Here is a 144,179-nt window from a genome sequence, read left to right as displayed (position 1 = left end):
CCTCAGTTCAGACTCGTGCCTTTTGCTCAAATGGTGTAAATCCGTTCAGTAATTCCTGTGGAAATCAAAAGTAAAATCACTTATATATCTGGGCGGAGCCTAACCACACATCTCATCATGAGATCTGATTGGCTGTCAGCACTTCATCCAAGAAGTGTTGGAAGCCATCTTGGGACCAATATACATGATAGCACCTCATTAAAAAGCATTGCAGTTAATAGAAGGTTTTAAGACTTTAGTTACATTATAAATCATTTGTTGATGGCACCATACTCATTTTAGGAATTGTGGTGTGTTCTAAGGTGATTTTACCATGTGAAAAAGCCTTCAGCTGTGATATCATGAATCGTGTTTGAGAGAAAACTATTTTCTCATGCTTTTCCCACAGAGGTTTGGAAGGTGATCTATAAGCTAAACTGAGAGCATATTTTCTGTAAATTCACATTATCTTTCTCAGTCATGTGAGAATTAAGTCTGACATTCTCAGTAAAACATGTACATCCAACAAGGACAGAGACTGTCAGTTGATTCCTTTGTGTTCTACTGCAGCTTCCCAGAGTGTTCTAAAGAACAACTAGAGCGCTAACAGTCCTACTTATGCCAAAAGTATGGCACACCTGAAGCCATCTTGATTGGAATAAAGTGGTAACACTTAAAACATTTAATTTACAAAGGAACAAAATGAGGGGGTTCATTTTGCCATAGAAATTATGATTAGTTCTGCAGAAAGAAAAATTAGGGCACATTTTGACTTCTCAAATCCTCTTCTATTTCATAAACAAATTCTGACATGCAGACTGAAACATGCACTTTGAATACCAGCAGCAGACTTCCCTGGTGAGCAGTAGTTTTACTACAGTGATCTAATGAGCAACTAGAGTGCTAACATTCAGAATTTATGGCAAATGTGTGACACATCTGAATGCCTTCTTGATGGAACCAAAATAAAAAACAGAAAGTATTCCCACTGAGGAGACTGCAGTAAATGAGGAAATTAGGAAACTTCATAACAAATAAATCTCCCAAGATGGCCACCAGAGACAAAAGAGCCCAAATGCAGCACAAATATCACCCAGATGTAGCCCACATGTAGCCCAATGACAGAAGTGTGCAAAACACTTATTTTTTGTGTATTTGCAGTTTTATATAGTGCAGACTTGTCAGGTATTGGAGTGCTTTATATGAGCATTGGTTACATCACACAAGATCAAATTAATTTTGGTTGTAGACATGGGGAGATTAAGTGATTTGACCAGAATCACAGAATGTTGAGCTGAAGCAGAAACTCCAACCTGGTTCCCCAGTTGCAAAGTCTGCAGCTCTGGAAGTAACACCACATCCTCTCCCCTAGGTGCAACATTTAATCAAGTGGTCAACTGGATAAAAAAAACATAAAGATTACAAATAATTTAAAAGTTCATTGTCGCTATTTGAATACTCAGAAAATATGTCCTCATTTTAGTTTTTTAGAGCACTAACCATAATTTTGATGCAAATAAGACCCTCTCATATATGTAATTTCTAAAGGAAATACTCTAGGTATTACAGTTTGACGTCAGGGGTTCCACACTTTTGTAATAATTATAGAATGTTAGCAATCTAGTTGTTCATTGGGATACTGTTGAGAGGCAGAGGCCAGGGGCACGGACTCTGAAAATTGAAGGCAGGTAGGAGAGTGCAGAGGCAACAATTTGACAACACTGGGCAGGCAGGAAGGGCAGTGGCAGCACAACAGACTATGGAGGGCAGTGGAAAGGGGGGCAGGGGCAACACACCAACAATACAGGACTGGCAAGAGAGGCTCTGGCAATATAATAGACCATTGTGGGCAGAAGGAAGAGGCAGTGGTAGTACAACCATACATGCCAACAGACCCGTTTCAGCCAGGAAACGTCCAATGTTTTTAAGCTCAAATGGGCTTTACTTGATCTGTCTCCTGTCTACAATCTCTTCTTTTTCAATGTAACTCAAAGGGGAAAATCAATACCCCAGTTTTTTTCAAAATCTCCCTTACCAAGTTCAAAATGTTCGCAAGTATGGTACATTGGATCATGGTAGGCAGGAGGTATTGGGGTAGGGACATGGACTCGGATAACAGAGGACAGGAGGGACATGGAGAGGTGCACCAAACTGACCCTACAGGGCAGGCATCAGGGTTTGCAGCAGCAAAATACACCACACAGCGCATGCGGGACGGGAGTGCAGCACAACAATCCATAGAAAGCAATAGGGAGGGGACAGGATCATGCACATGGACAAAAGAGAACAGAGGGGAAAGAGGCAATGGTAGCTAGCTGACCATAATGGACAGACAGGAGAGAAAGCTGCAGCATAACAGACCATAAAGGGCAGGAGGGACGGATCAGGGGCATTACAATGGAACAGACAAGCCAGGAGGGAGGAACAGGGGTCTGCACATGGAAACAGAGGGCTGGCGGCAAGGGGGAGGGCAGGAGCAGCAAGATGACCATGGAGGTCAGGCAGGATGGGCACTAGAAACAAGACACACCATGGAGATCAACAATGAGACTATGATGGCATACACACAGACCATGGAGGGAAGGTGGGAGGAGGTCAGGGGCAGCTAGCTGACCACACAGGGAAGGTGGGAGGGGCCATGGCAGCACAGAAGACCATGCCTGGCAAGCGGGAGGGTTAGTGGCAGCCCAATGGCTATGATGGGCAAGAAGGAGGGTGCAGGGGCATGCACAAAGGACCATGGAGTATAGAAGGGAGGGTCAGGACCTGGGCACAAACAAGAGAGTTCAGGGGAAGGGGCCTCACAACAGACCGCGGGGCAGGCAGGAGGAGCAGTTGCAGCACAACAGACCAGGGAGTGCAGAAGGGTGTGGCAGTTAAATGGACCATGGAGGACAGGAGGAAGTGGATAGGGGCATGGCATGTGGACAGGCAGGGTGGAGGTGGCAGGGACAGGTTACAGTCATCTGACAATGCTAGGCAGGTGGGAAGGGAGTGGCAGCTCCACAGAACACTCAGAGTAGATAGGAGTGGCAGGTCCATGGAACATGGTGGGCAAAAAGGATGGAGCAGGGGCATGCACAAAGACATCGGAGGGCAGGGGGAAGGAGAATAGGGGGAGCAAGCTAAGCACAGAAGCTAAGCAGGAGGTCAATGATGGGCCATAGAATTGGGCAATGGAGGGCAGGAGGAGTCGACTGGTACATCATGCTAAATGGAGGGCAGTGGCAGCACATCAGACCATGCATGGCAGGAGGGAGGAGGCTTGTCCATGGATTCAGACAACAGAGGATAGGGAGGAGGTGGATGGGGCAGCAAACTAACTGTTCAGAGAAGGTGGATATTAGGAACTTTATTGTTTTTAAAATGTGTGTCTGTGCGAACTACTTAAAATATGAACAAGTATGCAGCACAATCTCACTTTTATTCAGGAAGAAGAGGACATTTGTGACTGTGACTCCGGGCTCACTTGGCAGAAACACCCCCTGACCCTCCACCCCCATCGCAAAATGCAATGCCCATGAAAAGGGTAGGTGGACGTAGTGTTATATAGAACATAGTCCTGAGAGCATGATTTAAAATGAAAACTAGATATAGTATATGGTATAAACTATGCACCAAAAAGTGTGATATAAGATGAACCGGGACGTGAAATATAATATGCAATACATTGTGCGCAATGACAGATTCATTGGAGAGCGCGAGATAGCACAGGCACTAGCGCGTGCTATGCGATATGCGCCTTGGAGTGTAATATGCACAGGGCAGTGTTGTGTAACCTAACTAATCTCTAAAGTTGTAATATAAAATATGTGCTGGGGAGTGTAACGTTGCATATGCACTGTGACAAAGATATGGATCCCAGATTGTAATATGTATGGCATAGCGCTGTGCGTTATAACATAGGCATCGAGGAAGGCACGTTAGATGGGGGAATATAACCCGTGTGAAGGCAAGTGTGGCATGACATATTCACGGGGTGGTGTTACAGTGCACATGGGCTAGAGAGTGTCATAGCATACGCACTAGCTGGTGGAATACAACACAGAGGTGTGAGGCACTCGGCGGGCACTGGTGGGTGTAACACAGCATTGGGCTTAGCCAGCAGCACGCTGTGACTCTCAAGTGAGGTTCATCTCCTTTCCAGAGAGTAAAATAAAAAGTATTACACATCCGGCGGTGGATGTGTATTTTATTAACCGTGAGGGTGGTTTCTTGCATAGTTTGGTTGAATACTTGTTGAATCCCCTTTGAATGGCTTGGTGTGCGTGTATATTAAATGTGCCCGTCAATAGCTACCCATGTTTGCATGAATAAAAAACAAGGGTGTCTACTTGGAGAGTACCCACCGGCGGGGGCGCTGGGATTAGGCACGGTAGGGCGTCAGACACGTCAGAGCTTCACTAGCGGTGTAAATACATTCCATGTGGATTAATTCTATGCATAGTCGACTTTTAATGAATATCACGCAAATCATCATGGTGATAGGTACGTACGGTTTGTCCAGCATGTCCTAGGTGTTTCTATGAATATGTATTTTTTAAAAATAATAAAAAACAAATGGGGTGCCCGGGGCCATAAGTGGCCTGAGGAGGGGGGCAACGCAGCCCCCTCCTAAAGAATAATAAAAAAAAAGGCCATGACCCGGGGATTGGGGTCCCCAGGGCTGATTAAGGCCTTAGGAGGGCCAAATTAATTTTTTTCAACAAAAAAAATTAGGGTGCAGGCCCTGGGGGATGGGGTCCCCAGGGCCAGTAAATTAGAAAAAGAAGGGGGCCACACAGCCCTCCTTCTTAAAAAAATAAAATAAATAAAAGACAGGCATCGCGCCGGAGGCCACGCCCCCTCCTTGCAGCACTCTGCAAACGCACCCCCTGGCCAGTTGTAAGTTGGGGAATTAATTCCCCTTCATTACTGAGGGTCCCTGAGGGCCAACTAGCCCAACAGGTATCTCCAGTATGCGCCAGGGAGCTGCATTGCAGAGAGGTGGTCCAGGCCGTGCCCCTTTTTACATCTCTCTGCAACGCAGCTCTGTGGCGCTTACTGGAGGTACCTAGTGGTCTAATTGGACCCTAGGGACCCTCAGGATTCAAGGGAACTTAATCTCCCAACTTAAAACGGCCACAGGGCGTGTTTACACAGTGGGGAACTGAGGGGACGGGGCCTGAGGTGACGTGTGCAAACACGCCCTGTGGCACGTTTTAAGAGGTAGTTTTAAACCCCTGCCCTATTATATATTAGGGGCTTACAGAGGAGGTCTTGCTGATCACAGGGGGACCCTAACGCATAGTGTTCCCTTGTGTATGTAGCTGTTTTCACTGTATTCTGAGTGTCTTTTAACATAGCACTGGCTCTAGGATTGGTTAGTCAGACTCAGTTACCACCAGTATCCGTCTGAAAAAGTTGAGGGTACAGGATGATTTAGCAACAAGGCTTCTTTCTGCTCTTCTGTTTGTTATTTCTGCACGTTATCCTTCTTCCTGCACGTTTCTTCGTCTTTGAGGACTTCTGTTGCTTCTTTCTGCATTTCTTTTTATTCTTTCTGTGCGTTTTTTCTTCTTTCTTCACATGTCCTATCTCTGTAGGCATAGATAGAAATTAGCATTTAAAAAAACCTTTGAAATTCACTGAAAAAACCATAGGTTTCAGGCACGTTATAGTTAGGAATTAGCATTTAAAAAACCTTAGAAATTCACTGAAAAAAACATAGGTTTCAGGGGCGTTATAGTTAGCTGGACTTTTCACTCGTACAAAACCATTGAAATTCCCCCGTTATAGTTAGTTCAGCTAACTATAACTCGCGCGCCCGCAATGCACTGCTGATGATGTCACATATTACATCACTCATGACATGGTCAGTGACATCACTCATGACATCACTGATGACATCTCAAATGACATCACTGATGACATCATCCTTGTGATAGATTGGCAGACCTCCTCTCCCCCTAATATAACCTTTGATACACAGATTCAAAAATAGAAACTAACATTTTCAAAACAATGGACATACCAATATCAGTTACAACAACCTATTCAGTAATTCTAAGATCCACATACACATCCACTCATTCACGAACAGTCCTATACAGTCACTCATACATGTACTCACTCATCATATGTACTCATAAACCTATACATCCTGTTACACAACGCCACTCATCCATAGAGTTACTCACACACATAGTCACTCATGCTAATAAAGAATCAAACATCCATTTACTTGCATATACAGTTATACACACACCACCACACTTACTTCTACAGAAACTTACACATACTTAGTCTTTTAAACAATTACTTATAGAAACACATACTTATTCATACAGGAACTCTTTCAATCTCTCACTCTCACATATACTCACTTATATACACCAATAGTCACATATACTAGTTTAAAACATATGTAGTTACTCATAAAGACACTATTGAGACAGTCATTCACTCACTAACACACCCATGCACACACTCACCCACCCACACAGTCCTGCACACATGCTGTCTTCAACACATACAAACAGTGAGTCACTCATTCATGCACCTATGCACTACGTAATACCCCCACCGAACCATACAGACACTCACACACTCATACTGATACTCAAAAAAACAACTAATAACCTATATAGACACTCATGTAGCTACTCACCAACCCATGCAGCCACTTGTACACAAAGTGAGAGACTGATACAGATATTTACATATTTAAACATTACTCACTGAGCCATGTATTCACTAAGATACACTTAATAAGTCAGTTATACAATCAATTTTTCAAAAACAAATCATCCATTTAGACACTTATATACCCATTTATTCTTCCATCGACCTTGAGATATACATATATAAAACATATGTAATTTTTCAGAAAAAAACACATTCACTGGATGATGTCATCAGTGATGTCATCAGTGATGTCATTTGAGATGTCATCAGTGATGTCATGAGTGATGTCACTGACCATGTCATGAGTGATGTAATATGTGATATGTGACGTCATCAGCAGTGCATTGCGGGCGCCGAGTTATAGTAGGCTGAACTAACTGTAACGGGGGAATTTCAATGGTTTTGTACGAGTGAAAAGTCCAGCTAACTATAACGCACCTAAAACCTATGGTTTTTTCAGTGAATATATATATATATATATATATATATATATGTATATATAGAGATATATGAAAATTATGTTCAAAATTATCCAACTACATGTCAAACATTATAAATAAACCTAAATCAGCACTTATCATATTAGGACATAACTGAAAAAACCATTCAAACTAAACTAACCAATAAAATCAGACAAACAATTAAATCAACAATATAAAAGGCGCACTAATTTTACCAACTAAATACTTTAAAAATGACAAATACTGAGGAAACTCTGCTTGATTCTCTGACAAGACCCTTAAAGAAGAAGCAGATACATCTCGCAACAACTATGAGCCAAGTATGTAAAACGTATATTTAAGCTAAAACTTATTGGTAAATAAAATTACAAATGTAAAATAGCAAATATTTAACAAAACAATTTCCAACTGCTACCTCTTAACGTGTACTTCCTAAAAGAAACACTTCAGGCCCGATTATGATGTTGGTTGGATTGTCACTCACAGGCCATTGGTAGCAGTCCATCCGACATCTGAGGCTGCGGTCCGACCGCCGCATAATGATGCGGTCGGTAGGAGCAGAGAGACCGACTGACTCTTCCCTCTAACAAGCTCAAGGAGCCAATCAGAACATTGGATGGAGCGTAATCCCTACAATGGGGGCAGGAAACAAACGCCTATCACAAACCAGCAAAAAGATATAACAAAGTAAGTATACATAAATTGTAAAAATATATATAAAATCACCCAACAGGGAGTTAAAATAAACCTAACAACCTCATTTAAAAGGAAGCTGACACTTTTGTTTCCAATAGAAAAGAAAGCCCTGCTCAACGTTACAATACCCCCAATGGGGAAAGCAGTAAAACATGAAATATCTAAAATGAAAATACATGTAAGTATAAATGAGAGAAGTAGTTGCATAATTTTATATGTAAATAACAAATGTCTAAACTTTATAAAAAGATTTTATTTATACTATTACACTACTTTCAGATACAATGACAGAGAGAGTCAAATATATAACATCCCAGAAAGAGAAGCAGTTACTATGGGCTCGATTACAAGTACGATGGTCCTGGTACTGCTGTACCATCATTAGGGGTCTGACAGCCACCTCCTCGGCAGCCGCCACCACCAGGATTGTAGCTCCCATGGCGGTGGCGATGTGGACAGCAGTGGTCAATGGAGGCGGTGACAGCATCAGCGCTGCCGTGGGCATTGTGACCTGCCTTTCCACTGAACTTTCATTGCCGGGGACACCGCCATGAAAAGGTCGGAAGAAAGGCATGTAAGGGGGCCATGAACAGGCTCCCAGGGCCATTTAGCCCATGGGGACTGTGGCAAGGGGCAAGGGGCACATGTTTTGCACCGCTATGTTCGCATAGTCATGTGTGCGCAGTGTGCCATGCACAACATGGTGCATGGCAACAGTGCGCCAAATGTGCAAGTGTCTCTGCACTGCTGTGGCATGTGCTTCAGGCTGTCTCTATGAGATGAATCATGTCACTGCTGTGGCACCGCGGCTGACACACCACCAGCCCCGTGACAACTTTGTAATGTGGCAGTTGGGATTCCGCTTGCTTGGCAACATTCTCCCTACCGCCACTACTGAAGTCTCGCTGTCTGGGCATACATCTTGTATTTGGGCCCTAAGTCACATGGGCTACACCTACAACCAAGAAAGTACATTGGCATAGAATATGAATTGGAAATGTACCAACTATTTTCTAATGCATGCTGTGGGAGAACCACTACAAAAGATGTTGTAATTGATGTAAGGGAACAGAACCATCTCCCAAATGTAAAGAGAAGCAAGCAATAGCTCCCAGGGATCCACCACCAAAATCCTAAAATATATACTGCCTCCCTCAACACATCACAGGCCAACTACCACCTAGACTTACTTTAAATCATTTAATTTCATGAACTAAAAAAGCCAATAGCGATACTCCTCCTGCCCCTGGAAAATACCAAGACGGAAAAAGTCTCAGAGCAGAAGAACATTATATGCATCTCATCCTCGTCGTTCAAACCACATGCAGGGCATATTACAAGATCTTGGTTTGAACGCCATTTGCATGTGAAAGATCGTAGAGTAAGAGGTCCATAACGAAAGCATAAGAACAAGCTCCTTATTAGAAGCGGGGTTATAAAATCTAAAAACTTCTCAAATACTAGGGATGACTTAAAATCTAGGAACATGCTGGTCAAAGATCAACTGGGGCTATTAGTTATGTATACCTCGTTTATATAGGCCCAATAGTGAGCTTTTATCATCTTAAATTAGTTTTTGCGAATCACAGTTGGATCGTCCCAATAACTCTGCATACCAAGTTTACCCAGTCAACCTGAAATAATTTTAACCCATGGTATATATTTCTTGCTCCTATAAGTTTTAATAGATCCATTAGGGAGTCTCTGTAAGATCCGAGTTCTGGTGTGGTCCAGAGTCGGACCCAGTAGATTATGGTTTTAAAGCAACTCTTTTCATTCCCATGTCAATGAACATAGGGGTGAGAGGTGAACTGGATGGAAGGGCGAGCAGTTTCCTAATAAAGTTTATTTCCTCTGATGTCAACAAGTGAGGGCCAGTATAGCCCCAGATCTCGGTCCCATATAGCGCCGCACTCTAAACTATTGCTCAATAAACTTCCAGGGTGAGTGAGACTTTATGTGATGTTGTTGAGTTATAAAACCTTACAATGGCATTGGACCTGTGATCAATTGTTAACTTACTTTTCTTCAATTGGTTTGTCCACCTAAGGTTGTCCATTAGTCTAACGCCCAAATAGTCAAAATTTTGTACGCTTTTGAGGACCTTGCTACCTGCATTAAAAGTATGGCATTTCTTTTTGGTCTTCTCAAAAACCATATACATAGTTTTATTTACATTTAGCTCTAAGCCTCTAGAGTTACGAAAACTTAAAAACTTGTCGATTAAAATCTTGAATCCCATGGGTGTTTTGTAAATCAAGATGGAGTCATCGGCAAATAAAAGAACAGGAATCTTTTTGCTGTTCTGGGCCCATGAGTCATTCCTACATTGCTCTAGGAATGCTACCACATCATTAATATATAAAGAAAATAAGGTAGGTGCCAAAACACAGCCCTGATGGACTCCTCTCCCAATGGGGATACGATCTGTTAGTTCTCCATTCGGGCCAAACAGACTTGGTATTATTATTTATATGTAGTTTATTCGTTAAATGTAATAGGTTGCCAGGAACCCCCATTTCCATCAAATTTTGCCATAATCTTTGTCTTGAAATTAGATCGAACGCTGCTCGAAGATCAATAAAAGCCAAATAAAGTTTTTGGTTCTGTAAAAGAACATATCTCCAGTATAAAGTAGAAAATCTGAAGATCTGGTCTACTGTGCTAACTCTTGTTCTAAAACCAGCCTGGAGAGTGACTGTATTTCATTTATATTCACCCAATGAAGGAGCCTTTTCAGAATCTGTTTGGCAAACATTTTTTGGGCATTGTCAATAAGGCTAATAGGCCTATAGTTTGATGGGTCACTTGCATCAACCTTTTTATAAATTGCTACAATTTTAGCCCAGAGCCAAGAATCCAGTTCAGTACCCCCGCTGCTATTGCATTGGACAGTAGGTTAAGATATGCAGAACATATCAGGGGTTTGGATTTATACAAATCTCCCAGAATTTTGTCCGAGCCAGGAGCTTTAGCTGGTTTTAAAGAATCAATTGCTCTACTTGTGTCGTCAAGACTGAAGACGATCAGGGTGGTAGGGTCCAAGGATGTAAAGATGTCAGAATTATCAGTACTTCTGCTTAAATCGTACAGATGCCCAGGTGCATTGAGGGTGGATAAGTGTACCACCCATTTATCAAGTAAGATGATATAAATGTGTGGTTTAAGCTTCTCTGCCTTTGTTTCTGCCACAAGGTACCAGAATAATGTGATGTCATTAATCTTACTGGCGTTCAAGATTTTCTGCCTTAGATTGTGATCCCACTTCTCTTTGTCTTTTATAGGTGGATCTTGCTTCACTAATCCTAACCCGTTTGTCCTCAATTACAACCTTTTTAAACAATGTTTTTTCTATTTTACAAGCTTTGTCAAACGATTTTTCTTCCTTAGCAGGGTTGGATTTCACGCTGGGGACCTCCTTGTAAAAGACCAGTCTCATCTCTTTAAATAAGCCAGCATGTATATTAAACATTGAGATTTCATCCTCAATAGATTTGCCTATGTAATTTTTGATTGGACACTACATTTGGCTATGAGACTTATCGCCGATTATTTGTTACAAGGGAAGCAAGTACAGTAGTTGTGCAAAGATTGTTTCCTTGTCTCAACAGGTGACACACCAGAATCACTTCTAAAGAGTTGTGATCACGATAAAGGTGCATTTAAACTGACATATCAACCAAAAGTGGCCATAATCTCAGATCAACAAGTACGTGATCGATTACACTAGTGCAATGCCCACATTTAAATGTTACTGTTCTGTTGGGATCGTAAAGAGTACGCCCATTGCATGCTCAAAGCTCCCTGCTGATTGTTAACGATGCTAGTTGTAATGTCAGGTTGGAAAGGTTTTTTTATTTGGGTCACCTGATAGGGAGGGAATACCCCATATTTTGTCTTCCAGTCTTGTAATCTAATTTAAACCCTTGGAGGGTTCAAATGAGGTATTAAAATCTCCTGCTACAACATTTTTTGTCTTAGGTTGGCCGGTGTCCAAAGCTTCTGCTAAAAGTAACAGGGGAGGTGATTTATTGGATCCCCTTAGAGTTCTAACATAAATATTAAAAAAACAGCTATACTAAATCCTGTTGAAAAGGTGACAGTGACCCCCATTAAATCAAGGCTATCAATGGTCATTTGTGTGAGTGTACTAATGCATCATTTCTAATTAAAACCATAAGTCCACCAATCGCTCTCCCAAATTGCTCAGCTGTTTTTGCATCCATGCCGAGTGTGGTGTACCCATTTAAAAATACCTTCTCTGTTGCCAAAGATTCATTAAATAAACATATATCATATTCTGATATATAGGACAACGATTCTGGGTCGATCAGCTAAGGTCCCAGTCTGCTACATTCCAACATAGTAGTCTAATAATTGGTGAAGCGTGGGTTAATCCACTACACCCACTGTCTAATGGGACCTTTGGTATCGCATTTGACCCTGTCTTTTCAAATGAGTTAGTATTGCCCCAATGTGTCATCTCTAATCATCCTTGCACAATCCCTGCGCTCACTGATAGTGTTGCAGCTCCTTGTTGAATAAAGTATGTTGGTTCTAGTTGTCTTAACACTATGACAACCAGCTACAACATGGCTTGGCTATAAGAAAAGAGAAATTGGCTGAGCCTTCCTTAAAAGATATTTTGATGACTATTAGAGACTCTCATAAGGATACAAAGAAAGACAGTGAGATGAACCATGCTGCTATTCAGAAGCTAGAAGGAGTGGTCAACAAAGTAGGCAGTACTTGTACAGAGATATCGGAAAGGATGGCATCTCTAGAAACTCGTACCGAGTATTTAGAGAAAGATGTTGCCTGCCTCCAAAAGCAAGAAAAATCTCAAGAAGGGATTATTCGAGACCTAATGTTTAAGGTTGAAGACCAGGAGAATCGCTCCAGAAGAAACAACCTCCGGTTTCTTGGCATTCCGGAAGCCGTGGAGAGAAACGATCCTAGGGGATATATAAGTAATCTTTTGAAAAAAACTTTCCCTGAATGAGAATCCTGGGATATGGATAAAGAAATCCAGCGGGCCCATCGCTTTCCCCTCACACAACGTAAACAGGCCGAGAACTCCACCACATACCCAAGGGCAATGTTAGTGTATTTTGGTAACTTTCTGTTACGGGAAGCCATTTACGATCTAGCATGGCCTACCAGTAAACGGGAATATAATGGATTCTCCTTCTTTGTAAGACCAGATTATGCACATCCAACAGTTAAAAGAAGATGGAGAATGCGGCAGCTTTTTACCCCTTTTGAAAAAGCTGGTGCTACTGTGTACTTACAAAACCCTTCTCGCTTGAAAGTAATCTTCAAAGGTACTACACGTTTTTTCAACAGCGAAATTCAAGCGGAAGGTTACTTGCAAGAAATATCGGATTCTGTAAGGAAAGACAATTGATAAACATCAAGGGGGCTAGTTAATTGCCTGAGACTCAAAAATTAATTACTGTCTGGGTATAGACTTAAACTTTTATTTTTATGGTTTGTTTTTCCTCCTTTCCTATTTTTTTTTTTGCTTTGGCGCTCTCTCTTCAGTCTCCAATGGCGGGGCCGGAGGCTCTGAGAGCGATTGTGGTGCCCGGACCATACAGACGCCCACACCTGGATCTGGCAGGACCCAGGATGCCTCAATGGGAGGTTGAGGGGGGTGGGAGGGACTGGGCGGTGGAAGGGGATGGGGAGGGAGGGTTCGGTTGGTGCTGGGGGGGTGCAAATCAAAAAAAGAGAATTCATGATACTATTGTAAATATAATCAGATTAAGATTTAAAGTTGTAACAAGGTATGTAGTCAAACGTGTCTTTACTATATCAAGTGCCAGGGTGAACGAAAGGAAGGATCTAAAACAGAAGTATGTCAAAACTTAGGATCTTCTCTGTGAATATCAATATAGGGGGTCTAAACGATTGGAAAAAAAGGGGAAGATTAGAGGAATTTGTTAAATTTACACGTACAGATATCATGTGTATACAGGAGACCCATTTGCCATGGGGGAAAAGGCATTGGTTAAACATAAAGGGATTCGAGACTCTATCCTGCTCCTCCCAAACGTCTACTATTAGGGGGGTCGCTATCATTGGCAAGGTCAGTCTGGGGGGAGCTAAACGATTCAAGGCTGACACCATGGGGCGGTGGGCATTATGCGAAATGAATTCTGGAATTACTATTTGTAGTGTATACGGGGCTAATAGCGACGACCCTGACATCTTCAATCATATTGAGAAGGAGCTAGCAAGCTGGCCAGCACCCATAGTGGTTTGCGGGGATTTTAATATCTCTGCAGATTTCGAAGGGGGAATAGGATATAACGGGCGAAAATCCCGGGTATATCGGGCAGTACGCTCAATGATGGATTCACATGGTTTGAGGGATGTCTGGGGTAGTATTGAATCAGGGAATTCAGGCTTTACATATTTTTCGCATCCATTTAAGAAATATTCTAAACTGGATTATTTTATGATTACCACCACTGAGATTAGCACAGTAGAAATCAGCAAATTACCTATGATAATATCAGACCATAATCCATTGTTATTAACAATAGCTTTGAATAGACCAGCTAAACCATTGAGACCATGGACTTTTGATAAGAAGCTCTTAACAGATAGCACATATATAGCATATATGAAGAATTGGTCACAGGCCTTTTTTGATGCTAATAGATACAGCGCATCGCGAAACTCTGTTTGGGACAGCTATAAAGCTGCCTTAAGGGGAGAAACCAGCAGCTACACCTCTCGTAATTGGAAACGACTCAACTTAGAAAGAGAGCAATTAATGAATAAATTAACAGCAGCGGAGGAACAGCATAGGAAAGATATATCTGATAGAAGGCCGGACACCATAAGCCTAGAAAGAGTGAGTACTATCAAAGCTGAGATACAAAAGCAATTAGCCGAAAAAGCTGCTGCTGAATATCAAACACAAAGAAGGAATATGTATGAGACGGGGGAACAAGCTGGGAAAGCATTGGCATTACGTATTAGACAAGCGACCTCGAAAAATATTATTTCACGCATAGTAGAGCAGGGCAGGATCTACAAGGAGCCAAAGGACATTATAGATGTCTTCAAAAGATACTATCAAACATTGTATCAGGAAGATGTGGTGACAGAGGAGCCAATGGCTGAGTGGACAGGATTGGGGATCAAAGTGGCTCAGAATGATAGAGAAATTCTAGAACAATCCATTACTATGGATGAACTCTCGGAGGCCATTCAAGAATTAGCAGCAGGGAAGGCTGCCGGCCCCGATGGTTTACCAATTGAGCTCTACAAAAGTTTTTTTGAAGAAACATCTATACTTTTGTTAGACCTTTTCAATGGAGTTATAAATACAGGTTCAATCCCTGAGTCATGGATGAACACCAATATAGTGGTGTTCCATAAAAAAGGCATGCCCACGGAAATCCGGGTTCATATAGACCCATATCTCTAATAAATGCGGACAATAAATTATACGCTAAGATCTTGGCAACCCACTTGGGACGGATCATTGGGTCCCTGGTCTCTCCCTGGCAGCATGGTTTTATTCCTGGTAGGGGAACCACAGATCATATCAGACGAGCTATCACGTTGTTTGATATCCATGCTGCCGGGGAGGGAGGGGTCGCAATGATCCTCCTAGATGCGGAGAAAGCTTTTGACCGCGTCAGATGGGAATTCCTGTGGAGCGTGCTCGCCGAAAGGGGGTTTAGATCAAGGTTTATGAAGGCTATTCAGGCCATGTATGCCACCCAAGTGGCGAAAATTCAAATGATGGGTGAGAGTTCAGATAAGATTTTTATCAAGAGGGGGACAAGGCAGGGATGCCCATGCTCACCCATTCTATTCGCACTATATATTGAATCTCTAATACGCCAAATAATCAACAACACAGCAATTAAACCGGTGGTTACGAATGGATTTCAAACAAAAGTTTTGGCATATGCCGATGATCTAGCTGTCATTACTACTGATCCTGAAGCAGCTATGCGAGAAGTAGTGGGTACTAAGAGCAAATTTGGCGGACAATCAGGCTATCGTCTAAATGTGGGTAAGACACAGGTGCTCTGCTCCAAGAACATAAACAAGCCAAACTCCAGATTCGTTGACTCTGTGGTTTACCTGGGGATAACGATCAACGCACAACCGGAGTTGATAATTAGAGACAATTTCATTCCTCTCATGAAATCCATGAGGGAGAATCTGAAAAGAATGGACACGCTACAACTCTCAATAATTGGTCACGCCAATGTTATCAAAATGACTATGTTCCCCAAGGTGTTATATAAATTTCGGTCGATCCCCTTTAAAATAGAGGGAAAAATTATTGATGAAATAGAATTCATCTTTATGAACTTCTTGTGGCAATATGGCAAGGTTAGAAGATCCATGAAATATATGTCTCTGCCTCAGGAAAGGGGTGGTTTGGGAATGCCAAACGTCAGATACTATCATTGGTCCTGTCTACTTACGCAGATGGCTATTTTATTTGAACCAGTGGGAAGCAGCTCAAACTTCCCGAGAAGACAAGACGCGATTCCATCTATCTTTGAATTACTACTTGGCAGCGAGGCGAGACTTAAGACACTCGAAGGAATATGGGGGGTCTGGACAGCAGCTCAGAAAGCACTGGCAATCTCCAAATACAATCACCACACCCCACTCTGGACCTCTGGCCTTTTTCCCAATTTAAGTAATGATGGGTCCTGGACACACTGGGCGGGAAAAGGTATCCTGACACTGGGGCAAGTTATTGTCAGGGATGAGTGCAGAACTCTGGAAGAATTAAGACAAAGGCACTCCCTCCAGGGTATACAAAATTATAAATATGCTCAGGTGGTCAGTACAATCAGATCAATAAGGCCCCAAATTATCTTAAGGGAGAGGTGTAAGATATTGGACTATCTGAATGTCGGTGAACCTAGAATTAATAGTGTGTACAGGCTGTTTTTGGAGGAATCCCAGGGCGACATGGGTAAAACCGAGGCAGCCTGGGCTGCAAAGTTGGAGGATCCGGTTATTGACCTGGACAGAGCCCTTGAAATGGATAGAAGATTCCTACGCTCCTCCAATTTAAGAGCTCAACACTTTAAAACATTATTCAATCTTTATTACACCCCCTCTAAACTTTATGATTGGGGCAAGAGGGAGAATAGTAATTGTCCCTGATGCTGCAAAGGCCCAGCTGACATTATCCATATGTTTTATCAGTGCGAGAAACTAGAATCAATCAAAAGAGAGATCGAATCATTCTGGTCAGGACTGTTGGATGCTCAGATAACCTTGTCTCCGACACTCATGATTATAGGATGCCAAAGTCAATTGAAATTAAATACTGAGACTGAAGCTCTAATTTTTATCTCCACAGCTGTACTCAGAATTTTAATTTCAGCAGCTTGGAAAGATACTGAGGCCCCAACCTTTCAAATGTGGCTATCCAGATTATTGGGTATACATAATGTGGAGGCGGCTTTGTATCAACTCAAGGGTAAAAAATTAAGAGAATTGGGGATGAAGATATGGGCACCAGTGGCTGCTTTGGCGCACTAGTAGATTGTAGCAATTTATTGATTTTCAGGATTATGGCTACGGCAATGCTCTTAATACTCTTATTTGCTATATTCTCTTTTTTTTTTTTTTTCAATATCAATATCTATATCAACAACATTTCATGATTTACAACCTTCAATTTCAATCAGATACTAGCAATGTAATTCGTTAACCGACCTCTACATACCATGTTTTTGTTTCATTTATTCTTTATTGTTAATTTTTGTGGTTTGCCTATATCGTATCAAGTCTTTTTCAGTCAAATGTATTCATATTGCTTTGTTATAATGTTACATGAATTCTCAATAAACAAAAAAAAAAAAAAAAAAACAGATTCACCACTTGAACATTTATCTCATGCTGTATTTCTGTGGCTCTTTAAATATGAGGCTGCATTAAAAATGTCCAGAAATATTTATTAATGAGGGTGTATGTGTCATGCTTTATAACACCTTCGACATGACTATCAGGGTTTCTCTTTTGCCTAAATGAGCATATACCATATGTAAGAATAAATATACGTCTGCTCTAGTGTTTTATAAAAAAAAAAAGGAATTCATACAAAACTGAGGTTTTAATTAAAAACCTTTCCAGTTTGTCCCCAGAGGATTATTCCTACTCAGATCTCACATTTTAGAATTTCTTGATATTCCTAAAAAAATGCGAGGGGTAGTCTTTGGACATTGTGTCAATTGCAGATTTCTGTGAGAGACCGCCCGAATAACTATCTCCATATACAAAATTGTCTTCAGTTATAGAATTTCCCATACATCACATGTAGTGAAAATGTGAATATACACATTAAACATTGTTTTGTTTCGATCTAGAAAAATACTTTCCCTGGGGGAGACATCCACCTTCATGAATTTTGACTGCATTCGAACTGTAAAATTAATTCTGGCTCAGATTCCACAATCATATTGTTGGCAAATATGCATAGACCTATGCGTTTTTGAGGTAGGCTGACCTTGAAAAGCCATAAATCTTGAAACATATACATTTCGCCATCATAATAGAATTCCCACAGTAGCTGGCACTGATTCTGTGACACAGCAATAGGATTTTTCTCTTGCCTCTTTCCTCACAACCACTATGAACTTAGTGGGGCAAAATCTTTTGAGAATAGGGTCACTAGTGAACTTTTGAAGCACAGGGCTTAGTTTTTAGTGACACATCAATGTGTCAGATTTCTTGTGCCTGCCACAAATTCCCTAACAAAGCCATGGATGTGCAGCATTTACAATACAGTGCTCCATGGCACGATTCAAGGATGCGTCAGAAACTCTGACATACCTTTTGGCACATAAGTGACACATTGCTGGAGCTGGTTGTAAGACTGACCCAACTCCAGCAATGTGTCAGAACACAGAGGCAAATCCCATGTTAAAAGCCCTGCATCAATCCTAACACCTGGTTTGAAAAGGCGTAGGGATTTTGACGCAGTCAAGTCATAGAGTGACGCAGTGCAAAGCTGTAAATGTCCCAGCGTCAGTTCTACATGGCTTTTAACATGGGAAGGACTACCCTGCCTACATTATACCTGGCACAGGTATAACGTGACGTAAGCCTCTACAAACTGATGAATTGGGCCCAATGCGTTAGTTAGTAAATATGGAGCAGTGTGGACCACTGATTGCGCCGCCGCAGCATAAATCTTTTCTTTACTGTGGTGGTGCTAGCTCCTTGTAAATATGCCCCAGAGTTTGGCTTTGGGTTAATAATTACTGGCACGGACTTCTGCTCAAACATTCCAATGTATGTCTGTCTGTTTCTCCTTTATTAATATAAAACCTTTAGAACATTCTATCCTCATTGATAGGAGTGTTATAATGACATTAGAGCTCTTTTGGCTTGGACTAAACACCAGTAGTTAAAACCCCTTTTCCCTGTCTGTTGCTCAGGCTAAATCTTGGGTTCAGAGCCTTTGACAACCAGTATGGTTAGGGCTTTAAGTAGGCTGGGTCCTGCTGGTTCTCAGACCCCGCAGTAATTAAAAATTGACTTTCAAATGGGTCGCTATCTGACTCTGGATTTCTGTCCGTGACTACAGTACCAAAAAGCTAATTGATTTCTTAAATGTGACTGTAAAAACCCTTGAGGTATTCCAAGTGTGTGATGCAATCCCGGTATGTATTTCACATTTCAATTCATCCTGCATTCCCTAAAAGTATTTGCTTTTTTCAAGACATTGGGTCCAATTTTGTGTAAGTTTACTACATTTTGTCATTTACAAAGCTAAACTTTGACCAAAAGTCTAGCACTACTTTTCGGTATTCACAAAGCTAAACTTGAAACAAAAGTCTAACTTTACCACTTTACGGTATTCACAAAGATAGGTTACTACTAGTAAAGTTAGACTTTTGGATTAAGTTTACCTTTTTGAATAGCGAAAAGTAGTAAAGTTAGACTGGCATTCACTAGTTTTCGGTATTCACAAAGGAAAACTTAGTCCAAAAGTCTAACTTTACTAGTAGTGAGTTACCTTTGTGAATACTGAAAAGTAGTAAAGTTAGACTTTTGGTGTAAGTTTACCTTTGTGAATACTGAAGGACCCCCCGAGGCCCCGTCTGCATCACTCTTTTGTGACTCTTTTGTGGTGGGACTTGGACCCCCAGCAGACTGCACACGGGGTGCTGGAGGTGACATCACCCCCCGCCGACACCACAAGACCGGCTCCTCTCTTCTGCAGCGCGGGACTCTCTGAAGGGCTGCCAGAAGCACTGGCTGCATCACTCCTTTGTGGTTCTCCCTCTCGCTGGGGTGGGACTCGATCCTCCAGCAGGCTGCACATGCGGCGCGGCAGGTGACGTCACCCCTCCCGACACCACAAGACTGGCTCCTCTCTCCCGCAGTGCAGAACGCGTGTGGGCGCGCCTGGGCCATGCCTGGGCAAAACTGGGCCAAGGGCGGGCCCTTCAACACCCGTCAGAGCCCAGAGGAGGCTGGGCTGGTCCCCCCTCTAATGTCTGTGATCTGGGGGCTACCAAGGTATGGAGGAAGGCTGCCAGTGCAGGGAAGAGACAGGATTGGATTCCATCTTCAACACCCGATTCACAAGGTACTGTCAAACATCCTGTGCTATTGCTGCCTCACTATTACCGAGCAGTGCTGAATGAAACTTGACCCCTCAACGTATATTGGTGGCCTGAAGGAAAAGGAGGTGCCCTTCCAGTGACCTCTCTGGCTAAACGAGAGCGGATTGAGAGTGGAGAATCCCTCCCTTAACTTTGTTGGGCATTAGTGAACAACTAACTACATAAACCTGCTTTTTCTCTGCACTTTCTTTTGATTTCTTTTTCCTCCCTCCTTAAAAATCTCTTTTAATTCAAGTTCTCTGTTCCAATACAAAATATGGGCAAACGCAAGGCTGGTGAAGCAGCTAAAAGCAAAACCTTACCGAAAAAAAACAAGGAGGGCAGGGAAAGTGAAGGAATGGACCCCACCAAAATTGAAAACATTGGCAGACATCGACCATCTAATTGAGAAAGTGGAACATCTCATAAGTACAAATGAGAATAAGGGGAAGCGCAATCCACTGAAGGTCCCTGATATGTTCAGGAAAACTAAAAGCCTCAGTCAACCACTTACCCATTAATGACAAGCATAGATTCCTATAGAATCCTGGAATCTTCTGATCAATTGATCTCTAGTAAAAGACAAAGCGAGTAGCCCCCAGGGAAACGCCGACACTGGGTGCCCTCTATACCCTATGATAAATGTAGGTACAAATGACATCAAAATATCTTTTAAGGAAGGCTCAGCCAATTTCTCTTTTCTTATAGCCAAGCCATGTTGTAGCTGGTTGTCACTCCCATTTAATTCCTCTCCACTGTGCTGAGCCGGTATAGCTTCGTCAGAATGATTGGATTTATTCCTGCTTTGGCTACCTTGCCCAGTTATACTTCCTTGGTCTGAACTTTCTTCGAAGTTTGACTTATTATGCTGTAGGTTCCTTGTTCTCCTTTTCTCAAATTTTTTCCCTGATAGTCATGTCGAAGGTGTTATAAAGCATGACACATACACCCTCATTAATAAATATTTCTGGACATTTTTAATGCAGCCTTATATTTAAAGAGCCACAGAAATACAGCATGAGATAAATGTTCAAGTGGTGAATCTGTAAGTAGTAATTCATAGTGTTCAATTAAACGAAATAGTAACAATCCATATTTAAAGTGACCAATAGGAGTGAAATAGCTCTGAATTTAACACTGAAAATCACCATCGCCTGAAAGCTGGTAATGCCTTGATCATCAAGACTATACAAGACTGAAAAACACAATTTACCCATTTTCAGTCATTGAGGCAACCCACTGCCGGGTCTCTTACTAACAGCTGAATGTATGTAAATGCAGGTTCACAGGAATAGGAAAAGCAGGTGATAAGATACTTCTAAAAAGGAGTTGGCGAAGCAGGGCTTTGCAGCTCTGCAGAACAAACTCAATCCACTGAAGATAAGTGACTATCAAACTCTGAACACTAATCCTTTTTATTTGGACACTATAGTTAGCATGTTGGTTCACGTAAAGGATGCTCTCTATCAAAATATCAGCAGTCTGAAATTGATAAATGGTTCCATATGTTCAATATGCAGCCGCTCTCAAAACTTGTGAAGAGCAGACAAGATTAGCTGCTCCACTTTTTACTAGTACTCTCAATGTCTCTCAACAAACTTTCAGTGTGATGGAATTTTCTCATCCAAAGTAGGGGTGGGTGGAATTTGCGAAAGTGACTTTCGCAAATTATCGTGAAAATGTTAAAAATCTCCGCAAACACGCGGAAATATCGCGAAGATGCGGAAGTTTTTTTCCCGCCCGTTCGCGGTATTTTTTGCGTGGTCGCAGCTCGCCAACTTACCCATGCGGTTGCTCGCGGGCGCGGACATCTTGTTTTCACTCTTCTCGCGGTGCATGATCGCAATAAGAAAGACGTGATCGCGCAACCAATGACATTACTGCGGGCGCAAACTGTCGCGAGACAGCGCAAATGGCTACCAACAATCCAACATCTCGTGGAGAACGCGACCGGATCGGGAAAACTTGTCGGCGAACGCGGGGATTCAAGTAAGGCGATCGTGCGCGCCCGAGAATGTATTATTTTACAGCACAAGCAAGAAACAAATTATCGCTAAGCTGCGGAATGCGGAAATTTTGACATTTTCGCGCTCTCCGCGGAATGCGAAAATTTTCAAATTATCGCAATTTCCGCGAGCGGAACGGAATTTTCGCCCAGGCCTAATCCAAATGGTATCCAAGAAGGTGTCATCCAAGATGCACTATGCTATTCTCTGTTGGATTTTTTGGGATGCAATTCTATTAGCCATTCTTTTTCATATTAGTGCAGCATCTCTCTTAGATGTTCTGATGGGCCCTATTTCTGACCATGACAGCTCAGTTTCCAATACCTCTTATCTTTTTAATTTCCAGCCTATTCCTGCTTCACAGGCCCATGTTCTTCAATTTATATGTTGCTCCTCTAGCTGATCTAATGACATAATTTTGCCTGCCCTCTGTGTGTTATTCCTACAGCACCCAACTGAATATCAGACAGGATGGCAACTTGGCTTTAACCCATAGCAAATTTCAATCATGTCTTGAGCAGTGGCAAATAGGATGTCAAAAAGCCACCTGAGGTTGAATTCTAGCAGAACCAAGGTAATGGTATTGTGGGGCCATCCCTAGGTTTGGTCTTTGGGCTTCTTGACGGACACCAGGGACCACTGTCCTACCCACGTTTAGACAGTTAGGAATCTTAGGGTGGTGTTTGATGCTTCCTTACCTTAGAAACCCTCAGATCACCAGGGTAACATTGGACTGTTATCTTTATCTTAAAGTTTTGATACAAATTTTACTGTTTCTTCCAGATAATCCTTATTAACTGATTTTCAAGGCTGTTGCAGAATGCTGCTGCCAAATTACATTCAAACTGCCTCGCTGTGCATCCATCATTGACCAAACATATATTATATAAATGCTTGTAATTTTGTTTTAAAGCTCTCCACAACAAATACCCGCTTTTTTAGCATGCTTCCACAAAGTTCCTAAGATTGGGAAATTCCATCAGAGCAGCAGGGTTTTCTTATTTCAAATAACCACAGGTTGCAACAACTTATCATTGGATCTTAATTGCATCTCCATTTATCTAGAATTGAGGAAACATTTAACACCTTCTTATTTAAGCTTTGAGAAAGTGCCCTGGAGTGGGGGTCTTAATATAAGCTGGAAATCAGTGGCACCTTTCTGTATTTGTGTGTTCTGTAAGTGCAATAAATAGAAAGATAAATAAATAAACAAATCCATAAATAAATAAATAAGTACTTTCCAAAAGCTTCACACAGTGCACAATATAGAGCTTATTTAGTGTTTGGCAGACAAGAAACTCTGGCAAGAACATGCTGGAGTACTCTGTCCTCCAGACTCGCCGTTGCCCTGCTCAATTTAGAGTTTGGGTAAGTGTCATGTTTCTGACAGCGGAATCTAAGGTTGATCTGCTGGCAGAATCATTTGGCCGATGGCCTTCAGGGATATGAGCCATGGTTCAAAGTACATTTTTCTGTTCAGGACCACGAGGGAAACTCTAGATGTCTCTAACAGAAAATAGCTTAAATGACCCAGGTACGCTGGGGGAAAACTCCCAGTGCACCAGGCAATTAGCTGTTTTGATTTTAAAAACCAGACTCCCACTTTAAGAATTCATTTTTGAAAAGCAAACAACTTCGAAGTGCTGGTGCACTGAACATGGCACAGCATATCAAAGCTTCACTGAATTCAGCATAGCCACCATGAAAGAAAAGAGGAAGGCAGAGGTCTCTAAATATGGTGAGCTGTACTGTGACAGGACACTGGAGTACATTCCTCCACTGAATGGAGTACAACCAACCAAATCATAAATAAGCCTCTAAATTGTTTGAGTTATGTGTAAATGCAACAGATAGATAAATATACTGGTAAAAATTTAAATATGCAAATTTTTAAATTGGAAATTATTTTCCGAGTGTTTACTTTTTATTTATTTAAAATATATGTGTATATATTTCTCAAGTAATTATCATTGTTTTTAATGATTGTGATGTGTATTGTGGTTTGAGGGTATTAAATATTATTGATTAGTTAATATGTTATGCTTTGAAAAATCTCATCATTATATTCTTTACACATTTTGTTATTTTTAATACATTTTATATGGGTGTTGAGTATATTGGAATATTGTATTGGTAGTTTTCCTTAAAAATAGTTACATTAAAAATAAATAAAACATGTTTCCATAAATTGTGATATGTTTTATTATGTTTATGTGTTATGTGGATAATGGGGTTGAGGGATACTGCCTAGATTAAATATTATTTATTCAAGGCATTGTTTAAAAATATGACATTCTGATATATTTCTTAATTAAAAATATATCTTAACTTTATAAATAGTTGTTATATTTATGTTTACATTTATGAATTGATTGTTAATATGTTTATTTATATTATTTCAGTGCATTGTATCTGGCTGCCCAATATATTCATTTCCCCCAATATTTAATAAACTGGAGTTAGATTAGCAAACCTGGCCACCTCAATGTATGTACTTTCTCCAGCGTAGGTTAACCTGGAGTTAGAATAGCAAATTCCCTTCCCTCATTGATGAACCTTCCCATTGTTTACTAGAGTGGAGTCTAATTAGTAATTTTGACTCCTTCATGTATGCACTTTACCCAAAGTTTGTTAGATCGGAGTTGGATTAATATACAAAATCAAGCAATGTGTCAACTTTGCTCAATGTTGGTTAGACTGGAGTTAGAATATTTAGTCTAACCCTCCTAATGTATGTACTCGGGTGAGTGTTTGTTAAAATGGATAGCATATGCATTTTCCCCAATGTTTGTAGGACTGTTGCAAAAATGGTGTATTTAAATTGTTTTCTATTTATATTGGAATTGCATTACTACATGTCAATTGATCTTGTTTTTAGTAAATATTTTAGAGCAAATTTAATTTAGAATTAAATAATTTTTTTAATATGTAATTTCTTTTATATTCTATTGTGTTTTCTTTTTCAAATTATTTTCTCTTTTAGTATTTTAAAAATATCATTTAATTATTTTTGGTGTGATTTATTTCTTAAATATAAATTAATTTTTGATATATTTTTTATTACAGATTGATTTTATTAGTAATTATAATTTACAATTTAAGATTAAAATGTTTTCGTTCAATATAAATACTGTTAATATACTAATGTTTATATGTGATATTTGTATCTTACATATTTTTATCAGAAAGAATTTTTTTGAAGAAATATTGTAACTTTCATTTTAAATTAGAATAGTAAGGGGTGGGTGGAAGTCACTGAGTTCTATTCCGCAGAATTCCACGGAGTTATGTCAAAATTCCACTCTATTCCGTGAAGTTCCGCGATGGGCGGAATTCCGGCGCTGCTTCTTTGTAAAATACTGAAAAACAATGTTAGCATGCACTTCCTCACTTATATGAGAGCAGGACCCCTGTGTTCTGCAGGTGCAGATGTACACTCTGTACAACACTGTCCTCTTGTGGACCGGAGCTGGAAGAATATTGGTTCTGGTTTCTCAAAAATTACTATGATGACCGAACTACCTTAAACATATGGTTTGAACACAAAGGGTATCACACAGTAGGCTGTCATGGGTCTCTGCCAAGAGGGTCCCATGTGTCACACTTTTAATTATAGCGCACGTTCCAGTCTAGGCCACACTGTATTTGGAATTTGGAGTTTTGTTTTTCATATTATACCCATGTGCCTACAGGGGCACAAATGCAAGCCACTGCTTATTAAAAAGCTTGGGTCGGGTGAATGAATCACACGTCACATGAAACCACATTACAGCTAGGCAGCTAGTTGCTAGGCTGTCCAAAGAGGACATATGGAGATTTCACGGCAAGCTACATGACTGAAAGGACAGGAGAGAAAGGACCCCTCCGTCACCTGTAAGGCTCACATAGGAAGCTACAGGGCGTAGCAAACTGAGAAATGATTAGCTGCTTATCAAATAGGTGCCTCCAGATGACTGGTAGGGCGAGGATAAAGACAATTGCAATGGCATATAAAGTTAAAAAATACCTAATTTCCTTGTCGGGTGTATATTGTTCAATCAACCTCCACATTTCTGCTCACTTCAATTTGCATTATGGTATTTGTAGTTTTACTTTTCAACATTAGGCAGAGAAGGACTACTAAGCAGTGGGGTCTGTGTACCTTTCAGACACATACATCCCATTCAAACAACACTTGGCTGCTGTATGCAAACTTAATCCACATGCATTGTACACAGAGTGCATCACCAGATTATGCAACGTCATCAAGAAAGATATTTGAAGCCCAGGTTTACAATAATTGCATTCTAGGAGTGGGGGTCCTGGTTCTTTTCAATTGGATCCACGCAGCAGTGTTGAAAGATGGTTCCCGTCCAAACTGTGAGTCACCTAGTAACTTTACACTGACCCAGAAATGCCGCTGTAGTCTCCAGTGAAATATTCTGCCACCTCCCTCACCCCCACTTGAATTCACGAAGCCCCGGGGTCAATCACAAGCCAGGCTGCTACCCCTGTGACACCAACTCTGTCCTTGTTATTCAAGTACCTGCACTTTTATAGACTGGGTTCATGATGCACCCCAGGAAGCCCTTACTGTAATAGGAGGACTACTTGCTGCTTGGGCACTCCATGCGAGGCAGAGCTGCAGAGCAGCAGTGGACTCTGTAATTATCCCTGTCACCCATGGCACACCTTGCCACAGACAAAGATAGTATCAAGGAGCACCCCGAATATCTAAAGCAATTCAAATGTCAAGTGCAATATAAACTTTTAAATCATAGCATTAATTAAAAATATGTAGACAGGAGTCTTGATAGTTGTGGAATTCAGTTATGTTGCTTTTATTTTCAAAATTAAAAGAATGAGTACATGCATCAGCCAACGTGTTTTGTCCGTAAAAGGACTTAATCAGGGTTAAAATATGACGTGGTATCAATACCAATGGAGCAGGCCTTCAGATGGAGAATAGTTATATTCGTGTTGTGAATCCCCCGTAGCGTACTATCAATCCCCCAAATTAAAGCCGCAGTTATTTGGTTAAGATAAGAATTTCCAAGAATTGAGTGAATCCTTATTGATAAATAGATGCAGTTGAATCTTATCAGAAAAAATCCTTCTTGATTAATATATAATCGCTGGGATTCCCAGTAGCGTAAAGAAGGTAAGGTCTCCTGAGTAAATATCCTCAGTCTTCTCGCCAGTCATCTATCTGTCAGTGTGCCACAGACAGGCGTGCTCCAACCTGAGCTACTGCATGCCCACCCCTGTGCCAGGGTCAGAGGTGCGGGTGACCGCACAGCAGGCAGGCAGGCATTGGCAGCAGCTGTCAGGCATTAATTAGTGTCACCATCACACAACAGGCAGTGCTGCTTCACCACACTGTATCTCTCCCTCCCTCTAGCATCCATTCCACACACCCCTTGCACAGGGAACAAACCTTCCTCTGCACTTACCAGCTACTGGTAGTAGCTTCTGGGTGCCTTTCATGCACCCGCATGGGACAGTCCTCTCTCAAAGTAGCAAGAAGTCCTCATGGCCATACTGGAAATCAAAATCAGTCACTTCCTGTATCTGTATCCACACCGCAGGAGAGTTGTGAATGGCGTCTATTCAAATGAGCCACCTGCATCAACTGTCACTGTGATCGTCCCTTAGATCACAGGTTCACACACTGTGTGGACACCCCTTTACAAGTTCTGTACCAACTGAGTTCTACACCAGCAGCTTTGGTCCTTTTTCGTCAGCAGATTAACAAAATCCCCTCCTGATGCTCCATCTCACAATACCAACCTATTCCCTGCTCCTCAGTCCACTCCTCACCTGGCTTACAGCAGTCTTTGCCTTGCCTCTGCACAACCCACCCTCCCCCTGCCCTACACTCTGTTATAGGCAGTGCAACCATAGCTGTCGTGGCTCAAAGCTTAAACCTTCCTCAATGCTGGTGGAAGTACCATAATCTATAGTGTGCACACGTGAGTTTTGCAATGTTTGACCTTCATTGTTAATGTTCTCTAAGATGTAGTGCTTTTCTCCCCTTACCAATTGCCTGGTATGAAGACCTTATGAATGGAAAGAAGGTTCTTTGGTGTGAAACTGATATGGTACTGAGAAGGGAGTCAAGGATGGAAGACAATGTGATCAGAAGGGAGGCTTACTATCTGTGTGGAATAAAGGCATACTTTCAAGGTTGTCAAGAGATATGTGGATCAAACAAGAAAGAGTTATGAATGTGTTTTCAAAACATACATCTAAGAAGAAGGAATTATGATTGTGTCTTGTTAAAGAAAGTATTGTTTGAGGGTGGTCTCTAATTGGGTCCAGAACAATACTTTAGAAGGATCTTTGAGAGTATAACTAGGTAATACTTGTGACTGCACACTGTGCTGAGACTTCTCAGGAGGGGAGAGGTTTAGACCTCTGTGCCCTACATTCCTGGGATTTATTTTAGTTTTATGGCTTTATGCCATGGGATACTGTCTTCTGAAACTTCTACTGCAATTTCATGCTGACACCTTTCTTTTCATTACATGGATCTAATCAAAGCTTAGTTTAGCAGCCTATAGAGTAGCTTAATTAAAGATTTAGAAATCTTCATGCATCATAGACAGTAAGATCAGACTTTTACAATCCTCCTATTCAGTTGTGGTTTTGTTGTTTTGGACCATCGTTACTGAGGTTCTCATTGGTTACTTAGTATTGAGAATCCACTCTGTTAATTGGTCTGGAAGTCCATTGATAATTCTGTATTGTTATGTGATGTTCTTGAGATTGACGTATATTATGCTGACTTTAAATTTGTAACAAATACAAGTTTAGTCTGATTTCCCGACGTGGAGCTTTTCTGTATAGCCAAAACGGTTTGCGCTGTTTTTTTTATTTGAATTGAGAACTAACTCCTTTATTCCACAAGCTCCCTCAAAAGATTAGAACTGGAGAGGGAAAAAGGGCCCAAATCCATAGAGCAAATAGTAGCAGAGGATGGCAAGGGTCTGGAAATAGGGCATTGGTTAATGCCCCAAGTTAGGTCGGTCCATGGTCTGGAATTCATGATTCGATTTGGTTGATCAGCACAGTTGCAGTGTCCAGTGATGGTGTAATAGCAACAGAAGGAGTATAAATAGGGTTATGTGTATGACTTACACCTAGCTTGCAGTGTTGTAATGATTGTGTGATCTCTGGCAGAGGTGTTGTGTATGTTACGTGAATGTGGTGTTTAACATGGTAAAGTTGTTAACGGGCCAGATCTCAGTATAGCATTAAAAGGTAGAGGAGACACCGTAGTGTATTGTCTGCTAGAGGTTTGTGGGATTTGTCATGAGACGTCGTCTGCATCACAAATTAGGATAGGGACTTTTTTTGTGTGATTGAGGGGTACAATTAGTACAGTGGACCCTTTGCGCAGCGGAATGCTATACTGATCAAGGTGATTCTTCGCAGGTTGAGGTTTTGCTTGGTGAGATTTCTTGTGTGACAAAATTCTGTTGATTACTTTAGTAAAGCAGGCAATTGTTGAATTATATTTGTTTGTATGTGCAACTGTTACTGGTTTATTTGTGTCATGCTGTACCACGCTAGTATTAGTTGCTGAATCTGAAAATAAATTGCCTGAAAAATCATTGTTTTTTTGTTCAATTGGATAATACTGATTGTGATTCTGATATATTGTGTTAAAAATGAAATGCTTTAAATTGATATGGGATTTGGTTAGAAGAGATGTGTGGAAGGAAAGCAAAAGGAAAGTGGGGCATGGTGGGTGGAAGGGAGTAGATGAGAGCAGTAGCGGCTCCAGGAGGGAGTGCTGCCAGGCGGTGACGCAGGGCAGGGGAATGGCAGGGTGGGGGGTAGTGAACTCCGGATTATGGCAGAATGGAGGTAAGTATACAAATAAATAAGTAAAATGAATTTCACTGCGCGCGCTGCATCGCATTTGGCGATGCAGAACGCGCAACGAAATTTGTTTTGTTTATTTATTTGTATACTTACCTCCGTTCGGCCATATTCCAGAGTTTACTACCCCCCACCCTGCCCCTCCCACGCCCTGCATTACCGCCCAGCAGCACTCCCTCCAGGAGCCTCTACTCGATGAGGGAACTGAAGTTAATGAAAGTGACTCCAGTGATGATTTTTAAAATGCTTTGCTGTCTGAGCATCCACCTCTGTATAATAACACATGAGTGAGGGATGTTGGAAATGTAATGATTAATGGGAATCCAGAGGTTGTTACTGCACCGACGGATACAAGCACTAATGCAGTGGGAGATACCTTAATGAAATGGAACCAGAATATGACAAAAGCGAATTCAGGAACTTGTGTACTTAGTCACTCTATTGCCTCATAAATTGTACCGCTTCAAATATACCGTAAGCCCTTACGGTTTCAGTCTCAATTGAACCTGTAGTTCTGATATATAACCTCAGTACCACAGACAGTGCTATGTTAGACCTGGCACCTTGGCGTGAGTTTCCCTTCCACTTTTTGATGGTGTGCCTCGATTGTTTTGCTGGTGTTGTCCGCTCAGGGCACTGCGCCACGGCTAATCCGTGCCGCAGTGCAAGTGCTCCCTAAGTAAAGTGTACCTGTAGTTGATGTCCCTGATTGGTTTATTGGATTCATTGTCAGTCCCCAGTAAAGTGCACCAGGGGTGCCAGGGCTTGTGAATGCCAATGCTGCTGGTGGGCTTGCAGCGCTGGTTGAGCCACCCACAGAAAGCGGCTTTGTAAAATGTGTCTAGGGTCTGCCACCGCAGACCCTGCGTGCAGTCTGGGACTGTCGCGCTGACTGCGCAAGTGCCCCCTCTTGCCAGTCCCTAAACCTTCCCTTACCTACATATTAGCCACCTCTCTGGTAGGCCCACGGGCAGGGTGCATTGTAGGCATAAGGTAGGACATGCCCTGATGTGTGTGGCATGTCTTAGTAGTGAATTACAGCCCTTGTCGTTTTTCACTATTGAAGGCTACCTGCTCTCCATAGGCCAGAATGGGCTGCTGGGATCACGCCAACGCTGTGACCCCAGTGGACTCAGAGAGCATGGTAGAGTGTCAAGTTTAGTATGCCTGAGCTCAGAATAATAAAATACTTCTTGTAGTCAAGTTTATTTTAATATCCTGGGTTTGTAAATACTACTTTTAGAAAGTTAGTATTTACTGACCTGACCATCTCAGTCCGCCTCTGCTGTGTGTGTGTGTTCTGCCTAGCAACAGTAAGGAGCAGGGTTGGGGAATCCCCAGAGACAGGTTGGCTGCCAGGTGGTGGGTAGAGAGGTGACACCTGGATGGGTGGGAGGAGTACACCTTGACTCTTGAATAGACCTGTGCTCTTCCACCACAAAGCCGGCGCCGCCCCCTGTGGGGCGGCTGATGTCTCTGCCCTGCTGCTGAAAGGAAAGAGCAGAGTCACCATAACAAAGTGCTCCAGAACTGGACTGAGCCAGGCCCAGGCCCCCAGGCGCTAAAGAACAAAAGAATCATGGTATAAAAGTAGGAGCCTGGCTCCTAAGAAATCAGAATCCTGTTTACCACAAAGAACCTCTGCCCGACTAGAAGGAGAAGAAGATGCTGGAGGAGCTGGCCTGCTGCTTGCCTTGCTGAGAAAGGAGAGGAAGAGACTTACTGAAAAGACTTTGCTACTTTGTGCTTGAACATTCTCCAAGGGCTTGATCTGAGCTTGCCCCCTGAACTGAACCCCAGGACCAGTGGGTTCTCTGTGCTTTTGCTCGTCCTCCAATTCGAGCCGTGTGTGCATCCCGCTGGAAAGAGACTGCGCCCCTCATCGCCCCTCCTAGGGCCGTGACACTCAGAAGCTTGCCTGCCTCAAACCCGTGAGAGCCCCGCTCCATCCAGAGCCGCTCTCTGTCCCCGGGCCAGGCCGCCTGCATCCCTGTCACCGCCTGCTACTGGAGCGCGCTGACCGCGCTATCACCCCTCCCGCCGGAAGCCGTCCGACGACTGTGATCTACGCCGGGTCATCCAGCTGCACTGACCGTGCCCTGCGACCCCGCTTCGCTATCCCCGGACATCTCAGGCCGCGCCGCCCCCGCTGTGGAGACCCTCCGGCACCGCCGTGCTAAAGGGTCACTGGCCGCGCCTGCCTACGTGCCCCCACCTGCTGATTGAGGACCCAAGAACACTTCCCAAGCTGAGAGTCGCACCGACCTGTGCCGACTCTCCACATCACGAAAGAAGTTCCAGTATCGGGCTCGGGGCCCGCAACGCCTTATTTCCCCGTTCGCAGGAGCCGATCTCTGTGAGTACTGGAACCACAAGTAACATTTGCAAGAGACTACAAGGTCTCCATTTGAGACTACGAACAAAGAACATTTGCCTGCTTTACAACCTGGTGGCATAGCGAAAACGTTATTGGTCTTGTGATAAGTCTGCTGGGATATATATACCTATTTTTACATAAAGAAGCGTATTTTTCTACATATCCAAGTCTGGTGTCCGTTTCTGGGGGGATTGATGTATTTACTGTGTGTATGATTGTAAGTGCTTAACCAACAACGCCGGAGGAATCGCCTTGGCTGCTCACGCCACGCACCTAGAGGGTGAGCAAGGGTCATTCACAAGGGGTTATCCTGCACCCTGACGTAGAGGAGAGGGTTCCTGCTTGACACAAGGGCAACCTTGCGCCAACCAGAGACCCCCAAGTCTAACATGCTACAAGTGATGTTTATGTTTCAAGTGAGACGAGACCCCCAAAAAGGGTTACAACCAGACCACGTGTGCAGTTTGTTCCCTTAGTTCTCATACGTGAGGATCCTCCTTGTGCTGTGAGTGCAGATTCATCCATGAGTCAGGGCGGATTTGGACCTTTAAGGTAATTTGCGGGATTGCCAGAACTGGTTTCCCTCACATGGGAAACACCTTTGAATGAACACAAGAGCACACGAAATGTTGAGGTAGTGCCCAAGCCACCAGAGACGACCTGTGTAATGACGGATGAGAACATAGAGGACTGGTTTAAAGGAAGGCAACAATCCCCAAAGGGAATGTAATGTTCCTTTGAATGAGACTCTGAGTACAGTGGTAAATCAGGGGATGAGTCTGTCAGCTGTGAAGGTGAATTTGGTAGATGTAGGCAAATTAAAACTTGAATTGGATGAAATGATAAGTTGAAGTTTGGAGTTAAACTGCATCGACACTTATCAACTTATTGAGCTTTTGTTTATGAGCAAGAATGTAACCCAAAAAGGCGAGCTAGGGTCATGAGAAATTATCTGAATTGGCACAGAAGTATCAGGTAGATTTAGAATGAACTAAAGCTCTACAGAAAAGGCATCAACTTGATTTTTCTGATCAGAACTTGGGAAATACGAGGACGATAGTTTTACAAATGCAAATTAGGGGACTAATTCAAAGCATGCAAACCTGTGGAACATTGGAGAAATGGGAAGTTAGGTGATCAAAGAAGAAGATTCCAAGAAGACTGTAAGGAGTACCGCCTCCTTCGGGAGATGGAGGATCATGACTTTAAGATTTTAACCTTAAAGATGCAGAATGTGCCAAAACCGAGATTGCAAACTTTCAATATACCTCAAGACCTGGTGATGCAGATTCCAGAACCTCGATGCCACAGCAAAATGCAGTTCACCCCAGATTTGTTTTGAATCATGTTCTAAATGTAAACCAGAACCTAAGGCAGGCAACCAGTTTGTATCAACAATATCCCTTGTTTGTGACTGTTGACAATTTTGGTGCCAATCAGTCAGCCTAAGGGGGAGGAAGACTGCATTCTTGGTGAAGTCCTAGAGGTAGACCAGATTGGCCCTTCTGTAAAAGGTATGGTAAATGGCCACAATGTATCATTTTTAGTTGATACTGGTGCTACCCACTCTACTGTAAGATCAGTGGAAAGTTTGAACCTACCCCTCTCTGGAAGAATGATCCATGTTGTTGGAGTTGCTTAGCGACAGATAAGAAATCCCATTACAGAGGAAGTTCCTGTTAGAATAGTACATTTTGAGGATAATCACCAGTTTGTGGTCAGTGATTCAACTCCAGAAAACCTGTTAGGATGTGATTTACTGTGATATCTGAATTGCACTATTTACTGTACACCACGAGGTGTGGAGTTTAGAACACACAATGAAGATGAGGCTTTTAAAATGGTTAAACACACTCCAGTTGTTATCATGTATTCCATGATGACATATGAATATCTGCCTTTAGGCCTTAGAGACACAGTAAAGGCAGAAGTGTTGGATTTCTCGGGTAAGGATATTGTACTCGTTAAAGGAGTTGAACCTGTCTGCATACAGATAAAATAAAATGTAGAATTTTCTCGATCCCCCAATATAATTTGTCTCCAGAAACGATTACTGGAATAAGACCAGCAACTGAGTTCATGATTCAGCAAGGAATATAGAAAGAATTTATGAGGAGGGAATGTAACTTACCCATTATTGGCCTTCTGAAGCCTAGCAGTAAGTACCGCATTTAATAAACTGTAATTTCCAAATAGGAGATGGTACCTTTGTTATGTTTGATTTCTTTTGAATTGTAATGAAAATTCTATTTAATGATGAAGTCGGGTTTTTTACTTCAATTTTAAAAATGGGACTTTTAGTAAGGTAGCATTTTTCTGCCCTTAGCACTTTTGTGCCTGTAGCCTGGTCAGGGTCATATGACTAGATGTAACTGGTAGTTAGACTTTGTGAATTTGTCTTATACAGTCACACAATAGAGGGATTAGGTGTGCCTGAATTGACCATATGCTGGCAGGATGGGGTCGGAGCAAAGCCCAGGCCCACTTGCAACTGAATAGCCTAAGCTCTTCTTTCAAACAAAGGGCCTAACAACCCCACATTGTCACTCAATCCAGCTTGGAGCCAGGGCAGGAGAGGCAGGAAGTTCCATGCACTTCAAAGCCACTGTCTAGAAGCTTCTCCCAACTTCCAGAACAAGAGGACCAGGGTATAAAATTAGGACCTCAGACACCAATTCTTCAGTGCACCTCTGGACCTGTGGATACTCTGCCAAGAAGAAGGACTGTGCTGCAGGAAGGACTGCCACTCTTCTGGACTGCTGCTCTGAAGGACTTCTGCCCTGCTGGATTGCTGCCCTTTTGTCCCGATGCTCTGCTACTTTCTGCCTGCACACAAGGTCTGAATCTTCAACTGTCCTAGGACCTCCAGAATGTCTAACAAGGGCTAGTTTGCTAGCCTCCTGTTCAGAGTCACAGGGACATAAAAAGATTCCCTGATCTTGAACCCACGCCTGGAACCAGCCTGAGTGAGTCCTGACCGTCTAAGTGGTTCCCCTCCAGTCCTGGACCCTTTGAAGTGGAATTAAATGTGCCCATATAGCCTAAATCCAAAAGTGGGGACCAGGAGGAGACAGGGACTTACCTGCACGCCTATTCTCCCGACGTGCATACCCAGTTGGATTGATTTCATGGTTTCTCTCACGACATTCTCCTCCACAGGAGCAAATCCTTTTCAGTAGTCCTTCACCAACGTATTTGAATTCATGGAACTGTTTTAGGCTCCAAACTTTGCATCATCCGCTAGAGATTTTCAACTTCCATTTTGGCAACTAAGTCTGAACGTAGAAATCGTTTGTGTTTTCACTTTATGCATTGCCTCTAAGGTACAACTGACTGATGTTTGTGCCAAGCTACACAGAGTTAAGCACAGGTAAGTTTAGTGAGTTTATGTGGTTCACCCTGCAAGGATTATGGCTGTATCCTGACCAGGGCTCACACAACAGTCAACCAAAAACCCAATTTATGCCACTGTTCAAGCCAGGAACGACCTAGAAGTTGATCAGCCTTATCCATGCTCTGCAAAAAATATCCACTTTCTTAAACAAACAGGGAAAACTGCTCACTGGCTTTTTTCAATGGGATGCGCATCATAAATCACTAGCTCACACAATATTATACCTTGTACGTTTATCAAGTTTCACATCTCTTAGGTCCCTCCTTTGCATTAGGATGTTGAGTAAATCTACCTCCACTCCCCCTTTTAAAAAGTTCTGCTGTACAATTCCAGATCAACATTGAATGTATGGGTACGTCAGTTCCTCATTGAGATTGCAAAAAAACCTGACTTGTCTAGCTGAGACATGAGATGCAGGGGCTGTGATCTACTTAAAAGTGTGTTTCAAAGTGTGCTTCTTTTGGCATTTTAGCATATTAACCTCATTTGGCAATGTCACCTTTATTGAAATCAGACTAGTGAAGAATTTATTGCTAGAATATCTTCTACCTTTGAGGTAGATTTGTCACAGTCCTTCATGAGCAGTTTTGATCCCCCTAGCTGTGCTTTTCATTTACCTACAGAGCAGGGGTGGCCAAAAAAAATAAAGGGTAGTGGGGTGAGTGGAGGAGGTGTGGTGTGCCCCGGGTGGAGAGCACAGTGGGAGCTAACGGCACGTGGGGGTTAATAATAAAAATATATCTGCACTCAGTTTCTGGTCTCATCAGTAGCTGTGACAGCATCGCAGACTCCTCATCCAATCCCCACACTGCTCTCAAGCATGAAAGCAGTGCTGGGATTGACCTGAGTGGGCTGGATTAACGCTCGCTCAGGCACAGGGAGTCTGTGCTATTTCTCCAACTCGGCTGTGCAATACAGATGGGTTGGAGAAAACTAGGGCCTCATTTATGAAAAGTGACGCATCGCTCCGAGAAAACAGCGAAGCGTCTCTTTCAATTGCGCCCTCCTTGCGACACCAATGATGCATCATATATACAGTATGACGCACCCTGTTGCAAGCAGTTACAGATACGTCAGTATTTCTGACATATCTGTAGGCGCAAAAATGACGTATTGCTGGAGTGTGTCACAAAAGTGACGCAACTCCAGCAATGGGTCATTACACATGGGCAAGTCACATGTGAAATGTACCTGCATCAGTCTTACGCCTGCCATGAGGCAGGCGTGAGATATTGACACATTTATGTCCTAGAAGTGGCGCAGTGAAATGTTATAAATTTCACTGCGTCACTTCTACAACCCTTTCTTGCGTCAGAACGCCCCCCACTGCATACATTATACCTGGCGCAGGTATAATGTGGAACAGGGGTTTACAAAGTGACGTATCTACCTAGATGCGTCACTTTGCAAATATGGTGCAACAAGGCTCAGTTTTTACGCTGCTGGTGCGTCACAAAAAGTGACGCACCAGCGGCGCAAAAGTGACGCAAGGGCTCATAAATAAGCCCCCTAATGTGCATGTCAGTTTGGCCAGACTAAGATGGCTGGCCAAACAGACATGCTCACTTAAAAGTGCCCCAAACAACTCCTTGTGCCCACTCCCATGGCCCGGCACCACCCCTCCTTGCCCACGCTGACTCTGCCAGCAGCTGAAAAATAAAACGATAACAAAATATTGTGTTATTTTTCCCCTGCTGGCTCTGCGCCAGGGGGGCGATGCTCCTCCGCCATTGCAGAGGAGCTGGTGCTGCTACAGAGATAAGCACCCTTTGTGTAAGAGGACCCTGCACAGATCAGTGTATGTGGCATTGTAACCCGCCAACAATTTTTGAGCATTGTTATCTCTTTACACACTAGCAAATAAAGGAGTGCATTGTGCAATGATACCTTGGAAAGAGGTACTGATTGTTGTGTGTCATTGCCGATGTGAGCAATATGTTTGCACTTATTTCTTTGAATGTATGGCGCTTGAAATAATTACTGGGTGTGCATAAAAGTGATACTGGAATCCTGTGCCACATAAAGTTAAGCATGTGCTAAAATATTATGCGTGGAACATTTTTTTTTCAAAATCGGAAAATAAGTGAAACAAATTGGCTTATGCGCCAAAAATAGTGATCACTAAAGTGCAAATAGATTTTGATCACCAACAAATTTTGGTACCAGGCCACCTTCGAAAAACGCTTCCCATTCCTCACATTGAATACACTGAGAGCCATATGTTCACCCATTACCACAGCGAGGGATTGAGGCGGTGGCAAATATTTAATGCCGATTCAGCCTCGCTGGTTTGCAGTCTGTATACCCGAATATTTGTAACTGTATTTCCTCACGTCTCAAAGAATAGATTACTTTGTGGCATTTTCTAAAAGTTTAAATCATCCCAATACTTGTTCAGGTTCCTCTCAAATTGTCTGACCATTTAGTATCTTGTGTGTAATTGCAAACAGCACTGCCCAGAAGCAGAAGTTGACATAGAAGGAAAATGCAATTATCTGAGCCTTATTGGTAGCCTAAAGAAGCGCAAAACAAGCCTGATAACAGGAGAAAGAAAGTGTACTCTTTCAAAATAATCTAAAATATGCCTGTAAAACAAACCAAGAGTCATAAAAGAAAATTCAGTCATCACTGAGAAAAAAAAGAACACTTTGCTATGGTCTAGACGGGCTCTTGTCATATTGCAAGTCAGAAAGTCTGGAAGCGTTTTTTAATAATGTACAAAGCAGACAGTCGACCATGTTCCAGCAAATAGAATTACACTAAGTACAAATCATATCATATATAGTAATAACCTGAGCTATAATGCAGTCTCAAAAGAAGAAACTAGGCAATATTGTAGATGAGAGAAAGATAACATCCTCATTGTTATCCTAAACCAATTACATAGCAGACAGCATTTATTTGAAGACATTGAAGAAAGAAAAACAATTTGATTGGCATGCTGGAGAATTGTATTATAAATGTACAGTTAACAAGTCTTTGGACAAAACATAGAGGACTACAAGTGGTTTTTTCACTTCACTTTTTTTTTTATTTCAAATTGTTCTAAATAATTTGTAGAAATTGAAGTACATACATTAATAACATTGCCGAATTCATGGCCTGCATATACATAAGCATTGTGGATTTAGATGTCTTTGGGGTTAAAGACGTTACATATGTTGTGGATTACACAACGGAAAAAAATAACTAGAGGAAACACACAGTGATAAAGGAGGAAAGAAAAGAAATTATAATATTATTAGACGATATGTGATAAAGCCACAGTAACATAAAGGTTAGAAAGAGTAACCAAGCATATTAGTGAGGAGAATAGTTAAACTTTAAGAGGCACATACATTAGACTATAACTTGATTTATAATATATTCACGTTAGACAATACAATTGTTTAGGTGGTTTCAGTTTTTCGAGGTAAAATTCCAGTTTATCCATATGGTTCGTGTTTTGGGTCTCGAAGGAGATTGGTATAATGTAATGTTATCAGTTTATCTGCTGAAATATATCAATTCTTTCCAGACCTGAAAATATTGAGGTATCCTTCCAATTGCATAATAATTTTACACCCAGCTGTGAGGAATAAGTCCAAGAGGTAAATGTCATTCTTGTTAGATATATAATAGTTAAGAGAAACATTTGAAAGGTTTGATATGTAAGGAAGTTTCTGTAAAATTGAAGATTTCTGTTCAAAATACATTGGGAACATTAAAACATATGAGCTTGATCACCTTCTGTGCAGTCTATGTAGGATCAGAAATATCCTGTGTAGGAGTTAAAATTGTGGGTGGGAGTATTATATTCATAAATGGGGAACACCAAATTACTGGCCAATTATAAGCAGTTTTGTCTGAGATTATCTCTGATTCCTATTTAGACTGAGTCGACGCAAGGAACAGCTTCTGGAGACGGCGTGCCAATAGAAGGGTTTCAGTCAAATGTTTTAGCACTGGCTGATGTAATTCCTGCTTAAAAATAAATACTTTAATTATATACTATCCAACCCATAGAGAGTAGCAGATGTAATTTGTTCAGATTTAGTATTAATTATAGTTTTTAGTAATAATAGTGTGAGAAAGTCATCGTTTTTGCCTTCATCAACACCCTTTTTTTGACTGATGCTGGTGGTAACTGACTTTGACCAGTCTTAGGGCTAGTGCTCAGATTAAAAAGGTTTATGGTAATTAGGTGTAATTACAATTGGCACCAACAATAAGTAAGTTCCTAGTATATGGTAGGGCATGTAGTTGTAGAGGGCCAGCAGCTTGGAGGCACTTAAGTGAGAACTGCTGTGTTTCCTGCTGTCATTTCAAAAGCAAGCTGCTTTCCAAAACATTGGATACATCTGTGAGAGATGCATAGCAACACAGATCTGCTGCCTGAAATGACAAGGAGAAGAACAATCGCCCTGCTGAAACCCTGGTCTGCACCCAAAGGATTGTACTCTGTAGGACTGCTCCATTGCACAATTGGAACTACAACCCTGAGGACTTTGCCATGCTTCAAAAGGGATTAAGGAGTTGACTCCCTGAAAGCAACAGGTTAACAGAGCTCCCTTGCACCATCCCCGCCAAGAAGTACCCAGCCTGGAGTGCATCCAGTGGACTTCTAATGATTTGGCCTGGTGCATTGTGGGAACTGTAGTCCCAACTTCTGAAGAGCAGCTCCGAGGCTCTAGAACCTTGGATTTGTGCCGTCGACACATTGAACCATCAAGAGGAACTTCATGACAAAGTTCCAGAAGTTTGGAGCAACTTTAAGAAAAAGCTGCATAAGGTGACTGACCAGACACCGCAACACGGTCTGGATTTAAGATTTGTCCAACTGAAAGCTCCAGAGATCAAGACTTCCAGGAGTTGACCAGAGGCTCTAGCTGAACCAAGCCGCCAAAGCTGCTGCGAATACAGCTTGCTGGATAGACTCAATTGACGTCGAAAGAAAATCCACAAGAAAAGTTTCTAAGTGGGAAGTTAAACTTTTGCAAACACAAGGAGATGATGGACAGAGTACTGAAACTTTTCAAACACTCACCCCGAGTCATAGATCTGGGTTGAATCCATCATCATTTTTTAGCTCACTTTGCCACCCCAGTTCAGACACAGCTATATGCAAACCAGTCTTGACCCTGTGCCTCATGGAAACAGTCCAGCCCGAACTGCCAACCCATGTCTTCCAAGAAAAGTTTCTAAGTGGGAAGGTAAACTTTTGACCAAGGGATCCCGCTTAGTGCATCCGAACAGGGCTCCATCGTGGTCAGCCTCAAACTTTGACTTTTTCCAGGTCAAGCGCACCCAGATGTCCAAAGTTAGCATGATATGTTTTTAAGCACTGGAAAGTAAATATTCTTTAATAAAATCATAGCTCCAGTTCCCTGTATTGGATGTTTGTCATTTTGGTGTTGTTTTATCATAAAAATATTTCCTATTTGTATAAATTGGTTGTGAATTTTTATTGTGTCTTAATTATTTAATAAATTGGTGTTTTGAATGCTTTACACTCCTGTCTCCTAAGTTAAGCCCAACTGCTCGCAGCAAGCTACCAAGGGTTGAACCAAGTGCAAATGTATTGAGACCTTGACCGGACCTTTTATTGCATTGGTGGCCTAATTGCTAGTGGTAGGTGCACACTTACCCTACCAATAATCCACCTTCCAACAAACAGTTGTTATGAATCAAGTTAAGTTAACCATCCAAACCCTATTGTCACATGCCTACACTAGGCCAGGTTAGGAAACAAAGTTTTACATGCTCACGTTCTTAGGTTGCCTTCTCTCCCTAAGCACGCTTACATTTGACACACATTAATTTGCATGCATATGCAGGATAATATTCTTTGAACTCAGTTTAGCTTACACTACCACTTTGTAGGCACTCAAAACACCTAGAACATTCTGTACAAGGGCTAAGCTCGTCGAGCAAGAAGTTTAGGCTGCTCAGCAACAGAGCTATCACAATAGAATAAACAAGAGAGGCCTAACTAAAGTTTCAGCATGGTAATATTAGTGATGTTATTATGTATACAAAATCAAGCCTTTGTTTAAACAGAGGAGCATTTCACTGGCACTGAGAGGTCAATCCTTGTCAGAATTCCAGCTCAGCAGATTCCTGTTTAACTCATGCGAGGGATGCTGCCCAGCTCCCCAGAAGGACAGGCAGCTTGATGACACTTACCCACAGGTAGCGGGGAGTAAGATCATTCTACAGGGATTTGGCAGATTCACTCACCCTAGACATAATAGGTTAGGACACACTAAGTAGGAGTACAATATATTACAGTACTTGTATGGAGCATATATTCTCTGTAATTAGCAAAATGGTTGAACTGTTTATCTTTTACATCATTCTAGAAATGCTAATCACATTATTGTATTTTACTCAAGACTTGCAATGCTTCAATAAATATTGAAATGCTTTAGTGTGTTATAGATCTGTTACCATGATTTCCTTGGAGAGTTAGGGCTGTCAGGTTCTGAGGTTGCACATCCATTTGTTACCCTGTAAGGACAGGGGTAAGGATGGTGCATTGTGAGCTAGCAGGACTTTGGCCAACATATCCGGAACATGCATGTGGAATCAGTCTTGCACAGTTCTAATGGTTTGCTGCCCAACAATCGCCAGCCGTGGCCAATGCAGGTAAGAGCTGTGGGGCCGGCTGGGGGGGTTCGAGAGATGACCACTAGGGAAAATGAAGTATTTATTTAATTTTCCCTTGTGGTCGTCTCTCGAAATCCCCTCCCAGCCGGCCCCACCGCTCTTACTCACAGGGGCCGGGGCTGAAAATCGCTCAGTTTTACTTGGGAAAGTATAGGCCGTATGACACCGTTTGGACAGAAATGCTGATTGGTAGTTTTGTAGCTAGCCAATCTAAAACCTCATTGGTCTTTAGAGAGTAAGGGGCATATTATCAAGAAACGGCGTTAAAATTATCGCCGCTTTAGCGGCAGAAAACTGACGCTAAAGCGGCGATAATAGGCTTGATAATATGCCCTTGCCAATTCCAATAGAAGCCCATGTTCTGGTGTCAACATGGGTTTCTATTGGAAATCTCTGCGGCATATTATCAAGCCCATTATCGCCGGTTTACCGCCAGTTTTCTGCCGCTAAAGCGGCGATAATTTTAACGCTGTGCTTGATAATATGCCCCTTAGTTCTTCAGGGAAATCCTAGGCAGTTTGGTTTTCCAGAGGAATTTTATTTAAACAATGCCATCTACTTTGGCAAAAAGTCATATGAGAGTATTGCAGGAATCATACTTAACAGGTAATTTACCATTGAGGTGGCCATCAACTTAACAGTTTAGATCCTTGCCTAAATGTTAAGAACTTGGGAGACCAACTTTAAAATGTTTTAGGTGTAATCTTTTCATCATGTTTGGTTGCCTCAATAATATTATCATTGAATTCAATACCAAGATACTTTATAAAATGAAGCTGCCACTAAGAGTTCTTTACCACCTGCTGCAAATTGGCCTTGCTGCGGTGTTATTATCCCAAACATTTTGCCTTTCTACTGCCCTTTTTCTGATCTTGCTTTTGTTGGTTTTAGGACTTCGGGCACTTTACTACTGCTAACCAATGCTAAAGTACATGTGCTCTGTACTCCAAACATGGTAACATTGTCTTTCCACAATTGTCATATTTAATTTACCTACAAGTTCCTAGTAAAATGCACTCCAAGTGCCCAGGGCTTGTAAATTAAATGCTACTAGTGGGCCTGGTAGTTCGGTCTGGACTGTTCCCATGGGGCACAGGTTCAAAACTGATTTGCATATGGCTGGGTCCAAACTTGGGTGGCTTAGTGGAAAAAAGAATGATGATGGATTTAACCCAGATCTTTTGACTGGGTAGAATGTTTGCATTGTCAGCATTCCATCCATCATTTGTTTGCTGTAACACTTTTTGCCCTTAGTGGGATGGTTATGACCAGACATGGGTCCGTTGCTCACTTTGCTACTGGATTCAAGCTAGCCTGGCTGAAGAAGGGTGACATACCCTGAAATCGGTCCCAGGATGCTAGTGTTCTGGTCCAGGGAGGACCTGGCCAGGCAGTTCGGTCTGGACTGTTCCCATGGGGCACACGGTCAAGACTGATTTGCATATGACTGGGTCCAAACTGGGGTGGTGCGGTGGGCAAAAGAACGATGGATTTAACCCAGATCTTTTCACTGGGGAAGAATGTTTGCATTGTCAGCATTCCATCCATCATTTGTTTGCTGTAACCCAAGTGGGCCTGCAGCACTGATTGTGCCACCCACATGAATAGCCCTGTAAAGGTATCTCAGACTTGCCACTGCGTTGCCTGTGGGTGCAGTTTAAACTGCCATTTTGACCTGACACGTCACCCTACTTGCCAGGCCCAAATCTTCCTCTTTAATACATGTAAGTCACCCCTAATGTAGGCCTTAGGCAGCCCTAATGGCAGGATGCAGTGTATTTAAATAGTCAACACAAGAAAGAGGGAACCGGACTGGTCCCCATTCAAGCTACACAGCCTTGTGTGAGTACGAATCAAATGAATCAAACTCACAATTATAATATACTACTCATCTGTTATTTAATCCAATTTTCACCATCTTTTTCAATGACGTATTCAATTGTTTTTATGCATTCACATTGCCCTTCAATAGTTCTTTTCAATGGCATAGGAGAGTTAAAAGTTTCCTTAAGTCACGATTTAAAACCCAATGCATTTCGGGATGAATCCCTTCGTCAGGGGCATCTACAATACAAAATCCTTAACAGACCATCAGCAAAACTCTTTGCACTCCTCACTCAATTAACGACTTAAATACGACATCATGTTCTAAAAACATTGGGCCAGATGTATGAAGCCAAATTGCGATCGCGAATTTCAGCGCTTGCGATCCAATTTAGGTAGTGTGCAATGTAGCACACAAAAACCCACTCGCAAAATAAGGAATCGCAAAAGTTGTGATTCCCTATTTTGCAAATGCATTTAAGGAATCCCAAATTGCGACTCCCTAAATGCAATGTAGGAAGCACCCAAGTTGTGTGATTTTGACTTAAGGAATCGCAAATTACCACCAACTTCAGGTCGGTGGTAATTTGCAATTTCTTTGAAAAATGCACTTTTTTGCATTTTTCAAAGTGCCATGCGGCGCACATACATGCCCTTAGTGCCACATGTGCACACATGCTTATTTCAAGGGTGCAACAGGGTGTCCTATTGACACCCTTGCAACCTTGAAATTGCATTCTCAATTTGCTATTCTCTAATTGGGAATCGCAAATTGAGAATGTCTTCCCATTCATTCCTATGGGTCTTCTAGCCCATAGGAATGAATGGGAAGGTATTCCTTATTTGCGAATCTCAATTTGAGATTCGCAAATAAGGAATATGTAGGATTCGCAAAATATTTAGCAAATCCTACATAGATTGCATTTTCCAATTCTCTAATTGCGATTTCATAAAAATCGCAACTTGAGAATCGCAAAACGCATTTTTCATACATATGGCCCATTATTTCTTGTGAAATACAAGTTGTGTGTGCTAACTACACATCACCATATGTTTATGCCTAGCCTATATACTATTCTACTAGATGATGCCTCAACACTAGAACAATGCTGGTAAAACATTGTGCCCCTCGTCATTCAAACCCCTTCATTACTCTTAAACATGGTAATCAATGCTTGACTGCTGATCTTTCACCCTGCTTTTACTGTAGTATCCCATTCCTTGACGACCCCGTCCCTGTGAAAACAAGATACCATTTGTAAGCTTACCGTGATGAATTAATTAAACTGCATTCATGTCAAGTCGTGAACCGATGTAAGACTTTTTTAAGCAATATTCAAACATTCTATTCCCATATTGTCAAGATCTGCCCCCATCGGATGTAAGGCACACCTTTCCACGCTTGACAATAATTCAATGTGCTCCTACGAGCACGCTCTATTTTATATGTATAGACCCTCCCAACTAATCAAGGTAATCCGCCTCATATGCCAACCAGGCCCGGTTTATCCATACGAATCATAATTCCGCCCACTCCCTCCCCATGGAAACTACATTTCCCAACATGCCTTATGTTTAACCCATTAAAATCATGTAATGTTCCAACATCACCAGTGAAAAAGAATAATGAACATACAATACATTTTTTTTAAAACAAAATAGGTCAAACTAAACATTTGTTTATGTCCAATCAGGCTGTCCATTTTCACGTAGAATATTACGACATGAACTGTTTGTGCAAAAAGCGTGTCCTGAAATAATTTATTTGTCGATAATCATCACAATTGACTGGAAACGACTCTCCCATGCTGGTCAACATTGTTCTCTCGTTAAAGTATCCCTCCTAGGTTTGCAGAATGTTGACCAGCATTAGAACAGTCGAGCAACACAAAAAGGAGTACATCGGTGTGCTGCTGACCACCATTGTTTCATAGTGTATTTAACTCCTTGTGTGCTCATGACGGCTCCTGGCCATCATGAGTCATGGTGAACGTGTGCTCATGATGGCCGGGAGCCGTCCGAATGTTGCCGCTCCGCCCACGCGGTATTAAATCCCCGCCTGTGCAAGAGAGTTAATCAGTGGGCGGAGTTCGGCCGGCCGTCATGAGCACACACCCACTGTGATTTATGACAGCCGGGGGCCGTCCTGAGTACGGGAGTGCCATGCCCAACCCCGCCCCCTCTCGCACCGCGGCAGAATTTGCCCCGCGGCGAAGGGGATAGGTAGGACATGTACTTTTAAGTTTTACATGTCCTGGTAGTGAAACACTCTCAAATTCATTTTTCACTACTGCAAAGCATATCTCTCTCATAGGTTAACCTGTAGACTCCCTTATAACATTTTATAGCTATATTTACCCATTGAGACAAGATAGGAATATCAAATTTGGTTTCTCTGGACAAAACTTACAAGCACAACTTATGGTGCAGTTAGTTTTTAAATTGCAGTTCTGAGAATGTCACTTTTAGAAGGTTGGCATTTACTTAATTGAACTGTTTGGTGCCTTCTGCCTGTAAACACAAAGAGCCTGGAATGCATGGCTGGGGTGGGTGACAGCTGGATTCCTTCATTCTCTCTAGGCAGCAACACACAAAGGCAGAGTAGGTGTGACTGAGCAGCCATCAGCATGTTGATTTATCATCCTGATGCACAATGAGAGGGAGGAGCTGACACTTGCACCTGAATAAGGCTGTGCCTGTCCCCACACAAAGGGCTACATACCCACTGTAGTGGGTTTGGGATTAGGGCAGGAAAAACAGGGCCTTGTGCACTTCAAAGCATCTCTTTGAAGTCTCCCTACTACAAAGACTCACATGAGTATAAATACTGGACCTCTGATACCATGATAGGAGAACATTGCTGGATCTAAGAACATTCTGCCAGGAAGAAGAGCTGCTGTGCTATAGGAGGGATTGCCACTTTGCTAACTGATTTGCTGTGTTGGCCTGCTGCCAGCTGATAGCTGTGCAGTAGCAGAGACTGACACTTTGCTGCCTGCTTTGCTGTGTTGGCATGCTGCTTCTTGCCTGGGAGTGAGAATGACTGAATCTGCTCTCTGCATCCTTTAACCCAAGTTTCTCTAAGGACTTGTAGGCTTGCCTCCTGTTATGAATACTCAGGGCCATCAAAGACTTCCTTCAACTCTTTTTCAGCTGCTGCACCTGTGAGTCCTGCCCTGCCAAGAGGCGCCCACTGAGTCCTGGACCTTGAAAGCAGCTGTTTTTCTGCAAAAATGTACACAGTAATGACTTTGCGCTGATCGGAACTGATGCAGTCCCCTTTTGACACCGATATAGTGCCGGTTCGAGGACATCCCTGCGTGGATTGACAACAAAGCGGTACCAACTGCAAGGCTCAACGACAGTGCACAACCTGCATCATAAGTAGCTTGATGCTGATGTGTGACCTGACTGCAAGGCTCGACGGCAACACATTACCTACATCGAAAGTGGCTCGACATCAATGCATTTACGTGCCTGCATGGATCAGAATTTAGTCTTTGATGCCGACACTTGCTCCATCCATGGTACGTTTTGAGCAGACCCTGCGTGCGTTTTATAAATTCATATCTCAAGTTCTACTTATTGGATTTTTGTTTTGTTGGTCTTGTTTTACTCCGACAAATGGTTTCTATTTTCCTAAGCTAGTGTGAAGTCTTTCTGTGCTGCTTTCACTATATTATTGTAATTAAAGTGTTGCACAAAGACTTCACACATTGCCTCTTAAGTTAAACCTGACTGCTCTGTGCCAAGCTACCAAAGGGTGAGGACGGATTAATTTAGGTTGTGTATGTGACTCACTCTTACTAGGATTGTTTTCCCTCACTTGACGGGGTGCATACCTTTTGCCAACTAACGACCCAATTTCTAACACCACCCAATTTAAAGCAATTATGTCAAATTTGGCCCTGTTTAGAGTATAACTAAAGATAAAAAAAGTTTCTTAGTATCAGTAAAGGCTTCAATAGAATGTTCATCATTTAGGTGGCTGCCTTGACCATAATCTTTTTGAATATTAAGTCAGTGATTTAATTATTTATTCTAATCAAATGTAGAAAGAGCTCAATCACTAATGAAAATAAAGCTGGGGATAATTTTCAATCCAGTCTAGTACCTTGCTTTAGATTGAAATATTCCAATGATGTTCCTTTCAGTATAACTCTAGGTTTCTGTTTATCATAGAGGACTATAAGTATCTTAATAAAATCATCCCCTAATTGAAATTTGTGGAGAACAACTCTTAAGATAGGCCAAACTACTTTAGCAAAAGGCTTCCGGGCATCAAGAGCCATTGCAACAGTAGGTGACTCAGACAAATGAGCTTTCATGATAACATGGCAAAACATCTGATAATGTAACTGGACAACCAATTTTTAATAAAGCCTGCCTGGATGGGTTTCTGAGTAGTTTTTTTGTAATCTGATTGCTAGGACTTTAGAAAATATCCTACAATCCAACTTTATTAAACAAGGTCCATAGGTTTTTAGGTGGGGTAAAAGTCTTTTTTCCTCTTTTGGTAAGGTGGAATAAGTCAATTGAGGAGATTGTATTATGGGCTAAACTGATATATAGAATTGAGCTGCATACCCATCAGGTCAGAGAGCTTTATGTGATTTTCAGTTCTTAATAACCTTACTAATTTGTTCTAAAGTAATAATATGCATTGAGATTTATTCTATCTTCTTTAGAAATGGAAGGGAGATCATGTTTTTCCCAAAATTCCAAACATTTTTGGGGGTCCAGAGTGGGCTTGTTGTCATAAAGTTGTGAATACAATTCTTTAACGATTTCAGCGATTTTCTCAGAAATGAAATTTATATTTCCAGTTTTATCTTTGATAGTAGAAACAAATGTTGTATTTTCTTTGATTTTCAAAAATGAGGCTAAGAGTTTTTCAGCTATATTGGTCTCGCATCGGTTGACAGTCTTTGAGGGAACTGCCACATCAAACCGATGGCCTCTTAGCTGTGGGGTTCCCCAGGGTTCTTCCCTGAGCCCCACGCTTTTAACACCTATATGGCTCCACTGGCAGAGATAGTCCTCCCATTCGGCAGAAAGATCATCACCTACGCAGATGATACTCCATTGGTTGTGGCATTAAACCACCCTGAGGGATCATCCTGCTCTCTAGGTACTTGCCTAGAGGCAGTAGCCGAATGGATGGAACCCTCTCACCTCAAGGTAAATGGGGACAAAACCAAACTCATGATTCTGGGCAAACTCCCATCACCCTCTCCGGCACTCATATGGCTGACCTGTCTCAGCCCTACCCCAGCTCCAAAGCAGCAGATTAAGAGCCTGGGCATGTGACTTGACAGCTCCCTCTGTTTCAATCATCAAGCCACTAAGCTATCTGCTACATGTTTTGGCCTAATGAGAATGCTAAGAAAGATCCTTCCCCTGCTCCCTTTCCAGGCGAGAAGGATTATGGTGCAAGCCCTCATACTGTCCCGCCTGAATTATGGGCATGCACTGTATCTGGATGCTCCTCAGTCCTCACTCCAGAAATTACAAGTGATCCAGAACTGTGCGGCCCGCCAAATTCTCCAGATTCCTCAGAGACAATCAGCAAAACCGGCATTGAGGAATCTTCAATGGCTCCCAACTCGGGCTAGGATACAATTCAAGGCCGTGTGCCTAGCTCGTAGAGCCATCCGGAAATCAGACCCAGCCATCATCCAGTCCCTGGTCACCCCATACCAACCTCCCAGGAATCTTCGTTCTAGTTCCGCTTTTCTTGCCACCCCAAGGAAAGTGCGCAAATCTCTGGAAATCTCTCCTCTCTACTCTTCGAGGTGAACCAAACATACTGACCTTCTGTAAACTTCTCAAAACCCATCTTTTCAGTACTACGGATTAACATGACGCGTCTTTCTTGTTTGTCCGGTCCATAAGCGCTAGGAGGCCTCAGGGTAGCTACGCGCTATGGAAATCTAATTTAATTCATTCATTAAGGATCCAGACCCCCACTATCTAAGGAATAAGGTGTCACTGGCAGGGAGACACCCAGAACTGGTTTAGACAGGGGTCAGTGCCCCCCTGAACACAAAGACTTCAAAGACATTTAGGGGTATAACTATGAGAGCTGAAACCCCTGAACATTGGATTGATCAAGACTGTAAAGGATTGAAACTACTTTGTGGTCAAGAGGAACCTCTGCCGAGGAAGAAACAGCTGAATAGACTGAAGAAAAGGACTGACCCTTGCTGTGTGTTCTAGGGATGGCCTGCAATTTGCTGCTTTAAACAATGAGAGGCTAAAGGGACTTTGCTGTGTGCTGTGTCCCCCTGCTTGAAAGGCATTTGCTGTGCTGTGTCCTGAAGTAACTTAACCCCAAGGGTCCGAGGTGAACTGGCTCCCTGTTGTGGAAACTCAGGAACACAAAAGTTTCCAGAAGTGTCTCAGTGATGCTGTGTACATGTGCTTTGTTGCACCTGATACCTTCGTAAGCCGTGTCCTGTGATCGTGGGCACCTGGAGTCCAATCGAGTCTCAGCTACGCTGTGTGCATGTGCTTTTTGCAGCCTGAGCCCTTCGTGAGGATTGTCCTGTGATCGTGTGCACCTGGAGTCCAAGTGAGTCTCAGCGACTCTGTGTGCGTGTGCTTTGTGCAGCCTGAGACCTTTGTGAGGATTACCGTGTGACCGTGCACACCAGAAGTTCAAGAGTGTGTCAGCGACGCTGTGTGCTTGTGCTTTTGCAGCCTGAGACCCTTGGAAGAATTGCCCTGTGATCGTGAGCACCAGAAGTTCAAGTGTGTCTCAGTGACACTGTGTACATGTGCTTTTTGTAGCCTGAGACCCTCAAAAGAATTGCCCTGTGATCGGGGGTGCCCGGAGTCCAAGTGAGTGTTAGCGACGCTGTGTGCGTGTGCTTCGTGCAGCCTGAGACCTTCGTGAGGATTGCCCTGTGATCGTGTGCACCCGGAACTCAAGTGAGTGTCATCGACGCTGTGTGCGTGTGGTTCATGCAGCCTGAGATCTTCGTGAGGATTGCCCTGTGGCCGTGCACACCAGAGTATCAAGGGAGTCTCAGCGATGCTCTGTGTGTGTGCCCTGTTGCAGCCTGAGATCTTCGTTATCGTCATCGGCCCAGAATCTACCGAGTCACGTCGGAGGCTCAAGTCACGAGAGGCGGATTGGAGAGTGAGGTCGCACCCCCCAGGAAACTGTGTTGGCACCTGAGGTGGGTTGTGGGCTCGGAGAGAGACTCTCTCGGCCTCTCCCCTTCTTGCAGTGCGAACCTCTGTTCCAGCTTGTATCGTGGCCCGTACGTGCCAAGGAGTGGCAGTACCAGGGCCAGACCGTGGAGCTGCATTGTGGTTGACACTAGACCCGTGTTGGGGGCATATGTTGACGGAAACTGACCGCGAGTCAGTTCGAGGGGGGGGAGAGACAGTCTGAAGCACTGTGATCGGTGCTGGAGAGTATTACGCATTGCATTAATTCTGCATTACGAACGACCTGATTGTTGTATTATGCATTGCATTAGTTTGCAGAACGAACTACCTGATTGTTGCATTACATATTGCATTATTTCTGCATAATGAACTGCCTGATTGTTGTATTACGCATTGCATTTGTTTGCAGAACGAACTACCTGATTATTGCATTACGCATTGCATTATTTCTGCATAACGAACTGCCTGATTGTTGTATTATGCAGGGTATTAATTTGCATAACGAACTGCATTATTTTTACTTTGCAAAGTGCCTGATTCTTGCATTATGAATTGCATAGCATTGCATTAGGACTCCAAAGGATCATCTAGAATTGCTCATTAAATACCGCCAGAACTTAGGAGAACTGGCTGGCCTAATAACTGGCCAGGAGATATATTACAAATACGCATATGTTGGATTTTTATTGTGTGATCTCATCGTATATCTTTTTATATGAACTTATACTTGTTTTAATATGAAACTCGTGTGGAGTCCTTTTGTGGGGTCACCATTGGGTCAATGGGAGCGTGATTGCAAATACTTTACACATTTGCCTTGAAGATAAGCCTGGCTGCTCGTGCCAAGCTACCAGGGGGGTGAGCAGGGGTTATCTGAGAAGGTGCCCTTCCTTTCCCTACGTAGAAGCGAGGGTCCCTACTTGGCCTAAGGTACCTACCTCAGTCAACTAGGGGTCCCGGTTGTAGCAACCACTCTATGATAGCTTCTCGGATGCCATTCCTGCCAGCATCTGTTCTGCATTGGTCCACAATGTCAACCATGGCAGCTGTGGGCAGAAATAAGTTCAGCCTATCATCTTCTCCATGGAAATGGGGGTCTATATGAATGTTATTTCTGAAAAAAAGACCAGTGCTCGGAGATCTTTCTTATTAAACAACATGTGCAACAGGAGCATGTCACGCCACTTTGAAAAACCTGTCATCACTGTTTGTTGTTCCCTGAAGCACCTCCTGCCTTGGATGCTGGAGCTGCATTTGAGGAAAATTGAGGAAAATGTTTGACATCTGTCACACAACTTTTTGCAGGAGGCGTGCCAAATTCCAAATAAACTCTAAAGGTGTCTCCAACCCTAGGGCAACAGCACCAAAGGGCTATTGTCATCTTTTTTTGTGAATCAGTTGATCTCAATAATAGCCCCATCATCTCACCATCACCTTCCACTGCTCCTATTTCAACATTTTTTAAGCATTATCATCCTGCCTTTTTCTTGTTGGCTTCAGTGTTTTCCAAATATCATCAAGATTAAGATAGTGACAGCCTTGTGGTGCTGCAACAGACTGCTTCTTGTTTCTTACAAGGGACCTTAAGATGACAACTTTTTATCTTCTGTTATGTTAATTTGACCCCCAGCACCTCTCACTATCCAACATCTTTACCTTACACATTCTCCATCAGGTCTTTCTGCTATGGTATACTGTGATGGTGTTGTGGTGATGCAGTGGTGGTACATGTGTTGAATTTCGTTGAATACAGTGAAGAAGATAGACATAATCATTTCTTGAGTGCTGACATACATACCTCATTACAGAGCCAATACATTCAATAATAGTGGTCAGAATCAGAGCCACAATATATTGTATTCAGTTAATTAAAGCATAAAATCACACACAATATACAAAATACATACAAATAAAAACAGTCTAAAAATCATCAACAATACAAATAAAGTAAAATAGTCATCAGAACATTGAGAAAAGAGTCAATGAGGTAAATAGGTCTGTAGCATTGTGGGTCTTCTCTTGCCCCTTTTTTGAATACTGGTATAATGATGTCCCTTGACCAAGACGATGGCAAACCTGCATAAGAAACATGAGTTCAAATTGTACCCCAAGTAGGAAGGTTTGACTTGTTTAAATCAGCAGGGACCTCATCAGGGCCAGGCGCTTTGTCATTTGATATGGTTAAAATGGCCTCTGCCACCTCCTCCTCAGTGAAAACCAAGACATAATTGCCTCTGATGGGTGCCTGGACAGGAGTCCTAGGTGCCTTTGAGGGGCTTGCGTATATGCCCTGAAAGCGAGTTAGCCATGTGTCGGAGGATATAGTACAATCAATTGTACTATTAAAGGCCCCTGTAAAGAAAGGATGGTTAACAATATCACAAAACATGTAACTATTTTTAAAACATTGATTTGAAGTAAGTCATTCCACCCTTTCGCTTTGATTTCTTTTTTGAGGGCAGCCAGGGTTTACTTGTATATTTTCCTACTCCTGGATATCTTGCCCTTATCCAGCTTTTGGTGCGCCTCCGTGCACTTATGATCAAACCACCTCTCCAAGCCAGGTTTCAAGCCACCTAGAGGTCTCCTGAGATTGTTTGTGTACCTGGAGACATATACTGTGAAAGGCACTTAGGGGCATATCAGCAACAACCGGCGATAATTATCGCTAAGCGCACTTAGCGCTAGGATAATTATCGCCGGCTAGCGTGGATTTTTATCGCTGAGATAGCATGCTATTAGCAACGCTTATCTCAAAAGCGATAAAAATCCTAGCGCTAACTGCCTAACATGAGATTATCGCTGAAAACCCAGCGATAATCTCACAAATGTGGCGTTAGCTTGTTGATAGGGCTTCACAAATTTAGCCATGATATCCACCTTCCATAGGATATCATAGCTAAGTCAGTCCTGAAGCAGGCGTAAGGAAAGTAGCGATAACAGGGGTTATCGCTACTTTTCTTGCCGCTATGCTTCATAGCGTGGGGCTTGATGGTAGGAGAAATGTCGCTTAGCGACATTTCTCCTGTCATGTCAGGAACGCCCACTTTGCATCTCATTAGAGATGCAAAGCTGGGCATTAAGAATACTTGCGCTAATGCAAGGTTTCGCTGCTTTTCGGCCGAAAGCGGCAGCAAAAGCGGCGATAATTTTCAATCGCCGCCTTGTAAATTTGCCCCTTAGTAAGATATCACCATGGGTAGCATCATCTAAACACAAGCCTACATCTTCCCCACAAGCAGTAAACAGATCATTTAAGAAGAGGTCGGGGACAACCTTGCTCTATTTCAATCCACAAGCCTGATTCTGGGCATAATGTCAGTATTCTTGGGACCAATATGGGGCCGACTACCTGCACCAGAAATAGAGGGTTATGGTCATTAAACTAGTTCCACTTAACCACAAAAAGCATGGCAAATTGGACCAAAAAAATTGTCAATTTTCCCAGTGAATGATGGAATACCTTCCCCCCTCCACCCCCTCCCCAATATAATGTAAATTGAAGTCAGCAATGATTTCCTTGAGTAGGCCCCCGCGCCGTGTGTTCTCAAGATAGGCATTTGAGTGGATCCTTAATCCGAGATGAACAGAGACATGGCACCCCCTTTGACAAAGACGCACGTTTAAATCACCTAAAATGATAGCTGAATAAGGGAAGTTTTGTTCTTCTCTAAATAACTCTAAAACGGATTTTAAACAGCAAATGTTCAGAGGGTGTAAACCCAACAACAAAATTATAAAAGTTCACAATCAGTAAATTTGGCATATTTTTTTAAACTATCTGGACCTCTAGGAGGTTAATGGGTCTATGTGGAGGTTCTGTGGGGTACACAGGGTTTTAAGGGAGATTATGGTGAGTAAACCACCCTGCCTGACTGTGAAGCTAGGGCAGGCTCAAAATAAGAGGTATATCCATCCATAAAAAAATAAGTTATCTATATCACTGGTTTCTTGCAGGCCCACTATGTGCTGGCCTAATAAGGTGTTAAGCTATCTCTCATCCTATCTTTTACTGCTTAGTCCTGCAATATTCCAGGATCTGGCCTAGTTACCGTATGTTGCCTGGGAGGGGGCACTCAAGCTCCTTAATGTCCCTGTACTGCTGTACTGTGTTAGAGTCATCGGGGCAGGGCTCAGTCAGTCGTTGATATCTATATGGCTCAGCGGCTGAAATCTATTAGTCAACTTGAGAGGCGCACCCTGAACACCAATCTCCTGACCTATTGGCCCTCTCTCTGGAAATCTGGCCACCCCTAGACGATTGACATTCATGGGGTGATAAGTGAAACAGAGTGGCACCACTCTACCTTACCCTAGTGTAAGTACTAACCTATGAAAAATCAACCCTCCTACTATATCAGGTTGGTCAAAGTTTAGGACAAGAGCCTTCTTTTGTTTTTTCCTCATACCCCCCAACCCACTCGTCTAGCCATGATAATATGTGGGGAATCCTTTGACCCATTCCCCATCCAGATATTACATTAGAATTGTGCTTTGTAATGAGCTTGGAGGTGAATTCTACCACTCTCTCTCTTAAGGAGGGGGCACCAATACAACTACCAGAGGGGTAAATACAGGGTGGAGCTGTCTGAAAGTAATACTCACTGGCTCTACATCCCGGACAGGGGACGAGCCCCAGCCCTCCTATTGATAAATGAAGAGGCAGCCCTACCAGGTAACACATTTTGGAAGGGAGGAGGCTCTAACCCGATTCACGTAGATGATTGGGCTGATGCATGAGGGTAAACCTTGGGAAGAGTTATTACTTTGTGAGGGTCCCCCATGGCCTCGATGAAAGCCCTAAAAGAAGAAGAACCTGAGACAGGCCTAACAACAAGAATGTTATCACCTCCTTGAGGGCTTGGAAGAGTTGACCAGCAGCTCTACTCAGATTCTCCGCTAGAAGGATATTCAGGTGAAGGGACTTCACAACATTCTAATATAGAGCTCTAAACATAGGTTCTTACTGCTTGGATATGGACTCCCAGATTAGTTACAGAGGTAGGGTTGGGCAATTTAGAGTTATGTGGAGGGACTCCAATACCAGGGGGGAAATTATTCTACTTGTTGGTTACTGGAAAAAATCCCCCAAATTTGAGTCTAGCCCTGAGGGCCTTTTTCTTTTTTTGCGGATGAAGCACTCTCAGGGGATGAAGATCCTGCAACACATTTATCCTCTGCTGGGAAGGCTTTCCTCATGAAGGACTCAATAGTCATCAAGTCCCCCTGTACAGCGGGCTGTGAAGCTTCAGGTACCACCACCCACACTGCCCCCCTCACTGTCTGCTTGTCGGGCTGAGCAAGTTTTTTCCCGCTTCTAGGCCCAGCTTCTACTCCATGCTCTAAATCTCTTCAGTAAAAGCTCCCACTGCTGTTGTGAGGAGTGAGATGATTCATACGCCTTTTCATGGGACCTTGGGGGCATCTAGATCTGGATTGGCAATTGATTTACGCTTGCCCATGATAGATGCCGGATGTCAAATGAAAGAGGGATGGCGCAGCCCAGCCTCTAACAGTCGCTGATGGGCGCAGGACAGACCCGCCCTTGGCAACAGAGCGTCCGACGCTGCAAGATTACAGAGTGGCCTTTCCAGGACTCTGTGATTAGACCCTACCTGCTCCTGAGGCTGCTTATGCAAACGTGCCTCCTGGCACTCTGAATGCATGCTGGAGGGTGAAGTACCCTCATACAAGAGAAGTCTGCTGGTGCCGAGCGCCCCTTCCTCCAACTTTTGTAAGTCCCACCGCCAATTTTTGTAGGTCTAGTGCTCTTTTAAAAGATGCCACTTTAAGTGACTGTCATAATAATATCACACTCTTTGTACGTCATAATAGCAGGCCACAAATTCGACATGACAGCACTGTCATGTCTACAATAGACAATGTGCTCCCTGATGCAATTGCCAGAATGATAAACCATGATGGAGGAAAAAGAGGAAATAAATATTTTAAGGAAGTGAAGGGTTGTTACCAGTACATATGTATATAATCACACCATAAAACATGCACATTCTATGATCTGAGGATTAGCTGGGATGATACCAAATGTTTAGTCAATGAGATTTTCCCTGTGGTTTTCATAGTTTACATTTGAAGAGCACGAACCCTCACACACACAAGATGATATGCTTCATCGTAGGGTTGCATCTCATTCTAGACACAACTCCGGGAAAACCAAGGTAGGATGAGAAGTCTTTCCATGATGAAACAGGTCGCCTAGAGAGTGAGGGTCTGCGTCATTGATTTATGACCTGGACAAATGACAGGACAAATCTCATCGATTAAACTACTGGTATAATCCATGTTGCTCCCTCCGGCCATTGACTGTGTAGGTACAACTATTACCATTACTAGTATACTACTCCCAAGGTGGACATAACCAAGTCTTAGATGAGCAATTGTCATTAGTAAGCTGATGGACAGTCATTGCAGACAGAAAGTTTCCTTTGTGGGAACCAGGTGATTAACACTTTCCTGGCTGTGCTGATGTTCATAGTCCTGCTACTGACGCTGTAGGTGTTGAATATCTGATTTGCTGAGCTGAGATGGTAGGCTATGTACCATTTTATCTTTGGAGGATGATGGTGTTCCAATAAAATTGTTTGGGCGGCGTTCTACCATCATGATCACCAGTCTACCTATGTAAGCGCTTATGATGTGCATTTCCCTCTCTGGCATATCAGGTAGCTGACTGGTGTAGCTCCACACACTTGGGGCCATATTTATCAAAATTTCACAAAATGCAGAAAGCCACCTTGCTACACTGCGCTGCATGAAAGAGCAGGAATGTGCCATATTTACCAATATACAGTGCATTCCTGTCCTTTCCTGACTGTTAGAACTGGGGGTTTCTAGTTGGCAGAGGTAGGTAAATTTGACCTAATAGGGACCCTTGCTTCTAAGTCAGGGAAAGGGGATTACACTACTGGATAACCCCTGCTCACCCTTTTGGTAGCTTGGCACGAGCAGACAGGCTTATCTCAGAGGCAGTGTGTTAAGCATTTGTGAACACATACTGTAATACAGTGAAAACACTAGAGATGGAAACAACACAGGTTTTGTAAAAATAAGTATTCTTTATATAGACTTAACACAAGACCACAAACGACAAAAATCCAGAATACTGTACTCAAAATTGACTTAAAGATGGTAGAAGTAACTTAGTTCAAGTTGATGGTAAGTGCGACAACGTTCTCACAAAAGTACCTGGATGCGTAACACAAAATAAACAAAAGGCTTGCAGTGTTGGAGATGCGTCGGTTCCTTGCTTCGGGGGAGAGGATGCGTCGCGCCTCAATGCTTGCGCAGAGTAGGGGATGTGTCTTGATCCTTACCGGAGAGGAGGTGATGCGTAGATTCTCGTACTGCGGCCCGGTTGCAATGCGGCAAGATGGCGCCTCGATGCGATGCGACAATCCGGTGCGATGCGGTATGATGGCGCCCTTGATGCAATGATGTGAAGAAAATGCGTGCACGCCCTGGCAGCCGTGCGGCGAACTCTGTACTTGGGAACCGCGAAAGGCCCTGAGACACGCTTTTCCGGTGATGCGACAGTGACCCTTGCGGTGGCGATACACTTCTCCGGTGATGCAGTGGCAGGCCTGAGACACACTTTACAAGCTGCTTTTTGTGGGTGGCACAACCAGTGCTGCACGCCCACCAGCAGCATTTGATTTACAAGCCCTGGGCACCCATGGTGCACTCTACTAGGGTCTGACAGGTAAATCAAATAACCCAATCATGGAGTCACTAATCAATACATCAATTTAACATAGGGAGCACTTGCACTGTGGCACTGAATAGCAGTGGCACAGTGCCCAAAGCATCTAAACCAGCAAAACATATCAAAAACAGAGGAGGCAATGAGAAAAAATGGAAGGGAGACTCATGCCAATGGTACCAGGTCTAACACGGGCACTGGTACACTTTTGACTACCTAGCCCCAATGCAGACACCCTTGCGTCATGTTGCAAGGGTGCTGTATTGAAGGCAGGTTTTTTTGTGCAGGAATGGACACTTTCCAGCAGAAAAACAATCCTCAGAAGGGTTTACCTCTAAGTGTGCTGCAGGATGTAGCACACTTAGAACAAGAAAACAGCAAGGAGAAATAAAGATATTTCTCCTTGTTGTGCCTCTGGTGGGAAGGTGTACATTTCAGACACATTCCCTGATCTACCAATGTTGGTGAATCTGGGAATGTGTCAGAATCCCTGGGTGGCTGCTTGGGAACACCCATGCTCCACCCATGGCACGCCTCACTGTCACAGAAAAAAGCAAGGCAGTGATTTGCACTGCCTTGCATTTCTCAAGATTTAGCAAGCCACTCAGTGTCACGCAAGATGGCCTTGCATGGTTTGATAAATAGTATTTAGGTTTTATGTCGCCCTTGCATGGCACAAGGGTGATGCAAAACCTTGATAACTATGCCCCTAATAATTTCGATGTCATTGCTCATTCTCCTGGTGGTGCTGTTCTGGCTGGTTGTGATGGTGCTTGAGTTGGTAGTGGTGATGCAGATGCATCTACTTGAGCATTTTCAAAGTCTATGGCAGTTGCCTCCCTGCTCTATCTTTGCACTGAAGGTGACTCATCCGATGGTTTTCATCATTGCAATTTTCAGGCACGCAATATGACTTCACTCATGTTAATATTCTGGTACGTCCTGGCCACAGCCCTTCTTTACTGAATAAAGTAATGGCTGGTTGAGTTCTACACGTGTAGGTCTTGCCCCTGGGCAAGTAGGCACGTGCCATATTGCTCCATATTTCAACATTTAACCCACAGTATTTTCTTTTACATGTGGCCATGGTCATGGGTTATCTGTCAGGTGTGCTACATTATTTTTGTATTGCTCTCAAGCACAGTTCTAGACTCCAATGGATGGTAGGGATTCAATCAAAGTACGCCCAGTACTGTGTTTGGTGGCAGAGGGACTACTTGTCCCAAATTTTTTTTGCCCAGGAGGAGGAACTCCCAGGACTTTCCTGCGCCGGTGCGCTTTTAACGATTGGTCTTTTCCTGCAGCGCAGGATGCCCAGGACTGTGTTTTGGGGCCAAGGACTACCTGTACCAGAAAACTTTTGCCCAGAAGGAGGGACTGCCGGGAATTTCCTGTGCCACTGCGCTTATAGGCCGGGTTCAGCAAAAAATGCCTAAATGGCCATCAACCAGTTTTTGGCAAATGGCACGAATCCAAGGCCATCATTTCTTTTACATTGGCAGAAAAATCCCTCATATCCAGCAGTCTATACATTTTATATGTCGAAAATCCTGAAATTGCCCTCTGATTCACAGGAAGGCAGAGACTTGTTGAAAAACAAAGTCCTCCACTGGATCAGGCATGTGAGAAATTGCCGATCAATTCTTTACTCCAACATCCTGTCTGTCAAATGTCTCACAAGGTTGGCTGGTCCATGGGACTCTATTGAAATAAACTCAATTTCCCCTGACTTGGTAAATGGCCTGATTTCCTTGAATGCCCGTACCTCACCTACTAATGGTTCATTAATATGCTTCAAGATTAACCGACCACCCTCTGAAACATCTAACTCTGAGTGGGAGGGCAGACTTAAAAAGGTGGAATCTCGGAGCATAGCGAGCCCAACTTGTGAATATCACGTGCCACAGAGCACTAGCATCCAGGAAAATGGATTGTCTGAGCTGGAATGTCTGCCAAATTCCCCTGCCCCTCCTTCCTCTATACATATTTGTTCCCTGGAAGAAGGCAGTTCAATCATGCCTTTGGTGTTGAGCAAGGGACAGCTGACAATTTCTAAAGTCAGAAGGAGAATAAATAATGACTCTGCCTTATTAACAGATCCCAAACTGTCATCACTGCCTAACTCTGGACTCCACAGTCAATGGAATATCACAGGGCGACCACCTATTTTTATTTCTTGGAACAGTACGGGTATATGGGTAAAAATGAAAGATGAAGACTTGGGATTGTATATTGACTACTTTGATCTGTGTTTATTTAAGAAGACATGGGCCATCAGTCAAATACACAGGCAGGGCTTTACAAGACATAGCATTGAGGCCATTCCATCTACAGTAGTCAGGCCTTCGGGGGGGGGGGGATCATTATATGGTCAAAAACATCACTTGTATGTGATACATCAATGTTGTGTTATTGGACCTAAGAATTTGTCATAAGGCATCAGCAATGGCAGTCATTGACTGCCATGATAGCGACCCCTTCCCAATCTTGTTGCCCTGGGACAAGATGTTGAACAAGGGGAGAGAGGTTTTAGATAGGCAAGACTCCTTAAACCTGGTGGTGGTGATATAAGTGCTCTGTAAATTGGGAGGCTTTTTATAAATCTGAGGAATCGTTATCCAATTTATACCAACTTGTAATTGCAGAGTTAAATATTTTCATGCACCACAAACTGTCCCCATGGCAGATAGTGATAGTCCACTTTCTATACTAGAGTGGGCAATTTATTTGTGAAAAACTCTAAGGGGAAAATGGGTAATCAGACTGTGAGGTCCAATGAGTGGTTTAATGAAGCGTGTAAAAGTGCTAAAGGAGCCCTTGCTAAAGCCTTAAAGTGTAAGGAAAGAACTTCAATCGTCATGGCTAGATTGAAGCATGTCAGCGCTTTCAAGGCCAGAAAATCTCAGTGGGAAGAGGGAATTTGGAATCATTTGTTAGCGGGAGTTAGAGGTAAAGACAGGAAGGACTTTTGGCATTTGGTCACCCAAAACGGGCGTAGTGATCAATCATGACCAGACTGCCACATTCCCCCTGAAGAGTGGTTTACACACTTTCAGCATCTTTATGATGAGCAAAACTGGACAAATGCAATTGTAGAACAGTTGCCAACATCCATCTATGAGCACCAGGATAAAAGACAAAGGGAATTCCCTCTTAATTCTCACTTAAAGAGAGCATCATAGCTATTCAGGCCCAGGAACCTGGCAAAGCCCCAGGCTTAGATAAAATCCCTGTAGATATTTACTGCAGGGAATCCCAGATCTGGGGCCCCTATATAAATACTCTATCAAATGCTTTGTTTGGAGGAGCCCCGATCCCAAGCTCCTGGAAAGGAGCCATAATTATCCTGATCTATAGGAAGGGAGACTGATCTAGCCCGAGCAATTACTGACCCATAAGTCTAATCGACAATATCCAGAAAGTGTTTAGAAAGCAAATAATAACTAGATTATGGGACTGTATAGCTCAATCCAAGGTGTTATCCCATTTGCAAGTGAGGTTTAGACAAAACATCTGTACTGTGGACCAAATTATTGTCTTCCTACCATTAAATGGAAGACTATTGATATTGACAAGAGGAGGTTAATTGTTTCTTTTGTGGATCTTCGATCTGTGTTTGATCTTGTCCCGGGGGACAAAATATGGGAAGTCTTGTCCAGGATTGGGGTCCATAGGGACCCACTAACCAGAAGTTGTACACTGATAATGATGCGAGAGTCGGATGGGGTCCTGCAGGTGAATTGACAAATGAAATCCCAATATGAAGAGGAGAACATCAGGGATGCGTTCTGGCCCCAAACACTCTTGCTTTTGTCCATCAATACATGCATTTCATAGCTCTTCAATTGTGGAAAGGTCTCTCCAACATAAGGGACATGTAAATACCTTGTCTACTTTTCGCAGGTGAGACGTTGCTGTTGTCAAAAAGCCCCATTGGTCTATCCATTCTTCCAGAGAAGTTCTCTCTATTTTGAAAAGAGTATGGTTTGGAAATCAATAACAGTAAAATAAAATATACGATGTTTGGTGACTGCAAGGAGAAAATAAGAACATATATATCCTTGAGAGGTTTGGTGTTAGACAGGGTCCCAGAGTTTAGCTACTTTGGAGTGAGACTAGAAGAGTCACATAGATGGGTAGCCCAGCTGCAGAAGAGTGCTATGACATTAAAACAAAGAGCTGTGTCCATCATTAAATTCACCAATAGGGCAGCCACCATCCCCATCTCCCCCTATATGGAGATATATAAGACCCAAGACTGTGGGGCCACTCTTTATGGAGCAGATATCTGGGGGCACTGTAATCTGGGCGTCCTGGAGAAAGCGGAGAATACATTTTTAAAAAGTCACTATTATATATCCCACCTAGTGCACCAATACTTCCCATCCATGCGGACCTAAGCCTGAGATCTATCTCTGATATAGCAGCATTGAGGCCTATTCAATACTGAATACGACTGTGGTCAATTGAGGGCCTATTGCCCTATAGCGAATGGATTTGAGGCATGCTGGGTGGCTTCAAAGCTGATAAGATCCCCTGGTCTATCAATATACAACTCTGGCTATTCAATCTAGGCCTGGAGTCTTTGGTCACACCATACGCACTCCCATGTGATGCACATGAAAACTGTCTTACTGGAACTTTGTCTTGACAGATTGTTTCTTAAGTAAATGTTTATTTGAGTTTGACTTTTATCTAGATATGGTGTCTAAACCCTTTGCACATGCACTTTATGTCAAATTCAGATTGGGGATTTTACCATTGGCAGCTTATATGAATGCATGCTTGATGCCTTTTATGGCCTTATGTGAGCCGAAATAAAGGAAATATGATGATGACTCCTTTTAACATGCATGACTGCCATCTCCTTTTTTAGGCCATGACATATCTAAGGATTCCTAGCAGCTAATTGAGAGTTTTGGGTTGCAAACCTCATTACCTGTCACCAGAGTAAAGGTAATTGCTTACCAGTTCTAACTGAAAAAATCCAAATAGTGTGTCCAGCCTGGGATCACTCATTCCCTGGAGTATGAGAGATGTGAATGAGGAGTGCTTGATTACAGTAAGGTGTGCTCTGCTTTACTGGAATTCCTGCACATGTAGGTTATTAATTAATATGTATTTTCAGTTCATTGAAACCACATAATGCAAAACCATATAAATAATTGACATTCATAAAATTCGATAAAGATTTTGCCGTGAACCATCAAAGTTATTCTAAAACATATTCATTTAATCGTCAACCTGTTAAGCATCAGACTTCCTTAGTGCTTGAAACAGGTGTTCATCTTTTTTTTTCCAGAGTTTTATATAGGGCGAACTTGACCCGAAGGTATCAGAGCACTTTACATGAGCATCAGTTGGGTTACAGATGGACACATTCATTAGGTCTGGCCTAGCGTTGCAGCGCATGCACTGCTTGCTCTGCGAGATCTATTGTAGTCGAGGAGACTTCGGAAGGGGACTTGAAGCCCCGCCCTTCCTTCCCATTGGCCGGCGTCATTATTTATGTTAAACACTGGCCTCCGATTGGAAAGAAGGCTTTTTGGTGAACGCCCTGTCTCCTTCTCGGCCAGCCCATCCAGACTGGATCGTGTGCTGGTGTCGTGAAACGGTCTTCTTCAATTAGGTCTGGGAGGGACATGTGCCGCTCTGTGTCCGCCTCACGCCTGTACAGGCGGATATGTATCTGCCACCGTGACACTTCCTCGACTGGGTGTTTCACTAAACACTTTTTCCACTTCTTCATAGAACTGCGGAGAGCCGTTCAGATGGAAGGCTGTCACTACGGAGAAGTAACGGCCCTACAAGCCCCCTGTTGTTGGTAAGTGAAATCTGCCATCCAGTACGCCGAGCAATGTTTGCTTGTTTTTTATACCAGCAGGCATGCTTTATGTTATACAGCTTCCAACATGCAAAAGGAGCGGCAAGATGCGAGGGGCCATCGCGTAGCTAAAACATTTTATTTGTTTTTACCAAACACACACATGCTTTATCTTTAACACTGTTGTAAATTGCAACTTCGATGTGATTAAGCATTTACTAAAGACATGAATTCTCCTCCCTTACACATGTTCCTTTTGTTATGTTGACTGAAGTCTGGACTCCATTTTGTATTGTCATGTCTCCACGTGCTCAACACGAGGAGAGTCTTATCTTTGTGTTAGTTGCTCTTGTAATCTGCCTAGTAACAGTCTATAAATAGTTCCTTTGTCCGTCTGGCGCATGCCCAGACTTGACCACATCTGTTATCAGTTAGTCCTTGCTTGACCATGTTTTCGCGGGCTTAAGGAGTATGTCAGCTCCGCCCACATATCGATCTTGTATTGCAAATGTCCATAAAAGGTAACATTCCTCGTCTCATGTCGTGCCCTCCCACTTATGAGCCCCTCTGTTGTGTATAAAAGGGGACCGTGTATGCAAGTTCTTTGTGCTACTCTATGCAATACTGAAGGGTATTGTATGGATTGTAGGACCACCCTTAAGGGTTAATAAACCTTGTCTTTGTACTTTGCAGTTTCCGTGCCAACTTCCTTATAGATTCCATTGCAGGAGAGCGAACCCTTGTGTCCTGCGGGCCTAGCTGGGGCCTGTACTCATCAATTGGCGCCCGTCACGTGGGGCTCATCGGCGACTCGGATGCTCGAAGGATTGGTCGCGACGAAGGTGAGGAATTTGGCCGGGGATGTGATCACTGCCAGAGGCACTTTAGTCCTGGCATCCCGAGGTTTTTCTTCCTTCCCTTCCGAGCTGACCATCTGGGTGGCGCCGGTCCTCGACTGAGACCTCTTCTGTCGGTTCTGCCGTGACAGCCGTTTGGGCGAATTTCGGAGCTTGGCAGTTGGAATCTGGACTCTTGATTGGTAAGAACCGTTGTACGGTACTTGCTCCGAGTTTTTGAAGCCTGGGTTGGCTATTTGAGTTTGATTTGTGATGACCGGTCATATCTTGTATTGATTATTGTGAGAATATATGCGTTGCAACACATATAGGCAGGTAATGTGGAGATATTTCTCCGGAACTGTGTAACTTTGACCAGCACAACGTTTAAGTGCCATTTTTTTTATAATACTGCATATTCTGCATTATTTTTGAGCATGCCTGCTTTTAGCGCACTCCGTAAGTGGTGCTGCTGCTTTGGAAACCGGTTAAACCTCGAGGAATCTGCTCCAGCTCCCCCAGAGGGGACTCCTAATAGGGATATGTATGTGAAGCATGGTCTTTCCTCCATAATGTACAGCACAGTATGGAGGAAATATACCAAGAAGGATCCTGAGTTACGGTGGCCGTTGTATGGGTCGTTTGATATACGTAAGATTGAGTATGTGGAACAGTGTATGTGTAAACGGCGTGCGCGGCAAGACATGTTTGAATGTGTGCGACTATGGGTGAAGGAAGTGCGTGAGCGAGAGAAACGCGAGAAAGCGCTGTTTGATAAAGAGCAACGAAAGAATGATCATGTGAGAGCGCAGGAAGCAAAGCGTCGGGAGGAAAGAGAACAGACGGAGAAACAAGAGAAAGAACGCAGGTTACAAGTCTCGGGTCAATATGCTGTTCGTCAGCCACTCTATCCTGTCCTTAATAATCATGACGATGATTTTTATTTATTAGATCGTTCTCCGCCTCCTTTTTTTAATAAACATTTTATTTTACCCAGAACGCATTCAGCACTTTATTTATAACACAGGTGCACACCAGAAGCGTGGGTAAACAACATTTTGAAGCCATGCCGCCTTTCTTTTGCAAGGTGTGGCATGTTCCTTGAAGCTGTTTTTGCTTCCCCACTACTGCTTCACAGTATGAGTCAACCCCCACCCTCTGAGCATAAACTGAGCCTTTCGCAATCAAGTGGCAACACTTCCTCATTCCTCCTCCCACAGCCATTCCCTGGTCTGCCCGACCCCCACCCTCACTCCCAACACCCCCCCCCCCCCCCCACTCGCACAGGTCCCATGGGCGCCTACAAAGTATGAGCTTCACTGCGGCATTTATATTTTTAAAAAGTACAGTGTAAAAGGATTTCCATTTTCTGCTCTGCTCGACCCCTATCTCGCTCCCAACACCCCTATGCACAGCTCCTGCTTGCACCTACAAGGTACGGGCTACGCAGTTGTAGCATTTGTGTTTGCAGTTTGTAAATGCTCTGTCACTGCAGGTAAATAAATATTTAAGTGCGTAGACTGTAGCAAGTAAACTGCCAGAGCCGCGAAGAAATTATTTCACATTCTTCCGGAATTAACCTGTAGGTGTCACTAGAACTGGCACTGATTGTCGGACTCGTGACAATGTGAAAAGGCAACGAGAGACTTGAGCAAAGCTGTCCTTTTTGACAAGTGCTATTTAACTCATGGGACGAAGTGCTCAATGCAGGCAGTGTGCAATCAAAGGGCGAGCAAACAAATGGACTTGCCATCCCTGCCTGCAACGAGTACTGCCACTTCAGGGCTGGTCTGCTTAAGGATGCTACGTTAACCAAGAGGGCGGGAGCTGGACACAAGATAAATACAACACTGGAATTAAGGAGCAATCCAATCGCCTACCACAGAAATCAGTCTTCCACCCCTGCACTCTTGAATCTTCTTTTCACTGACTCTTCCTTATTTTGTTTAGCCTTTCAGAGTGACTGGACTGTTTGCAAAACTTTTTATTTCCTTTAAATCTACTCCAGTGTTGCAACCATCTTGTTAGCCGTGAACACAAGGTGGTCTGATAGCTTTACTCATAATTTGTTTTATACTCCTTGTAAAGAGCTTGCTGTATCTGCTAACATTTCACATGCTTTACTTAGTCTTACATTAACAATAAATGTTTGCTTTTTTACAAGCACTTTGTCACCTTTTTTTCCCAGGCAACATATCACTCTTGTCTCCCTTACCTCAGAACTGATTTTCAGGTTCTCCAGCGCCACGGTCATACAAATGGCAGTAACGCTATGCAAATATTATTATTCCACTGAAAATGAAGACAAAGGTAAAACATTGTCATTTTCACCACCAAGAGTGGTAACTTTCCCAAATGCGAGACCTATTGCATTGCAAATGCTTGTTTTTGTTAGGCATAGGGCGATTAGGTGATTTGCTCAGAATCACAGGATGTTAAGAGTCCCTGCCGAGACTCAAACCCGGTTCCATAGCTTCGAGGTCGCCTGCTCTAGCCATAAGGGCACATCCTCTCCCCAATTGTTTACTCCTCACTGTTTTCATTGCAGATTAGAAAACACATGAGATATAATGAAAACAGGCTATTAATATGAAGTCTTGTTTAGACTTTATGGGGCAAATTTACAAGGAACTGACGCATCTGAATAGATGTGTCAGTTTCCTTGTGTCAGTGCCGAATGTCCTTGCGCCTCTATAGATGCACTGTATTTACAATACAGTGCTCCATGGCGCAAGGATTAACAGATGCAACAGAAATTCTGACGCATTTCTTGGGCAAAAGTGACACATTGCTGGTGTTGCTCATGAAAGTGACGTAACTCCAGCAATGTGCCACAATAGATGGGTGAGTCCCATTCAAAAAGCCCGGAGTTATTCCTTACGCCTGGTCTGAGCCGGCGTACGGATTTTGACGCAGTGACGGTGTAGAGTGACGCAGTGAAATCTTGTAGATTTCACTGCATCAGTTCAACATGGCTGTTTGCGTGGGAACGCCCACCCTGCATACATTATACCTGACGCAGGTATAATGTGACGCAGGGCTTTACAACGTGACGCATCTCCCTAGATTCATCAAGTTGTAAATGGGCTCCAACATTTACACCGCGTCTGCATCACAAAAGGGACACAATGGCGATGCAAAAGTCACGCAAGGGGTTTGTAAATCTCCCCCTGTGAGTTGTAGAGTATCAGCACAAGCATTTGCTGCACTCTCAATACCACTCCAAGCCCCAAGCACTTTTAGGCATGTGCATGTCTAAAATGAGTTCCCAAGGACGCCCATCTTGTTTCCGCGTTGATGGGTTAATGAAATGAACCAGGGAGTTTCCTTGAGATGTTTGAGAAGTACATAGAAAATATTGATGGTTACCTCATAACACCTCCGCCATCCGGATAAACGTTTTGACAAGCACTTAACGCTGCTCTTAACCTGCTTGACAGAAGCCCCTGGATCACTCTATGCATCTTTACATTCAAATATCTTGTCCCATCGAAGTAAAATGCATATGTACTCTCATGATTTTCTGCTTTGTTGCAGAGTTTGGCGTAGACCTTTTTAAACTGCACGTGAGACCCTCCTGAGGCATTAAAAACAACACAAGCAGGTTGTATTAGAGCATATGCCCATATAGCATGATGAAAGGGAAAATATATAGGAAGGGTGTTTGTCTCCATAGCATCCATGGAAAGGCTTCTATACGGTCAACAGCGGGCAGATTTTCAAAGATTTGGCACAATGCAACATAGCAAGTCAACTTTTTGCGCTGCTTCAATTGAGGAGCACAGGATGGGCGTTGTCTACTAAGATATGGTGCATTCCAACTCTCTCACTGCGCTGGTGCACTGAGTTCAGCCTAGCACCAACGCAAGCCCTCTTGCCCCATGATGCAAGGGTGTCTGCATTACAAGCAGGATTATTTTTGTGCAGGAAGGGACATCTTCCTGCACAAAAATAATCCTTTGAGGCTTTTCCCTCCTTCCATGTTTGTTGCAGAATGCATCATATGCAGAAAGAGGAAATAACAAGATGAAATAAAGATATTTTCCTCGTTAAAAGATATTTCTGCTCGTTACGACCCACCTTGGAAGCTGAAGTATTTCGATAAATTCCCAGGTTTACTAGTGTAATAAATCTGGGAATGTGCCAAAAACCATGGGCGGATGTGTGGAAACACTGACACTCCACCCATGGAATGCCTTGCAAACACAAAGTAACACAAGGTAGCGACTTGAGCTGTCTTGCGTTACTCCAGATTTACTATGTCACGTAGAGTCATGCAAACTGGTTCTGGGTGGCATGGTAAATCTCACTGAAGCCTTTTTGCTGCCTTACTTGATGCAATAGCAACGCAAGAGCTTCATAAATCTGGGACCATATGTCCCACAGGACTCATTTGGATGATTACCTACTGTATACACACACAAGTGGATGAATCTGCTCTTGGATTTGTTTGGGAGTCTTTGGGCCTCATTTATGAGAAGTGACGCATCGCTGCGTGAAAGCAGCGATGCGTCACTTCTCAGTGCGCCCTCCTTGCGACATGATGGATGCATCATATTTACTGTATGACACATCATGTCGCAAGGAGTTACAGATACGTTAATATTTCTGACGTATCTGTAGGCGAAAAAGTGACGCATTGCTGGAGTGTGTCACAAAAGTGTCGCAACTCCAACAATGTGTCCTTTCACATGGGGAAAGCCCCATGTGAAGGGGCCTGCATCAGTCTTACGCCTGCGGTGAGGCAGGCGTAAGATATTGACACATTTTCACCCTAGAAGTAGCACAGAGAAATCTCGTAGATTTCACTGCATCACTTCTACGAGGCTTACTTACGTAGGAACGCCCACCCTGCATACATTATACCTGACGCAGGTATAATGTAGCGGAGGGGTTTACAAAGTGACGCATCTGCTTAGATGCGTCACTTTGTAAATAGGGCGCAACAGGAGGCATGTTTTACGCCACCAATGCGTCACAAAACGTGACGCAACGGAAGCGCAAAACTGTCGCAAGGCCTCATAAATAAGGCCCTTTGTGTTTTTTGGGACCTCTTAATTGTTTAAAGTTGCCTATGTAACAATATTTTTTCCACACTTGGTCGGAGTCATGCTCCAGTCAGATTTGATATTGCAGACCTGTGACATTACCCTGTTACACTCACACTTATGACTTTGGTGGTAGACTAGACAGATGATTACGTCATGTTGAGATCCGTCAAATACCATTGGGTCAAGCCATCGACTCCTTGGGTTATTCAGTGTCTATCTACACTCCTGAATCTATATGTTCACTTTTTGTTAGCACTGCATTGTCAGATCTACTTTTCACTGTAGTGACAGGAGTGTCAGAGTCAGATACACAACTTTTACAGGCTACCTCTACTCCCATGAAAATAGAGTGACTGCATTAATTCATGGAAACTAATGTTCATGGCCTGAACAGGACCTTCATCATTATGTACTTGGCACTAATTGCATCCCTCCAATTTTCACTCTTTTATGATACAAGCTGGTCCTTTGAGCAAAATAGCTCTGAGGACCAATACCGAGAAAAAGCCTGTACCAGAGACAGGAATCTAAGCTAATTCCCGTGATCAAGAAGGGAACAAAATATAAGACTGTGCAAAAGGTCTGTTCCCACTGACACCTGAAGGAATCTGAGAAACATCCTTATTCAGGCAAAAACTACTGGCCCATCTCCTACATGCACTGCATGAAGACTTCTGCCCAGATGGGGTTGCCTGAGTAAGACATATTGGCAATGCTCAGCTCGAACAAACAATATATTTGTCAAGAGCAGCGATCTGAATCGTCAAGACTGTGCCAGCAGCTGTGGACCCTGCTGCTTTTGGCACCATCTCAAGGACCAAATATGAGCAGATTTAATAAATGACTATTTGGAAGCAAAAAAACGGAATATAGGCATCCCTGAATTTACCTTTATCAGATCTCCCAAATTTCACTGTATCGAAGGCAGTGTTAAACCGTTTTTAGGTCGAGCCTTGCGTTGCAGCTCATGCACTGCTCGCTTTGCGAGGCATGCAGTATTCAGTATAGCGTGGAAGCTTCATGGAAGCTCTGCCCACTCTCCGCCCATCTTTTTAATTGGCTTAGGTCCTAAATGCTGCCTTCTGATTGGTTTTAGGCTTGTTAGTCCCTCCTCATGACGAGCATGTCGTCATTTGTATCCTTCCATGGTTACTGGCCCCTTTACTTCGAGTGTTGCACAGTATTTTTTTTTATATTGTGAGCACTATTTTCTTCCTGTGCCTCCCCCTCCTGCAGTCCGTCCCTTCGTGCCAACCCCCTCCCGTTGTTCGTGCCTTCTCACCCGCTCGTTTGCAATGCAATAGGTCTCGCGTAAATGCAAGTCCTACTGCATTGCAAATGCTTGTTTATTCATTCTGGTCCAATAGTAAAAACCGCACAATACATCAAGATGGCCATTTGTTTCCTCATCTTTGTCACCCCTAAGGATTAGGACATACAGCGTCTTCTAGTGCACAGCACGGGCTAGTGTCTGATGTTCTACTTCTGTGACTACGGCCCTAGGGCAACCCTAGAAGGGAGGAAGTCACTCCCTCTTTTATTTTTGATTGGCCAGATTTGAGCTGGGCACTCCGGCTCCTTGGCAGCCAATTGTCCGCGCGCTGGCCGTAGTTGCTGAGTGCGGAGGGAGCTGAGGCCTAGGCTGGGGCAGGAGCCTGGCTGGATTTGTTTTGTCTGTCGCCGTCCCTTGGTTCCTTCGTTGGGGGCTTGCATGATCTAGCCCCATGCCCAAAGGGGCATAGAATGCTACAAGCAGAAGGCCCCTGAGGGGAGTCCCCGTAAAGTGACTGAGCAGCCCTGGGAGGAGGAGGAGACCCAGCTATGGACAACCAGGTGAGTGAACTCCTCAAAGGCAAGGTGGCCGTAGACGCTCAGCTGAGGGGTGAGACAGTCTGCTGCTGGATGTAAAATAAGCACTCTGTGTGAGCCGAGGCTATTAGGATGCTGACAGTCGTGCCTGGGGCAGTTGAAATGGAAGAGGACAGGGAGCTGAGGGGTGTGTCAGTGGCCACGGTCAAAGTGTTTCATACAATGACAGCCATGTGTATGGGCAGGTGAGACGAAGGAAGGATACTAGTCACGCAGGCAGGATGCTTGTAGGAGCATGAGGTTGGCATGCAGGTATTATGGGGGCAGCTATTGGCAAAGGGAGTAAATGCTTGCTGGCAAGGGTGTGAAAGCCATGATCACCAGTGTAATTGAGCTGTCAAATGTCAAAGCTGGTAATGAAGGGACAGTGATGATCATTAACATGTCTCTGTATGTACTGGGACAATGGGAAGCTTAGTCTGGGAGTGTAGTGCAAAGTAACAGACTCTTGTGGAGTTCTTTCTAGGAGTAGTCAAGGGACTTGCTTAGGTGTCTCACCTATGGAGAGTTATGTCTGGCAGGCAGCCCTAGAAAAGTGTTAACCAGTTACAAGTTCCAATCTCGAGACTTTACCAATGCTACTTTTGGTTTGGGGACGCCCCTTTGGATTGTTGAGCAATGCAGTGTCAGAGCTTAACATAATGGGCTTCAGCCATTGTATTTCAACATGTATATAGCGCTTACCACTGTCAACGCCTAGTCAGGGTTAGTAGGCGCTCTATAGATGTAATTTCAATAAATCGTTTGACTACATGGACAGAATGCTATGTCGTGCAGGGTTGTGGCTGTCGTCTTTGTTTTGAACCTGTGTGAGAAGTAATTCCATGTCCAGTGTGATGACAACTGATAGAGCGTTGCTGATGCGAAATTTGTAGGGGTGCACCATATTCATTGTTAGTCAGCACCCGCATATAAACGAGAATGTTTAAAGAGCATTAGAAATATATTCATTGAAGTAGAAAAGTAGAAATGTGAACAGGCCTCGAGAGAAGAGAAAAGGCCACCAGTTATTAAGAAAAACAATTGTGTATGTGTAATGTTAATTGTAGAAATGTCATGTATTAAGAGACATTAAGTCAGGTTAGAAGAAGGAAGAGGTAGTTCTCTTAAGGATGAGATGAATAAGTTGAATTAGTAAATGTAGTACGTTTAGTTTAAGGCCTAACCGTGTATTTATCTAAAACCACTGATCACGTTAATCAAATCCCACAGATTGAAAACGGTAAACTACGCGGACGACACCCAGCTCATCCTCTCCTGGGAGGGGGAGGATTCAATCCCCATGGAATCGTTCCATGATTGCTTAAGAGACACAGCCGGCTGGCTGCACATGAATTCCCTGCAATTCAATTCCTCCAAGACCGAGGTCCTGTTCTGCTCTGGGAGCCGGATTCCTCGCCTATTTCCTACAGAATTCTGGCCCCCGGAAAACCCAGAAAAACCACAGCCGGTCACTAGTGTCCGCAATCTGGGTGTTATGCTAAACAACAACCTCAGCATGGAAACGCAGGTAACTAAAACAGTCTCTACTTGCTCGGCCCTACTGCGTTCTTTACGTAAAATCATGCCACTACTCCCCACCCAGGCCCGAGCACTAATAGTCAGGTGCACTATCCTTAGTCGCCTTGACTATTGTAATGCTCTTTTGCTCGAGTCCCCAGCTGTTCTACTGGACAGACTCCAAAGAGTCCAGTCGGCTGCAGCCAAACTGCCCCTTGGTTGGACCAGAAGATCCTCGGCCACAGCAGCCTTAGCCGAACTACATTGGCTCCCTTTGAAGCAGCGAATTGCTTTTAAAGCACTCTGCCTTGTCTTCAAGGCACTACACGGAACGGGCCCCAGATCCCTACAAAAATTGTTTTCCTGGTACACCCCCACCAGAACTCTCCGATCCACCTCAGCCTGCCTTGTGTTGGTACCCAGATTTAACAAGGTAAGGACCGGGGGAAGATCCTTCAAAGTGGCCGCCGCCAAACTTTGGAACAGTTTGCCGGTCGACGTTCGCCAAATTCCAAAACTCCTGCCTTTCAGAAAGCGAATCAAAACCTGGCTCTTCCCCAATCCCGTTCACTGCTAACTCCCTAATTAGCCTCCCGTCTCTTTCCTTCCTAAGGAGTGAGCTTCAGCGCCAGGATACCTGTCAGGTGACAGTTGCGCTCTACAAGTGTTTTAAATAATAAATAATTAAAGTGAAGGCCTTCATTTATTTAGCCATGTTATATTAGGACGACAGGATTTCAGCAGAACTTAAAATTGCAGTGAATTGTGAAACCTCATGATGTTAGTTTTTTTTTTCTGTTCATCATTTGGCTGCAGGTACAAGGCCATGCAGCTTGTTAGTTAGAATGAGTCTTTGTTCAATTGGAATGGAGACAGAAGGAGTAGACATGAGGGGAGTGAATTGGAATGCGAAGTTGCAACTCCTGGTACAGAGAAGGCCTGGGACCCAAGGTCGAATTTATGAAAAGGAAGATGAAAAGAGCTTAATGGAAACCTACTGGAGGAAGAATCTGTCTGAAGGGGTGTTCTGAAGGGCGTGTACTGCTTTTTGAGGTTTTGTATTAGGGACAGCGCCCCGTGGGTTGAGTAGACGAGACTTAGGAGAGGGACTGAAAGGAGCACTATAGATCGAGCTCTCATATGGTGAAGACTTCTTAGGAAGTTTCACTGCTGACACCTTTTATGCGATCCTCACCTGGAAGGGAATGTTAAGTAGGGATGTCACCTTAGAGTAGAGTAGGGACAGAAATGATTTGATTGATGACTCTAAATTTTGATATCACGATTGCCATAAGGTACCTGATGCTTTTGGAAGCTGTAATCCTGTTTATTTTTAGCCGTATGCGAATACTTCGTAGACTAGCATTTGTGTTAATCCCCATATATATTTTGTGCTTGGTATTGAGGTGCCTATATATTCAGATGTTTTTGCTGATAATAAAAGGTCAACTTCCCAGATTATGAGTCTTTATTTCTGAAATGTCAAATTGCGGTAAATACGATTTGATAATTGTGTTTCTTCCCTCTACGCTATTTGGCAAATAAAAAGATCCTGGCGACCTGAGTAGGTTCTTGTAGATAATTAGGCAGAGACAAGAATCCGGCGTTCCCAGTTGGTAGCAGAGGATGGTTTATTTCTGATAGCGAGGGAAGATTGAGATTAGGATAAGAGATCCTTGAGGCCCATCAATGATAAGTGAGGTCGAATCATCGGAGGGCGAATGGCAGACGGCCTGGCAGACGGACATAGATGGCGAGTAGCGGTGCGGCAGCAAGCAGAAGCTCGAAGAGTGAGTATGAACAGGATACGATGTTGTAGATTGCGGTGTTGTATTGTGTGAGATGTCTTGCGGAGTAGTGTGAATGTTGAGTGATTGTGAGATCAGGCTGTGAGCGCGCGCAGCCCGGGAAAGTCTTAGGCGATGAGAAGCCTGAGCAAGAGGGTGTAGAAGACACCCCTGGTAGATTTTGTTGACCACCGATCGTGAGGTACCATCGATCAACGGGACTGAGATAGGGGGAGCGAATGTATGAGTGTGTGGCAACCTGACACTGGCAGTGGGTTGTTGTATGTGGAATTGAGTACTTGTAACCTATCAGAGGCGATCTATCTGCCCGGCAGGGACAGATAGTAACCAACCGAGGTCGACAATTTTGAGAGACTGTGGATGGACAGTCAGAGGCTGTGGACGGACAGCCAGAGGAGTAACCTGTTTGGGACAAACGGTTATTTCAGCGTGTGAATGGGACGAATGCAAGGGTGAGACGAGCGGTGTGAAGGAGGGGAACGGCTGCGAGTGGAGGAAAAGTGACGTCAGCAGGTGTCGCGCTGCGATAGGCTGGTTGGTGTAAGTTCGCGCTGTCATTGGCGGACAGTTACCAGGAAGTAAACAGAGATTGTATGCATTTAGCTTTGGTCATTATGAAATCCTTTAAAGTTTTACGAGAATTGTGTCGAGGGGATGAACATGTGGTTACTCGAGAGGGTGCGGAAGCCCTTCCGGAGGACACGCCAGCACATTACATGGCAAGAAATGTAGGGTTGCATACCATAGTTTGGCTTGAGAATTGGCATAAAATGACGCAAGGAGAAGGAGAGTTAGCGTTCCCACGGTATGGTTCATTCAGATTAGCGGTGTTGTATCAGCTGAAGACTGTGATGGCAGCCTTACGACCTATGCCACGGCCCACAAAATTTGAAGCACTACATGCGTGGATTAGAGCAGCGCATGATAAGGAGAGAGGCAGAAATCAGGAAAGGGTGAAAAGGTCGGTCCAGGCTTACCAAGATGCTAGATGGGATGCAGCGGAGAAAAGATGGAGAATGCAGGCAATAGAGGGACATAAATTATATCCCTTATTGGAAACGACAGAAAGGTCAAAGGAAAAGACAGTAGGGGGGAGGAAGACAGTGACACAAATGACAGCCTGGTAGAAAGGTTGCTATCCGAGAGACCACCTCTATATAACCCAGATGTCTCAGACGACAATGAGACGAAATAGGAAGAGAGTAGGGGTGCAGTACTCCGATCAGAAGTAAGAGTAGAAGGAAAGATCTCGCTAGGAACCGAGAATACCTGGTATAAGTCTGTAGGCAGCTCAGAGGTGGAGAGAGGAGTGAGGTTACCAGATGCGTTGAAGATACCAGTTATCATCGGACCTATTGAGTCGATGTACGAGCTTGAGCCAGAGACAGCAGGAAGTTTGGAACAATCAGAGGCTAGGACGAGAAATGAAGTAGAGGAAAGTGACTCGATGAGGAGAATGGAGCGGACTCCGAAGCCTATAGAATGGAGTACGCCGATGCCAGCCACAGCTGATTCCTCAGGGGGACAGGGAGAATCGAGACCTACTAGACCGAGGTCTTTAGTTGAGTCAAGATCAGATTTGAGGATGTGGACACCACCGGTGAGAACACAGAGTCAAGGTGTGTTAGACGCAGAGAGGGGATGAGGGACGATTGTAAATCGTTCGGTTCCCATGGGCAGGTCAGGAGAGGGTAGGCCACGCGAAAATGAATGTGAGTACGATGACAGGGATGGTACAGCCTGCCGAGAAGTTCTGAGGGGAGCTTTGAGAGGGAAAATGTTGGATGTCGTAAGACTAAAGGCAGAGTTGGATGAGATAATAGGTGGGAATCTACCCCTAGAAAGAATACTGACGTACAAACAAGATGAGTTACTCTTTTTAGCGAAAGATGTGACCCGTAAAGCACGCACGGCACATGAGAAATTGTCAGAATTGGCAAAGAGATATGGAGTGGATTTGTCGAAAACTAGAGCATTGCAAGGAGATCACCGGCTACAGTATAGTGATTAGGAGTTGGAAGATAAGAGACTCATGGGATTGAGGACCCATGTCAAAGATCTGATTATAGCTCGATAAATGGGAAGAAAGATGGTCCAAGAAGAAAAGCTCTAAAGGAGTAGTGGGAGAGACGCCACCTCCGGGTGGAGGAGCGGCGGCAATAGGGAATTTCCCTTTAAGGGAGGTACAGAATGGAGGGTACGTTCATGTACCCTGGAGTAGAGGAGACTTGGCTGCCTTCACAAATGATTTTCCCCGATTAAGGGAAAAGCCTGTGGAGTGGTCCAAGCAAGTTGATCGCTTTGTCAAAATTTCTAAAGTATTGTGGATCGATTTGAACACTTTGTTTGAAATAGTGATCCCGGGGGATCTGTGGTCGGCATGTAAAGTTGCGATTGAATGGCCGGCTTCAGAGCCTGACAGGGACTTGATTACACATGGCCCGTCGCCGCTAGTGATGAAAAAGTTCGAACAGGTAATCACTTGCTTGAAGTCGAAGGTTTCACCTCAAGACACCGATTGGGTTAAGATTGATAGGACCGTAAAAGAGCCTAAGGAGACAGTGCATGAATTTTACGAGAGGCTTTTGCAGGCTTTTAAACAATACAGTGGTTTGGAGGCGTTGGATACCAAAGATATGGGACAGTTTGTGTCCAAATTTGTGTTGGGATTGAGGCCAGAGGTTAGTCTAATGATACAGCAACATTTGATTTGTTGGCAGAATAAGCCTGTGGATGAGATTCTCCGATATGCTAGATATTGTAGCGATGAGATAGAGTCTAAGCACAGGAAATTGAAGGATAATCTGCTATTAGTACAGATGCAGACTGCAGTTCAGGGACAGCCTACTGGAGGAACGTTGGGAAGGAGGCAGGGAAATTATCAAGGAGGAGCACAGAATGCACAAGGACTAGGGAGGCCAAGAGGAGTAGATCCTAGGACAGGAATAGATGTGGCAGTGTTGAAAAAGACCACAGCTAGTCATCTTTGCCACCAGATTGGACACTGGAGACGCGAGTGTCCTTTTAATCCGTTAAACCAAATACAGCAGGAAGAAGAGTTGACCCAGGTTCCAGTGGCGGATACACTCCCTGTAGTGACGCAACCTAGAATGACAAAAGGGGGGACGAATGTTCCACAGGTACAGGTTCCCCAACCGCCTAGAATACAGAATATGCAGCAGGGAGCTCGAACGTATGTACAGATGCCTCTATTTGAAGTGAATGGGGAAGATGATTCCGATCCAGCAAGATCTTGCTGGGGAAGGGAAGATGATTGCACGCTTAGAGTGGTCCTATAAGTAGATCAGAAGGGACCCTTTGTAGAAGCAGAAATCGATGGCCACCCTACGACCTTTTTGGTTGATACGGGGTCTACAAGGTCGACTGTAAGATCCGCAGTGATCCCAGATCTACCCCTTTCTGGTCAAACAATCCAAGTTGTTGGGGTAGCGAATAAGAAATTGACTAGCTCACTGACGGAACCAATACCGATTAGAATTGGGAACTTCAGTGACAGACACCAGTTCGTGCTGTGTGATTCTAGTCCAGTCTGTTTGTTAGAAAGAGACCTATTGTGCAAGCTTAATTGTACCATCTATTGTACCCCGAATGGAGTGGAAGTCCAGACAAGAGACGATGATGCGACCTTTAAGGTTGCGAACCAGCGTTGGTGCGTGGAGATGTATCCTGCACTCACGGTGGAAGAACTCCCATTAGACCTGAGGGAGTCCGTGTCAGTTGATGTATGGGACCTTAGTGGGGAAGAGATCGGACTAGTTAAATGTGTAGACCCAGTGAAAATAGAAGTCAAAACAAATGTAGAGTACCCGAGAACTCCCCAGTACAAATTGTCACCGGAAACTGTTGAGGGGATTAGACCTGTAATTGAGTCCATGCTTAGGCAAGGAATTTTGAGAGAAATCAGGGGTAGTCCATGTAATTCGCCCATAATGGGATTGCAGAAACCGAGCGGGAAGTTCAGGATTGTGCAAGATTTGCGAAGAATTAATGAGATCGTAGCCCCATGTTGTCCCGTGGTACCGAATCCATCTGTGATCCTGTTCCAAATCCCATGTGATGCGGAATGGTTCACCTTGATTGACCTATGTCAAGCCTTTTTCTCGATTCCTCTGTATGAGGAGAGCCAATTTCTTTTTGCGTTTAGGCTGGAAAATCGTGTGTTAACATGGTGTCATATCCCACTGGGGTACACTGAGAGCCCGTCTATTTTCAATCAGATTTTGAAAAAGAACCTTGAAGGTCTGGTGCTTCCCCAAGAGTCTGTTATCGTCCAGTACATTGATGATTTGCTTGTGGCGTCAAAAACGGAGGACGCCTGCAGGATTGATACAGTAGCACTGTTGAATTTCCTAGGAGAGAATGGGCATAAAGTGTCGCCAAATAAATTACAGTACTGTCTGAGCGAAGTACAGATTTGGGTCATCGGATTGAGAAAGGTAAAAGAAAAATATCACCAGATCGCATAGATACGATTGTGAAAATGCCCGTCCCAACGACTCAGAGGGCAGTTCGAATGTTTTTGGGAATGGTTGGCTATTGTCGCCAATGGATCCAGAACTTTTCCTTTGAAGCAAAGCCCTTACAGCGGCTGACGCACAAGGATGTGAGTGATCCGGTACCATGGGATGAAGACTGTTTAAGGTCATTCTTGAAACTAAGAGAAGCCTTGTGCTGTGCACCAGCTCTGGGAATGCCTGATTATAAGAAGGCATTCGCATTGTTTTGCTGTGAAAAAGAAGGTTGCGCATTGGCAGTGTTAACTCAAGTTCATGGGAATGTCCGTAGACCTGTTGCCTATTTTTCGGCTACACTAGATCCAGTAGCCTCTGCGTTGCCCGGATGTCTCAGATCCGTTGCTGCAACAGGTGTCAGTATCGAGAGATGTGAGAGCATTGTAATGGGTCATCCGCTTACAGTACATGTGCCACATTCTGTTGAACTATTGATGACCAGGACTAAAACAGAGCACCACACAAATAATAGGTTGACACGTTATGAACAAGTCATCCTAGCTGCTGAGAATGTGACGTTGAAGAGGTGTTCTGTTTTAAATCCTGCCACATTGTTACCGATCCCGAATATAGATGATGAAGATTGTGAGGATCATGACTGCCTCGATGTGACTGAATTGTGCACCAAACCCAGACCCGATATTGTGGATGAACCACTTCCAGAGTCAGATGAAATATTCTTTGTGGATGGATCATGTTTAAGAGACAATACGGGTCAGTTGAGAGCAGCATTTGCTGTCTGTACCATCACCGGAGTGGTTGAGGCCGCTTGTCTAGATGGAGTATACTCCGCACAGGTGGCTGAGCTTATTGCTTTGACTCGTGCCTGTTTGGCAGCCGACAAGATCCGTATAACGATTTATACGGATAGTCAGTACGGGTTTGGTGTCGTTCATGACTTTGGACAGTTATGGTCCCAGAGAGGATTCATGACATCATCTGGGTCGCCCATTAGAAATGGGGATTATGTGAGACAATTGTTAGAAGCATTGCAAGGCCCAGATGAAATTGCAGTGGTAAAGTGTTCTGCCCATACAAATGGAAATGATTTTGTGTCACTTGGAAATAATTATGCAGATGAAGTTGCTCGATTTTGTGCAGAACAGGGATGTAACTTCACAGAACGACATATAAGGGGAAATGAAGAGATAACTGACCTCAGTGTGATGCTGGCGATGGCAGATACATGGGAAGAGTTAAAACAATTGCAAGATGAGGTGTCTGACCAGGAACGGGACAGTTGGGTGCGAGCGGGTTGTGAGAAGGGAGATGTGGATGTTTGGGTTCCGAGTGATGGAAGAGCGGTGTTACCGGAATGTCTGTTGAATCCAATGGCACGATTGATACATGGTGCTGTGCACCTCGGCAGGGATGCTATGGTGCGAGTGTTTTGTCAAACATGGTACAATACGAAGTTTCGGGCAGCAGCCGAAGCTGAATGTCAGAGATGTGTCACCTGTCAACAAATGAACGTAGGGAAGAGAACAGCTGTGACAATGAGTCACATAGGGAGGTCAGGTGGCCCTTTCAACAGGATGCAGTTGGATTTCATTGAGATGCCAAAGTGTAATGGGTTGAGGTACATATTAGTTGTAGTGTGTGTCTTTTCTAGATGGGTGGAGGCTTACCCAACACGCAGGTGTGATACCCTAACTGTAGCTAAATTACTGTTGAGAGAGCTTATCCCGAGGTTCGGGTTCCCGACCTCTTTGGAATCGGACAGAAGAACGCATTTCCACAGTGAATTAATGAAATTGCTTTGTGCTGCCTTGAACATAGACCAAAGGTTACATTGCAGCTATCGACTAGAGGCTTCTGGGATAGTAGAACAAGTTAATGGAACATTGAAGGCCAGAATGGCAAAAGTGTGCTCCTCAACTCCTCTGAAGTGGCCAGATGCCTTACCTTTGGTTCTCATGAGTCCCCGGAGTGTGCCTGATAGGAGAACTGGATTGTCACTCCACGAAATATTGATGGGGAGAGCGATGCGTGTGCCAGCAATACCCGCCTCTGCATTGATAAATATCACTGATGATGTAATTCTCGACTACTGTAAAGGCCTGGCTGATGTGGTTCGTTCTATGTCCCAACAGGTGCAGGCGGTAGCTGTTCCAGCCGCAAGTGATCTGTGCCATGACCTGTGCCCAGGGGACTGGGTTCTGGTACGAAAACACGTGAGGAAGAGTTGTTTGGATGTTCGCTGGAGAGGCCCGTACCAAATTATATTGGTTACAAATACGGCAGTGAAGTGTGGGGGACTACCGAACTGGGTGCATGCCTCCCATACCCATAGAGTTCCAGCACCCTTGGAAGATACAGCCCCTCTCGTAAACGAAAACCCAGCTGAGGTGGCAGGGCCATATGAGAGGGCAAGTCAAGCTGTAAGGGTGGCTGACGCAGCTGGTTGTGCACTGGAACAAGCTGAAAGCGAAAGCGAGAGAAACACTGAATCAGAACCAGAAGAAGGTGCAGTAGGAGGAAGTGAGCCAAATTCTGCCGAGGAAGAAAGCCGTGCACAGGGTATCAGAAGGGAGAGCAGGGGTGTCTCCGAAGCAGAAAGAGTTTGGCCCGTGAGTCAGAAACGGGTAAATTCGAGAGGGACACCGAGAAGAGAACTTGCCCCAGTATCGGAGGTGACAGGGGCAGAACAGAGTGAGGAAGACCAAGATCCGGAAGCTCCAAGGAGGTTGAGGAGAGCAAGAGTGCCGTGTCACAGGTATGCTTCACCTGAGTGGACGTACGTAGCAACGAATGCTAGGACCGATGAGTACAGGAAGGCTGAGGTCAATTACTCTTGTCAGCGGTCCTCCGGCTCTGAGGGCGGAAGTGATACTGAAGATTCCAGGATTGGAGATCGAGGGAATACTGACCCTTCATATTCCAGATCCGCCGCTCCTAAGTAACATTCGTGGTCTGATTTTGGATACATTGGCTTTCCCGAACTTTGCTGTTGTACCTTCTCCCCAAGAACTGAAAACATTCAAACTTGAAATTTTGCAGGGAGTCCTAGAAATGTTGGGACCTGCAGTTATTCTGGATTAAGTGATGAACTTTCGGAAAGAGAAGGCAATCTAGGCCTGAGTGGAAGAAGAAACGTTTAGTGACATCCCAGTTGGAGGTATCGGAAAAGGGGAAGGAAGCCTTTGCTGATCTGAGATAAAGTAGAGAACTGAAACGCTAGAAGAAAACATTAGTTACAGAGATAATTGTTGCATTGAGATACAAGCCTGAATGAGGAAGAGACTCTTGCCTAGTGTTATTGAACTAGATTCTGAGCGAGGAGGAAAAATGGCGGAGCCTAGAAATTCACACCGTAGGGTGAAGACAGTGATAGGCACACTTTTAGGAGTAGTCATAGCTGTCATATTCGCAGTAGTCATAACTTCTTATGCAGTGGCCCACAGGCAGGAGGGGAAGATGCTGGGAACACCGACACCTGTTACTCCCAGTACCAAGAAGGATATTTCAGGAGATAAAAGGGCGATGATGCTAGAAGAAAGTCGTATGCTACACATAGATTTGTCGAGAGGTGATTTCAAATTAAATGCGTATGCGAAATTGTTGTATGAGTACGTTGATGCGATGGATGCGAAAGATTGCTATGTGTGCATGCAGTTGCCTGCCTCTGTAGATGAGGGTATTAGATACCATCACCTTCCATTGACTTATGGGATTTCTTGCAGTCTATTGCTTAGCCTGTTTTATGAAAGGAAACAGTTCGAGTATTATTTCTCTAATTATGACACAGTACTTCCTGACGTGCCAGCGTTTAAGCATTTGAATAAGTATGATTATTATAAGTCAGAAGAAAGACTTCGGACTTATTTCATACCGACTACAAGTTTGGATACTGCTTATGCACATAGACATAATTTGACATGTTCCGTGTCAGACACTGAAAAGAAATTCATTGGCCAAGTTGAAGACAGATATAGAAAATTAACCCAAGATAAGGATGGTGGAAAGAAGTCAACCGATTGGACAGATGAAGAGAAGCTACATAAGTCAAGGGGAAATTATGGACCCATAGCTTTAGATCAAGTACAGAGGGGAAATCTGTGTGTTGCTCGTCCGCAGTCAGACAAGGACAAAATCTGGGTTGGACATAGCACATGTGCCCATACCTTTACTATGGAAGATTCAGCTAGGAACTTCTTGCAGGGTCAGATACAGGTCATCCCGACAGTGTATTATGTGTGTGGAAGGAATGCATACGTGAGGTTGCCTGAGCAGTGGTACGGGACTTGTTATTTGGCTGTTATTTTTCCGAAGATATACCATGCTGAGGATCTGACTCTGTTAGAAACAGGACAACACTCTAGAGCACGGAGAGATGTAAGTGCAGGAGTTGTGATTGGTGATATCTTTGGAGCCATCATACCTGGTCTGGGTGTGATTTTGAATGATGTGAAAATTCGAAGGCTAGCAACAGTGGTCGATGAGTTGTCAATGAACACGGCGAAGTTATTGTTGTTGGTGGATGGAGAAATGTTATCGATCAGGACAATGGTTTTACAAAATCGTCTTGCATTAGACGTATTACTGGCAAAAGAGGGCGGAGTCTGTAAATTTTTGAAGGTTCTAGAATGTTGCACGTATATTCCAGACAACAGCAAGGAACTGAGGAAATATATAGTCAACATTACCACACTTCACGATGAGGCTGCAATATTAGCAGAAGAGAATGTGTTGGAGAAGATTGGGAAAGGATTTGGACATATGGGAAGCTGGTTTGCTGATTTAGGGAAAGGAATCCTTGGATATGTGCTGAAACCAATCTTGATTGTGGTGATTCGTGTGATCTGTTTGTGGGGACTTGTAAGAGCATACAAGTGGTATAGAGGAAACAGAGCTGAGAGGATTCTCAGGGGATATGAAAGACGAATGGCGCATATGCAAGATAATCAGTACCAAGATCTAAAAAGAATGGATGGTTTCCGACACAATGGAATGGTTACCACTTCTGTATAGATGGATTTATGTGATGACAAGTTGTCATCAAAGGGGGGAACTGATAGAGCGTTGCTGATGCGAAATTTGTAGGGGTGCACCATATTCATTGTTAGTCAGCACCCGCATATAAACGAGAATGTTTAAAGAGCATTAGAAATATATTCGTTGAAGTAGAAAAGTCGAAATGTGAACAGGCCTCGAGAGAAGAGAAAAGGCCACCAGTTATTAAGAAAAACAATTGTGTATGTGTAATGTTTTTTTTTTTTTTTTTTTTTGTCATTATCAGCAGTTTTATTTCTTAAGGGTTATGATATATTTTTTTTTTTTTTTTAAACCGTTTATTGCAATCTCAAGAATATACAAGTATGGGCCTACAACCTTTCGGCCGGCCGCTAGAATGACAGGAGCATATGACATACGTACAAAAACACTTGGCGTTGCAAAGGAGCAAAATAGGAGGTACCAGCGTCGTGGGCCACATCACTCTGACCCCACAATACGGTTTCATTTTATACAAACAACACAAAAACCACACCTGCAAGGCAACCTGCAATCGAAAGTAACAGCACGTGCTCCCCGAATGGGGGACCCCAGCCATCCACAGGAGTCTACAGAGGGGAAGGGTAACAGATCGAGGACTGGGGGAATTCCGTGCTCAGGGCTAGGGAAAGGAGTCAACTAAGGGGACGGGGCTGGTGAGGCCGCAGGCAGCAGTGGTGGCGCGCAGATACCCCCGCGGTAGGCGTTCCAAGGGCCCCATACTTTCACCCATGCCCCAGGCTTACCCCTCGCCACATACACCACCTTTTCTCGGAACATGCACCAATCCATGTGTTCTTTCCAGGCCGACACCGCCGGGGGCCTCTGGGATCCCCACAGTTGAGCAATGTCACGAGTAGTCAGTTGGTTCCCACACATTCAGCAGGCATCTCCTCGCTTCAGGCAGCAGCTCGACATGCGTAACCACTCGCAGGACCTCATGCACACCACGCCAGAATCGCTCCACCTTCGGGCATTCCCACAAAATATGCAAAAAAGTCGCCAAAGCACCACACCCACGCTTACACAACCCATCCTCAGCATAGCCCATACGCAGAAGCCTTGGCCCCGTCATGTAAACCCGATGGAGTATCTTAAGCTGGACGAAGCGAAGGCGAGCCGGTATGGCCACCTCCTTCGGAGAGGCCACCGCGGAAATCCAGTCTTCGTCGTCCAACTCCAGCCCGTCAGCAACCCAAGCCTCGCGGAGGCCAGTCAGCAGGCCCGAGCGGTCATTAATCAATTTTTTGTAAATAAGGGAGATCGTGCTGTCCGGAACGTGGCCATCCAGCACTCTATCCTCCAGGGGGGAAGACTCCGGGATGGAGGCGACATCTGGGAAGACTGAGGCCAGCGCGTGACGGACCTGCAAGTACCGAAAGTATTCACTGCCCTGCAGCTGAAACTCCGTCTGCAGCGTCTCGAATGTTTTAAATCCCCCTCTCGTCCAGAGGTCCCCCACTTTACTGATGCCGATCGTGTCCCACTTCGAGGTCCACAGGGAGCCCAATCTCTCAGACGCGTACAACGGTGATGCCCGGGTCAAACGGTCCTTCCACCCCATAGCTGCGTTAGCCGTGTGCCATACTCGTACCATGACACGCGTAGGTCCCGTCAGGCGGGGGCCGGGCGCGCCAGAGTAGAGCGCTCGATTATAGTCGCCACCAGGCAGGAGCATCTTGTCCATTTCAAATGCCGGGTTTAAGGCGGGCCCGTAAAGGCCATGATTAATTGCAGCTAGCTGGGAGGCCCAGTAATACCGTTTAATATCCGGGAGGGCAATCCCCCCGTCGTACCATGGGAGCGTCAACTTCGCCAGGGCAATACGCGGCCTCCCGTCCCAGAACAGGCGGCGCTGTAGACTCTCCACCTCACGGAAGTAGCGCGCCGGGACTAAATCCATAGTATTCTGGAGAGCGTACAGGAAGCGTGGCAACGACATCATCTTAAACAATGCCGCCCGGCGAAAGCGGCAGGCGCCGCCAGCGCGCGACGTCCTCCTTCAAGCGCTGGAGGGGGGGAAGCAAATTCCGCTCGTAGCGGGCCTCCGGGTCCAGAGTAATGTAAACCCCCAGGTACCGAAACCCCTGTGAGGCAATCTGGATCGGACAGCCCCGCGGGAGGACGGGAGCCTCCCCGGAAAGCACATACACACATGATTTAGCCCAGTTGATGACAAGGCCTGAGTTGCGGCCGAATGAGCGCAAAACATCAACCAGGACAATCAGTGATTTACGCGGGGAGGCTAGGTACAAAAGGATATCGTCAGCGTATAGGGACACGCGGTCCTCATACTCGGGGGTCCAACGGAGACCACGGATGGAAGGGTGCCACCGCAGCCACTCCGCCAGGGGTTCCAAGGCCAGCGCGAACAGGAGCGGCGACAAGGGACAGCCCTGTCGCGTGCCCCGTCCCAGCTCGAATGGGACCGATACTCTTCCATTCACCACCACCTGCGCCAATGGGCCCGAATACAACAATTTGACCCAGCTAATGAACCCCGGGCCAAATCCAAACTTCGCCAGCATAGCCCAGATGTATGGCCACTCGAGCGTGTCAAATGCCATGGTGGCGTCTAAGGACGCCAATATGGCCGGCTCCCGCACAAACGGGACAGGCGCGAGCACCCCGTGCAAGCGCCGCAGATTAAGGGCCGTGTTGCGATGGGGAATAAAGCCGGACTGGTCTTGGTGGACCAGATCGCCCACCACGCCGACCAGCCGGTTGGCTAGCACCTTGGCGAGGATTTTGGGCTCCGCATTCAAGAGCGAGATAGGCCGGTAGGATGTAACCCGGTCTCGAGGTCTCCCTTCCTTGTGGATCATCACGATTGTAGCCAGACGTTGGTCCGGCGGGAGGGAGCCCAGCGAGTGGGCCGCCAGGAACATCGCACGGAGGTGGGGTGCCAGTACATCCGGTCGCAGCTTATACAGCTCGATAGGGATGCCGTTCGGGCCCATGGCCTTGCCGGATGCGACCGAGCGTATGGCGAGGGCAATTTCGTCGGAGGTAGGAGCGGCATCTAACGACACCCTGTCCTCCACCGAAAGGGAAGGCAGCGCGATATCCCTAAGCAGGGCATGGGAATCCTCCTCCGAGCAGGGAGAAACCGGGGAATACACCTCGCGGAAATAATCCGCGAAACAAGAGACAATGTCTTCTGGCTCGGTGACACGCACACCATCCATCCTCTCAATCAGCGGGACCACACGACTCGCTCTCTCCTTTTTATCCAACCATGCAAGCAATATACCAGCCTTATCACCCACATCATACAGTCGCCCCTGTTGCTCTCTATAGAGGCCCCTGGCCGCCTCCGTGACGAGGGCCCTGTAGGCCGCCTGCTTAAGTTGTAGGACATGTAGTGCAGCATCCGTCACCCCACCCTCTAGATCACCCTCCAATTCAGCGATTTCGGCCTCCACCCGGGTCACCTCCTCCTGCTCGCGCCTCCGGGCATGGGAAATAAAGGAGAGGGCCTCCCCTCTAAGAACTGTTTTGAAGGCTTCCCACAGGGAGATAGCCGAAGGGACGGACCCCGCATTCTCATCGAAATACCGCTGCAAGGATTTAATCAAATCAGCTCGAATGGTGGGGTCGCGCAGGTACCAGGCATTGATTGGAGCTACTCTGCCCTCCCCCCTCGGGAAGACATCAATTTGCAACAGGAGCGGGGAGTGATCTGAAATACCCCGCGCCAAATGGCGCACCTCTCCTACCCTCCCAACATAGGCCGCAGGGACAAGGACATAATCAAGCCGTGAGAGGCTACCATGGGCACCCGAGTGGAAAGTGTACTGCAGCTGCGTGGGATGTTTTAAGCGCCAGCAGTCCACCAATCCCAGTGTATCTAAGAAGCCAGACAGCCACGCCTGCGCCCGGGGGAGGTCCCTAGGGGGGTGACGATCCACGGTCCCAGAAACCACCGCATTGAAGTCCCCCCCAACCACCAGAAGCCCCCCCGGAAGGTCAAGGAGGAGGCGCCCTAGGTCTGCAAAAGTCGTAGACTGTAACCCCGGTGGGACGTACACTGAGACGTGTATGTGTAATGTTAATTGTAGAAATGTCATGTATTAAGAGACATTAAGTCAGGTTAGAAGAAGGAAGAGGTAGTTCTCTTAAGGATGAGATGAATAAGTCGAATTAGTAAATGTAGTACGTTTAGTTTAAGGCCTAACCGTGTATTTAAAGTGAAGGCCTTCATTTATTTAGCCATGTTATATTAGGACGACAGGATTTCAGCAGAGCTTAAAATTGCAGTGAATTGTGAAACCTCATGATGTTAGGGTTTTTTTTTTCTGTTCATCATTTGGCTGCAGGTACAAGGCCATGCAGCTTGTTAGTTAGAATGAGTCATTGTTCAATTGGAATGGAGACAGAAGGAGTAGACATGAGGGGAGTGAATTGGAATGCGAAGTTGCAACTCCTGGTACAGAGAAGGCCTGGGACCCAAGGTCGAATTTATGAAAAGGAAGATGAAAAGAGCTTAATGGAAACCTACTGGAGGAAGAATCTGTCTGAAGGGGTGTGCTGAAGGGCGTGTACTGCTTTTTGGGGTTTTGTATTAGGGACAGCGCCCCGTGGGTTGAGTAGACGAGACTTAGGAGAGGGACTGAAAGGAGCACTATAGATCGAGCTCTCATATGGTGAAGACTTCTTAGGAAGTTTCACTGCTGACACCTTTTATGCGATCCTCACCTGGAAGGGAATGTTAAGTAGGGATGTCACCTTAGAGTAGAGTAGGGACAGAAATGATTTGATTGATGACTCTAAATTTTGATATCACGATTGCCATAGGGTACCTGATGCTTTTGGAAGCTGTAATCCTGTTTATTTTTAGCCGTATGCGAATACTTCGTAGACTAGCATTTGTGTTAATCCCCATATATCTTTTGTGCTTGGTATTGAGGTGCCTATATATTCAGATGTTTTTGCTGATAATAAAAGGTCAACTTCCCAGATTATGAGTCTTTATTTCTGAAATGTCAAATTGCGGTAAATACGATTTGATAATTGTGTTTCTTCCCTCTACGCTATTTGGCAAATAAAAAGATCCTGGCGACCTGAGTGGGTTCTTGTAGATAATTAGGCAGAGACAAGAATCCGGCGTTCCCACCACCGAAGGTGTTTGCACGTTGCCTTTAAAGAAGTAATCCTATTTTCGTAAGCATATAGCTCGAACTTGGCGTACCTTTTGATATGACAGGGGTGATTTTAACATGATTATCGCACAATGAAGTGCTGAAGCCGTAGGGGGAAGTCATTATTTGTAAACAATTATCACCGCAACTTAAGGTCGCTGTCTGTAGTGAGATGTTGGAGACACCAGACACAACAGTCTCCCAGCGATGAAGTGTACAGTAGGATGCAACGTGAGCGGCTGTACAATAAACAGACCTCCGGCTACCATCTAACAAGCTTTTGCAATGCAATAGGTCTCGAATTTACGTGAGTTTAAGCTACTGCTATTGTAAATTACAATGTCTTTTATTTATGTTTTAAAAACCAAAATCAAAATAAAAGGCGTAAAATGGTAATAGCTCAAACTTGCATAACTGCGAGCCATTTTGCCTTGCAAATGCCTGTTTCACGAGGCAATGTGTCCAGTGTTAAGGCACCTCTCAAAGCATCGAAAATCAGGAAAAATAGAACGTATTAATTAATTGATTGGATTGGCCCGATCAACACCTGAGTTCAAAATCAATAAAAAGTAAATTTTTTGTTACGGGATTAAAAAGTAGATAATGCATAGATAATGCCATGAAGGCTCACAAATAAGGAGCTATACAGAGTAAGCAAAAATCTGAAATTATTTTAAGTCCCAACTGAACACAAAATCAGGAAACAATCAGGCAGTATCCCTAGTAGAATAGGAACATCTTCTGGGTAACCCCCAAATCAAGGGGTTTTTATACATTATTTTTGAAGATTAAAACTAAATTTCAGCTCATTTATCATGGTGTCAGCAAAAATATCATTGTTTCAGCAAAATTTAGCACATGAAAAATGAACATCATATTACCTTAGCACCTAAGTACTAACACACTACATATATAATTTTACAGCGCACACAATGCTAAAGTCATCCGGAAATGTTCGAACAGAACAAGGGAAGACTTTGCAACAGGTTACAAGATATAGGGGCATATTATCAAGAAACGGCGTTAAAATTATCACCGCTTTAGCGGCAGGAAACTGCCGCTAAAGCTGCGATAATGGGCTTGATAATATGCCCTTGAGAATTCCCATAGAAGCCCATGTTCTGGTGTCAACCTGGGCTTCTATTGGAATCCTCTGCGCTGCGTTACATTACTCAAGATTTGCAAAGCCAAGCAGGGTCACGCAAGGAGGCCTTGTGTGGCTTCATAAATCCCATTTTTTTTCATTTACGTTGCTCTTGCACCACGTTGTGTGGTGTAAGAGCAACACAAAGGGGCTCATAAATATGTTCCTTATTATTTAAAGGCAATCCACAGATGTTCGAATTGCAGCCACTTTTGTAATGCACAGGTTTCCGGATGTTTCTGAAATGTAGTCTACCTTAAATGTAAACAAGGTATTCTTTAATTCATGGCATCAAAAATGCATGTCGTTTTCTGCTTTTCCCGCACCCCGCTCCCCGCCGCTGCTCCCCCGTGGCCCCGCCCCCTTTTCTCTTTTGTACCCTCTCCCCTTCCCATTCGCCACCCCGCTCCCGCCTCCCAGCTGCTCCTCCCTCCCTCCTCCCTCCCACTCTCCACTTATGGCAGAGTCCGCACGTACGCGCAGCGTTCACACGCAGCGGGCGCGCCGGAGGCAAGCCGAAGGCGCGCCAAAGGCAAGCCGAAGGCGCGCCAAAGGCAAGCCCGTCTGCGCCCGTCCGTGCCTGGACCGCGCCCAGTGCCAGGAACCCTGGACCTCGACGATGCCAACGCACCCGACGAACCTACGACGCCGCCACCCTCCGTGCACTCAACACCGGCCGGAACCCCGCCTGCCACCTGGCCACCCCGAAACGCACCCACGGACCCTTCACCTGCCAAGAGTGCAAATTCGCCTGCAGCCATCCCAGGCCGGCACCCGCCAAGCCTACCACCAGCAAGAATCACCTCAAGTGCATCCTGCTCAACACCCGCTCCATCCACTGACACGCAGTCGAACTCTGGAACCTCCTAGACACTACAGCACCCGACGTCGCCTTCCTCACAGAGACCTGGATGAATGCCCTCTCAGCCCCCGACATCGCCATAGCCATCCCGGACGGCTACAAGATCACTCGGAGGGACCGCACCAACCAAACCGGAGGAGGCATCGCCATCATCCACAGAAACACAATCCGCATCACGACCAACTCGGAAGACACCCTCACAGCCGCCGAACACCTGCACTTCCAGATACACACCGACCCCAGAACCACCCTCAGAGGCACCCTTATCTACAGACCCCCGGGACCACGCACTCAATTCAGCGAAGCCATCGCAGACTTCATTAGCCTGCACGCCCTCACCTCCCTAGACTACATCCTCCTAGGAGACCTCAACTTCCACCTGGAGAACAACAATGACAGCAACACCACCACCCTGCTGGACAACCTCGCCAACCTCGAACTCAAGCAACTGGTGAACACCCCCACCCACTACGCCGGCCACACGCTTGACCCCGTCTTCTCCTCCAGCAAGTACATCTCCTTCAGTCACTCCACCGGACTCCACTGGACAGACTACAGCTGCGTCCACTTCCCCTTCAGGAAAACCACGACCCACCACCACCCGCAACAGGCCCCCTGCAGCAACTGGAGCAAGATCACCGCCGACCAGCTCACCACCTCCCTCAGCCTGAACCTTCCCACCATCACGACGGACCCCAACGAAGCAGCCCGCAATCTTGCACAATGGCTCGCCAACTGCGCCGACGAACTCGCACCACTGAAGAAACCACCCAGCAGACCCCACAGCAAGAAAGCCCCATGGTTTACCGACGACCTCATAAACTCGAAGAAAACCTGCCGCTCCCTGGAGAAAACCTGGCGCCAGGATCAGACAACAGAGAACATGACAGCCCTCAAGAACGCCACCCGCAAGCACCACCAACTGATCCGCACCACCAAGAGAAATACATACAAACAACGTCTGGACAACAACACCCTCAACAGCAAGGAACTCTTCAGCATCATCAAAGAGCTCTCCAACCCCAGCGCCTGCAACAACGACATTACACCCTCGCAAGATCTCTGCGACTCACTCGCCTCGTTCTTTCACCACAAGATCGCCGACATACACGACAGCTTCGGCACTCAGACCACGCACACAACCACCAAACCCGCGCACCCAACCGCCACCCTCTGCGCCTGGACCCGGTCAGCACCGAAGACGCCGCCCGCACAAGGAGCACCATCCACTCCGGCTCCCCTACAGACCCATGCCCACACCACATTTTCAACAAAGCGGACTCCATCATCACACCCCAACTCCGGGACATCATCAACAGCTCCTCACATCCGCCACCTTCCCGGAGAGCTGGAAACACGCCGAGATCAGCGCCCTCCTGAAAAAACCCACCGCGGACCCCACGGACCTCAAGAACTTCCAACCCATCTCGCTCCTCCCTTTTCCTGCCAAAGTCATCGAGAAGACGGTCAACAAACAACTCTCCGCCTTCCTCGAGACAAACGGATCCCTCGACTCGTCACAGTCCGGTTTCCGAGCAAACCACAGCACCGAGACCGCCCTCATCGTAGCTACCGATGACATCAGGTCAATGCTCGACAACGGGGAAACCACCGCCCTCATCCTCCTGGATCTCTCAGCAGCCTTCGACACGGTATGCCACCACACCCTGATACAACGCCTCAGCGTCACCGGAATCCAAGGCGCGGCCCTAGAGTGGATCATCTCGTTCCTCGCCGGAAGAACCCAGAGAGTCCGCCTCCCCCCGTTCCTGTCCGCGGCTACCAGAGTCATCTGCGGCGTCCCACTAGGATCCTCGCTCAGCCCCACCCTCTTCAACGTCTACATGAGCCCCCTCGCAACCATCGCACGCAAACACAACCTCAACATCATCTCCTACGCCGACGACACACAGCTGATCCTCTCCCTCACCAACGACCCGGACACCGCCAGAGCCAGCCTCCAGGAAGGGATGAGAGACGTCGCGGAATGGATGAAGCTCAGCCGTCTGAAACTGAACTCAGACAAAACGGAAGTCCTGATCCTGGGACGACTCCTGGTGGCCAACTGCCCAGGGCACCGCCTTCAAACCCACAGACCACGCACGCAACCTGGGCTTCATCCTGGACTCCTCCCTCACGATGACCAAGCATGCTCCGAAAAATCTTCCGATGGATCCCCACCGCAACCAGGAAGATGGTCACCCAGGCCCTTGTCACCAGCCGCCTGGACTATGGAAACACCCTCTACGCCGGAACCACAGCCAAGTTCCAGAAAAGACTACAGCGCATTCAGAACGCCTCGGCAAGACTCATCCTGGACATCCCCCGCCACAGCCACATCTCTGCCCATCTGTAAGATCTGCACTGGCTCCCCGTCAGCAAAAGAATCACATTCTGACTCCTCACCCACGCACACAAGGCTCTCCACAACGCGGGCCCCAGGTACCTCAACAACCGACTCGCATTCTACACACCAACCCGCCAGCTCCGCTCCGCCAGCCTCGCCCTCGCCACCATCCCACGAATTCGCAAAGCCACCGCCAGAGGAAGATCCTTCTCCTATCTGGCAGCCAAGACATGGAACTCCCTCCCCACCCACCTCCGGCTGACCCAAGACCATTTCGCCTCAAGGAAACAACTCAAGACCTGGCTGTTCGAGCAGTAGCGACCCCCCCCCTCCCCCAGCGCCTTCAGACCCTTACGGGTGAGTAGCGCGCTCTACAAATTCCTTGATTGATTGATTGATTGTCCAGCTGTAAATTAAAAATCATATATGGCTTACACGAAAGTAGCAACTAAAGCAGATAGGATAATGTGCATCTATAGTAAACTTCTAAAAAAAATTGAGATGTTGCAAGCTCCCCTGTCATTAATGATAGGATTATGTCTCAAACATAAGGCCTCATTTATGGGGTTTTGATGTAGTGCAGCACAGCAAGGCCCTTCGACAAAGTGAAAGGGCAGGAATGCACCGTATTTATGCAATACAGTGCATTCCTGTTGTTTCCCCTTGCACAGGCGCCGTTTCGCAGCCTAGCACCAATGCAGGCACTCTTGTGCCATGGTGCAAGGGTGTCTGTGTTGTCGGCACCAATCCTGGGAGACATAAGATTTTGGCGCATCCCCAGGTTTACATGGTTTTGTAAATCTGGAAAAGCATCAAAATCCATGGCTGTTGCATGGGAGCACCCACCGCAATACCCATGAAACGCCTCCCTAGCACAGAGTACGCCAATGCAGCAATTTGCACTGAATTGCCTTACTCCATATCTATGAGGCCATTCAAAGTCATGCAAAGTAGCTTTGCTTGACCTCTTAAAAATTATTTAGTAATTTGCAGTGCAAGAGTGTCATAAAACATGACGCTCCTGTGGTCCAAGAAGCTCCTAAATATGCCCTCTGGTTTCGTAAATCTGAGGAAGCATCAAACTCCATGGGTATTGTTTGGGAGCACCCACCTCAACGCCCATGAAATACCTCCCTAGTGTAGAGTAAGGCAACGTAGCACTGCCTTGCCTTTTTTTGTTCCTGATTTTTATATAGTGCAAACTTGATCCGAAGGTATCAGGGCGCTTTACACGCTCACCAGTTGCGTGGACTGACACATTCATTTTTGTTGGGCAGGGGGAGATTAAGGGGCATATCAGCAACGAGGCGATATAAAATTAACGCCGCTTTTGCGTCCGTTTTCAGGCGAAAAGCGCAATCATTTTATCGCCTAATTAGCAAGGTCACGCTATCACGTGAAACCTTGCATTAGCGCCCGTATTCTTAACGCCCAGCTTTGCATCTCTAATGAGATGCAAAGTGGGCGTTCCTGACCAGACATGACTGGAGAAATGTCGCTAAGTGACATTTCTCCTATCATCAAGCCCCACGCTATGAAGCATAGCGGCAAGTAAAAAATAGCGATAACCCCTGTTATCGCTACTTTCCTTACGCCTGCTTCAGGACTGACTTAGCCATGATATCCTATTGAGGGTGGATATCATGGCTAAGTATGTGAAGCCCTATCAGCAAGCTAATGCCAAACTTCGTGAGATTATTGCTGGGTTTCTAGCAATAATCTCACGTTTGGCAGTTAGCGCTAGGATTTTTATCGCTTTTGAGATAAGTGTAAAATCCACTTTAGCCGGCGATAATTATCCTAGCGCTAAGTGCGCTTAGCGCTAATCATTGCTGGTTGTTGCTGATATGCCCCAAAGTGTTTTGCCCAGAATCACAGGATGTCGAGCGTCCCTGCCGAGACTCGAACCCTGTTCCCCAGCTCCGAGGTCGACCACTCTAGCCGTAAGGCCACACCCTCTACCCTTACTCCATATCTGTGAGGCCATTCAAAGTCATGCGAAGTGGCTTTGCCTGACCTCATAAATATTATTTTTGTGCTGCAAAAGAGACCTCCAGTGGAGCAAGAGGCTCATAAATATGCCCCATAGTGCTCGAAGGGCTTAAACAAATTGAAGCAATATGCATTTTCATTCCACATTAATAAAGAGTCTAATGAAAGTAGTATACAGAAACTGACAAGAGATGTAACTTTTCTTCAGAATATATGTGTGTGTTTCTGAAAGAAAAAATAAAGCTGTTTTCTCTTGCTGAACCAAATGACCACGAGCACAATAACTCCTGGATTCTGGTAAAGGAGCCTCTTTAATATCACCAAATGCCATCGCAGAGGAGGTCGTGAGATTTCCGCTGTAGAATCAATATATAACGCTATTTCCTAATTTTTGGCCATATGTTTTTCCCGTGATTTCATTTAAGCTAAGTTACTTCACCATCAAACGTTTGCGCTCAGATCATGCTCAGAGAGATGCTGTGTTCTTCGGTGTTTTTGCTTAAGTGTTCTCTTTATCCTGATAGCTTCTCAAGGCTGGAGCAACAGTGCCCTCTGTTGCTGCTGGATATTATTGCATTTTTATCAGTCAACACTAAATTCCTTTGAGTGTTTACATCCAGTCTCATTGATGAACTCTATCACAAATCACTAGTTCATGTTTTCGGTTTGACAAAATTTATTCAGATCGCGTTTGACTGCGTCTTTAATACCATTCGCCAAACGTGAATATTTTTATCATTCTATGCAGGTATATTTCTCCAGCAAGACAACAAAACATTTTGGGCCCAAGAAACCAAAGTACGCCCAGCGGCAGTTTTTAAAGAATTTGCGCCAATGCAAGGTCACACAAAGCAATGCAAATGTATGTAATATATTGATCAAAGTATTTACCTTCTAGTGCAGAGTTTTTGTACATTGGAAAGTAGCCCTAATATAATGCAAATACACTTTGCCCTACTTTACGTTATTTTGCATCAAAGGGTTTTCGCATGTGTGGTGCAGGGAATTTCCTATGCTACCACCCACGGTTTTTGACACAAAGCCCCTACAGGATCAAACCATAATGAAGCGGCAGTTTTACTAATTGTTATGCATAATTGTGTATGAAACCCCTGTTTTTGAGAAACTGCAGTGATTTATTTTCCTACCGACACTCTGTCCGATTATTTTAAGACTTCTCCTCGATTAGGATGCTGTCAGTTCTCTTTAAGAGTCTGGCCCCTAGAATCTGAGGGATTCAAATGTCTAAGGGTTTATTCTGACCTTGTGACTCGTATTTTGTTTTTTGGCTTTCATGGCAAGCCATGCATTATTATCCGTATCGTTTACTAATTATTCTATATTAAACCTCTTTAAAAGAGACAGGTCACAGGCCTAGCTTTCCTCGTGCTGCTGCATCGCTCATGCTCCTGTCTCCTTGCTGCTTCTTCCCCGTTTTTTTTAGTGCTTGCTCCTTTTTTTTCCATATTTTTCGCTGCTTTCTTGTGAGAAGTTGGCCTGATATATGCTGTTCACTAGTTATAGTGGGCACTTTGTATCAGTCCAAACAAACTCTTATGGTGAATTGGTTAAAGACAAACTTTACTGAGAGCTATCCTAGTGGTAGCTATGGAGAGCAGCCTTCAGGCTAAGTCTTGAAGGAATGTAAAGCAGCTTGTTTTACCAGTCTGTAATCTCTTGAATGACCAAATGAAAAGACAACCACACCAGGTATATATTTAAAATATATGTATTTAAGATAACTCACACCCCTCTAGTCTCATTATGAGGCTGGAGTTCGAAGTACTTAAGTTACAAGTCAGTATTCAACAGTAAAAGCACAAATACACATTTGGGCCCTAGGGGCGTACCAAACCATATACCAATAAAGTTGTATAAGAAACACGACTGAACTAGACACAAGGCCTAGAGCCTGTAGAAGTGCTTGGACCACAAGGAACCACCCAAGGTAGTGACACAGGGGACCCACGGGGGACGCGTGCAGTGTGAGAACACAGACGCGAATCGCCGTTAACTTCTATGGGGAAAGTCGCGGTTGGAAATGAAGAGTTTAAGGACACTTAGAGGATGACTACGAGCGAACCCTTTTGGACTGAGAGGTGTCTCAGTCCACACCCATGGGAGCACCGGAGTACTCGAGTTACCGCACCCAGGGAAGCCGAGTGCATAGGTGTCAAAAGGTGTCGGGTCACGTCGCTGTTTTCAATGGAAGTTGCTCAGGAAGTGCTGCTGCCATGAAGAGGAGAAGTGTTCAGAGAGATCCAAGCCCAGATCTAGGATGGAAGGAACCTGAAAGCAGAGGGGATAGAGTCTGGGTCACTTACCAGTGACCAAGGGCACCATAGTCCAATGCCCACAGATGTCTGGTGCTACAGGTGTGTTGACGGGTGTCTTGATTCTTCAGCCACGAGGTCCAGAAGGAGTTGATGATGACCATGAGCTGGATTCGAGCTGTCCCACAAAGTTTGTCTAGTGCTGCGGTGTCGGCGACCAGATTAGACCTAACAAGCCTTGGCAACGGCAAGTCCCTTGGAAATTAAAAAAGGACATCGGTGCAGACCAGCAAGGTCTGGGGGACTCAACCAGCAAGGGTAAGTTGGGGCACATCAGGAGCAACCAGAAAAGCCCAATCAGAAGAGGAGTTGCCTTCGTGGGGACCTACTAGCCAACGGGCTAGCGATCGCAAAGGAGCCACGAGCGGTCGCACTGGAAACTGGCCCACGGGTCACTCGTGGAGTGGAGGCTAGAAATCTTCAGTGCAAGAGGTGCTCAAGGCTGGGGTTACTCAGAGTCCAAAGCACAACTTCAAAGAAGATCAGGAAGATGATGGATCAGCAAAAGATCACAGTGTCCAGGGGTCATAGTTCCATGTCACCCACGATAGCCACGGGCTTCAGCTTTGCTGTGGACTCAGGGTAGCCTCAGGGAAGTCTGGAAATCTACCTTTGGGGATGCAGAGACTTCGGCATCCAGCGGGAGCTTCAGAATTGCAGACCGGACAGTTGCTTCTTTGGTGCCTGCCAAACAGGGGAGTCACTCCTTGACCCCAAGGGAGATTTCTTCAGTCTTCTAGTTACAGTAGAACATCAAAGGTCCAGGATATATGTTGCAGAGTTTCATCCAGGGTAATCTAAAGTCGCAAGGACTGGGTTCCCATACTTATACAAAGTTTGGGGGTTGGACATACTCTAGGGACCCACCTATGGGAGGGTTTGGAAAGAGGGGTGGTTACACCCATTTCCTTTGTCCAGTTTCAGGCCAGAGCAGGGGGAGGTATCCCCTGCAACTGGTTTGAACTGGACTATGCACAGGGACACCAAGGGTGCACCCAGTGCAGGACTTCAAAGCACCAGAGAGTGCTCCCGCCCAGCCCCAATACACATCTGCCTGTCTGGGGAGGTGGTTACACCTCCCTGGGACAGGAAACCGATTGTCCAGGCCTCCCCTGCCGGAGTTTCAGTCAGCAGCAGGAGGCCAGACCCATGTCTGTGGCAGTGGCATCCATTTTGTGATACCAGGGCTGTAGAAGGTCTTTACCGGGTTAGACCAGTGTGAACATGTCTCTCCCTCTAGAAGGGTGGAATGCTACCCCCGCCGCCAGAACTGGTGGGTGGGGGGGGGGTAGTATTCCAAAGCGTTTGACACCAAACAAGACATGTTTCCGTGCAGCCAGTCCAAAGTTAGCATTTACCGCGAGGTTATAATGCACTTAAGAGTATATGGTCAGGCTGCACCACAAACAGCATCAGAGAAGGTACTTCGAACGCTGCAGTGGGGCTCTGCTCATGCAGGGTCACCCTCTCACATAAAAACCAAGCACTCTGCCTTCAGGACTGTTTAGGCCTGCCATAAGAGTGACTTATAGGTTTTATATGTGTGTGCAATGGTAGTGATATAGGTAGCCTATACCACAGTAAGGGGTCCAGGCACCACCTTACCCAGGCTGCAGTAGCAGACCAGTGATGTAATTTTGGAGTGCTTCCCAGTGGGGGCATAATACATGCTTCAGCCCCTGATAGGCCTCTGAGGTACCTATGCCCTAGGTACATAGTACACCATATACTAGGGGCTTATAAGGCACTCCAGAATCCAATTAGAAATGTACCTAATGTACATGGAAACCATTTAAGAGAGGAAGCAGCTAGGCTGGGGTCCTGATTAGCAGGGCCACAACCAGACTAAGGTCGTAAAACAGTGAAACACCAGCAAAAAGTGGGGATACCCATGTGAAGCAGATCCTACTCTCCTACATTTCTTCTTCCATTTCCATCATTTTTTGAATGCCTGCTCCTTGCTTTACCCTAATTTTTCAGGCTTTCCCCTTGCTTCCCCCACTCTTTTGATTGCCTTCTCCTTGCTTTTCCCTCAGCTTTACTGTTTTCTCCTTCCTTTTCACCCATTTTTTGAGTTCCTTCTCCTTGCATTTCCCTCATTTTTCACTGCTTTCTCCATCCATTTCCCCCGTTTTTTATGCACATTTTCCAAGTTTTTTGAGTGTCTGCTCCTTCGATTGCCCCTTCTTTTTCCCTGCTTTCCTCTTGCTTCCCCCCCCCCTTTTTAGGTCGAGCATTCGAGACCTCTTGTATATACTTTAGTATATACTTATATATTAGTATATACTTATATGTGTGTGGACTTGGCTGTTCGATCAGTAGCGCCCCCCCCCCCCAGCGCCTTTGAGACCCTCGCGGGTATGTAGTGCGCTTTACAAATGACTGATTGATTGATTGATTGATTGATTGATTGATTGATTGACTTTGTGGGCTCTGGAGATCAGCCCTAGGACGTTTCTGCTTCCACTTAGGGATTTTTTTATCTGTTCAACTGCCTCTATTAAATATCTTCATAAAAAAGGACCAGTAAAGGTCAGTAAAATACCAGAATTTCAGTTCTGCTGAGGACTTTCTTTTTTTTAAAAAATTCTGGCAACTACCTCTATTTAATTTTCTTGATAGAAAACGACCAGCAGAGGGCAGTAAAATACCAGAGTAACTTTAGCATTCTCTAAAGTCCAGTCCATAGAAATTGTCTTCCACGAGCACCCATAGACAATAATATTTTTTTTAAATCTTGTAATTTCAGTGATATCTATGACCACAAAAGGCCCTGATTTTATATTAAAAACAGAGTTTTGGACTATACCATTTCCTGCTGAAAGGCAACATTTCTCCATGTGTTCCCATACCTGGCATGTCATGCAGTTTGGTGCTTACTTTCCACCATGTTAAAGAACAGTAGATGTTTCAGCGCCCAGGCTACTGTGCTGCTTAGCTAAATACATATAAGGTCCCAAAGACGAGACCGATTGCATTGCAAATGCTTGTTTGATTGCCTTCTCCTTGCTTTTACCACAGTCTTACTGTTTTCTCCTTCCTTTTCACCCAGTGCCTTCTCCTTGCTTTTCCCTCATTTTTCACTGCTTTCTCCTTCCTTTCCCCCCATTTCTCTTAGTGTTTTCTCCTTGCTTTTCTCACGTTCTCACCATCTCCATGCTTTTTACCCCATTTTTAAATACTTTCTCCTTGTTTTTACCTCATATTCACTGTTTTCTCTTTGCCTTTTCCCCAGTGTTTTGACTGCCTTCTCCTTGCCAGGAAAAGACTCAAGACCTGGCTGTTCAAATAAACAGATCCCTACAGAGCAGTTAGCGAATACCGAACTTAATTTTTGAGTGAACCCAGTTTTTATAAACTTTGCTAAATGTTTAATATTGCTTCTATTTATTGATAAGATGGGGAGGGTAGTCTCTTGCCTATAGATCAATGAAAGAGACTCTAGAGCTGCACTGCCCAAGGTAAAATCTGAGGTGTGCAAGATATTGCAGTTCAGAAAATGATTGGGGTTTAGCTCCCACTACTTTTGGTAGCAGAAGATGATTAGTGTAAGGGCATCTCCTCTGTAGAGGTCCAAAAAGGGAAACAGCGTTTACAACACTGTCAGAACAATCCGGTGCCTTTACAATGCGTTCAGTACAATGACCGCGTTGTTAGCACGCGTTCCATTACAACGCAAGTCATTACAACGACTTGCTTTAGGGAACGTTAGGTGTTGGATTTTAAATCCAAAACCTTCCCTACTGTTGTACAGACTGGAGATGGAATAGCAAAATATACTATTCCAAACTCCTGTGCTTCCCTAAAGTAAGACATTGTAATAGAACGCATTGTTACAACGCGTTCATGGTACTGACCGCGTTGTCAAGGCATGCATTGTAAACACATGTGTGAAAACACCATACAACCGCCAACGCTCCGGTGCTAGATCCTTCTGGAAAGTGACTGGCTGTACTGACTGTTTGTTCCTGAACCAATTTGGAGTGTAAATATAAATAGGAAGAAATTGAGTTTGTGAGCTGGTATTGTGTCATGAAGAATGAGTTTGTAACGTTAAATTTCTGTTTTTGTATTGAGTTGTTTGGCTATGTGATGATCAAGATTTCTGTTTGATGGAATGATTACTATTGTGATGATGTATTATTTATAATTGTGATCCCATTATAAGACTCATTTTGCTATGGAATTGAATAGAGTTGGTTATTAAATTCATCGTAAATACAAGATCTGAGATATTGTTTATTTTGTCTGTATTGTGGTGTGTAGACTGAGGCGCCACATACACATCTATGGGAATTCCGCATTAAAAAAATTATTTTCCAGGTCTGAGAGTTTAATTTGAGTTTTTATGCTTGCCCTGAATGCACGGGTTGGTGTATATTAGCTTGGGGGTATATTTCTGCTGGCCAGATTTTGACTAGTGAGAACCTTTATAGGTTGTCCTGGTTTATTCTGTTATTCATAGCTGTTTTTGATTTAGATATGCTCTTGCATTTAAGTTTGTATGGTTTGCGATTGAGTTATGCTGTGCTACTGACTTTTATTCCTTTCTAGGGTAAATAGACAAACAAAAAAATGAATTGCTTAAAAGTAGTTTAACATGTTTCTGTAACATTTTTTCCTGTTCACAAATAACTCATGCTATGATTGATTGCCTTGCCAGGGAGCCATGCTGGGATTGGTGAGACCTATCTACAAAGCTGTGCTCTGATTAGTTAGATGCTGGCATAGCCACGCTGTGATAGGTTGACCTTTGACAGAGCCACACTGGTATTGGTTGCTGATCAACAGGTTTAAAAAAAAAAATGTTTTACCTGTTTTATTAGGGTTTATAGAAGTAAACATTTACAGCAGTATAAAAGGTGGAGCTAGACACGCCTGCAAATGGCCGCTTTGTAAGCGAGCTCCTTCGGTCACTTAACAATCCTTAAACTATCCTGCATTCATAGCCTGCCTCATGTGTTGAGACACCCAGATACCTGCACCAGAAGATTGCGGCATCCAGGTAACCCAACTTCTGTGGTCCAAATCGGTCCTGAAATGACCGAAAACAGCCGCTGAGTCAGAGCCAGAGCAAGGCCCGTGGAGTGTGCATGTGCAGGAGCTGCGATGCGGCTGCCGTGAGAGCGCTTCCTTCCCCTGCGAGTGCGAAACATGGACTGAACACTACTGCCGAGCCTGCGGGCCGTCCTGTATTGCGCCTTGAGGAAAAAAAGTGGCCATCGGTGGCGCAGCAGTGATCGCGAGGCTTCGGCTGCTCGTTGAGGGGGAGGTGAGAGCTGCCTGGCTCGTGGGCTCGGGCTCCTGGGGGCAGTCTCTGTACGACATCGGCACAGGCAGTTAGCCCGGAGCGGCCCGCAGCTAGCAGGGCGGGGGCTGCCTGAGGGGGTCCTCTGACTCACCTACGGACAGTGCCGCGGGGCCCACACTGAACATGACGTCCCTGAGCATCGGTAGAAGACACATTGGCCCCATATATCAGCAGATCCCCCTGGCAGAGACTGCACGTGGGGTAATGAACAGGGTGTGACGGAGCTGGGCAATGCAGCGTATGGTGGAGCCCCTTGCGCTGCTGCTGAACATTTGCTGAAGTTGCCGGTGGGTATATGCCACTGGAGAATTGCATCAAGCAACTAACGATCTGTGGCCTGATACATGAGTGGTGCGGGGGCTGAGATAGGAGAGGCGAGGGTGCCTGTCGGTGCCCTCCCACCCTCACCTACTGGCTGCTCTCGCCTCATTGGGGCTCACACTGCATCCCTCATGATGGGTAAATGGGACCAAGCATTCTGCCTGTAACCTAGCAAAGACCACGAGGCTCGAGAGCACCAATGCCCTGAGTCCTGGAGGCCCTGTTAATAGAAATACCAGCAACTTGCGGTGCAACGGCTGAGCTCTAGCGGCCTAGGGTAACAGCGATCTGACTGGCGCAAAAGTATTAGATGCCCGCCCACTGAACTCCAGCACTGAAAAACGCAAATCGAGACTGTGATAACACAAACCCTGCTGCGGCAATCGTCGCCCCTGCAAACGCAAAAATTGCAGGGTCTCGACCTACGAGACGCAACACCTCAGTACGGCGCTTAGCTGACCACAATGCCGCAACAATGGGGAAAACAGATAGGACTCAGCCCAAACTCAACTTTGAGCAGGCAAAGAAAATGGCCGACGACAGTGTGGCAGAACAGTCCTCAACTCAGACGCCTACGGCAGCCGCAAGCTCCGCTACTATTGTGGATTTCCAATCTATGTTCATGACGATTCAAGCAATGCTGACTAACATAGATGGGAAAATTGATACTCTGACCTATAGAGTAGACCGTATGTCTGAACAACTGTATAGACATACGGAGCGGCTAGATATCGCGGGATGCGGATTTCGGACTCAGAAGACGCGCAACGACAAATAGATACAAAACAGGAGAAGACCGAAAAAACGCTTGCAACTATAATGGTAAATTCAGAGGACTTGGAGGCGAGATCCCGCCGTAATACCCTACGCTTTATGGGCATAGCAGAATCAACGAACATGGGCAATATGGAGCGCCACATCGAGATCCTGCTGGTGACACTATTTGGTAAAGACATTTTTTCAGCTATTTTCATCATTGAGAGGGCACACAGATCGCTTGCTCCGCTGCCTTCACTGGGGGCAAGACCGCGCCCGATCACAGCAAAACTATTGAACTATAGGGATCGCGACAACGGCACTCCGAAAAGCTAGAGAGATGGGAAACTTAACGAACGAAGGGATGACCATTTCCATTTATCTGGACTTCAGACAACAGGTCCAGGAGGCCCGGTAAAGTTTGAGGCAGTTAAAAAGACGTTACAGCACCAGAACATTCCATATGCAATGACATATCCAGCCCATCTTCGAGTAACAGATTGGGGAAAAGTAAGGTATATAATGATCCCAAAGAAGTGCTCAAATTCCTGCAACTGAGGGGCTCCCAGGCACCGCTCAGAAAATCGCCTAGAGGTGAGCAGGTAGAACAAGTACACACCTCAGATGTTGAATAACAGCAGCTTCTCCTGAACTATGACCAGTACTGGGTCACTGCCCACTGAATTGCTCTGACAACACTCTACATGGACGCAGATAAGTGCTCACCATGAACTCATGGTTTGATTTACAGTTAAAAAACAGACACTGTGGGAGCGGTGTATACCCACCTGGGGCGGTAGTATACATAGTGCTGATGTCTATAAGGCAGACAGCACGTTGTTTCTTCACTGAGCTTAGCAAGTTGTGTAGATGGTACTAATCCTTTAATGTTACCCCCGGGTGCAGCTGTTACTGGGGTTCCCGGCTGGCGGCTCCTGCCACCGTGTGTGCACCACAACACATTATTGTTTCTTTATGAGACTGTTTAGGGGTGGAACTGGGGGGCTTTTAGTTCTAATAAGGGATGGCTTTAGCAATTTGGGTCTGCTGAAGTGGGTGGGGGAGAGGGGATGGGCTTGTTCAGAGTTGGGGTTTGTTCCAGCTGAGACTTACGTTGATTGCATTCTTTGATTACTGCAGCAAGACATTGAAATTAGCAGGATTGATGTTTCAGTATGCATATGGGTGAGAAATACAACTGTGTGACATGGAATGTCTGAGGGCTCAATACCCCCCAAACAATTAGGCAGGTGCTTGCCTATTTAGATCGTCATGACATCCAGATCCCTCTCCTCCAGGAGACGCATCTGACCACGACCTCTGAGACTAAAACCGCTCTTAGGTCGGCGGGGTATAAATTGGCCTCATCATACTCCTCATACGCTAGAAGGGTGCTTATCCTAGTTAAGCGAGGCCTTTACTTTACACCTATCAAAGCGTATACAGACAAGGAGGGGCACTGTGCCATGGCACACGGTAAGAAAGGAGTCACCCTGGTCACCTTTATCAACGTCTATGGCCCCATAGTAGATGAACCAGAAACCTTCATATGACTGTACAGCACTATGCGAGAGTGGCCTGAGGCAGCCATTGTGTGGGGGGGATCTCAACACATATTTGGACCCTCAATTAGACAAATCAAGCCCGCAAGGTCTACGTACACCCAAAATAGCACGTATCAAGGATGCCATGCTCAAATTAGGTCTTGTAGATGTATGGAGGCTACGAAATGGCACGGCAAGAGAAGGTACGCATGCTATGCCTGCACATAACAGCTGGTCCCGACTGGACTATTGGCTTATTAACAAAGGGGCGAATGACTGGGTCACAGATCTCACGATACTCCTGCGCACACTTTCAGATCACAATCCGGTGCTGCTCACTTTCAGGATTATGGCTAATGTCCATCGCCCCGATGTGTGGCGATTTTGCGCGCAGGCACTAGATTAGATCCTATCTACAATGACACTATACGAAAACCCATAGAACAATACTTTGATATTAATACGGGCAGAGTGAAGAATGCATCCAAACTGTGGGAGGCTTTTAAGGTGACCATAAGAGGGGTCTGTATCAGCATCACAGCTGGCATTTTAAAAGATATTTGGGGTCAGCTTGCACAGACCGAACTAAAACTAACAGATTTAGAACACCAATACACAACCACACCCTGTCCCGCAACCAAAGCCCTCATTCACAAATTACTATTAGAATATGACTCTTTGGTGGAATCTAAGATCCGCTACCTAGCACGTAGACAGGTGGCACGGGCGTATGGTGAGGGCGGACACCCAGGCCGTAGCCTGGCCAGCAAAATCGAAGTCCGAGAAGATCATCACCAAATCACTAGAATCACAGATCACGAGGGGACAGAGCACTATGCCCCTATGGCGATAGTGAAACAATTCTGTGGATTCTACTCCAATTTATAAAAGTCACGGGGCGGCAGCGGACTCAGAATTAAAGGCCTATTTAGCTGATATAGCATGCACATGGCTGGCAGATGGCCATCATGAATATCTAAATCAACCACTAGACGAAGAAGATATAAAGGTGGCAATACGCGCACTACCCAACCAAAAGCACCAGGGCCAGAGGGGCTCACAGCCAAATTTTATAACTGATAAAAAAGGACAAGGCCCCAGACCGTTGCAAATCTTACTGGCCGTTGTCGCTAATCAATCTGGATGCCAAGATTCTGGCAAAAATACTAGTCACCAGGCTTCAGCCCCTAATGCCTAGATTGGTCCTCCTGGACCAATCGGGTTTTATCCCGGAACGATTTACATTTCATAACTTGAGAACCATCTTTGCCATGTTTCATGTCTTAGACCCCGAGCTGCCCACCGACGCGGTCCTGTGGGACGCGGCAAAGGCGTTCGACTCCATAGAGTGGAGTTCTATGTTCCAAATACTGAAACACATGGGATTTCCGTAATTGTACCTTGGTTGGGTACGGCTCTTATATACAGACCCCGCGGCGCTGGTGCTTGTAGGGGGCTTGACGTCACAACCCTTTTGGATTTATAGAGGCACTCGTCAGGGGTGCTCGATATCACCCTTGCTGTTCACGTTGGCACTTGAGCTGCTGGCTTGTATTATTCATCAGCGCCACAGAGAATCGGCACTTAACTTCCTGCATCGCCTGGTTGGCATATCACTCCACGCCAATGACATGGTGTTATTTATAAGAGAACCGAGACGCTGTCTAGCAGGAGTGCTGAGGGAATACATCCGATTCCGACTATTCTCGGGTCTGCAAATCAATTGGAATAAATCGATAGTTATACCACTTAGGGCCAAAATGGCCCCCCGGGCGTGGACTACCCCTTGGTGTGGACCACAGACCTGGTAAAATACTTGGGTGTCTGGGTGCATCGCGATTTCGAAATAGTAATTAGAGAAAACTATGTCAGAGCATGCGCCTCCCTGGAACAACAGGTAGACAGATGGAACAGGTTGCCACTCTCCCTTGCTGATCGAATTGCGGTCATCAAAATGGTTTTACTTCCACGCTTTTTATATTTATTCTGCAATATCCCAATCAAGCTGACACAACAGTTCCTTAAGGAGGTACGATCCTCTCTTATCCGCTTAATATGGGGGGGAAAGCAGGCCAGAGTGAGCAGTACCACACTGATGCTAGATTATGCTAGAGGACCCTTCAGCGCTCCATATCCCTTTCTATATTATGTATGCGCCCAAGCGCAATATGCCTATTATTGGTTCAAACCACACGCGTACACTCCACATGTCGCAGTAGAAGATGGTGATGCACACCCAGTTCCTCTGTCCAGTGTTCTCACTCACACACACAGAGGCACGCCACGAACAGAATTCAACACACTGGACACGACTATTGCAGCATGGCAGGCTATAGGCAATATGGCTAACAAGATTCCTATCTATGCACCGGCACTGGCACTCGCACTTCATGCGGCATTGTCAGTGACACAAGAAGAGAGCCCACTTAGAGCGCTGAGAGAAGTGGGCATGGTAACCATGCAATATATTTATCCGGATGGACACTTTCTCACAGCAGAAGACCTGAATTATGTCACCAATCCCTCGCTACTGTTCAATTTCACCATACACAGACTAAGGCAAGCGAGTAAAGCCCACTACCACACGTACCCAGCTGAACCTCCAATGCTGCGAGCTTTACAATTGCTACTGGTTGCACCTTCTAGATGTAAACTGGTAACAAAACTGTATAGAGAAGTACAGGACTAGAGGGTTCCCAAACGGGATAGAAGTCTAGCCCACTGGAATGATAGATTAACCCCACCACTACAAGACACAGAATGGGAGCAGGTCTGCAAGCTGACCAGTGCCCTCACGCCTAATGGCAACTTGCGCATTATACATTTCAAGTATATTCACCAGACCTACTACACTTAAACTGCACAAATGCGGCCTCAGGGACACAAGTAACTGTAAGCGCTGCTGCCAGCCTGATGCTGACTTTTTACATCTGTCATGGGAATGCAGACCGGCCCTGCTTTTTTGGGAGGGTGTACTACAGCACATACAAGAAATGATGGGGATTATGTTACAATGTATGCCTTCAATTTGCCTGTAGTGTCACGTACCTCAATTAAAAGGGGCGGTGGTTAAATTTATGCACATCGCACTACTGATGGCCAAGCGTGGAGTCCACTGCATTGGGAAAGTGTAGTGGCCCTGAACACTAAGAGCTGGATTAAGGACATGGAGTACTGTAATGAAAACCTTGCATTATATACAGAAGAACTGCCAACAGTATCTAGGCCCAGAGACATATGGGAACCTTTACGTCAATATATGCAACAATTGACTGTCAATAGCCCACGGACTGAGTAGAGATGGTATTACTGTAATCAGGATGTTGTATTGCCGCAAATGTAATGGATAATGCCGATGAGACGATCATTAGTAATGTTCATTGTAAAAAGGTTGATCACAGAATGGTTGTATGTTTTGTTATTGTTATACTGCCTTGCTAGGCAGAGGAACTGCAGTTATTACCTGAAATGCCAATAATCAGAATTAAAAAAAAAAAAACATATACAGCAGTATATTCCCCGAAGAACGGGGTAGCATAGTGTTACATAACATCACAATGCAGTTTATTGAGAAGGGGTGGCTAGTGCACAGGGCTGTAAATAGAAAGTGATAGGTGATTATCGATAGAGCTATTTGCCCATCTGGGGCATTACCCCAGAACATGCGAAGGGAGTGATGATTCGGGCTTAGAGGTAAGCTAACCTGTAGCTGGTGATGCCGGTGTTTCTCCAGCCATAATGCCGGTGATGCAGAGGGGTAGTTGAGTGCTGGGCCAGGTTGCCGAAGCTACTGGTGAGGGAGATTGTGTGACTGTATCATTAACAGAATGTTGGTAGGGGGGAAGGGCAGAGGAGTGCCTGGCATAGGCATCCGTGAGTGTAGACTGGGGTCAATGAGTGCATTGTCAGGTTCATGGTGGTAGATCATCGCTTTGCATAAGCTGTAGGAATTGATAAGGAGAGTGTCCCATGCCATAGAATGTGGATGCCTGAAAAGGTGTCAGACCTCATCATGTTATTGGGTTTTCCCCTTGGGCCTTCCCCATCTTCGCATCACCGTATGCCATGGTGTCACTGATGGTGTTGATGTCCGCTGTAGGGTGAGGGTTCTCTTAGGCAGTAAAAGAGCCATGCCAGCAAAGCACGTCATCACCTTGTGTCACTTTCTGCATTTAAAAATCCTTATGGGGCAGGCCTCCCAAGAGTAGATGAATCCTAGCCATGCATCTATGAGCCACAAATGCCTGCAGGGACCAATGGGACTGGAGTGTGATTCTAGGGAGCAGAAAGTCTCTTACCATGGCCAGAGCAAGAGAGCCCAGCCAATGGCATGTCTCTCAGGCTTGTGCCCGCCAGCCAGCATGATACCCATTACAGTTGCACCACTAAGTAGTAGGGTTTGAAGGACAGGGCTCCAAGTACACCTCAGCCAACTGGTAGTCACAGTTTTTTCATCGCTATTCAGTGGCATTTGTTTCCCCAGATGAGGTCTCCCACCAGAGTGTCCATTTCCTGAAAGACTCTACGGAATAATGGGAAGGTTTGAAAAGTAGTAAAGGAGCCGGGGTAGTGTTACCATTTTTGACAGGGCTATTTTCCCAGTGGTGGGTAAGGGAATTGTTTTCCACTACTGTACGCGAATACTGCACAGACAGTGTTTACCTCAGGTTATCATCATAGAGGTCGGTCGGTAGTGGTAGAGATGAACTCCAAGGTATCGGACCATTGTTTCCTGACAGTGTAGTAGGGTTCCCCCATGCTGCATCCTTAATAATGGGGCTATGCTGGGATGCAGTAGCTATAGAGACCCACTGCTGGTGCAAATGCGTGAAGCATGTCATTTATGGGACAGAGGTTGGAACAGACACCCTGAAGGTACAGGAGTAAGTCATCTGCATATAGGGACACTGCATAAGTCCTATAATCTAGAGGGATCCCAAGTTTTGTCCTTACATGCAAAGCCGAATAGCGAAGGTCTCCATTGCTATCGCTAATAGCAAGGCCGATAAGGGGCAACCATGACTAGTTCCCCTACTCACCAAAAAAGTAGACGAGTTGAGCCGTCTCGAGCTGATTGGGAGGGTGGGATTTGTTTACAATAGTTTTGTGTGCACCAGAAGGCGCTTGCCCACCCCAACTTGGTGCAACACCTGGAAAAGGTATTCCAGGTGAAAAATGCGGGAATCGCTTCATGGCTTGGTCTTGCACTTGAACTAGGCACCTGATATTTTTAGACGTGCTACGAATCGGAACAAAGCCCTTTTGGTCTGGGTAAATAAGCTTAGAAAGGATCTGAACATATCTGTTTGCCAGTATATTCTCCATAATGTCTTCTTCTAATCTGCACATCCTGTTGGACCACCCAAGCAAGGAAGTGCCCAGATTTGTCACCTTCTCATTGTGTTTTAGCCATAAACATGAAATTTCAACGGATCACAGCCTTCGACCACCTCCTGTATGCCCAGGATTTGCATGTTGCTCCTGTGGGAGCACCCATTGTCGTCTTCCACTCTCTCCTCAAGCGCCTGTACCCGGCCCTGGTGGTCCTGAATAGCGCGCTGGTTGTCTGTGGCTTGTGGCTGCCGCAAGGCCAATATTTGTTTCCCATTGGTTACCCTGTCTATGAGTTTTCGGTGGTCATCGTATAAGAAGCCCAACTCAGCTACCAGGGAACCGGGTGTAGTTTCCATGGAGATTCGGGAATTTTCTATGGCTGCGAGAACCATGTTGAGCTTGTCAGCCATGGATGCTGAGAGGTGCTGTGTGCCTCCTAGCTTTGGTGTGTCTAGTACAATAGTTGGTGCGTCAGTCGCCATGGATGCCTGCACTGGCGCATTCAACCTGAACCTGCCCATGGCAATGATATCTGAGGTCCCCAGGGGAGACAGGGTCTTAATTAGCTGGCGAAGGAAGAGCTGCTGATTTGGTGTCTGCCACCTGGAGGCAGTATCTCCAGCAAAAGACACACAATTGAACGCGCCTGATCCTACAGTTCTCCTGGGTGTTGAGTTGCTCAGTCAGAGATGGCCAGTCGTATTCTGCAGTTTGTCACAACTACTCAAGAGGGGCCCAGATCCCTGCCCTGCCTGCTGTGACCTCTGAGTGATTGGTAGTGCAGGAGGTTTGTAAGTTGAAATAGCAGCCAAAGAAGGGTGGTCAGGAGACTGCCACATCACCCTACCCACCAAGGTTAGGTCGGTGGCCGCTAGATGAGCTCGACCCAGGTCCCCACTGTGGGCGACAGTGTGTCAGCTATGTTTGCGGCTGATGGAGAAGAAGGAGTGATGGCAGACACCCCCTGCTACAGTCCAAACTGTCCAATGATTTTGCTAGGAGTGGTTGCACCTTCTGCAAATGGTGAGTCGAGTGCCCCAAACTGGCATTTGTGACAGTTCGCTAGACACACCCTGGAGGGGTTATTCCCACTTTCTGTGCCTCCCAGATCAATACACACCAACCATTAGTCCGGGGTACCACCTCCTTGTTGCTATGGACTGGTCATGGCAGAGTCTATTTGTTGAGCTGCCCCCGCAGGTGCACCCTCCCTGTATCCCCTGGATCCTCCACTTTTCTAGCTGCTGGCTTTTGTTGGGGATGGTGCAGGGGAAACAAGACCGTCCCCACTGGCGCCCGGTATCCCTCAGTTGAGATGAGGGCAGAATCTCAGGATGTCGTTTCGTGAGCAGCCATTCCTCATCCTCCCTGGTCCGATCCAACTTCACTTTTGTTTTGCATGGCTCCCTGATGCTCATTGCTTCACCCTTGTGGGGCCTACTCGCAGTGCCGTGTCCCCCTGGAAGCTACCCTGCCCTGACCCAGGCTTCTACTGAGCTCAGCCCAGGCCGAGGACCGCAGATCGTACCAGCCCTGCTTTGCAGGGGACCCTCCACAGATGCCTTGGGGCCTGGGTGGCCTGGCGCCTGAGCCCCAGGCATAGGCCACTGCCTCGCTTGCCTCCACTGACAACGATCCATGGGGAGGCAGATGAACCCTCTATTTGAGGCAGATGTTGCATGTTGGACTGCCTTGCTGGCCAAACTCAGCGATCAGATTTGGGCGGATTGCTGGGCCGTAGATGCCGAGCTCTATCAGAGAATGAGCGCCATTTTAGCCAGCTAAGCCACACCCCCTGTTCAATAGGTTTGTTTACAATGTTCTATTTTGATTACAAGTTTTTTGAGCTAGTTTAGATTTAAATCAAGGAAAATGTGTTTGCAAAGTTCAAATCTGAGGATGATTTATCAAAAGAGTGTCAGAAATTGCTGAGCCAAGGAACTCCAGCACATGAAGTGATGGTTGAGGTTGGGTATCATACATGTACCTGGATCTTTGACTAGAATAAATATATAGCACATGATGAGGCTTCACTGTTTCCATTAGAGGGTAGCTTTAATTTTAGAAGGCTAGAGTTTTGAAGCCAAAGTATGTATGATATAAGACCAGTCCCCAGAACTACACAGTTCCAGGCATTAAAGAAATGGGATCACATGGTGACCCAATCAAGATCAAAAGGAAGGACAGAACTATAAAGAAGTCATTCATGAGTGGATAGAAAATAAATTGGATCATCAAAAAAGAGTTGGAGAGAGGCTATGATTGAATGTGTTTAAACCTTCCCTGCTATAATTACTGGAAAAGAGAAGGATAAAGAGAAAAATAAAAAGAAAGTTGTGAATTTAGATGTTGAAGATGATCAAATCATAACTGAATTGTTAAATTCTAGACCTTGCCCATTTACTGACAGAACTCAGGAGACAACCCAGATGGCTGTAGGGGTTGACAAGGATGCTGGGGGAGTTACTGGCATACTATAGGCTTCTATAGGAGCTGTACCAAGTGCACCTCTAGAGGTTACAGCTACGATGTATATGCCTAGTACAAGTATAGGTGGAGTACTAGAAGAAAAGACAGTTAATAATGAGAATATTTACATGAAAATCAGGATAAATTGGAAGCCTTCTTTTCCATGTCTGGTCCCTTGGAGACAGGTAACCAGGCCATGTCACATCCGGTCTCTGAGTCTGACTGCAATCCATCTGATGGGAGAGAGGCGCCAAGGTTCAAAGAAGACGGGAATAAAAGTCACCGTCATGAGATCGCCCTTGCTGATTATGGTGATGGTGACTTGCAATGGGGCCCTGAAGGGTTTGGATGTACACCTACTAATGAGACTATTTGAGGTGCATCCACTGCCATATTCCCAAAAGACTAGGCGGATCAAGTGAAAACTAGGGAAGCTCCTCTCTTTGCTGACAGTCCTGGGCTACTGGGAATGCATCCGCACAAGTGCAATCACAATCCATATTACAAATGGGTGTGGTAGGGGACCCCTCCCGAGACTCAATTTACTATCTGTTGCAACTGCATAGGGAGGGGTATAAAAAGGATTTGATGTCTCTAAAAATTCCCATCTGGAAACGCAGGTGGTACTGTGGAAAATGTAAGAAAAAAAATAGATATATTGCATGGCCGTTTGAATGACTTTGAAACTCAAGTGGCTGAGCTGGTAGAACCAAAAAAAGTAAATAAGAATCATGTGAGCCAGCATGCACACCAGTTGCGTAACGAAACTGGAGGGGGCCCTCCTGCAAAGTACACAAAGGCCCCCCTCGGGCCTCACTTAGGAACTCTTACGCCAAAGTACTATTCTGAGGGGGCACCCTGGAGTTCAGGGTCCCCACGCACTGTGGGGACTGTGGGGGCCTTTGTTACACCACTGATGCAGACTATGTCTCAGAAATTTGAAAATGTTGAGAATAGAATGCGAAGGAATCATTTAAATGTACTGGGAATCCAAGAAGGGAAGAGGAAGATGGCCCTAGATGATGTATTGTCTGTTTCAGCAGTCATTCTCTCAACTTGGTGACTGAGACATTGATTTTCAGATGCAAAGGGCACACAGATTTCCCTTCCATAAATCTGACAAGGGCTGTGCTGTACACAGTGTCACCGTACTATCTTGATCTCTGTAGGGAACTTCATGTTCTCACAGCAAATATTCCAACTGGCCTGCCCTAGCAGCCCAGCCAAGGCCTGCGTGGTCAAATACATTTTTAGGTCTGACTTCTGTCAGGAGACTGATGAACGTAGATTGCAGAACTTATTTCCCACTTTCAGACCTAAGAGTAGGGCTGAACTGAAGCTTCTCCTGTTGGAATTAGAGCATTTGCTTCTACTTAAGTCCAGTAATGATCCCAACATCGAACTGGGTACATTCAGACAATTAACCATATTAACGATACACTGGAAGAAAATGATCTGGGATAGGGCTTGCTCAAAGTACCGGGCAAAATGTCTGTCATACTTCCAGAATAGCGAGTAGATGGATAATCTATTATCAATTCAATTAAAAGACAAGAGTAATAAGAATCTAGTAACAATTATAAGAGACAAGAGGGTTAATAGTATTACTGGTGGCTTACCAGTTCTCTCAGTTTTCCATCAATTTTAATCTAGTTTATATACAGACGATTGCTAATCAATTCAGGGCTTGATTGATCACTATCTCCAGGTTGTTGGGCTCCACCAACTTACAAATCTGCAGAGATCTAATTTAGATGCGCCAATCACAAGGGAAGAACTTGGGACGGCTATTACTCAATTTTCAACAGTCAAAGCGGCTGGACCAAACACTATCCCAACAGAATTCTATTTAAAAAAATGAAATATTATTGGCCCACTCTTATTTTAATTGGTCAACTTTTCAACTTTTTTTGATTCTGTTCCACCGTCATGGAGTGAGACATAGATTGCTATCTATGCTAAAAAACAGGGATCCCCTCAATTGCGGCTCTTATCACCCTATATTATTAATCAACTGGGGTTGCAAAATCTGCACATGCATATTGTCCAATCGCCTGGCTTCGGCTGTAGGATAAGTAGTTGACCCCATGCAGCATGAATGTATACTGCGCTCAATGTGGAAGCAGAATCTAAAAAACATTCTGGCAATACCTGTGGACAGTTATGTTGGCAAAGCACTTTTGGCTTGGGGTTTATTACACAGAGCAGATGCTATACACGTCACTAATGGCCAGAATCTTTTGTATGGGATTGTTATCCGATTCAATTAGTTTTGTTAAAAGACGGGGATGTCCCCTCTCCCTGCTTCTATTCGCCATATATCTGGATGTATACGTTCGGGCACTGATGTTGTCTGCTCTCAATGCATCCCTGAGAGTGTCTAACTGGGAGGCTGTACTTCTGGCATACGCTCAGGACCATGGGATTTTAACATCATCCCCTCTGAAGTCTCCCCCTGTCATAGAGGAAGCAGCGGTGACAGGTCTAGGATTATAAAATACATGCAGCCAAGACAGAAATGATCGCTAATAGGATCCCAGAAGGGAATGACGGCCGATAACTCACTTCGAAGAGATATCTGGGCGTTCACGCTTCTGTTACCATCTCTGTATCAGGACTCCCTATCCATAATTAGGAAACGGGATGGATTACGCCTCGGTTTAATTGGTAGGTGTAATATCGTCAATATGGTTACTTTTCCACACATTGGGCCAGATTTACAACTTCTGGCGCATCTCTGCAAATCAACAGGGATGCGCCAGAACAGATGCGTCACATAAACCCCCCGTTGCGCCACCACAGATGCGTCGCATTTGCAATGCGGCGCACCATGGTGCAAGGAAGGGAAGATGCGTGACGCATCTTGTGGCGTATGTGCGGCGCAATGGTGGAGTCGCGTCGCAAGCGTGACGCAACTCCTGCAATGCACAGGGGCCGCCCATACTTCACGTGGTGCGTCACTCCTTACGCCTGCTTCAAGCAATGCATAAGGATTTGACACAGCAGCATTGTAAAACTGACTCAGTGAAATCTTGTAGATTTCACTGCGTCAGTTTTACAGGGTTTTCCTGCGAGGGAACGCCCACCCTGCGACAGAACGCCCACATGAAACCTGACACAGGTTTCATGTGGCGTAGGGCTTTACAACGTGACGCATAGATGCGTCACGTTGTAAATAAGTCGCAACATGGCGCATGGTTTACGCCGCTGCTGCGTCACAAAAGTGACGCAACGGCGGCGTAAAAGTGTCGCAAGGGGCTTGTAAATCTGCCCCATTGTCTATATTTTCGAGTGTATTCTGCTGTATATATACAAGAGCTTTTTCAAAAAGGTTGAAAGAAGCTGGCAGGATTTTGTGTGGCAATATAATAAACCCCAATACGCTGTGAGATACCTTCAACTTCCTCTCAGCAGAGGCGAGCTAGCAATCTCATCTCTTTGGCTTTATTTTCTGTCTGCATTCATCTCGAGACTCTTTGCAGTTGAGGGCCGGCATATTTCCAGAATGCCAGCTCTTCCCACAGATGGTTATCCCTGAGAAAGGTCTGATTGGCATGGCCTATTTTAAGCACATTATGATCAAGACTCTTTTGGTGAATCGCATGGTTTGGCAGAATATTGGATCCATCTGCAGTATTTGTGTGCTCCATCAATTTAATTCCTTCGGAACAATTCCAACTTACCAAGGTCATTTCAAGACAGTTATTTAAGGTGCAGGTGTGACTCTCAAATTACAAGCCTGGGTCAGCTCTTTAATAAAAAGGGGGCAGATTTACAAGCCCCCTGCGCCACCAACGTCACTTTTTGTGACGTACTGGAGGCGCATTTCAGTTCTCCATATTTACAAGGAGATGGAAAGCCACCCTGCGTGACTTTTCCTCTCCTTGTAAATATGGTCCCTGCACATGCAGCACTTTGCGTGGAAGGGGCGTTCCATGGGTGTTGCCACGCAACACCCATGGAACGAGACACATTTCCAGATTTACGAGGAATCATAAACTGGAAATGCATGTCATTGCTACGTCTCCCCAGGGGAGGCGTATTGAGGCGCAACAAGGAGAAATCATTTCTCCTTGTTTTTCCTCTTTCAAAGCGTGCTGCATTCTACAGCACGCATTGAAATAGGAAAATGCCTGTAGTGATTGTTTTTGTGCAGGAAGGTGCCCCTTCCTGCTCAAAAACAATCTCCCCCATGACGCATTCTTGCACTTGGTGCAAGGGTGCGTGCGCCGGGGCATAGCTGCAGTTTCTGCACCAGCGCAGGGGGTAGCACAGGAATGCAACATTTTATTTTAAATATGTCCTATTACTGTGCTTCGGAAGTGCCGCAGCGTGGCGCAGCCAAAGGGCTTGAGTTGCCGTGCTGCGGCACTTCCTTGTAGATCTGCCCCAAGGTTTTGTGGACATTCCAGGAATAAAGCAATGAATGTCAACTCCATAAACTTGGTCCATTTTGCTATATGTAAGTAAGAACACTTGTCTTTCCTCTAATGGAATCAGCTTAAAGTACAATGAGTTTTTAGATACATTCATCAAGGCCCCCAAAGGTGGTTATATTCGTATTTTCTATTCAGTAATGATGAGCCTAAAAAAACAGACTTATCATTTTGAGATTCTATCCGCTAGTTGGTTTTGCATATTGCAGTCCAACATCCTATATAAAGCGTACTAACATTCTCGCCCAAAGCATTTTAAACGTTTCTAGGCTAAGGATTCACTCCTTCAGAATGATTTATGATTTATATTGTACACTGAATAAGCTGTGTAAATGGGGATTGAGGGATACCCTCGTCTGCTTTCACTGTAGCCAGCCCGGAGCCAACACTTCATATTTTTGTCTCATGTGAACAAATAATTCCATATTGGAATAAGGAATTTGAAATAATGAGTCAACCTTTAGAGTTAGAAGTAAGGTCCGCTCCTAGAACAATCCCACTGGGCCATGGGTCTAATGTAGCATTGGACAAGGTTGGGTTCCTTCTTCTTTGCTGTAACTACAGCTAGACTGGCGATGGCTCAGGCTTGGATTTGGAATGAGGGCCCATGCATTATGTCCTGGTGGCAGGAGTTTGTGTTCTATTGTGGGCTGGAACTGGCAATCATTCAAAGTCATCCAAGGTGCAATAGATTGAGGAAGATTTGGGAGCCAGTAAGACAGGGGTTATGCGATCTCACACCGGGTTATGCACTGATGTATGAAAGGAATAGGACAAATCGGTTCTGCTAATGCTTTTTTTGTTGACTTTTGATATGTCTGATAAACTCAGGTTTTTTTTAAAAATGAATCCTTACGCATGCATGTCAATGAAATAGCAGAGATTAACTTAATTGACTTCAAATTTGTAACATATTGATTCAGCGTATATACATTATATTATTGGATTTACTTGCTGTTTCGATTTGCTATTTTCTTTTCCAATTAAAAAACAATAGACAATAAGACACAGGTTACTTCTGAAAGGACAGTGGTAGTAGAGCCACCACCAAAAGAAATTTGATGATTTTCGAAAATAGAATTTGGAGAAATGTTCCAGGGGAATGTGGATTTATGCAGATATTTGAATTGCAATGCCGATTAAATAAGGGATCTGATAAAAGAGGCAGCTGGATATACCAATGAAGAAGAAGTTTGGAGGAATCAGCTGAATTTAAATTGAACTTGACATATGATGAGATCAAAGAAATGGGCCTAATTACTTTAAGGGCTCATATTAAATATTAAATTGAGAAAACAAAAGACTGTAATGGTTGAGAGAGGATGTTGGACCTGGGATTGTGGTAGTAATACCCGAGGATGACTGGATTAAACATTCTTCCGGCATCTATTCTGCACCCATCCTTAAACTCGACAGTGTGTAGGTATATGATTGTAATGACAATCTAGCGCCTGGACCATCCTCTTGTCTTACTCCATTTAGTTTAGAGAAAGTTACCAAGGCAATAGTTGTTAGCAAAGGAGGCAAGGCACCCGGCCCGACACAATACCTGTGGATTTGTACAAAGCTAATATCCCTCTTTGGGGACCCATTCCAACTGTTGTTTTAAGGGCGTGTTGTAATTCAGAATTCCTCCCAACATGGGCAGAATCTATATTAGTGCTGATCTACAAGAAAGGGGACTGGCATAACCCTGCTTGCTATAGGCCGATCTCATTGCTCGACTCTCTGGTGATAATAGTGGGCAGAATAATTTCAAATTGATTGGGCTGAATTCAAGGGGATTTTGGCTGATGTACAATATGGGTTCTGTACTGGGGTGGGGACAATAGAACCGTGCCTTAATTTGAGCATGCTATTGGGAAAATACTCCAAGGTTGAAGGCTGGGACCTATATCTGTGTTTTGTAGATCTGTCCTCCGCCTTTGATTGTGTTAATCATTCAAAACTATGGGTAATTATGTGTGATATCGGCGTGTAGCCTGCGATCATTTCCTTCCTGAGGACCTGTATTCTGGCAGGAAAGCTAGGGTCAGTTATGGGAGCAGGGATGAATGTCCACAGCTGTTTACCATAGTAAGAGGAGTGAGTCAGGGCTGTGTCCTCGCACCCTTCCTATTCTCGCTTTATATAAATAACATAGGCGCTGCGCTGACCTTGCAACCTAGAGATCTCACCCAGGTGGGTCATCGTTCAGTGTCTGCTCTTCTCTACACTGACAATGCGGCCTTATTGGCACGCATCCCAATTGAGATGCAGTCCGTACTTAATGATTTTGTTGACTACATGCAGGATCTCGATTTGCATGTGAATCAAACGAAAATATTCATCATGAAGTGCAGCAGGAAAACTGGAAACTGTCATGCAATTAAAATCCTGGATACTGCCATATCATTTACTAACAACTTCTCGCACCTAGGTGTTTTATTTGATAAAGAAGGCACATGGAAGCATGCCATTGAGACCAGGGCATTGCTGTTTAGAAGTGCCTGTATGGCTCTACGGAAATTTGCCAACAGATTAGGTACAAATCCCCCTCAAAAGATGCTCGCTATATATAAGGCCAAATGTGTCAGTATAGCATTATATGGGGCAGGTATATGGGGGCATGTAAACTGTATGGCATTGCAACTTGTAGAATATGAGTTTTTGAGGTACCTGTTAGCTACGCCCAAAAGTGCCTCAACCTTTGTGTGCCATACAGAGTTGGATGTATTTTTCCTCACTGATCTACTTAAGATTCAACCCATTTTATTGTGGCACAAAGTATGGTCGTCTGAATACACTGCTCTAAATTGGTCTGTTATTGAAGACTGTTTAAAATCAACCCTCTACTCACTAATTACATGGTTAATATACATACAGCTAGTTTGTCAGGATCTGGGAAATCCGGATTATTTTACAAACCCTGAATCACTAGCTGAAATTAATAGGTAAGATTTAAAAGCTGCTTGTATAGCGCACTTAGTAAATGTAAGGTTGTCAGCGGAATTAGTGAAGCCCAAGATTACGAAATCAGCTCATTTTAACTGCTTTTGACATGCAATATTATTTGAGAGCCGTAGTGAATCAAAATCATAAATGCATTCTGACTCGTTTTAGAATGGGTATCTATCATCGTACAGTCACCTTCCCCGAACAGAATGATTGGTCCTTAAACCTGTGTAATGGCCCTTGTGACGGATCCTCGACACAACGCACAACGCATGTCGTTCTCTTTTGTAAATTTTATAAAAAGTGGAGGAACCAGTGTATTTTAAGCTTGTTAAAACATTTACCATTTACTCAATGTCGACTGGTGTATCTCTTCTTACAGCCACTGCCTACTACTTATATTTGTGTAAGAATGACATCTTTTTATGGAGTGTCTTATACGCCTGAATGAACATTATTATCGAGGTTATGAATAATTAAGCCAATTAGGGGAAAAGTCCCTATATGAATTATGATGGTAGTCTAATTTGCTCGGTATATGGAAAATATCAATACAATGTTTTTATAATGTAATTTTATTAGTAAGATTCAACGTAAGAGAGCTGAATAGGAGTATATGTGGATCTATACAAGAGGTTCTTATTCTCCTGTATGTACACCATTAATGGTACATATAGAGTTATAGTGGGGAGGAGTTACACATTTGGTATACATTTTTAGATTGGTACTAAATGAATTGTTTCAAAATATGTATTTTTGATAAATGAAATGGAATTTTTTACTGTATTGTATTTTGTATTTTACATGTGTACTTCTTTCTGATGTGCTTTTATGGTTAAATATATTTTGACTGAATAAAGCTGATGGTGATGGTCTCTTGTATATTTTTGGAATTGTCCAGTATATAAATGCAACATTCGGTATGTAGACCTGTTAGACTTGGCATCTTTAGGCATTTTTCCCCTGTCTTTTTGCGTTCTGACCTCCCCGTTTTAATGTCTTGGTACTGGCAGATTGCCTTAACCGATGGGGCCAAGGAGAGGTCATCTTTCACCACCCCAGAGGGGAATTACCAATTACGGTAATAATGCCCGTGCCACCTTTCAGAGGTTGGTCAACCAGGTGTTGGCTGGGCTGGAAGATTTCAGTTCCGCCTACCTGGACGACATTGCAGTGCTCAGCTCCAGCTGGGAAGAACACAAGCAACACCTCTGGGAGGTGCTGAAGGCTCTGCAGAGGACAGGTGTCATGGCCAAGGACAGTAAGTACCAGATCGGGCAGGGCTCTGTGGTGTACTTGGGACACCAGGTAGAAAGCGGCCAGGTGGCACCCCTACAGCCCAAGATTGACACCATTCTGGCTTTGGAGCCCCCCAAGACCCAGACAGAGGTGAGAGCCTTTTTTGGTCTCACCAGTTACTACAGGAGATTTGTTAAGGGCTATGACACCTTGTTGCCCCTTAACAGAACTGGCTTCCAGGGAACAGCCCAAGTAAGTGATCTAGACTGAGTCCTGCCAGAAAGCTTTTGATGCCCTGAAGGCAGCCATGTGCACGGCGCCCATGCTCAAGGCACTTGACTTCTCCAAGGAATTTGAAGTGCAGACTGATGCTTCAGTGCATGGTGTGGGAGCTGTGCACTCACAACTGAACCAAAAGGGCCTAGACCAGCCTGTAGTCTTCCTTAGCAAGAGACTATTCCCCAGGGAACAGAGGTGGAGTGCCATAGAAAGAGAAGCTTTTGCTGTGGTCTGGGCACTGAAGAAGCTGAGACCCTACCTTTTTGGGACTCACTTCTGAGTTCAGACAGACCACACAGGCACCTCAGATTATTGATGCAAATGAGGGGTGAAAACCCAAAACTGTTGAGGTGGTCCATCTCTCCACAGGGAATGGACTTTACGGTGGAACATCGCCCTGGCAGAGAACACGCCAACGCTGATGGTCTGTCCAGGTTCTTCCACCTTAGTGAGGAGAACTCCCAGAAGGTTTTGTAGTTCTCCCTACTTTCAGCGGGAGGGGACATGTGTTGGACTTGGCATCTTTTGGTGTGTTTCCCCAGTCTTTTTGCTTTCTGACCTCCCGGTTTTGACTCTGTTTTGCTGGTTTAGTGTCTCTGCGCACTTTCTCATTGCTGTTAGTGTTAAAGTGCAAGTACTCCTGTTGTAAATTGTTATTATGGATTGGTGCTTCCATGATTGGCATATATGATTTACTGGTAGGCCCCTAGTAAAGAACACTGAGTGTGCCAGGGCCTGTAAATCAAATGCTGCTAGTGGGCCTGCAGCACTGATTCTGCCACCTACATGAGTAACCCTGAAAAGGTATCTCAGACCTGCCACTGTAGGGTCTGCGCGCAGTTTGTAACTGCCATGTCGCCTGGCAAGTGCACTCACTTGCCAGGCCTTAACCTTCCTTTTTCTTGCATATGAATCACCCCTAAGGTAGGCCCAAGCTACGCCTGTGGGCAGGGTGCTGTATATGTTAAAGGTAGGACATGTACTGGTGTGTGTGACATGTCCTGGTAGTGAATTACAGTGTATTTTGTTTTTCACCACTGCAAGGCTATCTGTCCCATGGGAAAGAATGGGAGTTTTACTTATAACATCTTATAAGCATAACGTTCCATTGGGACAAGATAGGGAAATGGAGTTTAGTATGTTTGGACTCAGAATGTAGAAAGGCATCTTTTAGTAAACATGATTTTTAGGTTCTGTGTTTGAAAATAGCACTTTTAGAAAGTAAGAATTTTCTTGCATAGCCATCCTGTGTGCCTCTGCTGGGTTTATGGATTGCCTGTCTGGCTTTGGACTGACAGGGGCTGGGAAGGTGTATTCTCTTTAGACAGCTACTGGGGGGGGGGGGGTTGAGGTGTGTCCAGCCTTTCCTGGATGAGCCAGGGCTAGTCTGAATAGACCTGGGCAGCAGTTAGAGTAGTGGGATGAGGTTTCCTTGCACCTGAATGGGTCTGGTCTGCATTGAACAATGCTGTCTCCATCTCCTGCCAGGAAGCTGGGCCAGAGAGGACAGAACTGGTTTGGACTAAGCACAGACACACTCTGCCTGAGAGAACAAAGGAATTTTGTCTATAAATATGGGGGCCCAGACCCCAGAAATTCAGAAGTCGCTGGAATCAAGGAACCTGCCAAGAGGAGGAGCTGAAAGAGCTGCCAGGAGGAGTACCACCCCTTTGCTGTGTTGTTGATTTCTTGGGTTGGCCTGCAGTTGCTGTTTCTGCATTGGACAGTGAAAGGGCTGGACTGAACTTTATTTTACTTGTGCTGAGTTGAGTATCTCCAAGTGATTGAAGTAGAGCTTGTCTCCTGTTCTGAAGTCTCAGGGACTGCAAAGACTTCACCAACCACTGGGTACCGCTTATGGAACTGCTGTTTCAGTTGCCACAGTGAAGGGAAACGCAACAGACTCCGTCACTGAGTCAGTCACTGGCTCTGTGTCCTAAGGGCACTGCAAAAGGCACCATCCGCATCTCGCACCGCAACCCCAATCTCATCGACAACGATGACCGCAGCCGCCGCCGCCAAGCCACTGCTTGCACCGTAACCTGTGGGCACCACACTCCGCACTGCCTCGCTTCACTTCGGCATCCTGGTCTCACTGAAGCCGTCGCTACAGCTGACTTCGACACCCGTGACCGCATCTTGGCTGGGGGCACCGCTCATAAGTTTCACGACTGAAGGACAGGGCCCTCTAGGGCCACGCTGGTACTTACAACCACCTGCTATGCCTTCCCAAAATGAAGAGTCAATCAGACAGTAGAGAATGAAAATTCACGTTATAATATGTTCTCTGCAGAGTAGCCGTGTCAGGCCTTCACCTTGAGATGGATGCAGAGAGACTGGCTCTCCAACATTTGCTAATAGATGATAAACCCTTCAGGAGACTTCGGCCACGCCTCTAATGGAAAAGTACCGGCCTGAGCCGGACACAAACAAAGAGGGCACAGAGGGATGGGATAACACCTGCCAGATGGGCATACTATCAGTGGCCCAAGGCCAATGTGCCGAGTCGCGATGTCTCCTAACGTGGAAGCAGGAGTACATGTATACAATGGAATGCAGAGCAGAATAATTGTACTGTTAGCAAGTCGAGTTGCAGCCTTGAACATGAACAGAAAATATAAGGAAATGCAGTGTTCGGCTGAGGCGAGCGATTCTGTATTCTAAGGCCTAACATGAGCATGACACAGGCAGTCTTATAAGAATTGCGAAATACAAAATGGAGTCACACTGGCCAATGAGGCCTGCATACTGCTAGGGATACTTGACGGGCTACTGGATGCAAGCATCAATACATGTAATTTAGCCACATACTGCTAATCTAAAAGAGCACGTCAGAGGCATCATAGAAAAGGGAATTTTAAATCCAACAGACCCTCCTTTTAGCAGTGTTGGCTAAAACCTTTATTGCTAGCCGGTAGGGTCTTTACAATTCTAAGGGGAAGAGATGGGACATAATAAATGCATTGAACAAGGTAGGATAAAAAGGAAGTGAACAGCCATCTTAATGTTATTTAATAATCGAAGAGAGCATCATCAATAAGCATAATTGACTGAATTTTTTTGCATCATAATTTTGGATACTCGTTTTTCATATCCTGGAACACTTGGGGTAAGACTAGACACACAATAAGAACAACATGCTGGGAGACAATGGATGCAAAGGCAACAAGTAAAAATAACACCTGCAATACCAATTAGGACAATTAGGATCTTCCAACCCCATGACGTTAGTTGACCCCAGAGCCACCCTGTGAGGGACCAAGAACCATTATCTACATGGATCTCTGAAGCAAGTTTATGTAATTTCTGAATTGCTAAGTTGACAGTCGGGGCAGTGTCTGGTATGTATACACAGAAGCTGCTCCCGATGATGCAACATGCTCCACACCTATCAGCTAAGGTAACATCTAAAACCATCCTGTTTTGAAGCGAGACAAGTCTCGCAGTCTGGAGCTCAATGGTGATGTTCGTGAGTATATCTGCTGTGGTATTAATGACCCCCTCTACTACCATTGCCAAACGCCTAATGTTGCAGCTATTGAATATAGGATCTTAGAACGGTGTGAGACCTTTCATTATGTTATGTTATTTGAATTTTTTTATTCAGCGCACAGCTACTCGGAAGTGTCCCGGCGCTGTAGACCGCTGGGGAACCCGTCCTGGCTATCCCTGTGAGATGGTCCCTCCTGGGTATCTCCAAGGTGAAACCAGGCATCCCCGGCGAATGTGGGGGGCCGTTGTGAAGATGAGGCAAGCTAATGCCCAGAGTTGCCGAGTGTGATCCCTGGTTAGAGTAGGCACCGAGGCCAGAATTATCGAGTCCGCTGGCTCTGGTCCAAGACCCTGCCGCGTCTGGAATTGAACCCTGGTCTCGGGCCGTCCTCTGCTTCCGGGTCTGCTGCCTCTAACCAGTGAGCCACACCACTCCACATTATATCAGTCAATTGCTGCAAGGAAGTATCTGTCTGATCAATATCATCTAGATTGACAACTCTCTCGACTCTGGAAGTTGTGACATGCCTGCGCTGTAGTCGGTGTGTCTTGTGATAGTCAGAAGGGGCCACATATACTCGGGGAACGAGGTAGGAGAGGTAGCATCGCCCTGAACACCCCTCAGGTAACCACATATAACCACGGGCTCCACAAATAAAATAAATATTAGGGGGTGGGATCAATGGCGGACTCTTAGACATCTTCAGTATAGAGGTCGTGTTGCAGGTACTGTTCCCTTTTTCTACACTCCCTATTTCCTGGATGCAGAAGGATGACGGTACATTTACAACCGCCAAGAGCATGGGCTTATCATTAGTGACTTTACGAGTTTGAAAAGATTGATAATATTCGGTCACATTGAACTGCAAGAATCTGCCCAGGTCCTCTTCCATTTTATTCATCTTTCTCCCTCTATTTACTGCTTTAAGGCAAGAAGTCAGGAACATCCGATCAAAACGCCCATCTCCAGGGGATGCACCATATGGTGATCTATGCTGAGGGTACACTTTCGTTGTCATTGATGAACGGAGCCTAGTGCCCTTGTGTTCCAAGGAGTCTAGATGAGAAAAGGGGCGGACCAAACTAAGTAATGCAAACCAACCCTCACAACTATCAACATACGATAAAGGCATAGTCAGCAGTTTTTAGCTCTTGTGTGTGCCTGAAGGCAGCAACCCACACACCTAACAGTTTGTCATATTATAAACAGCATGTGTTTGATGCGGCGTCTGAATAAAAACATTATCTTTGTAAGTCTTACGGTGTTCTTCTTTGTGAGGGGCTGATCCTCATCAGCGATGGGGCCACCAAAGGGATACATTGCGGAAAAGTACTTGGGGGATTCGGAGCTGCTGTACAACCAGCCAGAGGGGTATTTTTCTTCCCTGTGTCCATCTAGATCTCAAAGGCAGGCTCCTATCATTCATCAAGCGGTGTTTTCCCACGGTGGAGCTGCACAATTTCAACCCAGCAAAACAATCACGGCCCTTGTTGAAAACAATCCTTCTTTCAGGTTAGGGCAACCTCCCTCCTGAGCAAATACCCTCAACTATCCTGTCCAGTGTCTTAGGCAGTGCACTAGTATTAATCACTCTAATCTAAACAGGCATCGGAAGCACAGCGCCTGAACCCTAAGCTCAAGTCCTTCTCTAACTCCTGTATTGCCCTGTTGGCGCACTGTACTTCCGTCGGGTCCACAGATTGTACCTAGTATGCCCAGGTACTTCTTCATCAACAAACAAGGGTGAGGACTCAGAATCAGTTGGGGATCGGGACTCAGGACTTTGAGCTGTGGGGGCTGGAGTATCCGAGGCGGCCCTTATCTCAAGGAGAATCGCCTCGAACAAAACCTTGTCAATCTCCTTGTCGGTCTGTGCCCCTCTCAGCTGGGCATCAGAAAAGGGAACAAAGTGGGGAACCAGCTCCCCGTCCTGGTCGGCAATTTGGTTCTTCACCCAGGAATCAAAAAGGAGTGGGAGAGGCACCTTTTTTATATGGGAGGCATGCACCCAGTGCTTCTGGCCATCCAACCTTCACAGCCGTCTGTGAGGCCAGGAGCACTTGGGTAGGGCCTCTTCACCGCAGCTCTAAACAGGACATGCGTTGAAACTGGTGAACGAGGATGAAGTCCCCAGGCTGGATCCGAAGTCGGGGGCCCTCTGGCAATGGTTGTAGAGCAGCGGATATCTGTTGGTGGAGAGAACGCAGATCTTTAGACAAGGCATACAAAAATCAGTCAAAAGTGATAGTCTATCACTGAAAAATATTTAGTTCTCAGGACACCCAAAACATTAGCAGGGCGCCCGAAAATGACCTTGTAATGTGTCAATCCTGTCCTAGAAAGTGCCATCACTCTTGCTGACTGTAGTGCTAGGGGCAATGCATCTGGCCATTTCAATCCTGTGCTTTCATGAATTTTGACTAGTTTCAGTTTGAGAATACCATTGTACTTCTCGACAAGGCCAGCTGATTGAGGATGGTTGGCCGCATGGAATTTCTGTCTGATTTGTAGGCCCTTGCACACCAGCTCAATGACTCTAGCATTGAAGTAGCTCCCATTGTCACTCCAGATCACGCGAGGCAATCCGTAGCTTGGAAACTAATCCTTTAGAAGTGCCTTTGCTGTTGCTGTGGCCGTATTCTCCTTAGTTGGGTAGGTTTACACCCACTTACTAAATGCACAAACTACCACTAGTACATACTCCAAGTTGTTTATTTGCTCGATTTTGATTAAATCCATTTGGATGACCTCGAATGGGAAGGAAGGTGGGGCAAAGTTACCAGCAGGTGTAGGGGTGCTCTTTCCAGGATTGTGCTTCAAGAAAACGATACAGTGTCTCACTAACTGTGCTGCAACTTTAGGGATATTCTCATTCTGCCATACTGTATCTAGCAATTTGCAAATGCCTTTTGCACTAATGTGTGCTGGATCATGGGCCATATTGAATACAGGTAAGACATAGGCATTGGGCAGCAACCATCTCCATTTGTCTGACTAATCAGTCCAACACCCGTCCCCATCTAAGCGTCCCATTCTCCCCTCCCATATTGCCAATTTATCTACAGTTGCTTCTCGTTGTATCTCCCTCACGCTTTCCACAGTGTCCTCAAACATCGCATTGTCTGGAACCCATCTAGCAGGTCCTGCTACAAACATCCTATTCATCTTTGTTCTGGCTGTCTCCTTGGCTGTTTGGTCTGCAAAGGCATAATCTCGCCCCACATCATCTACCACTGCTTTGTGGGCGCGGCATTTAATTATAATCAACTTGTCAGGAAGAGTCAATGCTGATAATAATCTGAGTATCAATGGGCTGTGCTGTAATTTCTGACCATGGGATGTCAGAAACCCTCTCTCCGCCCTGAGGCGCCCATAATTATGTGCTACCCCGAAGGCATACTGACTGTCAGTGTAGACATTAACAGTCAGGCCTTTAATCAGTTCTCAAGCCCAAGGAGGGCAACTAACTCGGCAGCTTGGGCTGACTGATATGGGATAAGGGATGTCTCAACTACAGTATGTAATGTAGATGGCACTGCAGTAGTAGTGCCATCTGTCAGTTTGAAAAAAGACAAAACAAGGATAGGGACGTCCGCACTCCTCTCTTATCAATTGTAAACTATTACTTTCAATTTCACAAGGTATGGGTGCTGTAGAGTATCGCCTCCTGATCTAGAGTTGTGCCTGTAAATATCCTTCACCACTGGAAGGGTAACTCATGTAAGCTCTCCAGCGCGAACAGGTTGCTTCAAAAACTTAAATCTCCATTGGTTGTCTTTCACTCAAATTTATGGCGTACAATTTCAATAGTGAAAAAATCCATTCATTTGTTCAAAGAACATGTTTCCATTCGTCAGTGCGGTCAAAAATTCAACATGTGTTACTGATTCACAGGAATATAAATATAAATCCCCGATGCATTTTGGGAACAGCCCTTCTTCAGGGGATTCTCCCTGTAAACAAAATAGAATACTCTTTAACCCCTTCAGTGCCCATGACGAGCTGGACTCGTCATGGGCTGCGGTGGCGCTGTGCCCATGACGAGTCCAGCTCGTCATGAACTCCGCCCGCTAATGCAAGGCGCGGCACTGGGCGGGGAAAGGGGCGGGCATGCAAGGAGTTAATATCCTAGAGCTGAATGCACCAATATCACAAGTTATAGGGCAACAACTGAAAAAAGATGGTACACCCTGTAACACCTGAAAGGTTATGGTGGAACAATGATGAAAGAATGGTATTTGTGTCGAAGTATTCAACTAAGAGTTTCAGAATCAAACAGACAATCAGAAAATACTGGCCATTGTTACAGGCAGAAACAGACTTTAAAGACATATTTAAACAATTGCCTATTTGTGCCTATCAACGTACGGAAAATTCTAACTATATTCTTGTCGCGTACTATGGTCCAATCCTGATATTAATGGGACAATAAACACACTTCAAAATTGCCATATTCTTTTTCATAGCCTTCGACTGGGAGGTTCGATAATTACCCTTGTTGCTGTCGGTAGTACATCGTCATCACACTGGTGCATGTGTTTCAGCCTTAGTATATAGGCAAGCTGCTTATAGGGGTCGGTTCTGACGAACCCTGCCATATTCTGACTTCGGTCCACGCCGCTAAGTAACATCATATGTGTAAGTTGCTATAGATTAATGATGCGCCTTTGTAATTTTTCGTGTAGTCGGAACATATGTATAATTTTACGCTTTGATGAATTCTATTGCTCTCAGAATTCACTCTTGATTTATAGCTTGATTTTTGTGTTGGTCACAACATCCAAGGCATTTCTAAAGTTAGGAAACTGTTGGTCTAATATATTAGGATGCACTTTTCAAAATGGTGTCCGTCCACGCAACATGACGCGATATGAACTATTATCAAAATTGAAACTTTGGGTTTCTATGACCGACATCTTCGCAAATGATATTGGCACATCCCAGTATTAAGATGTGGTCTTCTGAGATAATGAATGGATAATCATGTGGCATGTTGATTTTTTCTATTATGTTGTCTTTCTCGTTTTTCTTCAATTTGACTAAACTTTGTTAACATAACACAAAATTGTACGGTGTTTGTGTTCCCCCTTTAAGGAGATGCTGACTACTGTGGGTTAGGAATGGAACTTTAAATGGGTGCCATCACAGAATATTCTCCACTCTGACTACAGCAGTCAGAATTAGAGTAGTAATAGTGTGCGTGGATACGCATACAACAGCACACGTTGTTACAGCGATTATGCCTATCCGATATGCATATGCATACAGTAATAATTGGAGGTTAATCAATTTTATCTTTGTTACAGATTCTGGGTTACTAAATACCCTTATGTACTTCAGTATCCATGACATATAGTAGTTGTGTGTGCTCTTCCTTCTCTTCTAATACTAAGGTATGCTGGACTCTTTTTCGCTACGGTACTTCCATCTAATATGCAATTTAGTTGTGTACCCCTTGTGCAGACTATTTAAAAACATAACAGGTATACTAGACTAATTACAATTCTTGTAGATAATTATAGAATTGCCCTATTTAAAACATAGGGCAATCAGTTATATTGAATAACCACATATCTAACAATATGCATTTGAGACGATGACAGTTGCAAAAAGATAACAAGATCATAAATGATGTATCTGCTTACATACCATAATGATGATAATTTTATTGGGTGTAAAGGTTTGGCTCTCTTCAATATTGATCCATCACTCACACATAGTATAATGATGCTATGTACATTTCGTAACAATTGCTCTGATTTATCCCTTTACTTAGCAAGATTCTCCCTGTGCTAAATGTATTTAAGAGATGTCTCCCCATGAACATATCGAATATGTTTTGATGTCTACGTCTGTCATGTCAACAATTTTCTGATGATTAGATTGTCAGTTTGGTTCAAACTCTGTGTTATATAAATATTGTGGTTTTAAATGTCAATATTAATGTTTGTCCTGTATGTATTTGTATAGCCGTGAAGAAGTCCCGTTGGGACGGAATGCGCTGCGTCAGCTATGAATTCTGTGTTGTGCTTTTAACAAAAGAATTTTGAACAAAAGAATAAAAGAATAAAGGAAGGATACGTTTCTAGTAAACCGAAGTCTTATTGGATCCACTTGGGAGACACTGTGTTGATGTTCAATCATTGACTTTTATGTATCACTGTATATTTTTTAAACTGTACCTGATTATAGTTGTGTGCTGAGCCATACTAAAACATGTATTTGGTTTTTTGCCATGGAAGAGGGTCATAACAACTCGAGTTCAGCATGCTGGGACAAATAGTGATTTGCAAGAAAGTCTACCCCAGTTAGCCATATTTTAGGAACCCTACCTGCCTACTGGGGATCATGCTAACTTCAGTGCCAAGCACCCACAGTGCTTGCTAGGTAAGCACCGAAGGGAGAGTAGTTTGCTGGGCAGATGCCAATTTTGATCTTGGTTGATTCATTTTTTTTTATTTCTAAGTCAGCCGTCCAAGTTGGGAATTTGTTTCAGGAAAAAAATGACCATGGTGCACATACAGGGGATTGGGCCACCGGAACGTCACTTTTAGCAACTTTTCAATGGCGCAATGCCCTGCTCCATTTTACAAAGTGGTGTTAAGCCACTTTTTGTGGCTTAACGCCTCTTTGTAAATATGGTACTCTTTCACCAGGTATCTACGTGAAAGGGACATGCAATGGGTGTTGCTGTGGGAGTTCTAACACAACATCCATTGCTTTTTGACGCAGACCCAGATTTACAAGGATCTGTAAATCTGAGTCAGCACCAAAAACTAACGTCATGCAAAAGCTGGTGTTAGATTGATGCAACAAGGAGAAAAATGTTTATTTTGCCTCGTTTTTCCATTCTGTAGCACACATAGAAAGAGCAAAATGCCATTAATGATTGTTCTAGTCCATCAAGTTGTCCCTTCATGCACCAAAACAGTCATCCTTGCAACACAGGCATCCTTGCACTATGATGCAAGGATGTCTGTGTTGGCACTAGGCAGCTATTTTCATACCAGTGTTAGGGAAAACACAGGGGTTCACCATATTCTTGTAAATAATTCCGTGTTTTGGAAATGGCTCAGAGTGTCACTGAAAAATTTGCTGCGCTGCTACATTTCCTTGTGCAGCAAGGGGTCCCTTCCTGCACAAATAAAATACTGCCTACAATGCAGGCACCATTGCACCATGATGCAAGAATGCCTGAATTAGCTCTAGGCAGCCAAAAGTGTGCAAGCACTAGGAAAGGATAGGAATGTGCCATTTAATGTTAAATACAGCACATTCCTACCCTTTCTCTTTAATGCAGCACGTCTTGCAAGTGCGCATGCGCACGCCCTACAACGTAGTGTTTTTTAGTTTTAAGAAGGACGAAGAGGACCCGAGAGGAGCAGGAAGAAGAGCGACGAGGCACAGGAGGTGGCAGAAAAACAGGTAAGTGCCATACTTATACCTTTTTAAAGCATTTGGGAGCGGGGAGGGAGCGGAGCTATGCATAGCTCCACGAAGATTTTTCCAAACTCTGCTCGCTCCACCCAGGGCTCATGAGGTCCCAAAGGCGAGACTGATTGCATTGCAAATGCTTGTTTTTCCCCTAGTGACTTCTGACTGTTAAATTGTTCATTTGGTGTCCCTTCTTGATATGTTAGGATACACATCAAGGGAATGAAATGATCATTGAAGAATTTAATGTAATTAAAAAATCTACGTAAAGTTAGCTTCTCAATGTGAACTTTTAGTGCCCAATCACAAATATTGTGTGAAATAGCTTAAACACCAACTAATTACGGTTAACACATAGGGGCTTATTACGATTCTGGTGGTCCATGGACCGGCAGACTCATGGAGGCACAGTGGTGGCGCTCCTATTATGACCAGGGTGGTCGGCCTCCCTGGGACCAACAGAACCGCCAGGGAACAGAAATCCCGGGCTGTGGCACAGCGGTCTTAAGGCTGCAGTATGCTTGGTGGGCTGCTGCGTCCCCACCAAGCATATTACGAGTTTCCTCACGGCCACAATTTTCAGGGCCGTGAGAAATCAAAGGGGACCCTAACTCCCATGGGGTGCATAGGGGGCAGAAGCAGTCCTATGCCGTGCAGATACTGATTTTGATTTTCCCATTGCAGTGCATTGGCATTGTGTGGGAACGCCAAAGAATCGCCTGCCAGACTGGAGAAACTCCTAATCTGGTGGGTGGTTCAAACATGGGTTTGGTGGTGTGGGAGTGGGCAGTCCCACTCCTGCACTGCCAAACTCATAATATGGCCCATTGTGTGATGATATAGTTCTGACTTTAACACCTTGGAATAAGGGACATTATGTTTGCATACAAATTGTTCATGAATTCACCTGTTCCAGAGTGCACAGTTTGACATTTATGCTATTTAATCACCCATGATTGGCAGCTGATTACACCTGATGTATCCAGTCAGGCCCAAGAAGGCTCTGACCTGAGTTTGGGTAGTTGGAGCAACCCATTCCATTATGGTCTGGATTTTGCTCTGTAGTGGTTGAACTTGGCCAGCACCTACTAGGTGGCCCAAGTACACAACCTGGGCCCGATTGACAGAACTAACTTAAGACAAAATCCTAAACTTACTACCAGTTTGGTATTCACAGAAGGCACTTACACATTTTGGTATTCACAGAAGGCACTTACTCATTTCGGTATTCACAGAAGTTAGGAGTCTTAACTTTAGGACTCCTAAATGCCTTCTGTGAATACCGAAAGTCTTAAAATTAGGATTTTTCTCAGTTTAGGATTGCATTGAAGATGGTATTGAGTAGTGAATTTGTAATTCACTCCACTCTCTTTCCACATTGAAGTTATGTAACTTGACATGAAGTTTGTAACTCTATCAGTTAAGACCTCCTTAGGGAAGCCCACTCTGGAAATAAATTCCTAAGAACGCCCTTGCCACTAGACGGCAGGGATTTTTTTAGGCAAATTTTAATTAGGGTGGGGGCATTGGCATGGCCGTTTTGAACAGCCCCCACCCTAATTAAACTTTGCCCCAAAAACTCCCTGGCATCTAGTGGACTTTCTGCCCCCTGGGGGGTCATATAGGGGCAGTAGCCGTCAATCTGCCCCCCTGGGGGGGCAAAAAGCCCACTAGACGCCAATGATTACGCTGGCATTTTTTATGTGTGGGGGCTGCCCAGAATGGGCATATCAATGCCCCCACCCCCCAAAAAATTACCCACAGTGCTTCTGCCCCCCTTGGGGTCGTATCGGGGCAACCCCCTCCCCCGACACCCCACCGGGTGGCAGAAAGCCAACTAGATGCCATGGAGTTTTTTGGGGGAATTTTTAAGCTAAAATTGAGGTTTGCAGGGAATTCTGGGTAAGGAAACGTTGGAGGATCCACACAAGTCATACCTCCCTGGAAGCCCCCGGGTGTCTAGTTTTCAGAAATGTGTGGGTTTGGTAGGTTTCCTTAGATGGCCGCCGAGCACGGGGCCAAAAACCCAGGTGACCCCCCTTGCAAAATCAGGTGGTTTTGAGATAGGCAATTTTCATGTCGCCTCACTACGTTTTGGGCCCTTGCCTGTCGCGGGTACTTGGGCCTCCCACACAAGTGAGGCCCCATTTTTATCGGGAGACCTGGGGGAATGCTGGGTGGTGGGAAATTTGTGTGAGCCCAGTGATGCCACAACTTTCCCACACAAATATGTGTGAAAAAAGTGATTTTTTCAGCTAAAATTGAGGTTTACAGGGGATTCTGGGTAAGGAAACTTTGGGTGATGCACGCAAGCCATACCTCCCTAGAAGCCCCCGGGTGTCTAGTTTTCAGAAATATATGGGTTTGGTAGGTTTCCCTAGGCTCCGGCAGAGCTAGGGTTCACAAACTACAGCTAGGCACTTTGCCAAAAAAGGGTCATTTTTCACTGCTAAATTGAGGTGTGACCACATTGCGTTTTGTGCCGTTTCCTGTCACGGGCACTAGGCCGACCCGCACAAGTGAGGTACCATTCTTCTCGTAAGACTTTGGTGAACGCGGGGTGGGTGGAAATTTGTGGATCCACACAGATTCCAGAACTTTCCACCACAAAAATGTGGGGAAAATGTGGTTTTTTTGGACACTTTTTAGGTTTGCAAGGCATTCTGGGTAACAGAACCTGGTGGGAGGCAGTCAAGTCACCCGATTCTGTATTCCCCTGGGTGTCTACTTTTCAAAAATGTATAGGTTTGCTAGTTTTCCTAGGTGCCGGCAGAGCTAGGGTTCATAAATGACAGCTAGGCACTTTGCCAAAAAAGGGTCATTTTTCACTGCGAAATTGAGGTGTGACCACGTTGCGTTTTGCGCCGTTTCCTGTCACGGGCACTAGGCCGACCCACACAAGTGAGGTACCATTTTTTTCAGAAGACTTTGGGTAACGCGGCGTGTGTGGAAATTTGTGGATCCACGCAGATTCCAGAACTTTCCACCATAGAAATGTGGGGAAAATGTGGGTTTTTTTTATAATTGTTTAGGTTTGCAAGGGATTCTGGATAACAGACCCTGGTGGGAGGCAGTCAAGTTACCCCATCCTGGATTCCCCTGGGTGTCTTGTTTTCAAAAATGTATAGGTTTGCTAGGTTTCCCTAGGTGCCGGCAGAGCTAGGGTTCACAAACTACAGCTAGGCACTTTGCCAAAAAAGGGTTATTTTTCACTGCGAAATTGTGGTGTGACCACGTTGCCTTTTGCGCTGTTTCCTGTCGCGGGCACTAGGCCGACCCACACAAGTGAGGTACCATTTTTCTCGTAAGACTTTGGGGAACGCGGGGTGGGTGGAAATTTGTGGATCCACACAGATTCCAGAACTTTCCACCACAGAAATGTGGGGAAAATGTGTTTTTTTTGGACAATTTTTAGGTTTGCAAGGGATTCTGGGTAACAGACCCTGGTGGGAGGCAGTCAAGTCACCCCATCCTGGATTCCCCTGGGTGTCTAGGTTTCAAAAATGTATAGGTTTGCTACGTTTCCCAAGGTGCCGGCAGAGCTAGGGTTATAAAACTACAGCTAGGCACTTTGCCAAAAAAGGGTCATTTTTACTGCGAAATTGAGGTGTGACCACGTTGCGTTTTGCACCGTTTCCTGTCGCGGGCACTAGGCCGACCCACACAAGTGAGGTACCATTTTTCTCGGAAGACTTTGAGGAAGGTGGGATGGGTGGAAATTAGTGGATCCACGCAGATTCCAGAACTTTCCACCACAGAAATGTGAGGAAAATTTTAGTTTTTTTTACAATTTTTTAGGTTTGCAATGGATTGTGGGTAACATAACCTGGTGGGAGGAAGCTAAGCCACCCCATCCTGGATTCCCCTGAGTGTCTAGCTTTAAAAAATGTATAGGTTTGCTAGGTTTCCCTAGGTCCCGGCAGACCTATGGTTCAAAAACGACAGCTAGGCACTTTTTGTTATGTTATGTTATGTTAAAAGAAATTTGTACCGCGCACTATCACCATAGGTTTCTTGGCGCTCAATGACCAGTAGCGTGATTCAGGAGAGTGGGTTAAACATATGCAGAGCGAAAGAGCAGGGTTTTTAAGAGTCTGCGAAACAAATCGTACTGAGGACAGAGGCGGAGTGAGAGTGGCAGAGAGTTCCAGGTGGAGGGAGCCTGGACTGAAAAACTCAAGCCACCGTGTTTCTTCCTGGTAAATTTGGGGACCTCAAGAAGATTGAGGGAAGCTGAACGAAGGGCCCTAGAGGGAGTGTAGCGAGTCAGGCACGAAGAGATGAACGCAGGGGCTGCATTCGAGAGGGCTTTGAAGGTGGAACATGCCAATTTATAAGTGCAGCGTTTAGAGATGGGGAGCCAGTGCAAGCTAAAAAGGAGAGGAGTAACATGCTGATATTTAGGCTGATGGAAGATCAGACGGGCGGCTTGATTCTGAACCAGCTGAAGTCGATGAAGGAGACCGACTGGAATACCCGCATACAGCATATTGGCATAGTCAAGCCTTGAGGTAATGAGTGCGATAACAACTTGGGTCAAAGCATCTTTGGTGAGAAACCTGCTGATCTTACGGATCCGCCTGAGATGGAAAAAACAGGCTGAGGTGACCGAGTTGATTTGCGGTTTCATGGAAAGATCTTCTGAGATAATCACCCCGAGACTTTTGACTGAGCGCACGGGAGTCGGTGCGGCCCCCAAGGATGTTGGCCAGTAGGTGGAGTTCCATGGATGGTTAGGGCCACCTACCAAGACAAGCTCGGTCTTGGTAGGGTTCAGTTTTAAGTGGCTGTGATACATCCACTCAGCGATAGTCAGCATAATAGTCTGAAAATTGACACGGGAGGAGGGAGAAGGGTCAATAGGAAAAATTAACTGAAGGTCGTCCGCATAATTAAAAATGGTAGCTGGGGAGTTGCGGAGGGAGGCTAGTAAGGGTTGAAGGTACAAATTAAAGAGAAGCGGGGATAGTGCCGAGCCTTGAGGGACTCCACAAGGGAGAGAGACAAAAGGCGCGGACAAAGTGGAGAGATGAACGGACTGAGATCGCTGATGGAGAAAAGATCTGAGCCAGTCGAGGGCTACTCCCTGGATGCCGGCGTTATGGACACGGTCGATCAAGATGGCATGATCGACCGTGTCGAACGCCGCTGAGAGATCCAATAGGACAAGGGCCTGAGATACATTATTGTCAGCGCCCTTCCTGAGGGTGTCCAGGACTGCTACTATGACCGCCTCGGTGGAATGGAGGGGTCTGAATCCCGCTTGTTGAGGGTCTAAATAAGAGGAATTCTCTATGAAAGAGCTCAAGCAGCGGGTAACATATGTCTCCAGAATTTTTCCTAAGTAGGGGAGGAGAGAGATCGGTCTATAATTGCTAAGAATGGTGGGGTCAGCATTAGACTTCTTCAAGATGGGTAGGATGGCGGCTTGCTTAAAAGAGAGAGGGACCTCCCCTTTTGCAAGAGAGTTGTTTAATAGAGCAAGGGGGGGGCCCGGACAAGCAAGGAAGGCCTCTCTCAGAATCTGAGGAGGGCAGCAATCGTTAGGGGAGCCTGACTTAACTTTGAGGAGGAGTGAGGTGAATTCCTGAAGGGAGATAGGTGGGAATTCCGTCAGGATACTGGTGTTTTTGGGAGGGAGAGGGGGGGGGACAGGAGATGCTGGATTAGGGATATTGTTCCTAATGGTAATTATTTTCTCTATGAAATAAGAGTTAAGTGCGTTACAGAGGGTTTGGGTCGGCTGGGGCTGAGGGGTAATCCTGTCTGGCAAAGAAAGCTCATTTACTATCGAAAAGATGTCTTTCGATTTATTGTTGGAGACCAGGATTAATTGGGAGAAGTATGCCGTCTTAGCTACTAATATCGCTTGTTTATAGGTTTTTAGAGCCCCGATATAAACAAGTTTTAACTGAGGGTCATAGTGGAGACGCCAACGACGTTCGGCTTGCCGCAAGGCAAGTTTATCTGCTTTAAGTTGGTCGGTGTACCAGCGTTGCGCGTCGTGGGGGCGCTTAGTTTTTATCTTGTTTAGCGCGGCTACTTTGTCACTAGCCTGGCGTATCCATTCTTCAAGGTTAACTGCCTGAGCTTCAAGAGAGGTCAGAGATGTGGGAGCAGAAGAGGCGAGGATGTCATGGAATTCGGACAGGTTAGCACTTTTCCAGTTACGGGCCATGAGATTCTTAATGCGGGGGGGAGGACGCGGAATGTGCAGATGAAGATAGAACGAGATGAAATAATGGTCCGACCAGGGACAAGGGGAGACTAAAGGGGATGAAATATCAAGATCCGATGTCCAGACTTGGTCAAGGATATGACCCTTAAAGTGAGTGGGGGTGTGGATGTGTTGAGAAAGATTCATGTCTTTCAAAAGGTCGGAAAACTCGACCGATAATTGACTTTCATGTGCATCTGAAGGCCAGTGATTAAAATCGCCAATCACCACAAGGTTAGCGTGGTCTATAGCTAGTTGGGCAATGTAGTTGCTGAAGAGTTTGGGGAAAAGAGGCATATAATCAGGTGGTCGATATACAAGAACACAAACAAAAGACGACTTAGGGGAAATAAATTTCAGTGCCAAGAGGTCTGATTTGGGGATAGAAATTGCCGTGACCTCGGAGAAGGTGTGCGTCGAGCGGATGATGGCCGCCACTCCACCACCAGACTTCCCCGCAGGCCGGTTAGTGTGTAAGATATAGTAGCCGGAAGGGATTGCTGCCAGAATATCCGGAGCTGAATCTTCAGTGATCCAGGTTTCTGCTAAAAGAAGGATATCAATGGTGCTTTCATGCAGCAGTTGGAATATCTCAAGCTGATGGCGAATAAGGGAACGGGTATTGAGATAGTAGATCAGCAACGAGGTAGAAATCTGTGATGGCAAAGCGGAAGAGTCATACACAGAGTCCGGTGCCGAGGGGTCAGAGGAAATGAGTATGCCACATGCATGAGCCGTTCTGACAGCACGGGCAGGGATAGGACCTGAGGATCTCAATCGCATAAGCTCAGTAGAGGAGTAGGAATAAATTTGGGCATTACGGCAGGGCCCTGGGCCTGGTCGGCCGCGGACGGGCGCAGACGGGCTTGACTTGTGCGCGACTTCGGCGCGAAGTCGGCGCTCCCGCTGCGCTCGTCCGCTGCGCGTCCTCCACACTGCCATTAAGTACCTGAGGCGAGGGAACACTAGACCGCTAACCTGCAAAGATGGCGTGCAGGGCGGAAGTGGTGTCACGAGCAGGGAGCAGGAATCCTCGAGCTGACCCTCCGCACAAACGGCACAAAGCCGGGACGGAACGGGGTCACGAGGGAGTGCAAGCAGGTGAGATCAAAAAAGCACAGTACAGTATTTAAAAGCGAAGCTTTTTAAGCATTATCATTAAAATCAATCAAGCTGTATGATTTCATAGGCATAGGCAGAGTCCGCATCAGCATGCCACACGCAGCCTCAATCGCCGCGTTTGGTCAAAGAACTGAGCTATAGTGAAGATTAAATACCCTTCACGCTCGGCAGCACTAGACCGCTAACCTGCAAAGATGGCGTGCAGGGCGGAAGTGGTGTCGCGAGCAGGGAGCAGGAATCCTCGAGCTGACCCTCCGCACAAACGGCACAAAGCCGGGACGGAACGGGGTCACGAGGGAGTGCAAGCAGGTGAGATCAAAAAAGCACAGTACAGTATTTAAAAGCGAAGCTTTTTAAGCATTATCATTAAAATCAATCAAGCTGTATGATTTCATAGGCATAGGCAGAGTCCGCATCAGCATGCCACACGCAGCCTCAATCGCCGCGTTTGGTCAAAGAACTGAGCTATAGTGAAGATTAAATACCCTTCACGCTCGGCAGCACTAGACCGCTAACCTGCAAAGATGGCGTGCAGGGCGGAAGTGGTGTCGCGAGCAGGGAGCAGGAATCCTCGAGCTGACCCTCCGCACAAACGGCACAAAGCCGGGACGGAACGGGGTCACGAGGGAGTGCAAGCAGGTGAGATCAAAAAAGCACAGTACAGTATTTAAAAGCGAAGCTTTTTAAGCATTATCATTAAAATCAATCAAGCTGTATGATTTCATAGGCATAGGCAGAGTCCGCATCAGCATGCCACACGCCTCAATCGCCGCGTTGCACTTTGCCAAAAAAGGGTCATTTTTCAATGCAAAATTGAGGTGTGACCACGTTGTGTTTTGTGCCGTTTCCTGTCGCGCACACTAGGCCGACCCACACAAGTGAGGTACCATTTTTCTCGTAAGACTTTGGGGAATGCAGGGTGGGTGGAAATTTGTGGATCCACGCAGATTCCAGAACGTTTCTCAACAGAAATGTGGGGAAATGTTGCTTTTTTTGTCAATTTTTTAGGTTTGCAAGGGATTCTGGGTAACAGAACCAGGTGGGAGGCAGTCAAGTCACCCCATCCTGGATTCCCCTGGGTGTCTAGTTTTCAAAAATGTATAGGTTTGCTACGTTTCCCAAGGTGCCGGCAGAGCTAGGGTTATAAAACTACAGCTAGGCACTTTGCCAAAAAAGGGTCATTTTTACTGCGAAATTGAGGTGTGACCACGTTGCGTTTTGCACCGTTTCCTGTCGCGGGCACTAGGCCGACCCACACAAGTGAGGTACCATTTTTCTCGGAAGACTTTGAGGAAGGTGGGATGGGTGGAAATTAGTGGATCCACGCAGATTCCAGAACTTTCCACCACAGAAATGTGAGGAAAATGTTAGTTTTTTTTACAATTTTTTAGGTTTGCAATGGATTGTGGGTAACATAACCTGGTGGGAGGAAGCTAAGCCACCCCATCCTGGATTCCCCTGAGTGTCTAGCTTTAAAAAATGTATAGGTTTGCTAGGTTTCCCTAGGTCCCGGCAGACCTATGGTTCAAAAACGACAGCTAGGCACTTTGCCAAAAAAGGGTCATTTTTCAATGCAAAATTGAGGTGTGACCACGTTGTGTTTTGTGCCGTTTCCTGTCGCGCACACTA

This window comes from Triturus cristatus, chromosome 6, assembly GCF_964204655.1.
Source record: "Triturus cristatus chromosome 6, aTriCri1.1, whole genome shotgun sequence".
NCBI classification, from domain to species: Eukaryota; Metazoa; Chordata; class Amphibia; order Caudata; family Salamandridae; genus Triturus; species Triturus cristatus.
This window is presented reverse-complemented; position numbering follows the sequence as displayed.